Raw genomic sequence first — 126,981 nt, 5'->3', positions numbered from 1 at the left:
CAATACAGGAGCAAAACAAACTGACCCTACTTTTCTGATTTACGCACCTCTATCAAAAGGTACACATGAAGTGACGTTCGTTCTGAGCTATGGTACTTCTTCATTTACACAAAGGAAAAACCTCATCCAATTTCTACAAACTGGTGACATCCAGTGTAAGCGGTAGGAACTGCAGGAAAGTCGATTAGAATTCTGGATTCCCCATGAAAACATATTGAAAAGACTGACTTAAAAAAAAAAAAAAAAACATTTTAAAATCTGAATGGTTTGTTCTCGGGGTTTCGCCTGCTAAATAAGTTCTGTTGTACTCACAGACATGATTCAAACAGTTTTAGAAACACTTCAGAGTGTTGTCTATCCAATACTAATACTAATATGCATATATTAGGATCTGGGACAGAGTAGGAGGCAGTTCAGTTTGGGCACGCTATTTATCCAAAAGTGAAAATGCTGCCCCCTACCCCAAACAGGTTTTAAGTGGTGAATGAGGCACAATGTATGGCTCTCTGAAACCATTCACAAGCTCCCTAAAGAGGCTGTCTGTTCAGTGAGAAGCACAACCAGTTCCGTAGGAAAATTAAACCTAATTTACCACAACTTCTGTTAACTTTTGATGTTACAACTGGTCTGTCTGATAGCTCATTTTTAATTAAACCCTTATGTTGCATCATTTAATAATGGATAATAACCCTCACCGCAAAGCAGGAAATGTCATGCGACTCAGTCTTCCTTGGGAATCCATAGTGGACATGTTACTGGCCAATCTTGACCCTTGACTGAGACAGTAGGCTTTAACAAGCTATGGGTTCTGTTGATGTCAGCAACACTTGAAGTTTTATGTTCAGTTCATAGACATCTTTTAAATATGGGAAGACATGCAATAGGCCCACATTGGACATATAGACCTACAAAATATCTTTGGATGGTATTTGAATGGTATTGCAAAAAAAATGAATGTTTGTTAAATACAGTTCAGTACAATAAGCTCTTAATTTGTTTTTTCTTCTAAGTTTTCCTTATTTAACATTGAGAAAGGATATAAAAGTAAAGTCATTCCTTGATTAGCTCCTTGGATCCCTGTTATGATTTTTGAAATTAGATTGAATAGGGATGGTCTTAAAACTGTCCCTTAAGGCGCTCCTGTCTTTGTGTTGCTTAACTGCAATGTAATGAGGGATGTTGTGTGACAGCATTGCTATGTATTACTGGAATGAAACATTCCTTTTTTTATATCGCAACTCTGGACACTCCTAATGCTTTACTGACTGTTTCATCTAATAGTATATTGCAGTACACATACCCAAAAAAACTTGCACATTCATATTTGATTGTTCAATTGCACTCAATGAAATTTGTGGGAACAACATGTATACCTGTATTGAATCATTTTATACTGTAGGCCTAAAAGCAGCCAACAAGTATTCAGCATATATGGGAACTCCTTTGAGACTCTTGGAAAAGTATTCCAGGTGAAGCTGGTTGAGAGAATTCCTAGAGTGTGCAAAGCTGTCATCAAGGCAAAGGGTGGCTACTTTGAAGAATCTCAATTATAAAATGTATTTTGATTTGTTCAACACTTTTGGTTACTACATGATTCCATATGTGTTATTTCATAGTTTTGATGTCTTCACTGTAATTCTACAATGTAGAAAATAGTTTTAAAAAATAGAGAAAAACCCTTGAATGAGTAGGTGTGTCTAATCTTTTGACTGGGACTAATATATTTTAGTCCCAGTCAAAAGATTAGACACACCTACTCATTCAAGGGTTTTTCTCTATTTATACAGTTGAAGTCAGAAGTTTACATACACTTTTGTTGGTCATTAAAACTCGTTTTTACAACCACTCCACAAATTTCTTGTTAACAAACTATAATTTTGGCAAGTCGGTTAGGACATTTACTTTGTGCATGACACAAGTAATTTTTCCAACAATTGTTTACAGACAGATTATTTCACGTATAATTCACTGCATCACAATTCCAGTGGGTCAGAAGTTTACATACACTAAGTTGACTGTGCCTTTAAACAGCTTGGAAAATTCCAGAAAATGATGTCATGGCTTTAGAAGCTTCTGATAGGCTAATTGACATGATTTGAGTCAATTGGAGGTGTAAGTGTGGATGTATTTCAAGGCCTACCTTCAAACTCTGTGCCTCTTTGCTTGACATCCTGGGAATATCAAAATAAATCAGCCAAGACCTCAGATTTTTTTTTTGTAGACCTCCACAAGTCTGGTTCATCCTTGGGAGCAATTTCCAAACGCCTGAAGGTATCACGTTCATCTGTACAAACAACAGAACGCAAGTAAAAACACCATGGGACCATGCAGCCATCATACCGCTCAGGAAGGAGACGTGGTCGTTCTGTAGCTGTGGTCCTTCTGTAGCTCAGTTGGTAGAGCATGGCGCTTGTAACGCCAGGGTAGTGGGTTCGATTCCCGGGACCACCCATACGTCGAATGTATGCACACATGACTGACTGTAAGTCGCTTTGGATAAAAGCGTCTGCTAAATGGCATATATTATTATATTATTATTATTAACATACTTTGGTGCAAAAAGTGCAAATCAATCCCAGAACAACAGCAAAGGACCTTGTGAAACGAGTCCTGTACCGATATAACCTGAAAGGCCGCTCAACAAGGAAGAAGCCACTGCTCCAAAACTGCCATAAAAAATAGCCAGACTATAGTTTGCAACTGCACATGAGGACAAAGATTGTACTTTTTGGAGAAATGTCCTCTGGTCTGATGAAACAAAAATAGAACTGTTTGGCCATAATGACCATCGTTATGTTTAGAGGAAAAGGGTGGAGGCTTGCAAGCCGAAGAACACCATCCCAACCATGAAGCACGGTGGTGGCAACAAAATGTTGTGGGGGTGCTTTGCTGCAGGTGGGACTGGTGTACTTCACAAAATAGATGGCATCATGAGGGCTGAAAATTATGTGGATATATTGAAGCAACATCTCAAGACATCAGTCAGGAAGTTAAAGCTTTGTTGCAAATGGTTCTTCCAAATGGACAATGACCCCAAGCATACTTCCAAAGTTGTGGCAAAATGACTTAAGGACAACAAAGTCAAGGTACTGGAGTGGCCATCACAAAGCCCTGACCTCAATCCTATAGAAAGTTTGTGGGTAGAACTGAAAAAGCGTGTGCGAGCAAGGAGGCCTACAAACCTGACTCAGTTACACCAGCTCTGTCAGGAGGAATGGGCCAAAATTCACCCAACTTATTGTGGGAAGTTTGTGGAAGGCTACCTGAAACACTTTAACCAAGTTAAACAATTTATAAAATAGGTGCCTCTATTTGAGTAAATACGGTTGTCATGTGAATTGTATATGCTTTCCAAATGGTCTGTTTGAATGAATTGTTTGAGTGTTCTGATTAGTGGCAGAAGTGGCTCAGCAGAAAGCACCTCCACCTGCTCCTAACAAAATGGTGGTTGATTTCCTGGAGTGGCAGAAGGGAAAGAGTTGTTGTCTCACACTAGACCTATGGTAGCTTGCTTAACTTCCATCATGGAGGACATCTTCTATATAGTCTCTGTGTTAGCTGTAAACATCTGGAGTACACTTGTTTGGTTGTGTAGATTTGCAGACAGCCAGCGAGGTATTTCTTGTGCTTTATTGCTACATTTAAAGGGCTTACCTATTTATTGCATGTGCACTTTAATCTGAAGACCTTTTGATATTTAAACCTTATTGAATACAGGATGTGCTTTGCTGTGTTTTACACTATGATCTGGTTTGCCGTGTTTTCCACCAGTTTGCTGTGCATACCAGCCATAGTTGTCCTTAACCAGCTCCTCTTCCTTCTCTCGCAGCTCCTGAACCTGTGTCTTCACCGTATTGTCATCCCGACTCACAAATGTTCCTTCCGGTAGCTGGTCGACCCCAGTGAAGAGCACCATGGTGGACCTCCAGGCCCCTCCTCCTAGATGACCCATCTGCTTCTCTGCAGCCTTCCTGTGGCCCTCTGAAGGGCTGCGACACGGAGACCCCCAGAAGAAGCGCGCGGAGCCCTGGGGGGCAGAGTGTGGTACCGACACACAGTCCCTTATTGCTCGCCTGCTCTGGTGGGGCCCCGGTGGCATTATTCGCTGAGTCACGGGGTGTAATCCAGGGTGGGGTGTCAACTACGGTAATCTGCCTTCCACAGACTTCCCCATGGCCAACGGTATTGTGGACAGTCTCTGTCCCGGTTTGGAAGAACTCCTCACCTAGGATGGTATTCCCTGTAATTCTTTTCTCAGAAAAAAATATGTGCACAATTGGTGGATGACTAAATACTTTTTTGCCCCACTGTACATATAGAGAAAAGAGTCGGCCCAAGAATTTAACCCTGTGGCACCCCCATAGGGACTGCCAGAGGTCCGGACAACAGGCCCTCCGATTTGACACACTGAACTCTGTCTGACAAGTAGTTGGTGAACCAGGCGAGGCAGTCGTTTGAGAAACCAAGGCTATTGAGTCTGCCGATAAGAATGCGGTTATTGACAGAGTCGAAAGCCTTGGCCAGGTCGATGAATACGGCTGCACAGTATTTATCTTTTATCGATGGCTATGGTTATGATATCGTTTAGAACCTTGAATGTTGCACCCATGACCAGCTCGGAAACCAGATTGCATAGCGGAGAAGGTACTGTGGGATTCGAAATGGTCGGTGATCTGTTTGTTAACTCTGCTTTCAAAGACCTTTGAAAGGCATGGTAGAATAGATATGGATCTGTAATAGTTTGGGTCTAGAGTGTCAGCTTTCCAATCTTTGGGGATCTCAGACGATACGAACGAGAGGTTGAACAGGCTAGTAAAATAGGGGTTGCAAATATGGTGGTTGTCTAGCCCAGCTGATTTGTAGCGGTCCAGATTTTGCCGCTCTTTCAGAACATCATCTATCTGTATTTGGGTGAAGGAGAAATGGAGAGGCTTGGGCAAGTTTCTGTGTGGGGTGTAGAGCTGTTGACCGGGGTAGGGGTAGCCAGGTGGAAAGCATGGCCAGCTGTAGACATGCTTGTTGAAATTCTCAATTATCTTGATTTATGGTGGTGACAGTGTTTCCTAGCCTCAGTGCAGGGGGCAACTGGGAGGAGGTGCTCTTATTCTCCATGGACTTTACAGTGTCCCAGAACGTTTTGGAATTAGTGCTGCAGGATGCAAATTTCTGTTTGAAAAATCTAGCTTTTGCTTTCCTAACTGCCTGTGTAAATTGGTTCCTAACTTCTCTGAAAAGTTGCATATCGCAGAGGCTATTCAATGCTATTGCAGTACACCACAGGATGTTTTTATGCTGGTCAAGGGCAGTCAGGTCTGAAGTGAACCAAGGGCTATATGTGTTCCTGCTTCTACATTTTTTGAACGGGGTGTGCTTATTTAAGATGGTGAGGAAAGCACTTTTTAAAGAATAACCAGTTATGATGGAAGGATGTCAATATCCTTCCAGGATACCCGGGCCAGGTCAATTAGAAAGGCTTACTCGCTGAAGTGTTTCAGGGAGTGTTTGACAGTGATGACCGCGGACCCACTATGGACGCAGGCTATGAGGCAGTGATCGCTGAGATCCTGGTTGAAAACAGCAGAGGTGTATTTAGAGGTTGATATCTATGAGGGTGCCCGTGTTTACGGATTTGAGGTTGTACCTGGTATGTTCCACTGCGTTGATGAAAATAGATCAAATGATCAGGTGGGCACATGGGCTACTAACAGCTTACTACACAGCATACACTTGGTATACTATTTCATAGCTACAGTATACATATATCCCTTGCATACTACATAATTTATGCTGCAGCATTTTTGGACTCACCTTCTGATGGTGCCTAGGTGGTCCTTTGTGGGGAAATTTTGTCATCAAACTTTGTCATCAAAGACTGGCATTCTCTGGATTTATGAATAGCAGGCTAATGTTAGTGGTTACTTTGCAATGCTTGCAGTTAGCCACTGATTCCTTCCAAATGACTCATTGTTGAATTTGCAATTTCCAACTTGTTGTTTTATCTTTATGTCCAATGGCCGATGAGGTTTAGCTATAATTTCTCATCATTATTTAACTTCAAATGACAAGGACTAAAAAGGATTTGCCAGTAGATTGTCGACTTGATTCATGATGATGACTGCTAGCTAAGATGTTCACATGATCAGTCCAATCAAAGCTACATATAACGTGATTTGACGTCATTTTATCTGTGGCCTATGACCTTGAGCCTTCGTGGAAGGGCACTTGTAATATAACTCTATGGCAGGACCCAAAGGGCTAAAATTTTGGATGTCTACCCTTACTAAGGACTTCAACTTGGCGATGACTTACTGACCCCATGAGTGACAGAACACAGAGCTAATCACGGTGCAATGCTCCTGTTTTCTGCTGAACTAGGCGGAAACACCTGCATTTTGGAGCTGCCTTCCTCAAGAAAACAAAAAAGAGACCATGTGTGGTGCAGCTTTATTAACGAATTATATAGATGTATTTTTTTACATTGTTTGCAAACTGATATGTAACACGTATTAATGCCAAAATAACATGCAAAACAGGGAAGCCCCAAAAATGGTATGTATGTATGTATGTATGTATGTATGTATGTATGTATGTATGTATGTATGTATGTATGTATGTATGTATGTATGTATGTGTGTGTGTGTGTGTGTGTGTGTGTGTGTGTGTGTGTGTGTGTGTGTGTGTGTTGCCACAATATATATATGTATTGCCACATGTTGTTTCCATGAATTTCAGTGCAATTAAACATTCAAATAACATCATGTGCATATATTTTTAAGTATGTCTTCTACAATGCACTACTGGATAAAACTTTCTGATGGTCTGACAAACACCGCTGTAGCTCGGCCACCTTCCACCGCAGATGCGGTAGGCTGCCATAGGCAGATGCAGTGGCTTGAGACACATCCATTGCAAACATATATTTCTAGCTTAAACTGACAGATTTTGATGGGATTTCTTTATATGGGTATGTCAATAGGCTCTTAAGGATTTTAAAGGGAAATTATGCCACTTTTCAACCTCCTATTCATTACCTCCAGCAGTGTCAACACATATAGTGCTTTCGAAAAGTTTTTCAGACCCCTTGACTTTTTCCACATTTTTGTTACATTACAGCCTTATTCTAAAATCGATTAAATAAATAAACATTCTTGGCCATCTAAACACAGTAAGATGGCACCGACATATATGGCAGCTCTGCTTCTAGCTCCTAAGCAACTTTGCAGTATTTTTATCTGTGTTATAGTATACATTATTAGCCCAGAAAAGGTTTTGTGTTATTACATACAGCCGGAAATAACTTTTGGATATCAGAGCGGCGGTAACTCACCGGCATTACAACCTAGGAATACGACTTCCCAAATTGGATCCTTTGTTCATACCCCCCATGACAATGGAGAAGACGTATTCGGAGTGGAATTCTAGTCCGACTCAGGAGGCGTGCACACCATCTACCGAGTATATTACTTGCTAATGTTCAGTCTCTGGATAATTAAGTAGACGAGCTAAGGGCGAGGGTCTCCTTCGGGATATACTGTCCCCGTCCATTCAGCCATCTGGGTTCTCAGTGCATCGCGCAGGCAGGAATAAAGAAGAAAGGAGGGGGTGTATGTTTCATGATTAACCACTCATGGTGTGATCACTCAAGTTCTTTGGTTCACCCGACCTAGAATACCTCAATCAAATGCCGGCCGTCTTACCTCCCAAGGGAATTCTCTTGGGAGTCACAGCCATGTATGTTCCTCCTCAAGCCGATACCATGACAGCCCTCAAAGAACTACACTGGACTTTATGCAAACTGGAAACCACATATCCTTAGGCCGCATTTATTGTAGCTGGAGATTTTTGTAAAGCAAATTTGAGGAAAATGCTAATGAAGTTCTAGCAATACATTAACTGTAGTACATTGGACCAAAACATTGGACCACTACTACTCAACTTTTCAGCTTCCCCGGCCTCCCTTATGCAAATCTGATCACGACTCCATTTTTCTCCTACCTTCCTATAGGCAGAAACTTAAACAGGAAGTACCCGTGCTAAGGTCAATTCAATGCTGGTCTGACCAATCGGAATTCCTACTTCAAGATTGTTTTGATCAGTCGGACTGGGACATGTTCTGGATAGCCTCTGAGAATAACATCGACGAATACACAGATAAGGTGACTGAGTTCATCAGGAAGTGTATAGGAGATGTTGTACCCACTGTGACTAATAAAAGCTACCCAAAACAGATGGCGGCATTCGCGCAAAACTGAATGTGCGAACACCAGCATTTAACCATGGCAAGTTGACTGGGAATATGGCCGAATACAAATAGTGTAGTTATTCCCTCCGTAAGGCAATCAAACAGGCAAAACATTAATACAGAGACAAAGTGGATTCCCAATTCAATGGCTCAGACACAAGACGTATGTGCATGGTCTACAGACAATCACGGACAACAAAGGGAAAACAAGCCACGTCGCAGACAGTCTAAACACTTTCTTCACCCGCTTTGAGGACAACACAGTGCCACCGACGTGGCCCGCTACCAAGGACTGTGGGCTCTCCTTCTCCGTGGCTGACGTGACTAAGACATTTAGGAGTGTTAACCCTTGCAAGGCTGTCGGCCCAGACGGCATCCCTAGCCGCGTCCTCATAGCATGCACAGACCAGCTGGCTGGAGTATTTACGGACATATTCCTGTTCCTGTCTGCTGTCCCCACTTGCTTCAAGATGTCCACCATTGTTCCTGTACCCAAGAAAGCAAAGGGAACAAAATGACTATCGTCCCGTAGCACTCAATTCTGTCATCATAAAGTGCTTTGATAGGCTAGTCAAGGATCAAATCACCTCTACCTTACCTGACACCCTAGACCCACTTCAAATTGCTTACCGCCCCAATAGATCCACAGACGATGCAATCGCCATCGCACTTCATACTGCCCCATCTGGACAAGAGGAATACCTAAGAATGCTGTTCATTGACTATAGCTCAGCATATAGTCAATGAACAACATAGTACCCTCCAAGCTCATCATTAAGCTTGGTTCCCTGGGTCTGAAACTCCGCCCTGTGCAACTGAGTCCTGGACTTCCTGTCAGATGACCCTCAGGTCATCTTCGCTGATCCTCAGCACAGGGACCCCACATGGGTGCGTGCTCATCCCTCTCCTGTACTCTCTGTTTACCCATGACTGCGTGGCTACACCTCCAACTCAATCATCAAGTTTGCAGATGACACAACAGTAGTAGGCCTGAATAACAATGACGACACAGCCTAAAGTGAGGAGGTGAGTGCCCTGGGAGAGTGGTGGCAGAAAAATAACCTCTCACTCAACGGCAACAAAACAAAGGAGATGATCTTGGACTTCAGGAAACAGCAGAGGGAGCACCCCCCTATCCACATCGACAGGACTGCAGTGGAGAAGGGGGAAAGCTTCAAGTACCTTGGCGTACACCTCACTGACGATCTAAAAATGGTCCACCCACACAGACAGTGTGGTGAAGAAGACGCAACCTCAGGAGGCTGAAGAAATTTGTCTTGGCCCCTGAAACCCTCACAAACTTTTACAGATGCACAACTGAGAGCATCATTTTAGGATATTTCACCGCCTGTTATGGCAACTGCACCGTCCGTAACTGCAGGGCTCTCCAGAGGGGGCAAACTACTTGCCCTCCAGGACACCTACAGCACCCGATGTCACAGGAAGGCCAAAAAGATCATCAAGGACATCAACCACCCAAGCCACGGCCTGTTCAGCCTGCTATCATCCAGAATGCGAGGTCAGTACAGGTGCATCAAAGTTGGGACCGAGAGACTGAAAAACAGCTTCTATTTTAAGGCCATCAGACTGTTAAATAGCCATCGCTAGCCGGCTCCCATCCGGTTATGCAACCCTGCACCTTAGAGGCTGCTGCCCTCTGTACAGACTTGGAATCACTGGCAAAACTGAACAATCGGGTGGGGGGGGGTTTGGTCAGGGAAGGGACCAAGAATACGATAGTCACTCTGACAGAGCTCCAGAGTTCCTCTGTGAAGATGGGAGAACCTTCCAGAAGGAAAACCATCTCTGCAGCACTCCACCAATCAGGCCTTTATGGTAGAGCGGCCAGACGGAAGCCACTCCTCAGTAAAAGGCCGCTTCATGTTTGTCAAAAGGCACCTGAAGGACTCTCAGTCTCTGGTCTGAGGAAACCAAGATTGAACTCTTTGGCCTGAATACCAAGCATCACATCTGGAGGAAACCTGCCACCATCCCTACGGTGAAGCATGTGGGGATGTTTTTCAGCAGCAGGGACTGGGAGACAAGTCAGGATTGAGGCAAAGATGAACGGAGCATAGTACATACAGATTATTGATGAAAACCTGCTCCAGAGCACTCAGGACCTCAGACTGGGGTGAAGGTTCACCTAACAACATGACAATGACCCTAAGCACACAACCAATACAACACAGGAATGGCTTCATGACAAGTCTCTGATTTTCCTTGAGTGGCTCAGCCAGAGCCCGGACTTGAACCCGATCAAACATCTCTGGAGAGACTTGAAAATAGCTGTGCAGCGGCGCTCTCCATCCAACCTGACATAGCTTGAGAGGATCTGCAGAGAAGAATGGGAGAAACTACCCAAATACAGGTGTGCCAAGCTTGTAGTGTCATACCCAAGAATACTTGAGGCTGTTATCACTGCCAACGGTGTTTAAACAAAGCACTGAGTAAAGGGTCTGAATACTTATGTAAATGTGATATTTCAGTTTTTTGGTTTTATACATTTTCAAACATTTCTAAAACCTGTATTTGCTTTGTCATTATTGGGTATTGTGTGTTGATTGATGAAGGAAAAAACTATTTAATCCATTTTAGAATAAGGCCGTAACGTAACAAAATGTGGAAAATTAAAGCGGCCTGAGTACTTTCCGAACTCACTGTATAACAAAAAAATGCTTGACAAAAACAATCATAACAACATACACTACCATTCAAAAGTTTGGGGTCACTTAAAAATGTCCTTGTTTTTGAAAGATTGCCAAGAAACTGAAGATCTCGTACAATGCTGTGTACTACTCCCTTCACAGAACAGAGCAAACTGGCCCTAACCAGGATAGAAAGAGGAGTGACAGGCCCCGGTGCAAAACTGAGCAAGAGGACAAGTACATTAGAGTGTCTCCCGCAAAACACTGGTCTCAACGTCAACAGTGAAGAGGTGACTCTGGGATGCTGGCCTTCTATCTAGGCAGAGTTCCTCTGCCCAATGTCTGTCCTGTCCAATATCTGTTCTTTTGCCCATCTTAATATTTTATTTTTATTGGCCAGTCTGAGATATAGCTTTGTCTTTGCAATTCTGCCTAGAAGGCCATCATCTCAGAGTCGCCTCTTCACTGTTGATGTTGAGACTGCTGTTTTGCAGGTACTATTTAATGAAGCTGCCAGTTTAGGATTTGTGAGGTGTCTGTTTCTCAAACTAGGCACTATAATGTACTTGTCCTCTTGCTCAGTTGTGCACCAGGGCCTCCCACTCCTCTTTCTATTCTGGTTAGGGCCAGTTTGCTCTGTTCTGTGAAGGGAGTAGTACAGTCATGGCCAAAAGTTTTGAGAATGACACAAATATTAATTTTCACAAAGTCTGCTGCCTCAGTTTGTATGATGGCAATTTGCATATACTCCAGAATGTTATGAAGAGTGATCATTTGCCATGCAAATGAACTCAATCCCCCCAAAACATTTCCACTGCATTTCAGCCCTGCCACAAAAGGACCAGCTGACATCATGTCAGCGATTCTCTCGTTCACACAGGTGTGAGTGTTGACGAGGACAAGGCTGGAGATCACTCTGTCATGCTGATTGAGTTCGAATAACAAACTGGAAGCTTCAAAAGGAGGGTGGTGCTTGGAATCATTGTTCTTCCTCTGTCAACCATGTTTCCTTGCATTACCTGCAAGGAAACATGTGCCGCCATCATTGCTTTGCCCAAAAGGAGCTTCACAGGCAAGGATATTGCTGCCAGTAAGATTGCACCTAAATAAACCATTTATCGGATCATCAATAACTTCAAGGAGAGCGGTTCAATTGTTGTGAAGAAGGCTTCAGGGCACCCAAGAAAGTCCAGCAAGCGCCAGGACCGTCTCCTAAAGTTTATTCAGCTGCGGGATCGGGGCACAACCAGTACAGAGCTTGCTCAGGATGGGCAGCAGGCAGGTGTGAGTGCATCTGCATGCATAGTGAGGCGAAGACTTTTGGTGGATGGCCTGGTGTCAAGAAGGGCAGCAAAGAAGCCACTTCTCTCCAGGAAAAACATCAGGGATAGACTGATATTCAGCAAAAAGTACAGGGATTGGACTGCTGAGGACTGGGGTAAAGTCATTTTCTCTGATGAATCTCCTTTCCGATTGTTTGGGGCATCCGGAAAAAAGCTTGTCCGGAGAAGATAAGGTGAGCGCTACCATCAGTCCTGTGTCATGCCAACAGTAATGCATCCTGAGACCATTCATGTGTGGGGTTGCTTCTCAGCCAAGGGAGTGGGCTCACTCACAATTTTGCCTAAGAACACAGCCATGAATAAAGATGTACCAACACATCCTCCGAGAGCAACTTCTCCCAACCATCCAGGAACAGTTTGGTGACGAACATGCCTTTACCAGCATGATGGAGCACCTTGCCATGAGGCAAAAGTGATAACTAAGTAGCTTGGGGAACAAAACATTGATATTTTGGGTCCATGGGCAGGAAACTCCCCAGACCTTAATCCTATTGAGAACTTGTGGTCAATCCTCAAGAGGCGGGTGGACGAACAAATACCCACAAATGCTGACAAACTCCAAACATTGATTATGCAAGAATGTGCTGCCTTGTGGCCCAGAAGTTAATTGACAGCATGCCAGGGCGGATTGCAGAGGTCTTGAAAAAGAAGGGTCAACGCTGCAAATATTGATTATTTGCATCAACTTCATGTAATTGTCAATAAAAACCTTTGAAACTTATGAAATGCTTGTAATTATACTTCAGTATTCCATAGTAACATCTGACAAAAATATCTAAAGACACTGAAGCAGCAAACTTTGTGGAATTGAATATTTGTGTCATTCTCAAAACTTTTGGCCACGACTATACACTGCGTTGTATGAGATCTTCAGTTTCTTGGCAATTTATCGCATGGAATAGCCTTCATTTCTCAGAAAAATAATAAACTGATGAGTTTCAGAAGAAAGTTATTTGTTTCTGGCCATTTTAAGCATATAATCGAACCCACAATTGCTGACGCTTGTGGCGGATGAATCAGAATTAGTTGTGTAACATAGATTATTAAAATGTCTTATCTGCGTAATATTCTTATGTGATATACTTGTTATTAGAATGTATCCCTTCGGACTCTGGTGTTGGCAGTTGCACTTCTTCCCTCAGCTGGGGCTCAGTCACCTGGGGCTCAGAGAGGGGAGAGGTCAGGCTTGTCTTTCACATGTCCCTGGTGCTATGCAGAATATCAGAAAGGGAAGAGGACAGGACGGAACATTGTCTTGATATGTGAATGTGTCTTTACCTATTCTAAACCATGTGAAGGGATGGCGTGATTAATGGGGAACCAATTACTGGTTTCCACAATGTGTGTGCGCCAGTCCCTGCCTCCTTTGGCCTTGGGGGATGTTTGTGGTAGTGTCTGGAGTTGACAATTGATTTATGTCATTGGTCGAGTTGGTGTTTTTGTGCTATTTGTGCTAGTACCAGGAACGAGATCGGAACCTCGTCTTAGGGACCAAACTGAACGATAATTTATAGCGAATGCTATCTGGCTACGGGATACTCCTTTCTAATTTAAAAAGTCTCCCCTTGTGACCCATTCTATGTATCTGTTGTTCGTCATGTAGGTTGAAAGGGGTGTATCTTGGCTATAAAAGACCTTTGTACTTTTGTCTCACCACTCTCAATGGACCATTAGAAATGGTGAATCGTTGACAAGTCATTGCTATTGCAAAGATTTAGTTTAAGTATAACTCTGACTTGTGTGATAAGTTTGTCTCTCCTCATTTGATAGTAAAGAGATGAACCACCACACGCTCCAGATAGTCTACAAGTCTAAAGAAGGCCAGTTTTATTGCTTCTTTAATCAGGACAACAGTTTTCCGCTGTGCTAACATAATTTGGGTTTTCTCATGATCAATTAGCCTTTTAAAATGATAAACTTGGATTAGCTATCACAATGTGCCGTTGGAACACACGAGTGAAGGTTTCTGGTAATGGGCATCTGTACGCCTATGTAGACGTTTCCAGGTACAATAGTCATTTACAACATTAACAATGTCTACATTGTATTTCTGATCAATTTGATGTCATTTGAATGGACAAAAAATGTGCTTTTCTTTCAAGAATAAGGACATTTCTAAGCGACCCCAAACTTTTGAACGGTAAGTGTTTGAATTTCATCCAGAAGTGAATTAATGACAGCAGGGAAAGAAGAGTGCAGTTCAGTATCATCTACCGTCTACTCACTCTGTATTGGCAAGAAGGCCTCATCACCGTTCTCTCTGATAATTTCCTCTATTTTGTCCAGCAGATCTGAGATGTTCCTTGTGTCTTTCCCCGGCATTTTGCTGTCCACCACGTGATAATAGTTCCCACAGTATTCCAACAACCTGTGGAGCTCCCGCCCTCCCCTCTGAATGTGCTCCTCGAACTACACGTGGATGTAGTTTTGGAACACTTTACATGTGATGATATTTCACATGAAGTTTCACGTGGATAACAGTTTTCAAATGTGAATATTTTTCACGTGAGATTTAACAGGTGATGAGCCTGAAAACAAAAATGGGTGGTTAGGATGTCACCAGAACATAGTGTTTTCAACTTACATATATGACATAAATGTATTTATACAGTATTATTATTTAATATGTCTTCACGTGGGATTTGAACTCACAGCCTCTTGGCCACAGCATTGCAATCTTCTTGCTATGCCGCCACGTCTGTGTCGATTACTAATTTCACCTGTATTATAGGTAATGAATGTGTAGGGGATTTCTGTGTATGCTACAAGACTTTGTCAAATAAATAAATGCAGATACAAATAATTGTGTGGGTGGCGTGATTGTCAACGACCCAATTTTTTTCAATAATAAAAAACTCATGAGTAATGTTTTATCCACTGTGTGATTGGAGTATTCATACTGTGGAATGACATAATTCTCTGATTCTGAATCAAGTGGTTGTACATCATTGCAATTTGTTTGCCTCTGAGATTCTTGAACTACTTCAAATAAATATACAACCCCTTTTTCCCTTGTGACAACCCCTTCCTTATTCGTGCCAACAGATATGTCTAAGTCATCTGTCCGTACAGTATCTTAAAAGTGTCCAAATCTAGCTCTGACCAGAATTGCCCCCTTGTACATTTTGTGCCTGAGTGACATATTACAGAGCTCAATCTGTACATCTGTTTCTTGTTGCCAACCACTGGGATTTCAATCGTACTCTATTGAAAAAAGGGGTCTCTCATAACAGAACCATTTCCTGCTATTCGGGGCACAAAAATAACAACAATATCCGGTGTGGTGATTCAAACAGTCTGTCTAATCAATACGCCATCACATTGACTGCATTTTGTGGGTGCAGCTCCTTTAGTGATTCATTGCCTGAATAGAATATCAAGCGATGATGTGTGTATTTGGTCAAACCTGAAAAAATGTAACTTGAAGTAATGCTCATTGTGTGAGATGCTGTATTTGCAAGTTTCACAGCTATCAGTATGCATAGCACTGACCACTCTTTTGATGCCCAAATCTTGTAACCAGGGGAGTAATGGATATATAAAAATCCAGTGGGTCATTATGCTGACCTATTACCAATGATGGAATGGTCTAGTTTATCTCTATCTAAACCTGCTCTAATTCACAGTGCTTAAAGATGTGTCCAGGCCTCTGAACTGCAGACAACACTGCGTTTTTCCTCCCGACTCCTGTGTGTTTTGTATCAGTTTGTTTACTGTCTTTGACGGTGTTGCAATGGCTTAAGTTTGTGCTGTCACCCTTATCTCCTATCTCATTAAAAATTGGGGGCAGGCTCACAGAGTTTGTGAACTCGACCTGTTCCTCAATCAGATTAACAAGACTTTGAATATTCTATTCTAGTTCCACATATTCCTAAGAGTTTTGACACTACAATTAGTGACAATGGTTGTTTCAGTTGGCATTTGTAAAGTTTTCTCAACTTCCTCCCAAAATTGGAAATCAAATGTTCCATTATGCTGCATGACGGCATGTATTGCCGTTGAAATAGCATGATAATCCAGACATTTATTGTATTTTTCCCCCCAAGTCTTAACTTTTTGGTGTTCTCCAACATCACGACCACCCCCATACAATGTATGTGTTAAATTTGGTGGTTCAACAGTATTTTATCATCTGTTGTGTCAGATTATTCAGATCTATGCCTTTATCAGTACGGTCACCTCCACAGATAACAAAATCACTAAAGACAAACAGCGTCACTATCAACTCCTAACACTAGTTACAGCCTTTACTACTCCTTCCTGTGACTCAATTCATTCAAGCACCTGATTAACAACAGTGCCCGGCACAGACTCCACCACTGTACATAGTTCTTGCCTCACGATCCTAACTATCCCTGCCTTCTCCTTCCTTTAGCTGCATAAAATGGACGCATAGGCCTACAGTACATCACCATTCTCACCTTTCCACAGCCACGTAAGCCGCCTGACACTAATCCTTTCTGTGTTTTTTGTGTAGCAGTTGGCCATTGCAGAATCTGTGCAACATCCTTCCGAAAGATGCATATCTGTATTCCCAGTCATGTGAAATCCAAATATTAGGGCCTAATGAATTGATTTCAATTGACTGATTTCCTCATCTGAACTGTAACTCAGTAAAATCTTTGAAATTGTTACGTGTTGAGTTTATATTTTTGTTCAGTATAGGTAGATATTATCGGGAACATAGGGTTCTCTTAAATCCATCCCAAAGTGGATTCAGATAAGCAAGAACTACCCTTGATGCGTTTGTTACAGTTAGTACTGAGATGACCAAAGCTTTGGCAATGAAGAGAGTGATATGAATAGTATATTTTGACGTTGAAAAAGCATTTCACACAATGTGGCGGGAAGGTCTACTGATCAAATTGAATGGAATGGGTTTTAGTGGGGGAATGTGCAAATGGTTTATGGGTTTCTTGTTTGACCGAACCTTTCAAGTCAATCTGTATATATTCAACAGAAACGGTTATGATAATTGTTGGATTGCTATGGATAGAAGAGGTGCAACCAAGAAGAGTCGTAAATTATGTTGGGACTCTGCATCGGTTTTGTGTAGTTTAAGAGCTGGAAAGTCAGAACCTGAGGATTTATGGTTAGAAATAATGATGCAGTTGTTGGGCTTACAAATAAATGGTATTGAAATTCAGTTCTGTTGGATGATATAGTAGATATAATAGCAAAAAAAAACAGTACAAAAATGACATTGTGGATATACAGGTGCAGTTGGGCAGAGGGGGAATTAAAACATTGATTCGGAAGAATTGGAAAATGGGATGAAAGTAGCGAGGGCAGCGAGGGCAGCCTCTCCTTCCAGTTCTCTGCTGCCAATGACTGGAATGAACTACAAAAATCTCTGAAACTGGAAACACTTATCTCCCTCACTAGCTTTAAGCACCAACTGTCAGAGCATCTTACAGATTACTGCACCTGTACATAGCCCACCTATAATTTAGCCCAAACAACTACCTCTTTCCCAACCGTATTTAATTTATTTATTTATTTTGCTCCTTTGCACCCCATTATTTTTATTTCTACTTTGCACATTTTTCCATTGCAAAACTACCATTCCAGTGTTTTACTTGCTATATTGTATTTACTTTGCCACCATGGCCTTTTTTGCCTTTACCTCCCTTCTCACCTAATTTGCTCACATTGTATATAGACTTGTTTATACTGTATTATTGACTGTATGTTTGTTTTACTCCATGTGTAACTCTGTGTCGTTGTATCTGTCGAACTGCTTTGCTTTATCTTGGCCAGGTCGCAATTGTAAATGAGAACTTGTTCTCAACTTGCCTACCTGGTTAAATAAAGGTGAAATAAAAAAAAATAAAAAAAACAAGGGGATACAGGATTTAACTCTTCTTTGAAGTTGATAGGGAAACATGGCAGTGAAATCTGTAATGGCTGTATGGTAGAGGAAACGGTTGAGCGTGTATTATTATTTTGTGAAATGTATCATGTATCAAGGGAGAGGTTGTTTGACACGGTCAGATAGGTTGGATGGGAATGGGGATTGGGTGGTATTTTGGATGGGGGTGATGGGAGTAGTGAGGTTTGTAGGAAATTATTTTATTTTATTATAAATGAAGGATTACCTAAGAGAATATACCGCTATAGATAAGTTGTGACCGGCTTCACACTCCAGTACAGTATGTGGCAGTGTATGCACCTGTCAGTTGATTGCAATCCGACAATAAAAACTTAAAGAAGAAGACCCCGAAGTGTGTGGTTTCAGGGTGGGTGAAAACAGAGTTTGGTGTTGTGGAATCACTTAGGGTCTTGTGATACTTGTTTGTGTTTCTGCAGGTCTCAGAGGGAAAAGGCGCTCCACGGTAAACAAATGATTGCAAGAAACTGGAATTGTTTTGCACTCAAGAAAAGGGTGCCGTTGAAAGGAGTAATTACTGGGATAGTAGTAAATATAAAAGTTGACCAACTGAAGGGGAAGATTCCCAGTGTTTGTGATGCTTGTAATTTTGTGTGACACAGACAGGGTGGCGTGAGTGGTGAAGCAGAAGAGCCATTGCTTGTTCTTTTGAGTTTTGATGTTGAGTCTTTGCCGTACAAAGTGATATTAGGTTATCGTGTATGAGATTTTCTACTGAATACATTACGCTGTTACAGGTGTCAAGCTTATGGGCATGTGGCAACAGTGTGTTGGAGGGAGGTTTGTAGGTGTGAGAAGGGTGAAGAAGGGCATGAGACAAAGGAATGTGTAGCATTGGGGAATGTAGTGGTATGTGTTAATTGTGGGGGTGGTTGCTGGGGATCAGACATGTCCCGTGTGTGAGAGGAAGGTTGAGGTTTCCAGGGTTAGAGTAGTGCATAATTTGTAATATGCTGAGGCAGTGAAGAATGTAGAGGAAGATGGGTCATGGGGGAGGGTTCCTGAGAAGAGTGGTGTGAGTAGTACCAGGGTGTGAGTCGTACAGTACAGAGGGATAGGCCAACAAGTGATATATGTTTCAGTAAGATTGGATTTTTTTGCATTTATAGCAATGGTTATCAAGTCACAGAGAATGGAGGTTGTGGTGGTAGCTGCAGAGAGGTAATTTGGGTGTGCGAGACTTGACATCAGAAGAGTGACAGGGTGTGTTAAGTGGTGGTGTCCCATCCTTTCAGGATGTCAGCCTTAGTTAGGACTAAATAGATGTAAATAGTCGAGTAGGGTTGTGTTATTTATTCTTATTATATATATTTTAAAAAATTGTGAGTGTTGTTAGATGGTAGGGTATTTGTTTATTTAAAAAAAAATTCAAGCAAAGTATAAGGGAGTTGTACTCCAGTCGAGTAGATGGCGGTAATGCAACATTTATTGAATTGCCAACCGCCGTTAAACCTCATCAAAGAAGATGAGGTTAAACCTGCGTGCTGCCGGAGGCTTGTAACACACGTTTCAGTCATGGACACATTTGGAGACGAATTTAATAAGTATCGTTCGCCGCTGGTGTCACGATATGCCAGCAAGGAAATGGCATATAACTTCAGTGACAAGAAGAAATTCACAACGTGGAGAAAACTGTGGATCTATTTGGCCAAAGCGGAAAAGGTTTTGCCTCTAATTAGCCACATAGCCAGCTAGCTGTAATATTGGCTAGTTATCGTGAATGAGCATGCATGTCATTGTCTGTGTTTCAGTAGCTATCGTTTTCCATATTTTTTTGGCATTTTCTGCTACAAAATGAAGTCTATTTTAAGTTTGCGACCTTGAGATATCCTTCTCAAGTTCCCTGCTCTAAATATAGGACCTTATAATAAATGAACAGCTTCAGAATATAACGTTACTGTATTTGCCTTACAAGACAGAAGATGCAAACCAAACAAACTAGCTAGTAGGATGCAGGGTCTTGTGATAAACTCTGTGGAGTATTGATGCATGGTTGTGGAATGTGGATGTAACAATGCATGTAGTTATCCATCAACAGTACCCAGTTTTTTGGCAAAGTCAGGAAAGTGACTGGGATGGTTGGTATAGTAAGTTACGCTAGTCAATCAACCCTGTAGAAGTCCTTCAGATGTATACCCAAATCTTCAATAATCTAGCCTCTCTTTAACTTGACATCAGGGTTCCAAATCACTTTCAGCTAGTTCATTGACCCCACTGTTGGCCTACACTATTTGGAAACTGGATATAGATTTCCAGCTATTCCACATGATAAACAAACCTGCAAACAGTGAAACCTAGAAAATAATTGTCCAGCAAATACCTTTTTAAGAGAGAAACACTAGGCTATTTTTAAAGACAAAAATGACTTCCACAACTCTTCTCATTTACAGGGAGGCTGTGTGTTTGTAATTAACCTTACTATCAGACCCTCTGTCACATGCAACAGCTCATCTGATCTGTTAGTGGAGGGGAAATGGACTACACAAAGATAAGGATATAGGCAGGGCCTAGACTATGGGCAAAAAGTACAAAATACAGATACAGTGATCTTTATGATATTTTGTATCAAAATAAATGACAAAATTATTGGACAAATATATTTGCAAGTAGCTGGCCAAAACAGCAAAAATATTCTCAGTAATGGTTTTACATTGACTGTATTATGTTTTTGTTTACTTACCTTAGTTGAGCAAGTCTACTCTGGTAAGGGTGTGTGCTAAATCACCTACATTTTTATGTGAAAATTAACTACAAAGCACACAGTGTATTGTTTCGGGCCAGAGCTATTAAAATAATACTCAGCATGCTTTGCAATTGTTACAAATTGTATATTTAGTTAATTTAGCAGCTGCTTTTAGCACACCCATAGTGCTATCAGACTTCTGATACCAAGGTGAAAGGTGGGCCACAATGTGAACCGCTATACAAAAATGGTATAGGAAAGAATGTATTTTGAAAATACAATTTTCAATATTTTTTTGAAAATACAATTTTCAGTATTTTGAAAATACAATTTTCAGTATTTTGAAAATACAAAATACATTGGAGTGTAATTCAAATGATGAAATACTCAGAAGTAATTAAAATACGTATTTCAAATAGATGTAACAGAAATACTGCCTATGGGGCCTTTTAGAAGCTACACACACACACACACAGCAGGGCTATGGTGGTGGAATCCGTCTCTTCTCACACGCGCTAGTCCCTACTATAGTTTTGTGCCCTCATGAAATTGAATGTACAGGCAGTGTTCCCATACAAAATGTTGTTTCGTCAGATTTCAAATAGCAAGTTTGTCTCCAATGTCTCTCTGAAATCTGCTGGGGTGGGTTTGTGTCAAAAATAGCCAGGCCAAAATGTCATGGTAATAGGACACTACCCCCCTGAGAGTTAGCCTAGCCTCTTTTATACTCTTCACTGTCCTTCCTTGGCCCTAAATAACCCTTCTATGTTTTCAGATATGTAAGTTGCATCTGATTATTAGTGGAAACTCCACCACTGCACTGCTTCTAGCCTACCTATCCAGATCCAAGTAAAAAACATTTAAGTGTTACTAACGGCTAAGGGTGTCGCTAGCTATTATCATTAACACAGGGCCAAACTCCTCTGCTCTGCTTACTCGAACAACATATTCTATTTTTCAATGGTTTTAAATAGACCTGCTACCATAACGAAGATTGTGCTGGAATAGTTTTCATAGTTTCTGTGCGAGATATGGAGCGGAGCAAAGCAACCACCTGTAGCTATCTGTTTGAAAGTGATCTGAAAATGTTGACCCACTTTCTGGACAGTTCCACCACACATCCCATTGACACAATTTTTATTATATAGTACCATACAATGTGCAATTACTGCAATGTAGCAACAATGTTTCAGCTTAGTAAAAGCCAGAGAACACTTGATAAAGTAGCTAGCGCTTACACTGAATGCATATCCCAGAGTATCAGTTAAAAACCTACAATGACAGGCTGCAGTGCTTTCACTACGCCTCTAGGATACCAGCTCTAATTTTCTCTGCTCCTCTTGTCCTTCCTGTTGACCTCCAGGCTATTGGTCTGCTCCTTATAACTCCATCTCGTCCTCTTATTCTCCCTTCTCCAGGCTCTTGGCCTGCCCGTCACCGAAGCCCAGGTAGCAGAGATGGAGAGCCACGCTGAGGACATCGACTTTGCCATGGCGGCAGAGGAGGAGAGCAAGCTGAGGCACGATGTCATGGCCCACGTCCACACTTTTGCCCACTGCTGCCCCACCGCTGCTCCCATCATCCACCTGGGTGCCACTTCCTGTTACGTGGGAGACAACACGGTAAGAGAAGCCCAATCCCAAATAGACCTCTAGATCTGAGATGGTTTGACAGGTGTAGGCATTGTTACTTAGCCTCTGGTAGACTAGGTGACAGTTTCACCATATTGCTTATACCAATCAAATCCTCTTCGATCTCCACAAGGGTACAGGGCTTGTGTGTTAATGTTGGGTTGGGCCATGTATTCTACATGCAACAGACTGCAGACAGTTACTTTTAGACCAAAAGGACCACGTTATTTTGGGATGAGTGTGCTTAATGGTTACGTTTGTTTCTCATGGGTATATTGTTAGGGCAGTGGTCCCGTGGTGGGAACATGTATCCGCGGAAATTTCAAGTGCGCCACGTATCGTTTTTGATAAAACTCAAACTTTCATTAAAATGCACATACAATATACTGAATTAAAGCTACACTCGTTGTGAATCTATCCACCAATTCAGATTTGTAAAATGCTTTTCGGCGAAAGCATGAGAAGCTAATTATCTGATACCATGCACCCTCAAAATACTGCAACGTCACCTAACACGACAGATTTTGCGTTACCCGGCGCAAACCAAAACGCAGATTTAAAATATAAAACATTCATTACCTTTGACGAGCTTCTTTCTTGGCACTCCTAGATGTCCCATAAACATAATTTAGGGTCTTTTTTCGATTAAATCGGTCCATATATAGCCTAGATATCGATCTAAGAATACTGTGTGAACAACGGGAAAAAAATTGCTTTTTCTAACGTAACGTCATTTTTTAAAATTAAAAAAGTCGACGATAAACTTTCACAAAACACTTCGAAATACTTTTGTAATGCAACTTTAGGTATTAGTACACGTTAATAAGCGATAAAATTCATCAGAAGGCGATGTAAATTCTATAGATGTCGTCTCGAAAAAATGTATTGGAGAGAGCTCGACCAAAACATCCGGTCGGAGACCGGAGGGAATCGGTTCCCTTGATTCGGTTAGACCAAGAATCAAATGCGAATCAAATGACAAGACTCTAGACAACGTGTGGAAGCTGTAGGCACTGCAACCTCGGCCTAATTTAATTCGGTTCACTTTGAACAATTCCTTGAAGTAGCGCATGGATATTTATTTCCATTTTCAGTGATCAGATTTTCATGCACTTTTCGATGAAACGCACATTCTGTTATAGTCACAGCCGTGATTTAACCAGTTTTAGAAACGTCTGAGTGTTTTCTATCCACACATACTAATCATATGCATATACTATATTCCTGGCATGAATAGCAGGGCGCTGAAATGTTGCGCGATTTTTAACAAAAAGCTGCGAAAAGCTGCTTACATTCTCGACTTCCTTAACAGGTTGAGGTCAACCGATTAATCGGAATGGCCGATTTCAAGTTTTCATAACAATCTGTAATCTGCATTTTTGGACACCGATTATGGCCGGTAACATTGCACTCCACGAGGAGACTGCGTTGCAAACTGACTACCTGTTATGCGAGTGCAGAAAAGAGCCATGGTAAGGTGCTAGCTAGCATTAAACTTATCTTATAAAAAACAATCAATCTTAACATAATCACTAGTTAACTACACATGGTTGATGATATTACTAGTTTATCTAGCTTGTCCTGCGTTGCATATAATCGATGCGGTGCCCGTTAATTTATCATTGAATCACAGCCTACTTCACCAAACGGGTGATTTTTAACAAGTGCATTCGTGAAAAAAGCACTGTCGTTGCACCAATGTGTACCTAACCATAAACATCAACGCCTTTCTTAAAATCAATACACAAGTATATCTTTTTTAACCTGCATATTTAGTTAATATTGCCTGTTAACATTCATTTATTTTAACTAGGGAAATTCTGTCATTTCTCTTGCGTTCTGTGCAACAGAGTCAGGGTATATGCAGCAGTTTGGGCCGCCTGGCTCGTTGCGAACTGTGTGAAGAACATTTCTTCCTAACAAAGACAGCCAACTTTGACAAAAGGCCATTTGCGAAAAAAGCACAATCATTGCACCAATGTACCTAACCATAAACATCAATGTCTTTCTTAAAATGAATACACAGAAGTATATATTTTTTAAACCTGTATATTTAGTTAAAAGAAATTCATGTAAGCAGGCAATATTAACTAGGCAAATTGTGTCACTTCTCTTGCGTTCATTGCACGCAGAGTCTGGGTATATGCAACAGTTTGGGCCACCTGGCTCGTTGCAAACTAATTTTCTAGAATTTTCCAAAATTATGACAACATTGAAGGTTGTGCAATGTAACAGCAATATTTAGACTTATGGATGCCACCCGTTAGATAAAATATGGAACGATTCCGTATTTCACTGAAAGAATAAACCGTTTGTTTTCTAAATGATAGTTTCCGGATTTGACCATATTAATGACCTAAGGCTCGTATTTCTGTGTGTTATAATTAAGTTTATGATTTGATAGCACAGTCTGACTGAGCAGCAGCAGGCTCGTAAGCATTCATTCAAACTGCACTTTCCTGCGTTTGCCAGCAGCTCTTCGCTGTTTATCACTTCAAGCATATCAACTCCAGAGATTAGGCTGGCAATACTAAAATACCTATTAGAACATCCAATAGTCAGCTTTCATATGTTCTCAAGTTCTGAGCAAGGAACTTAAACGTTAGCTTTTTTACATGGCACATATTGCACTTTTACTTTCTTCTCCAACATGGTTTTTGCATTATTTAAACCAAATTGAACAAGTTTCATTATTTGACACTAAATTGATTTTATTGATATATTATATTAAGTGTTCAATCAGTATTGTTGTAATTGTCATTATTACAAAACAATAAAAAATTATATATATATATATTGGCCGATTAATCGTTATCAGCTTTTTTTGGTCCTCCAATAATCTGTATCGGTATCGAAAAATCATAAACCGTTGACCTCTAGTGTGTGTATATAGATTTTTATGCATAAAGACTGATATGCCTGCTGTTTTTTTCCCATTTTTTTCCCTTCAGGATTTGATCATGCTTCGTGACGGTTTTGACATTCTCCTGCCGAAGGTAAGTTAGTGGTTATTGACCAGGGAGGATTAGTTGTACCACCCCCAGGCCTGCACTAGATACAGATAGTATGCTGTAGTTATGTGCAACTTTGTGTTGAAAATGTCTGAGAAAGTCAGCCAAGTATGATCCTGTATATCCCTCATCTCTTTCGTAAACTAAAAACAAGTTTCTGTCTTTATAGTTGGCCAGAGTGATCGACAGACTTTCAAACTTTGCTGAAAAATACGCTGGTCTTCCCACCCTGGGTTTCACACATTACCAGTGAGTATGAACACCTCAGGAGTTTCTAACTGTTAACTCGAAATGACACAACGACAAGGTTCCAGTTCAACAAAGTTTACTATACCGTATGAACACACTACAAGGTAGCCATTCCACTCAAGGCTAGGTCCATCAACAACCAAACTTCCCGCGCAGGCGCACTCTTGACAGAGTGATAGCCCCGTAATATCAATCTTCCTCTGTTCTTTAAAGACAAATAAAACATCAACAGCATAACTAAATGTCCAAGTATTATTCAAGTTCCCCATTACAAATGGGTTGTGTGACAGTTTTTATTTTTATTACTCAAGCTGCCACTTTCCATTACTGAGAGCCTGCTCCTTTTTTAGTCAGTCAGCAAGCTGTTCCTTCCTGCTTCTGTGGTCGACCACAGAATCCAGCAGATGAAGGAACAGCTTGCTGACAGAGAAAGTGGTATTCCACATACAGCAACCGCCATTGGACGAGTAGAAAAAGGAAAACACCAGAACTGGTCCAACTTGCAGTACTCTGAACCAGCTACACTTGCTGGTACAACAGGGTCAGCTGACCTGTCACTTGTAGATCATCTCAGAATTGAACCAGTGGAAAATCGAGAAAAACAGAAATATAGCGATACTTAAAACATGAACTTAACAATAACTTCTATATTGGTCCATGAGCGTAACCCTCAAATTTGGGCTGTCGGGCTCGCTTGGGCTGACGATCTCAGTGATTTTCTTCAAGGTCTATGTCTCTAGAGTTGGAAAATGTGTGGTAGCAGTACAGCAATGGTAGCTTTCTGTGTTATCACTCCTTAAATTCATCCCTCCATCCCATACATTTTCCCCATAGGGATTTTACCCTATGACAAACATTGTCAGTATAGAACAAGTTATTGCTCACGTATGGCCTTTAATCAAATATAATTGAAAAGCTTAGTTTCACAGCTATCCATCAGGTCAGTATTCAACAGTGTTCAACAGAACCTTGACCGTTGACCCCTAGGGTACATATAAGAATTACCTGTGTAAATTGCTTAAAAAAAGGAAACCCTGATACATTTCCATCTTTGTTTGACAAGTGGTTCTGAAATGCCATGAATTTACATTTCAAATTATATATAATATAACCAACTTTTGAAACACCAGCTAAAACTATTGTTTTAAAAATAGCCCATGTGATGGAGGCACCACATTTCACACACACTGCTAAAACTGGCTTTTAAAAATATTTGTAGGCAGGGACATCACAGGATTCAAGTATTAACTCCACAGAAGCCTTTTTCTAATATGGTTGCCGAATAACTCAATAGGGTCTTATTGGATCAATTTCGCATGATCATATCTGTATGAAATATAATTCTAATATCATAAAATGTTAATTGATGTAGAATACACAACCAAATGAGCCAAGTGTGCAGATATAAAGATTATTCACAGCTTTTCGGGCACATTCTTACCACAATTCTGTCTGAATTGCTGATTTCTGAAGATGTCATGATCAATAATTGCAATATTTTATCTTCAAGCATTAAAATGGATATGTACAAGTGAATAGTCATGGATGTGAGCTTATTTTAAAATGATATACAATGTTATCCTATTAACTATTGGTAATGTCCTTTCAGAACCACTTGTCAAACAAAGATGAAAATGTATCAGGGTTTCCTTTATTATTTGCAATTTTATACAGGTATTTGTGATATGTACCCCAGAGGTCAAAGGTCAAGGTTATGTTCACCTGGGGGAGATTGGTATCTGTGAATCTGAGCGTTTCAATTATATAATTTGATTTGATTTAATTGAAGGTGAGCATATAACATGTTGTGTACTGACATTGTTGTATACTGACACCTTTCCAACTCTAGGGACATAGAATTCTCTCATATATATATATATATATATATATATATTTTTACCTTTATTTAACTAGGCAAGTCAGTTAAGAACATATTCTTATTTACAATGATGGCTTACATGGACTTTCAAGAAAATCAAATCACTTTATTTGTCACATGCGCCGAATAAAACCAGTGTAGACCTTACTGTGAAATGCTTACTTACAAGCCCTTAACCAACAGTGCAGTTCAAGAAGAGTTAAGAAAATATTTACCAAATAAACTAAAGTAAAAAGTAACACAATAAAATAACAATAATGAGGCTATGTACTGGCACCCGTGTACGGGGGTACAGGTTAGTTGAGGTCATGTGTACATGTAGGTAGGGGTGAAGTGAAAATGCATAGATAATAAACAGCGAGTAGCAGCAGGGTTTGTCATGAAGAGGGCTTCACGACTGTCTTGGTGTGTTTGGACCATGATAGTTCGTTGGTGATGTGGACACCAAGGAACTTAACTCTCCACCTGCTCCACTACAGCCCTGCCGATGTTAATGGGGGCCTGTTTGGCCTGCCTTTTCCTGTAGTCCACGATCGGCTCCTTTGTCTTGCTCACATTGAGGGAGAGGTTGTTGTCCTGGCATTACACTGCCAGTTCTCTGACCTCCTTCCTATGGGCTGTCTCATCGCTGTCTGTGATCAGGGCAATCACTGTTGTGTCATCAGCATACTTAATGATGGTGTTGGAGTCATGTTTTGGCCACGCAGTTGTGGGAGTACAGGAGGGGACTAAGTACACACCCCTGAGGGGCGACAGTGTTGAGGATCAGCATGGTAGACTTTTTGTGGCCTACCCTTACCACCTGGGGGTGGCCTGTCAGGAAGAACAGGATCCAGTTGCAGAGGGAGGTGTTTAGTCCCAGGGACCTTAGCTTAGTGATGAGCTTCGTGGGCACTATGGTCAATGAACAGCATTCTCACATAGGTGTTCCTTTTGTCCAGGTGGGAAAGGGCAGTGTGGAGTGCGATTGAGACTGCGTCATCTGTGGATTTGTTGGGGCGGTATGCGAATTACAGTGGGTCTAGGGTATCCAGGAGGATGCTGTTGATGTGAGCCATGCTCAGCCTTTCAAAGTACTTCATGGCTACTGACGTGAGTACTACTGGGCGGTAATCATTTAGGCAGGTTACCTTCGCTTCCTTGGGCACGGAGACTATGGTGGTCTGCTTGAAACATGTAGGTATTGCAGACTCGGTCAGGGAGAGATTGAAAATGTCAGTGAAGACACTTGCCAGTTGGTCCGCGCATGCTTTGAGTAAATGTCCTGGTAATCTGTCTGGCCCTGCATCTTTGTGAATGGTGACGTGTTTAAAGGTCTTGCTCACATCAGTAACCGAGAGCGTTATCACACAGTCATCCAGAACAGCTGGTGCTCTCATGCATGCTTCAGTCTCACTTGCCTCGAGGCAAGCATAAAAGTGATTTAGCTCGTCTGGTAGGCTTGCGTGACATCTGGATTTCCCTTTTGTAGTCCTTAATAGTTTATGCCCTGCTACATCCGACAAGTAGGATTCTTAGCAGGATTTTTTGTAAGTGTCCGGATTAGTGTCCTGCTCCTTGAAAGTGGCAGCTCAAGCCCTTAGCTCGATGCGGATGTTGCCTGTAATCTATGGCTTCTGTTTGGGATATGTACGTACGGTCACTGTGGGGGCAATGTCACCGACGCACTTATTGATGAAGGCGATGACTTAGGTGGTATACTCCTCAGTGCCATTGGATGAATCCCGGAACATATTCTAGTCTGTGCTAGCAAAACAGTCCTGTAGTGTAGCATCCGTGTCATCTGACCACTTCCGTATTGAGCGAGTCACTGGTACTTCCTGCTTTAGTTTTTGCTTGTAAGCAGGAATCAGGAGGATAGAATTATGGTCAGATTTTTCCAAATGGAGGGCGGGAGAGAGCTTTGTATACATCTGTGTGTGGAATAAAATCACTATGAGAGCCTAAGTGAGCCTGACCAACCCCCCCCGGCTCATGGACTATGTGCCATTGTGGATATATCCCATTTGTCTATGAACACTTATGTTCCTCTCAGATTAAAGAGTGATGTATTCAGTGCTTCTGAGTCCACTTTTATCTCTCTGCCTTATATTTCTTTCTGTTTTATATTTATATGAATCTTTATTTTTCCCCTCCACATTTTATTTGAACTTTTCTTCTCCTCTCGCCATTTATATTTTTTTCCACCCCTCTCTTGTTTTCTTTTCATCTTTATCGCTCTCATAAATTCATATATATAACCTACCTACCTCTACCAGGCCGGCCCAGTTGACCACAGTGGGTAAGAGAGCATGTCTGTGGCTCCAGGACCTGGCCATGGACATGCGGAACCTTCAGCGCGCCCGCGAAGACCTGCGTTTCCGGGGTGTGAAGGGTACTACGGGCACCCAGGCCAGCTTTCTGCAGCTCTTCCAGGGGGACCATGATAAAGTGGAGGATCTGGACAGAATGGTCACGGAGATGGCAGGCTTCAAAAAGTGAGTTAAATGTATACTTTTATGTAAACAGTCTCTTGAGTTTCCTATTTGCCACACGTTTTGTCATTTGAGTACAAGCAAATCCCTGAAATCCCTTTTTTTTCTCCCAGGGCTTACATGGTGACTGGACAGACGTACAGTCGTAAGGTAGACATCGACTCCCTCTCTCCCCTGGCCAGCATGGGAGCCACCATCCACAAGGTTGGGATGAGATTTGACTGGACATCAATTTGTTATTCTTACTACCGTAAATCACAAGTCTGTCTATGGAGAAACAATGCCTCCTGGTGGTCTTTGACAGTAGTGGAATGACCCACAGGTAATATATTATACTCTCTTCCTCAGATCTGCACCGACATCCGCCTGCTGGCTAACCTTAAAGAGATTGAGGAGCCTTTTGAAAAGGAGCAGATTGGTGAGTTATAAGAAGGAAATTGGTCCACTTCCTACCCAGGTATAAAGGTATCTAATCCCAAAACGAGGGTTGATTTCCTTTGCATGTCCTTGATATCTCACATCCTCTCTCCTTACCTCTCGAAGCAGATTGGAGCAAAATATCAGAAGAACCTTCACCTCTGATCTTCCGCTCCAATGTACTTTGAGAAAGAGGCAAGGAGAGAGGATGTGAGGAATCAATAAAATACAATTGAGTTTTAGCCCTAGATTTCACTTTGATTTAAGGCACCAACTGGTAAACCATTCTGATGTTTCAGAGTTAACAGCTAGTTTAAGTTATTTCCTAAATGCCAACCCATTGTTACTTGTCTGGGTCCCTCTGACTGCCTCTCCCCCAGGCTCCAGTGCCATGCCCTACAAGAGGAACCCAATGCGTTGTGAGCGTTGTTGTAGTCTGGCCCGCCACCTGATAGCGCTGCTCGCTGACCCCCTCCAGACCGCCTCTGTCCAGTGGCTGGAAAGAACACTGGATGACAGTGCTAATAGGAGAATCTCTCTCCCTGAGTCTTTCCTTACCGCTGACATCATCCTCAGCACCCTGCAGAACATCACCGAAGGCCTGGTGGTCTACCCCAAGGTAAATTTGTTGAATTTATTAGATAATTAGAAGTAGTAGGCTTGTCCAGACAGAAGTAATTGAGGATAAAAAACACAATAAACCAGGAGGCTTATTTCCATTGTTGTCCTCATAAGGTGTTATCACCACCATTTTAAACCTTGTCATTTCATGAGTAATGCACACACAACTGCACTTATCCCACAGTACGTATGTTGGCACATCACAGAGGAACAACATTCAACTCAAATGGTCTTGTATGTTATGTAGTAGTGTAACGGTTGTGTGTGGGAGAGAGAGCGCTCCTCCTCCATTTAAATCTCCAGTTTGGCAACATTTTGGCTTCCCAGTAGACACACAAATGTATTTAACTTATGAGGAAATCAACTAAATGTATTGAATTTATTAGAACATGAATTCATTTGCCCAAGATGATGATAAGACATGAACAGAATGCACAAGTCATTTGTATTTTTCCTTTAACTTTCTGAAGAGGTAATGGTGCGAGAATGCCCCTGTCTGTGTATAGCTGTACACAATAATGCTAATGACAACGGTCTTCTTGGTAGATGGAAAGTCTTTCCCATAAACGTTCTCAATGAAATGTTAACCATAAAGTAATCTATGGACAGTGCCTTTGGAAAGTGTTCAGACCACTTGATTTTCCCATATTTTGGTACGTTGCAGCCTTATTCTAAAATGGATTAAATAAAATCCTCAGCAATCCACAACAATACCCCATAATGACAAAGAGAACAGGTTTTTAGAAATGTTTGCAAATGTATTAAAATTAAAAAACCGCTGCCTTATTTACATAAGTATTCAGACCCTTTGCTATGAGACTTGAAATTGAGCTCAGGTGCATCCTGTTTCCATTGATCATCCTTGAGATGTTTTTACAACTTGATTGGAGGCCACCTGTGGTAAATTCAATTGACTGGACATGATTTGGAAAGGCACACACCTATCAATATAAGGTCCCACAGTTGACAGTGCATGTCAGAGCAAAAATCCAGCCATGAAGTCGAGGGAATTGTTAATAGAGCTCTGAAACAGGATTGTGTCGAGTCACAAATCTGGGGAAGAGTACCAAAATATTTCTGCAGCATTGAAGGTTCCCAAGAACACAGTTGCCTCCATCATTCTTAAATGGAATAAGTTTGGAACCACCAAGACTCTTTCTAGAGCTGGCCGCCCGGCCAAACTGAGCAATCGGGGAGAAGGGCCTTGGTCAGGGAGGTGACCAAGAACCAGATTGTCACTGACAGAGCTCTAGAGTTCCTCTGTGAAGATGGGAGAACCTTCCAGAAGGACCACCATCTCTGCAGAACTCCACCAATCAGGCCTTTATGATAGACTGAAGCCATTCCTCAGTAAAAGGCACATGGGGTTTGACAAAAGGCACCTACAGACTTGTTTATCTGAACTCTTTGGCCTGAATGCCAAGCGTCACGTCTAGAGAACCTAGCACCATCCCTACGGTGGCATCATGGTGGTGGCAGGGACTGGGAGACTAGTCAGGATCGAGGCAAAGATGAACAGAGCGTAGTACAGAGAGATCCTTGACGAGAACCTGCTCCAGAGCTTTCAGGACCTTTAGACTGGGGCGAAGGTTCCCTTCTCAACAGGCCAACGACCCTCCGCACACAGCCAAGACAACGCAGGAGTGGCTTCGGGACAAGTCTCTGAATGTCCTTGAGTGGCCCAGCCAGTGCCCAGACTTAAACCTGATCGAATATCTTTGGAGAGACCTGAAAATAGCTGTGCAGCAACGCTCCCCATCCAGCCTGACAGAGCTTGAGAGGATCTGCAGAGAAGAATGGAATAAACTCCACACATACAGGTGTGCCAAGCTTGTCGTATCATACACAAGAAGACACAAGGCTGTAATCGCTGCCGAAGGTGCTTCAATAAAGTACTGCGTAAAAGGTCTGAATACTTCTGTAAAGGTAATATTTCAGTTTATTTTTAATAAGTTAGCAAACATTTCTAAAAACCTGTTTTTGTTTTGTCATTATGGGGGGCTGTAACCTAACAATGTGGGAAAAGTCAAGGCGTGAATACCTTCCGAAGATACTGTATACCTGGCAGAATGATATCCTGATTATTTGCATCAATTCAGTGGTGATTAGTTCAGCAAACTCTGCAATCACGTGTGCTACATAAACACTGTTAACCAAACAAGGCACTTGCTGGTGTGCACCTAAATGAAAGGGTACCTACACCCAAAAATGAAAATGTCTCCAATGTTGTTTTTTTCTATTAAAGTGATTTTGACAGTGTAAAGTCAGAAACCTGGAAAAACGGAATTAGGCAAAAATAAAGCCATTTTATTGGGCTCTACATTAGGGGCAAGAAAAAGTATGTGAACCCTTTGGAAATACCTGGATTTCTGCATAACTTTGTCATAAAATTGGATCTATTCTTCTTCTAGGTCACAATAGACAGTCTGCTTAAACTAATAACACCCTTATGTTTTTATGTCTTTATTGAACACACTGTGTAAACATTCACAATGCAGGGTGGGAAAAGTATATGAACCCTTGAATATAAAAACTGGTTGACCCTCCTTTGGCAGCAATAACCTCAACCAAATGTTTTCTGTAGTTGCGGATCAGACCTGCACAATGGTCTGGAGGAATTCTGGACCACTCCTCTTTACAAAACTGTTTCAGTTCAGCAATATTCTTGGCATGTCTGGTGTGAACTGCTCTCTTGAGGTCATGCCACAGCATCTCAATCGGGTTGAGGTCAGGACTCTGACTAGGCCACTCCATAAGGCATATTTTCTTCTGTTGAAGCCATTCTGTTGTTGATTTACTTCTGTGTTTTGGGTCGTTGTCCTGTTTCATCACCCAACTTCTGTTGAGCTTCAATTAGCGGACAGATAGCCTAACATTCTCCTGCAAAAGGTCTTGATAAACTTGGGAATTCATTTTTCCGTCATTGATAGCAAGCTGTCCAGGCCCTGAGTTAGCAAAGCCTGCCCCAAACGATGATGCTCCCTCCACCATACTTTACAGTTGGGATTAGGTTTTGATGTTGGTGTGCTGTGCCTTTTTTTTCCACATAGTGTTGTGTTCTTTCCAAACAAGTCAACTTTAGTTTCATCTGTCCACAGAATATTTTGTCAGTAGCACTGTGGGACATCCAGGTGCACTTTTGTAAATTTCAGACATGCAGCAATGTTTTCTTTTCTTTTTTTTGGACAGCAGTGGCTTCTTCTGTGGTGTCCTCCCATGAACAACATTCCTGTTTAGTGTTTTACGTATTGTAGACTCGTCAACAGAGATGTTAGCATGTTCCAGAGATTTCTGGATGTCTTTAGTTGACACTCTAGGATTCTTCTTAACCTCATTGAGCATTCTTCACCGTGCTCTTGAAGTCATCAATGCATGACGGCCACTCCTAGGGAGAGTAGCAACAGTGCTGAACTTTCTCCATTTATAGACATTTTGTCTTACCGACTGATAAACATCAAGGCTTTTAGAGATACTTTTTTGACCCTTTCCAGCTTTATGCAAGTCAACAATTGTTAATCTTAGGTCTTCTTGAGATCTATTTAATTCGAGGCATTTTTCACATCAGGCAATGGCTTCTTGTGAATAGAAAACTCAAATTTTGTGTTTTTTATTTATTTTTATAGGGCAGGGCAGCTCTAACCAACATCTCCAATCTTGTCTCATTGATTGGACTCCAGGTTAGCTGACTCCAATTAGCTTTTGGAGAAGTCATTAGCCTAGGGATTCACATACTTTTTTCCAACCAACACTGAATGTATAAATTATGTATTCAATATAGACAATAAAAATACAAATTGTGTGTTAGTTTAAGCACACTTTGTCTATTGTTGTGATTTAGATGAAGATCAGATCAAATTTGATGACCAATTTATGTAGAAATCCAGGTAATTCCAAAGGGTTCACATACTTTTTCTTGCCACTGTATATGATCTATTCCTGGGTTAGTTTTGCATATTTTTCCCAAACTAAAATTAACTTGGCCATTAATTTGCCTGCTGTACCGAAACTAAACCGTGACCGCAATACGTACCGAAACCTGGATTTGGTGAACCGTTACACCCCTAATGTTATGTATCCCTTTCTCGTCACTATAATTTTCATCTATCTCTTTGCCTCTCGCTTTCTCTCATCCTCTCGCTCTCTCTGTCAGGTGATCGAGAGACACATCCATCATGAGCTTCCCTTCATGGCTACAGAGAACATAATCATGGCTATGGTGAAGGCTGGAGGCAACAGACAGGTACGCACCCTTCTAGTACAGCATGACACCACAACTTATTAGAACAGAACTTATTTCTCAGACTCCACGTTGCATAATTAGTGTAGCACATCTATTCCTCCATCAGTTTTCAAAATATAATTTAGCTGTGGTGGCAAGTGGGGATGCAAACCCCAATGAGTTTTCTGTTACATGTACATTTTATACATTGGAGCAGGGTGAGCAGAGTTGATACATTGTGTCATTTCATCACCTGGTATAACCAAGAGCACAGGACAGTCTGAGTAGGCTTTTCAGTTGCAAGTTCGCTGTCATGTAGCCTCTGAGTGACATAGCGGAACAATGAAGCACCATTTCTCGACAGGCATGCTTGCAGCTTTACAGCAAAGAAAATGGCTTGTCTCTAGATTAAAAGGTTAATAAAATGACCTTTTTTCTTTGGTGCGATTTCATGCACATTTGAGATAAATTCACAAACCATGAGTCCCTTTTTAAACTAATCCTAGGTTGCTAATTATTAGTTTGATAACAAACGATGTTGTTCAGTCATGTTCTTAGGGCTGCAATCCCGTTAACGGGATCCATATGACAACAGCCAGTGAAAGTGCAGGGCGCCAAATTCAAAACATCAGAAATCTCATAATTAAAATTCCTCAAACATACATGTATCTTATACTGTTTTTAAAGGTAATCTTGTTGTTAATCCCACTACAGTGTCCGATTTCAAATAGGCTTTACAGCGAAAGCACCACAAACGATGTTAGGTGACCACCAACTCCCAGAAAAACCCAGCCATTTTTCCAGCTAAAAAGAGGAGTCACAAAAAGCACAAATAGAGATAAAATGAATCACTAAACTTTGATAAAATGAATCACTAACCTTTGATCTTCATCAGATGACACTCATAGGACTTCATGTTACACAATACATGTATGTTTTGTTCGATAAAGTGCATATTTATATAAAACAATCTCCGTATACATTGTCTCGCTACGTTCACTAGTTCCAAAAACATCCAGTGATATTGCAGAGAGCCACATAATTTTACAGAAATATTCATTATAAATGTCGATGAAAAATAAAATTCTTAGACATGGAAATATTGATATACCTCTCCTTAATGCAACCGCTGTGTCAGATTTCAAAACAACTTTACGGAAAAAGCAAACCATGCAATAATCTGAGACGGCGCTCAAAAAATTATCCGCCATGTTGGAGTCAACAGAAATCAGAAATAACATGATAAATATTCCCTTACCTTTGATGATCACTCCCAGGAATAGCAGTTACACAATAAATGCTTGATTTGTTCAATAATGTCCATTCATTTATGTCCAAGTAGCTACTTTTGTTAGCGCGTTTAGTACACAAATCCAAAAGGTTGTGCAGGTCCAGCCGAACGTTGGACGAAAACTTCAAAAAGTTATATTAAAGGTCGAAGAAACTTGTCAAACTAAGTATAGAATCAATCTTCAGGATGTTATCATAAATCTTCAATAACGTTCCAACCGGAGAATTCCTATGTCTGTAGAGAAGCAATGGAACGCAGGTTGCTAATCATGTGAAATACACATGACCAGGACCTGGCTCTCTGCCAGACCACTGACTCAAAGAGCTCCCATCCAGCTCCACCACACAGTAGAAGCCTCATTCAAGTTTCTAAAGGCGGTTGACATCTAGTGGAAGCCCTAGGAAGTGCAACTTGATCCATATCCCACTGTGTATTCAATAGGGGCTGGGTTGAAAATCGACCAACCTCAGATTTCCCACTTCCTGTTAGGATTTCTTCTCAGGTTTTTGCCTGCCATATGAGTTCTGTTATACTCAGACATCATTCAAACAGTTTTAGAAACTTCAGCGTGTTTTCTATCCAATACCAATAATAATATGCATATATTAGCAACTGGGACTGAGGAGCAGGCCGTTTACTCGGGGCACCTCTGGGCACCTTTCATCCGAGCTACTCAATACTGCCCCTGCAGCCATAAGAAGTTTTAATTAACTAGCTGGCTAACAACCTGGCGACTTGACAGTAGGTCTAGTCAAATTTGATTGGCACTAGCAGAAAGGAATAGACTCTGCTATTTATGATATGTGCTTCAAAGGTATGATTCGTACAGGCCTAATGTAAGCATAAACTATACCATAAATCAATCTCTTTCTGGTGCTCCTTAAATTCTGTTTGTTGCCTAATGCTTTTAGTTTGGTGCCTAAGTTGTGAACTGTGTGTGTGATAGAGGCTAATGGATACTTGTTACCGTGACAATACTGCTACCTCCTGTATGTGTGCTTATTTTCTTAAACAGTACAGTAACTGAATCAAATGACATTTTAATCCCCAGATTGCATGTATACTGAACTAAAATATAAACCCAACAAGTGTTGATCCGTCATTCATGATCTGAAATAAAATATCCCAGAAATATTCTATAAGCACAAAAAGCTAATTTCTCTATACTGTTGTGCACAAATTTGTTTACATCCCTGTTATTGAGCATTTCTCCTTTGCCAAGATAATCCATCCAGCTGACAGGTGTGGCATATCAAGAAGCTGATTAAACAAAATTATCATTACACAGGTGTACCTTGTGCTGGGGACAATAAACGGCCACTCTAAAATGTGTAGTTTTGTCACACAACACAATAACAGGTCTCAAGTTTTGAGGGAGCATGCAATTGGCATGCTGACTGCAGGAATGTCCACCAGAGCTGTTGCCAAAAAATGTAATGTTAATTGTTCTACCTAAAGCCTCCTCCAACGTCATTTTAGAGAATTTGGCAGTACGTCCAACCGGTTTCAACCGCTGAACATATGTAACCACGCCAGCCAGGACCTCCACATTCATCTTCTTCACCTGCGGGATCGTCCGAGACCAGCCACCCGGACTGCTGATGAAACTGTGGGTTTGCACAACCGAAGAATTTCTGCACAAACAGTCTTAGGGAATCTCTATGCGAAGATGTGTTGCGCTGCATGAGGCATATGGTGGTCACACCAGAAACTGACTGGTTTTCTGATCCACTCTACATCTGTGGCCAACAGATGCGTATCTGTATTCCCAGTCAAAGTCTTTGAAATTGTTGCATTTGTAATTTATGTTCAGTTTATTATTGTGTAATCACACAGTAACAGTTTCTCGTATCTGTGTTCTTTCACCAGGACTGCCACGAGAAGATCCGTGTGTTGTCCCAGCAGGCTGCAACTGTGGTCAAACAGGAGGGGGGGGACAATGACCTTTTGGCCAGGGTCCAGGCTGACCCCTACTTCGCCCCTATCCTCGGCCATCTAGACAACATCCTGGACCCCAAGACCTTCATCGGCCGCGCCCCCCAACAGGTACTATACAGAACACCTGTTATCTTTGTTTTTCTCAACTTTGTCTCAGAGTTTTGTAATATCATTTTAAAATACCTGTAGTTAAACAGAAAATAATATCCAGCACAGGATCTTGGCACAGATTTAATGGTGGCAAAAAGATCCATTTAATCTGTTGAGCATCAGAATCACGTGCTGTTTTGTATTTATTACATTATACAGCTTTTCTCCATGTACCTATAGTTGACGCAACCTAACTCATTCTCTCACTCAGGTGGCGAGGTTTCTCTCTGAGGAGGTACGCCCTCTGCTGGAACCTTACAAGGCCGACATTGACGTCAAGATCGAGCTGGAGCTCTAAAATTGGGGACAACCCTGACCTGTAAAACGACTAGCCAAAATACTAAAACTGACCCTTAATTTAACCCTGACTTAGTTTAAACCAATTCTGAAATATTGTTTAGCAAGTTAAAAGTGGCCTTCTCACTAAAACAAACACATACGGTTACACACAAATAAACCTCATGACTGACATTGCATGCTTTACTGTACGAAAATAAAAGACTGAAATCAGAAGTCAGTGAGTTTGTAATGATGTAATGTGAAACTAGCAGAGTTAGAACATATACATATGAAATCTCTGAAATATTTCAGGCCCTACGTCTATATATTTCATACTGTTCCAAAACTGTATTTTCCTAACTTAATGGCTGATTCACTAAGCAAAAAATAAACATTGTTGTTAATGAAATTCCTTGTTACCTATTTGAGGCACAGAAAACCTTTTTAGACTAAAGGACCCAGCTTCCTCTTCAAATGGTTGGGATCAAAGGTCCTTTATCTTACCAGTCTTTATTACCAAGAGTGTCATCATATGAAGTTGATAATATTGGTTCAGTGGAACCATTATTACACTCATTTATTGCTTTGTATTTGAATGATCTAATACTCAACAGCAGACGCCCTGTTACAGCTTTCAGTCTGGAGAGAAAGAAGACTATATGAAGTCCTGTGTTTGATATACTTTGGTTTCACTATGTTTGTGGATGTACAATATGAATTATTTATGACAGAGTTTATATTTAGAAAATAGGTACCTGAAATGGAAAGAAAGGGTAATGTGGAGTGTGAGAACGAGGTGTGCAGAGGAAGCCCACAGCTTGTACAGTATGTTACTGGCAAGCAAGTAGTTGTAAATAAAAAAACATATAGTTGGCCACGCTGTTACCGTAATATCTTGCATAGCAAACCCCTTCAAAAATGTACTTTAAAAAAGGATTATTCTAAGTAGAATAGTTACACGTTCTAAAAAGAATAGGTTTATTATATATTGCGCTTTTCATTACAAAGAGAATTTCAAATACGTTTTAAAAATAATACATGTAAGGTTCTGGCAGTGGCAAAGTGATGGTGTTCCACTGCTGATGGGGTGTTTAGGCAGTTCAGAAAGCAGTGGTAGTGGAGGGAGAAGTGTCAGCTCTTCCTCGGGCACCGTTGTCGTATCCTGTACGATGTTTTTAAAAAAATAACATTTTTATCTACAGATATACACAACACACATAAATAGAAAAAATCATATCAAATACAGTATTACCAAGGAAACTCGCGTATCTGTCTAAACCCAAATTCCCCAGTTCCACTGACTTGGGCATGATCTGATGCTCAAACATGGGCTATGTCCTTACCCTTTTTATTCATGGTGATTCGTGGCAACTTTATTTGAATTAATCAAAACACTGCCATGGTCAAAATCACTATCGGGTCACACCTTCACACCTCAATCAATACCGTCATCCTCATACCAATCTTCATTATCACCGTTATAATAATATCAACTATCTAAACCCCGGGGTATATTTCTTAATCCAGCCCTGACCCAACGTAATACTTCTACCATACAACCTCTGGTAAAGCGAGTGAGAAATAACTTTCTACTGGTGTTATTACGGTATATTTGACAATCAAGGCCAAGGGGGAGAGGCATTTCGAATTGAGTTAGAGGCGAAAAAATCTAGAGTTTGTCAGCTTTCCCTCCTTCCTTGTACATACAAGAAAACCTCTGTGAGTTTAAACCACTTTTTTACTAAACTTATCTTTCTCTGGTTTAAATATTCTTCTCTTGTATCTATGACATCTTGTCATAGAGCTTGCGGGAAAGGTAATTCACTGTACTTGTGCATGTGACATTAACTTGTAACGTGAAACTTGTCAATGTATCTTTATTTGTGTAAAGTGTGTCTTTTGTCGTTATTGCTAGTACTACTACTAGCCTAGTAGTTAGATCGTTGGACTAGTAACCGAAAGGTTGCTAGATCGAATCCTCCGAGCTGACAAGGTAAAAATCTGTCGTTCTGAATCACTCAGTGATTTCTCAAGTGGGTAGGCTATAGCTTCAAAATGTCCTTTTCACCTCATCAGCTTTGATCATGTAAGATGTGTATGAACAGATAATCAACCGATACTAATGTTACCGGACCTGGATTCAAATACTATTTAAATTACGTTCACATCCACTTCAAATTAAGAATTAAGATATTTGAAAATACAAGAAGTTGCATATTGGAATGTATTTGGATGTATACTTGGAAAGTACTGGCATGTATTTGAAAATGCTCAAATACAACTAAATACTCCAATGCATTTGATCCCAGGTCCTAGGAGTATTTAAAATAATGAATTTGCATTTTATATGACGTTATTTGACAATAGATTCAAATAGTTGATTTGACCACATTATTTGAAAATACTAAAATACACAGAAAACAAGTATTTAAATAAAAAATGATTAAATACACATGTATTTAAACTCAGGTCATTCAAAGAAACTACAAAGGAGTAATTGTGTCTTTCTCAGGTGACCTTAGTGTACCATTATGTGGCTCTGGGCACTGCTTCCGATCTGCTTGGCGGTGTTTGGCACTGTGGGCATATGGGTGGTGTAAGTATTTATTTGACATCCACGTGTGCTCTCCTCTTCAGCCACTTCTTTATTAGTGATAGGCATAAGAATACTGTGGTCTCATGCTTCAATGATATGGCGATGATGATGAGGAACATTTTCATGTTTACTTGCTTCCAGTAGAAGTAACAAACATAAAACACTTGTGCTCTGAGTGCAAGAAACAAAACAAACATCAAATGATTGCTTCTGTCACCCTCCACAGGGTTTGGGCTGAAAGATGCACGGTGCCTTCGGAAAGTATTCAGACCCCTTGACTTTTTCCACATTTTGTTATGTTACAGCCTTGTTCTAAAATATATCATTTTTAAATACTAAAATCCTACATTATGGGGCATAATGTGTAGCAATCTACACATTATACCCCATAATGACAAAATACTAAAATCCTACATTATGGGGCATAATGTGTAGCAATCTACACATTATACCCCATAATGACAAAATACCCCCCCCAGAAATACCTTATTTACATTCATATTCAGACCCCATGCTATGAGACTCGAAGTTGAGCTCAGGTGCATCCTGTTTCCATTGATCATCCTTGATGTTTCTACAACTTGATTGGAGGTCACCTGTGGTAAATGATTGGACATGATTTGGAAAGGCACACACCTGTCTATATGAGGTCCCACAGTTGACAGTGCAAGTCAGAGCAAAGACCAAGCCATGAGGTCAAAGGAGTTGTCCAGAGAGTTCCGGAACAGGATTGTGTTGAGGAACAGATCTGGGGAAGGGTACCAAAAAATGTCTGCAGCATTGAAGGTCCCCAAGAACACAGTTGCCTCCATCATTCTTAAATGGAAGAAGTTTGGAACCACCAAGACTCTGCATAGAGCTGGCCGCCTGGGCAACCTGAGCAATCGGGGGAGAAGGGCCTTGGTCAGCGAGGTGACCAAGAACCCAATGGTCACTGACAGGGACTGTGAGACTAGTCAGGATCGAGGGAAAGATGAACGGAGCAAAGTACAGAGAGATTCTTGATGAAAACCTGCTCCAGAGCGCTCAGGACCTCAGACTGGGGCAAAGGTTCACCTTCCAATAGGACAACAACCCAAAGCACACAGCCAAGACAACACAGGTGTGGTTTCGGAACAAGTCTCTGAATGTCCTTGAGTGGCCCAGCCAGAGCCCGGACTTGAACCCAATCAAACATCTTTGGAGTGACCTGAAAATAGCTGTGCAGTGACGCTCCTTATCCAACCTGACAGAGCTTGAGATGATCTGCATAGAAGAATGGGAGAAACTCCCTAAATACAGGTGTGCCACGTTTATAGCGTCATACCAAAGAAGACTTGAGGCTGTAATCACTGCCAAAGGTGCTTCACCTAAGTACTGATTAAAGGGTCTGAATACTTAATGTAAATGTGATTTTTCCGTATTTTTGTTGTGTAATTTAGGGTACTGTGTGTAGATTGATGATGGGGAAAAAAACTATTTGATACATTTTAGAATAAGGCTGTAACCTACCAAAATGTGGAAAAAGTCCAAGGGTCTGAATACTTTCCGAAGGCATTAAAATACTAACTACAGTTCTTGTTCTTGCCAGGTTTGGTATCGCTGTATCGAATGAGACTGTTAACATCACAGGTAGATTCCCTTACATCAGGTAGGAGTCACACAGGTCTTTCAATCAAGTCAATGTTTCACAGTACTTCTTAAAGGCATGGATCAAAATGAAAAGTGAATCATTGAGGAATCAACACTATATAACTTTAATATTAAGATTATAACATTATTCAAATTGTATTAGTCATATGTACCGGATACGCATGGTATACATCGTCCAATTAAAAACATACTTACAGGTTCCTTCTCGACAATGCAACAACAATAACAAATAATAAAATATAAGAATACCAACATAAAGTAAATTAATAAAATAAACATTTTAGCATACACAGAACAGCGTCAATTTGTCAGGACATGGACTCTACAATGTCAAGTTGGCTGGATATCTTTTGGGTGGTGGACCATTCTTGATATACAGGAAACTGTTGAGGGTGAAAAACCCAGCAGCCTTGCAGTTTTTGAAAACAATCAAATTGGTGAGCATGGCACGTAATACCATACCCCGTACAAAGGCACTTAAATCTTTTGTCTTGCCCATTGGCACACATACACAATCCATGGCTTAAAAAAATCTGTCTTTAACCTGTCTCCTCACCTTCATCTATACTGATTGAAATGGATTTAAAAGGTGACATCAGTAAGGGATCATAGGTTCACCTGGTCTGTCTATATCATGGAACGAGCAGGTGTTCCTAATGTTTTGTACACTCAGTGTAAGTATAATACAGGAAAGCACAATTTATAGTCCAATATTTACACGTGTATTGGGGAAGGGTGAAGGGTGCACATGTATAAATCGAGCAGTATAATACGAGTCTGGTAACAGCAGCTGTTGTGTGTGTGTGTGTGTGCTAAGGCGTGGAGAATCAGAGCAGGCGTTCTGTCCAGTACAAGTGTTAAGCAGTCTGATAGCTTGTGGATAGAAACTGTCTCTGAGCCTGTTGGTATCAGACCTCATGCTCCGATACCGTAGCTAGCATGGAGCATTAAAGTTCACCCAAATTACAAAATGACATTGGTTTTCTATGGACAAGGTATGACAGCAATCCATACTTTGGTTGTGTTTACCTGTCTCCATGACAATGGTACTTATATTAACTTTTTGCGCTTCATGTCCAAATCATGTAGAAGCAACTTCATTGAGTTACACTATCATTTTTACATAAAGTATGAGAGGGGAAACAATAAGGTTTGTATTGTTAAATTAACCAATACACATTATGAGGTTGTTACATCTGATGTTGTGTTTCTAATCTTAGAGAATTGAAATGTGAATTTTGTGTTCCACAGTGAGTGTGGCACCTATAATCCACAGAGCTGCATCTTTGCTCAGATCTGCAACGTCTGTGCTTTCTTGGGTAAGTGAATAGATGCACGCACGCGCAGGCACGCACACACACACACACACTTTTAACACCCCCTTCTCTCTCTGTGTCAGCCCTGTGGGTTGTGGTGATCCGGTTTCAGCAGGTCAGGGACTATGGTCAGAACAGCAAGGTGAACATCGCCAGTATCGTACTGGGCTTCATCTCCTGTGTGGGCATCTCCCTCATCGGAAACTTCCAGGTATCGTTTAGAATCTCACTTCAGTGTAAACTGAAGTTATCGCAATACTATTATAATATCTCTGTATTATTCTGATACAAGTCCTATTATAAACTGGGTGGTTCAAGCCCTGAATGTTGATTGGTTGACAGCCACTGGTAACCAGTTTATACAGTGCCTAGGCATGATGTGTAAATAAAATGATACAAACCCCCCAAACATCCATTTTAATTCCAGGTTGTAAGGCAACACAATAGGAAAAATGCCAAGGGGGTGAATCCACTGCAAGCCACTGTAATAGCAATAAGGCAACTTTTAAATTTTTTTTTTTTAATTTGACCTTTATTTTACTAGGCAAGTCAGTTAAGAACAAATTCTTATTTTCAATGACGGCCTAGGAACAGTGGGTTAACTGCCTGTTCGGGGCAGAATGACAGATTTGTACCTCGTCAGCTCGGGGATTCAAACTTGCAACCTTTCGGTTACTAGTCCAACGCTCTGACCACTAGGCTACCCTGCCGCCCCAACTTGGGGGTTTGTGTTATAATGCCAATACATCATGGCGAAGGGCTGTGTCCAGGCACTCTGCGTTGCGTCGTGTATAAGAACAGCCATATACCACACCTCCTTGGGCCTTATTGCTTAAATATCCCCCACATCTTGCATGTACACATAGAAAGTTGACATATTGTTATACCCTGATAATTGCTGACAATATCTCCTTCATTCCATCTTCTCTCCCATCCCTCCCTCCCTCTCTTCATCCCTCTCTTTCAGCAATCTGTAGTGATGGGGATCCACTTGTTGGGAGCGTTCTTGGCGTTCTTCGTGGGCCTGGCCTACTTCTGGCTGCAGGTGTGGCTCTGCTACAAAGCCCATCCCTTGAAAGACCGTCACTGGGTTGGACCTCTTCGAGCTACATTCTGTAGTATCTGCACCGTCCTGGTCATCACCAGTATCCTTACAGATATAACACTGGGGCCCTCTCCATTCTCAGAGAATGTCTCTTCATGTAGGAATATATAAAGCATCTATTACTCACTTTTGATACATGCTAAACAGTGTTTATGCAAAATATATCGACTTGAATACCAGTGAAAATATGACACAAATACAGTGGAGGCTGTAGTGTATATTCCCTGGCCAGACTGGCAGAACACTTAGCTGGGAATGGGACTGTATACAAACTGTATCGTTTGCACATTGACAGGTCATCTGCTTGTGTTGTTGCTCCTTGACTGGCCTTTCCCTCCCCAGTGGCTATACTTCATAATACCGGCTACAAATCTGGAGCGGCCATTTGTGAGTGGGCCTTGGTCATGTCCTTCTTTGTCCTTTTTGGCCTCTTTGGGTCCGAGTTCCGTCACATCGACTTCCACCAGCTCACCGTGCAGAAACAACGTCTGAAGACTCAGAGCACCAACGGAGTGGTCAGAATGAATGATGTTTCATAGTACAGCCAATGAGGCAGGTAGCCTAGTGGTTAGAGATTTGGACTAGTAACCGAAAGGTTGCAAAATTGAATCCCCGAGCTGACAAGGTAAAAAAAAATCTGTCGTTCTGCCCCTGAACAACCCACTGTTTCAAGGCAGTCATTGAAAATAAGAATTTGTTCTTAACTGACTTGCCTATAAAGGTTAAAAAATAAATAACAATGAGCCCGTGACCATGCATTGATACACTGTTCATAGCTTAACATCTAAAGACACACACACACTGGGTTATTTTGACCCAGCTAGTTGGGTTGCGTGAATAACCCAACTGACTGTTAAATAAACTACTAATGATTAAATTAACCCATGTTTGGGTATTCCAAACAAACAACAAGTTGGGTTGTTTGGAATACCCAAACATGGGTTAATTTAACCATTCGTAGTTTTTTAACCGTCAGTATGGTTGACCCAGCAGCTGGGTCTTTTTTTAATGTAACCCAGGTTATTTTCATGAGGCGTGGCCTATTAGGGGCGTGGCTTTCAGGTAATGATTTTTGTATCACAAATCTAATTGTCGTCTTGTACTGGTTTTCAGTCAAGCAGATCTAAGATTTTCTCCCTTTTGGCTTTATTTTTGTACCAACAGAAATGATTTAAATGAGCACATCAAGACATGAACACTGTAAACATATCTACACTATTTATGTAGAAGAAGATGTGACACAGGAATGGATACTTTTTCAAGTCATGAGGGTTTACCTAACTGTAAGTGTTTTTAATTTATTTTGCTGATGTTAAATCAAATGTAACTTTAAACATACTGTACAGAGAATATCGAGCCTTCCCTCAGTGTCTGTCACGTCAAAAAAATAAAACATGACATTTGTTTTCTCAGTGCAAACACATTTAAAACAGAATTTAAAAACATCAGATTTATTTTTACAAACATTTAAACAATCAATGTGCAGTTGCAAAGGTCCATATTGCTGATATATAGTACCAATATATAGTACCAAATCATATTAGCATTATGTGTCCAAGCCTTTAGGACAAGCAGCCTTGGGTGTGGGTTACCAAAAAACATAAAGAATACCTTTGGGAAACTTCCCACTTCCTGATTTACTCTAGGTGAGGGCTGTCTGCAGGGGATGGCTGTGATCAGCTGTGCTGCCCTTCATTTTCTTCAGAACTACCCATTAAAAATGTTGCAAATAGAAATACAATTTATAGATGTGGCATGACACTCAATTCTATGTGAAGATTTGCTTGGGAGTAAGTAGTCTGCAGCATCTATTCACCTAGAGCCTACATCTTTGTTTCTGTTGAAAGGGGAGAATTTGTATACCGGTCACCGGTATCTCAAGCTAATGTACAATGAAATGGTGTCTATTGGTGTCTGTTGTAATAGACACAGGAAATGTACGTTCTGAGAGCGAGAAACAAAACACGAACTGAATAGCTACATTCTGTTGGTGTCAAACTCCACAGTGTGTTCTGATTATAATTTTCTTTTCACTGAAGTGTTGAAATACTAAACACAGTTCTTGTTCTTGCCGGGTATTGCTGAGACTTTTAATATCACAGAGAGATTCCCCTACATCAGGTAGGAGTCACACTGGTCTTTACCACACTGTAAAGTGTTTAACGACTCCAGAGTAACTAACGCAGACCTACAGTACACAAATCATGTTGCCACAAATAATCCAATTTAAGTGGAGATAAAAGTTTATGAATTCTATGACTGGGCATAGAGAGGAAAAGTACAATGGCAATACTTCTATTTTAAATCGTCAGTGCGGCCGGTAGCCTAGCGGTTAGAGAGGCGTGCCAGCAAACGGATGGTTGCCAGTTTGAATCTAGGTCTGGTGGGAAGTGAGCTGGAAACTGGAGGGTTGCTACTATCCAATGCTAGATGCCATTGCCTGCTGTTGTGCACTTGAGCAAGGAACCTAACCACCCACAACAACTGTTCCATAGGCGCCCAGTGTGACAGCCCCCTTCTCCAACCTGTACACGTGTACTACTGTTCATAAGTTTGGGGTCACTTAGAAATGTCCTTGTTTTTGAAAGAAAAGCACATTTTTTTGTCCATTAAAATAACATCAAATTGATCAGAAACACAGTGTAGACATTGTTAATGTTGTAACTGACTATTGTAGCTGGAAAAGGCAGATTTTTTTATGGAATATCTACATAGCAGTTTCTCACAGAGGCCCATTATCAGCAACCATCACTCCTGTGTTCCAATGGCACGATGTGTTAGCTAATCCAAGTTTATCATTTTAAAAGGCTAATTGATAATTAGAAAACCCTTTTGCAATTATGTTAGCACAGCTGAAAACTGTTCTGAATAAATAGGCAATACAACTGGCCTTCTTTAGACTAGTTGAGTATCTGGAGCATCAGAATTTGCGGGTTTGATTACAGGCTCAAAATTGCCAGAAACAAATAACTTTCTTCCGAAACTCATCAGTATATTCTTGTTCTGAGAAATGAAGGCTATTCCATACAAGAAATGGCCAAGAAACTGAAGATCTCGAACACAGCTGTGTATTACTCCCTTCACAGAACAGTGCAAACTGGCACTAACCAGAATAGAAAGAGGAGTGGGAGGCCCCGGGGCACAACTGAGAAAGAGGACAAGTACATTAGAGTGTCTAGTTTGAGAAACAGACGCCTCACAAGTCCTCAACTGGCAACTTCATTAAATAGTACCTGGAAAACACCACTCTCACTGTCAACAGTGAAGAGGAGACCCCGGGATGCTGGCCTTCTAGACAGAGGTCCTCTGTCCAATGTCTGAGTTATTTTGCCCATCATAATCTTTTCTTTTTATTGGCCAGTCTGAGATATGGCCTTTTCTTTGCAACTCTGCCTAGAAGGCCAGCATCCCGGAGTCGCCACGTCACTGTTAAAGTTGAGACTGGTGTTTTGCGGGTACTATTTAATGAAACTGCCAGTTGAGGACTTGTGAGGCGCACGTCCCCATTCTCATCGGGCTATAGTAGAGCAAGATAAGAGATTCATGTTCCTTGGTGCCCACATCACCAACAAACTATTATGGTCAAAACACACCAAGACAGTCGTGAAGAGGGCACGACAACGCCTATTCCCCCTCACAAGTCCTCAGCCCAGTACATCACTGGGGCCAATCCTCCTGCCATCCAGGACCTCTATACCAGGCGGTGTCAGAGGAAGGCCCTGAAAATTGTCAAAGACTCAAGCCACCCTAGTCATAGACTGTTCTCTCTGCTACCGCATAGCAAGCGGTACCAGAGCACCATGGCTACCAGGACTATTTGCATTGACCCCCCCCCCTTTTTATACTGCTGCTACTCGCTGTTTATTATCTATGCAAAGTCACTTTACCCTTACCTACATGTACATATTATCTCAATTAACTTGTACCCCACTCCCTCGCCCACATTGACTCAGTACCGGTACCCCCTATATTTAGACTCATTATTGTTATTTTATTGTTGCACTTTGATTAAATGTTTTCTTTAGTTTATTTAGTAAATATTGTTTTTCTTAACTGCTTTGTTGGTTAAGGGCTTGTAAGTAAACATATTCGGGGGCATGTGACAAATATCATTTGATTTGATTCAATCTTCTCAACTGTTTACTGTCTTGAGTTAGACATGCTGTCGCCTAGCTGTTCTGTATGGTGAAGTGTATATGATTCCATGGCAGCACAATCAAATCAGAATCTGTCTATACAGAATGAGGAAGGTCACGTACTGTCAACACAGAAACCAATATCTTGACTGCCCTTTCCCTACTTTAGTGTCTGTAGGCATACTCTCTCATGTGCCCTTCTGCTCTGGAGCGGCCATTTCTGAGTGGGCTCTGGTCATGTCCTTCTTTGGCCTGTTTGACCTGTTTTGCTCCGAGCTCCGTCACAATCGACTGTCACCAGCTCACTATGCAGAAGCAAGGTCTCAGCGAGACCCAGAGCACCAACGGTCTCACCAGAGTCGCAGGCGGCCGGAGGCACCTTAATTGAGGAGGACGGGCTCATTGCTGGAATGGAATTAAATGGAATATTATCAAACACATGGTTTCCCATTCTATACACCCTGATGGGAGGATGCCATTATTATGAGCCGTCGTCCCCTCAGCAGCCTCCTGTGGTAAGAATGTATGTTAGAATGTATGGTAGCACAGCTAGCAGGGCGGTAATGGGGAAAATGACCCCTGATTCATATTCAATATACAATACATCATGGAGAGTGTCATGTGTAATTGTTATTTATCTACATATTTAATTATGTGAGGATGACGTAGAGGTGCTGGACTGTATTTAGTTCATTCTACCACATGGTGGCGCCACCAAGCCATTTTTACGTCGACTGACCTATACTCACTTCAGCGTACTGAACACTTTGGAAGCTTCACAGTATACGACATATCTTTCGGTGTCACAAAAATCAAGTACACTCATTAAATATAACATGCCTTACAGATTGGATGGTTTGGATGTTCTGCAACCTTATTTATGGAGCAATAGTGTGTTTGTCTAATGTTGTGTTACGTGTGTATTGAACACGTGGCAGTAGCATTTTGTCACCACATCAGGAAAAGTCTGGCCTTTGTCTGTCTCTCCACCTGTCAGCTGGCTAACAATGAATAAGGGAGTGAGAGAGAGAAAGAGAGGATGGAGGAGACTGGAGGGAGGCTTGAGCCTGCAGGAAAGGAAAAGTTCACAATGATGTAATGTGAAATGTCACTGTTAAATAAATGTAATGTCACATTTTCTTTAGCAGCAAGGGACAATTTTGTCATAACGTGGAAATACAGAATGTTGCGTTTATATCAAGTATTACAAAAATTCCAAGGTTAATACAGCACGGAGTTGTGGTCCTATCTCCCATGTCCTTTACAGCCCGACTGTGCCACACAACTTACTTCTGTGGGTACAATATATTCTGTGAGCTATTTCAAGCAGCTAATGAAACACAACGTTTTTAAAATGTGAGAAAGAGTTGCGCATATTCCCTTCAAATGCGCTCATGATTTTAGGTTGCACATCCTCGTCTAATGTTAGTTTAGCGCCTTCTACTCCACTCCATAGATGTTCTCCGTCAGCCCTGTAGGGACAGACATGGCCACCGGAGGCACTGCACTATGGAGCACCATGGATCTGCATTGCATGATCATACTGATGGGAAAATGTCATTCTGGTGACATGCCAAAACATTTTGGAAGATACCCCTGGTCGAGCCAGACATTTTGCATTTGCAAACAATGTGTTAGGGGTATTTTAAGATGAACTGAGTATCTTGATTACAGGGCAAGCCATGGTGATCGCAGGGTTCCAGTCCTTGACTCATCTCCACGTTTATGCAGTTCAGTTTGTGTGGACAATAGGATGATATTAAATGACCTTCGATTCTACTTCTTTGTACTTCACAACTTTTACTGCCGCTATAAAATACCTTTGGCGTCCATTCGAATGCGGCGTAATCGGTTTTAGACGGGGAATCTCAAGGCCCCTAGCTCTTTTTGCCCCCCCGTCCCCCTTTGGCATTCTTTCACATACTACACGCTGTGTGATCTCGAGACGGGGCCTTTGACGAGAGGCGAGGGGATCAGACATGCTGGAATTCGATGGGAATTTTCCCCCAAGTACCTGTTTTTTTTCTTTTTGGTTTCGTTTCAAACTTGGTTTATTGTTTATAGTGTGCTAAGTAAGACATTGGGGCCACTGCAGGCCTAGTACTGTGAACCATTGCAAGTAGAGTGGGAACATAACTTGGATTAAGTAGCAGAGACTAATAGATATTTTCACGAGACGGGATTGAAATTGTGTATGGTACATCTAATGAGGAGGAATTCCTAAACTAGTCCTGGTGCCACAGAACCTTGGGTCCTGCTGTTTTCATTAAATGGCAAAGGAGGCCCCCTGATAAAGCAATAACACCTAATAAAAAAAACTGAGTTAAAATAGAGAGGTCATTGATGAAAATCTTGCAACGGTTGAGAGTGAGACATTCTCTTCCAGTAAAAGAGAATGGTTGATGAAATGCCTGATTTGTTAGTCTCAACTTTCTTTCAATAGGCCGCCGTGCTGCAGCCTACTGTAATCTCAATAAACACCTGCCTCGGCTCAAATGGCTCTTATCCCACTAACAGCTCTTGACCAGCAACAATAGTGCTGCTCCACTATCGCAGAACGGAGCACTCGCCCCAGGCCCTCGGACCGTGGTCTCACAGTGTGCCCTAACCCTTATCTTCTGACTCCCAAAATACTGCTCCAGACCCAGCGAAAGGCCAGATCTGTCCAAGAGCAGCGGCACGAACCTGGAACTCTACGGGACAGATAGAGGGATGTACTGTATAAAGAGAGAGAGAGAGAAAAAGAGAACGAGAGAGAGAGAAAACGGAATGGGGGGGGGTCGGGAGAGTAAGAGAGAGAGAGATACAGAGTGGGCACTACCAGCTGTGATCTCACCCTCCTCTCCTTGGCACAAGGTTCCAGAAAAATGCCCTTTTGCAGAAAAATGCCATGCGCACCACATTCCATCCACCGGCACACAAAAGCCCTCGTCTCTTTCTTTTCCCCCCCGCGCGACAATCACATAATTATATAATTGCACTAGTGTGCAGACCCAGCCACTCAGAAACGGTATATTTGCGTATGTGACAATGGAGGAAGTCTGGCTCAAAAGACTGTGGTCTGTGTAGTTAGGGAGGGAGATTGTCGTGTCGGAGCATGAGGGCGAGGGAGTGACCTTCTGTCTGGTCTGTCCCCCACTGTAATGGGGTGCATTGTGATTCTATGTAACGCGGGTGGGGACTTTTTTTGGGTCAGCGGCCCAATCGGCACTAGCTGCTGGACACGGGGGCCCATGTAATGTACAAAAAGAGAGAAAGGAAGGGATTGAGAGAGAGAGAGAGAGACCACATTAGAGACATCAAATACCCACAGATCACACAGACCCACAAAGAATTTGAAAACAAATCAAACATTGATGAACTCCCATATCTGTTAGGGGAAATCCCACAGTGTGCAATCAAAGCAGAAAGATTTGTGGCACATTTTAAATGTCTATATTCTTTAACTTTTGTGTGTGCAATGTTCACTAATGTTTCCCTTGTTTATTTCTATTGTGTTTATTGCCTATTCGATTTGCTTTGGCAATGTAAACATGTGTTTCCCATGCCAAAAAAATACCTTTGAATTGAATTGAACTGAGAGAGAGTGAGTGAGAGAGAGAAAGGGAGGGATTGAGAGAGAAGGATACAGGGAGGGATTGAGAAAGAGAGAGAGAGAAACCAAGTCAGTTCACAGTGAATCAAAAATGCCCCATGCTATAGCTGTACTGGGCTGATATGAACAGACTGAGACATAATAATGACACACACACACACGCATGCACATAGGCACGCATAAACACACACACTATCTCTCACTCTATCTCGCTCACTCTCTCACTCAAACACACCATGAGAATCAGCATGTGACAGTTAAGACAGACCACCGCCCCCTGTCCCCGCTCCCAGACGAGAATCGAGCCACTGTCCCTGATGACTGGCCACCTCCCAACTCTCTCTCCCTGCAGCACGGCCTTGGGTTGGGTGTGTCCCTTCTTGCACGGGGCGCCACAGAATAGACTATTGTTAATATGCACAAGACAGGGAGTGGGGGGGGGGAGGGGGTAGGCTGATGATGGTGGGGAGAGATGACTGAGTGGAGATCTTAGACAATGCAGAGCTTCCCCCTTCTTGTAGTGTGTGCAAAACAAACACACACAGACACACAGGTTGCACACTGATGCATTAGGAGGAGAGTGGAAGGCAAGAGTAATGGAGAGACAATGAACATGCTTGTTCCTTTATATTGGCTTGACTCTCTTCTCTGACACTGTTATTCACATGTCCATCCCTGAATATTGAAGTCCACTTTCTGTGTCCTTCACTCCTTCACTGCCTCGTCTTCTTGCCAACCTTGCTATTTGGACAATGTACCTCTCCCATCCATCTCTCTGCCTTCTGTCCCCTCCCCTTGTCATCCCACAACCCACTGTCAATGTGCGGGTTTGAGAGGCACAGATTCTTTGCAGGCGTAAGTAGATCGACAAATCTTTCCAATACCTGGGGAAGCATTTAACCCAGTGCTCCTTAGTCCTGGTCCTGGGGACGCAAATGGGTGCACATTTTAGTTTTTTCACTAGCACTACACACCTGATTCCACTAATCAACTCATCATCCTACCTTTGATTAGTGGAATCAGGTGTGTAGTGCCAGGGCAAAATTAACAATCAGGATTAAGAAACACTGACATTTTAATAATCCTATATTCTGCTCTGGTCAGATATCATACTGTATCAATTTCTCTACTTCTCTTCTCATTCACACAAATCTCCCTCTCCGTCTGTCTTGACTTAGCTCTGTTATGACAAGCTGACAGTCAAACAGAAGCTGAATTCCACACCTCACCGTAGTTCACACAAAGGCAGTTGTTTGATCTAATGAGAAGCTTGATGAGTGCGTGTGCGTGTGCGTGTGTGTGTGTGTGCGTGTGAGTGTACGTGCGTGAGTGAGAGAGAGAAAGAGAGAGAGAGAGAGAGAGAGAGAGAGAGAGAGAGAGAGAGAGAGAGAGAGAGAGAGAGAGAGAGAGATCATGAGGGAGAGAGAGACAGAGAGAGAGAGAGATCATGAGTGAGAGACAGAGAGAAAGAGAAAGAGAGAGATCATGAGAGAGAGACAGACAGAGAGAGAGAGAGAGACAGAGAGAGACAGAGCCAGAGAAAGAGAGAGACAGAGAGAGAGAGAGAGAGAGTGGAGATGAGAAAGAGTGGAGATGAGAAAGGGTGGAGATGAGAAAGGGTGGAGATGAGAAAGGGTGGAGATGAGAAAGAGTGGAGATGAGAAAGGGTGGAGATGAGAAAGAGTGGAGATGAGAAAGGGTGGAGATGAGAAAGGGTGGAGATGAGAAAGAGTGGAGATGAGAAAGGGTGGAGATGAGAAAGAGTGGAGATGAGAAAGGGTGGAGATGAGAAAGGGTGGAGATGAGAAAGAGTGGAGATGAGAAAGAGTGGAGCCAACACTTTATCTCCTCCACTGTTCTTATTTTATTCCTCTGGTAAATGTGTCATTGTTGTTGTCTTTATCACCATGTAATTAGAACTAAAGAGGCTCCAAGAAAGAGCGTCTCTGTCTTTAGGTCGGATTTCTCTGAGTGCCAGCCTCCCCAGTAGCAGCAGGAGTAAGAGTATAGGATCAGTCGTTTTCTGAGGTTCATCAAAAGCGGGCTTTAACAACAAACAAAAAACAACAAAAAACAATGATGAATTCATAACCACCAGTTATAGTTGGGGTTATATTTGTTCTTCTGACATTTTTATTGTGATGCACTGCCTGTCTTTGTGTGCAATGTGAAATTGCAGTCATTACCCGCGTTCTAAAGAATGCCATCTTCATGGACCTGGAACGTTTCAAACTAACACAGAGGGTAGTTTTACAAATTCTATTGCAGTTATCCTTTAATTACAGATAACCGATGATTGAGATATAATGGTCAACAATGGCCTTATGTCCATACGGCTCACATTAACGGTTAACCCGTATTATGGTATTGATAAATGAGTGCAATCCATTCGTTACAGATAAAACATAATTAATGAATCACAGACATAACACCAGGGGGGTAAACAGCCTCCAAAAACGCACCCCCAGTCGTCATCTCTCCACGATAACCTTTGCCTGACGCCAGTGGTCAGCGACAATACCTTCTTCTTTTTTTATTCCGTGACCTTTCTCGCTGCATTGGGAGTGTTCAGAATGGAGAATGTTAGTTGCATATGTGCCATAATGGAGAACAGAATACAGTGCTGGCTTGTGTAACAGCCGGGGATGACATTTGGGTGGGCTGACGTGCTCCTGCTCCCCTCTCCTTTGAGGATAGAGCAGACAGATGCTGCTACATGGCCACTGTTGTCGAGAAGAATTGCTGTCTTTCTCGATCCGGTCTTACCGAAGTTAAGACGGGTCCTCTCTCTGTATTCTGTCTACAGGGTGATTCATGACTAATCTAAAGGGAAAGTTTCACTCCTCTATTTAGGCACCCCTTTTTGGCTCATGAGCACCCCCGGAGGCAAACGCTCCATATATAGTATCTTTATATAGTACCTTGAAAAAGTTGGATTTTGTAATACACTGTAGCTACTCTAAAACATCGGAGGTTAAAATATGGACACAATCCATTACCTTCTCCTGACATTCAGCATCACCACACGAGACATTCTACTGTGCCGTATTCAGTCTGAATAGTGGAAAACTCCTAAAACACAACCCAAACCTCCAAAACTGCCCCATGCATTGTCCAGTGATGGGTATTGTTCCGTTAGCTGCCCAGACAAAGACAAAAGGACTAAGGGCTGTTGACCTGGCAGCTCACCAGCGATCCCAGCAGCAGCAGCCACAGCGCTGAACAACTCACAGGCAACGGGAAGCTCGACGTCAAACACATTCGCCGTCTCTCTTTTTTTTTCTGGCCTGCATTTTCATATTTCATTGGTATTTCCGGATGGTTCCACATTTGCAAAATAAAGACCATCAGAGTAATCATTAGAACGTGAACAATAATAACGTCGGGAACCGAATGAAAGCCTGGAGAGGCTTGTTGACCTTTCAGAGCTAAACTGGTCCTGGCTCTGTGTGAGCTCTGCTGGACCCATTGTGTTCTGAGACCTTATCATTGTGTTGCAGTTTCCTCTCCCTGCCGCGCCGCGAGTGTGTGTGTGTCTTGGTGGGTGTGTGTGTGTGTGTGTGTGTGTATGTGCACATGCGTGTGTATGTGTGTGTGTGTTTAAGGGAAGATAGGACAGGACTAGTGTGACGGCAGAGAGGGAGGGTACTCACACTCACTTAGCACATGTTTCAGACGAGACCCGAGGTACACCTGTTGACAAGACAATCCATCGTTCTCACAACTCAATAAACACTATGTTTCCTGTATGAGGGCACAGATGGTCATACCGAGGGATGACGTCAATGCCTAACAGAACTGTTACAAAAATAACAAAAATAACAAAACAACAAGTAGTGCATAGTAACACGTAGCAACACATCGTAACACATGACGATGATAATAGTCCATTATTATTATGACGTCGTCAAAACATCAAGACATGCGGCCACATCACAGAACAGCTAGTTGTATAATGAGTCTGCCAAGGATTCTGATTTCCAAGGCGAATGTTAAAGCAGCGGCCTCACACTCCTCAATGTGTACCGTCTGTCAGAATATCTGTTTGTGCAATTATACAGTATATATCCATCAATGCTGTGCAATGTTAATCCTGCTAAATGCTCATGAAATTAAACAATGGAGGGCATTGATCGAGTAAGAGTAGCCTATCGCCGTGGGTACAGTAGAAAGAAAGAACAACACACTAGTTCCCACCTGTGCCCCCCCCCCCCACTCCCACCCCAGCCACATAAACCAAAGAGGTGAGTGGGAGATATCCTGTTATGTGATGACATGTCTGCACTCTCTAGAGACAATACACCCACGCCACGGGGTTTCCCCTAACCATCAACAGGGGGTGCTGTTGTGCCCTGCAGGTTGGTATGTGGCATGAGTCATCGCCTCCCTCCCCTCTCTAACCTTCCCAAACACCCCTCGAAACCACCACTCCCTCCGTCCGTCCACTGTGTGTGTGGACAAAAGAGACAGGGCCTTGGTTGCGGAGGCGGGATGATCAAATTGTTGCCATGGGCAACTCGGAATCCTAACACAAGGATGACCCTGGGAGGACTCAGTCCTAATCGAATAAATGGAGGCATTGATAGATGGAGAGAATGAGTCGGAGGGAGGAAGAGAGAGAGAGAGAGACGGAGGGAGGGAGGGAGAAAGAGACAGAGGGAGAGAGAGAGAGAATGAGATGGAGGGAGAAAGAGAGAGAGAGAGAGAGAAAGAAAGAAAGATGTTTATGACTAACACATCAGAGAGGCTCAATGAGTGAACTGAGTCCACTGGCTGTCCAGGACCTGTGTCCGAAATGGCACCCTATTCCCTATGTAGTGCACTACTTTTTACCACAGCCCTGAGGGCTTTGGACAGAAGTGGTTCACTGTATAGGGAATAGGGTGCCATTTCAGACACGCATAGCTGTTTTATTAGGTAAAGTCCAGGAGAGGTAATGTCCAGGCTTTAGTGGCTCTAGTGGGACTGAAGGCTGAAGGCTCAGCACTGGAGGCCGGAGGCTGAAGGCACCATATGGCAGAGGGAGAGAGCTGATGCAGTATTCAGTGTTTACACAGTAGTCTCCTGATGCATTTCTTAATGACTAACTCTGTCATCTGCAGCACCTGCCTAGCTGCTGTTTGCATCATAACACATACACCTCTTTGTGCTTCGCTGGGGTTTGTTTCATAACACATACACAACTCCAACTAATCTGTACAGCTGTTGTTAGGGCACAGTTCTGGGTTTCATCCCTTATACACTGGATATATGTGTTGACTGAATAATAGTGTCTGCTACAGTAAAATGACCACATCATATGAACAAAAACTATTTATTTCAAAGATACTAGGAACATAAGAGCAACCAAGATTGAGTTTGACTCCAAATCTATGACTCAGGTTGTGATTTCAGGGTTGATAAGCCAGCACCTACAACAACCTACCACACGCCATCAAAGCTATCCTACTATTGTTCCCGTTCTGACAGGAAGTGGAGTTTGTTGTGTTATTGTTGGATGCGGGGAAAGAGTGGGGAAGCCGGGAGCAGGGTTCCGGGGCGGATACGGGAGGTGTAGGACCACGGCGGTGAAGGAGGAGAAGAGAAGCGAAGGAGAGGGAGGGGAACCACTTGTACCTGAGTCAGAGGATGACGGGCTTAACCAACTCTTTCCGCTACAGAACGCAGATCCTGAGCCAGCGGAGGAAAACACCTGGGACCTGAACAGAGGACAAACAAACACAGGAGAGGAAGCTGAAGGAGGAGAGGCGAGAGGAGAGGAAGAGGCGAGAGGAGAGCTGATGTGAAAGCCATATGGAGCTGTGAGTAGCGCGGAAGGGTGGGGCAGGATTTGGCTGCTCTGTATTGTATGAAAGCAGACCAACGATGGAAAGAGTTCTTATCGTAGCTCAAATGTGTTGATTTGACTATCATCCAGGGATCAAAGGTCAATTTGGAATCAAGCCCATCATGCCTGCATTGATTCATGAACCCAGAACACCAACCTGAAAATGTTGACTTCACAAATGTTTCCGTTTGTACGGGCTAGCAAAATGCACAAGGTGAGTTTGCCAGGGTGTTGCATTGACAGCTAACTTTATGGTGAGGTGCTACCACTGTGAATGAAGAAACTTTAAGATCTGAGGTTAAATAGCAAGGCCCTACATTATAAAACGTAGTCAGTCCCCTGCTCTGTTGTGCATGCAGTCAAGCATCACATCCTTGACACAGTTCTCTGTTACCCCTGTCAAAGTAGGCCACTCCAAACCTTTTCTTTCCACAATGCCGAGAGCTCACATTGTTTTCCGACACAATTTTCATTGTATTTGGAGTGCCAAGAGGGAGCAACACAATGGAAAGCCCTGCAGGAGAGGAGAGCAGCTGGCTAGGAATGTAGTCAAGCCTTTTGGCTTCACACCTAACAGGTGGCGCACCCTCTCCCTCTCCTCCTTAGAGGTGAGATGTGGATTTCCCCTCTTTCTCTCTCTCTCTCTTTCCCTCTCTCCCTCTTTAACCACTAACGCTCACTCCTACTCTCTCATTTCCTTCCCTCGCTGGTAAAACATCATGAGGTTCTTCCTCCTCTTGCTTCTTTACCATTCCTCTGCTCTAGGCAGGGAGGTCACAGGCAGGGAGGTCACCGTTTTACAGTGTAGACACCTGTGTTGTGTGTAAGTGTTTTCGTTCAACTACTTAAGATGCCCTTGATTGATCTGAGTGCAATGGGACCAATGGAATGGTCCCACAAGCCCAAACACTGGGACTCTGTGGTATCTGCACTCCAGGCAGGCTCAACCAAAACAGAAAGTATTTGAAAAATATTGAATATTATTTGAACCCAGGTCTGGCTTGCCCATGGAACTCACTCAATGATCATCATCATCTCTTTACCGGCAGCTGTCTCCCCAAAACGATTTAATAAACGATCATTTCACTTATATATAATGAGGTGTATATAGACACAGGCGTATAAACATGGCAGATATTCGGATGCGGTTACTGCTTTTTGTCTCTTGTGATTATTCCGCAGTGGCTCAGTGCTGTCTGGGCCTGTCTGATTATTTGCTTTGATTGTTGGGTCCTGAGGTGAACCAGTCAACACCTCCTTCTCCACTGTGTGTTTGCATGGTGTGTGTATACACAGTATGTGTGTGTGTGTTGATGTAAGTGCAGATGTGACTTGCTGTGTATAAATGTCTTCCAAGAATCCCAGTTGATCTGACGTCTTTAATTTATGAGATCCTATAAGGATTTTCACTTTAGTTGTGCAGCTGCATGGCAACACTATAAAGGTTTTGGGTTAGGCATTGGGACAAATGAATTATCTCTGTTTTTCAACCTTCTCCGTCTTGTGTTCCTTACTCTCTTACCTGTGTTCATGTTTACTTGTTTCTCACTTGACCATGTCTCATCGAAAAAAAATATAAAAAAGTATTATTCACCTCAAATCCACAATAGAAGCTAGCCAGAAGCTAGCCAGAAGCTAACCAGTTTACTGGCTAATGTTAGTATTCAGCTAACCACGGTTGGTGGTCATCGGCTATCCTTTAGCTTGAAAAGCTATCGCCCGTTTTGTACAACACGACTCAGACCAGGGCATATCGGAACTATTTTCTCTCCATATCCCCGGATTTCAACCGCAAGCTCTGGACATTTACACCTGGATCTTGCCGCGAGCTAGCTGCTATCCGAGTGACTATTGCTTATGTCGATCCCGGGGAAAACATCAATTATTCCGGAGCTAGCCAGCTGAAGAGTTCCATCAGCCACTCCTGGGCTACCGGCGTTATCTGCCCGAGGGAGTTATCCAACTGGCCCCTCCGTCACGACGTTACCTGAACACCCATAGGCGGCCCGCTAATCGTTAGCTGTCTTATCGGCTGCTATCTGAATAGGTCTATCGGACAATTTTCTTGGGTCACTATAACTATATCTATTTTGCCAATTGGATTGGTCCCCTCTACCACATGGAACCCCACTAATCGACCGACGGAAACGCACAAGGTGGCTAAAAACAGACCTCCATCCTATGCTAGCTTGCTACCAATGGCCCGGCTAGCTGTCTGAATCTCCGTGACCCCAACTAACCTTGGACCCTTTTGATCACTCGGCTAAGCATGCCTCTACTTCATGTCAATATGCCCTGTCCATTGCTGTTCTGGTTAGTGTTTATTGGCTTATTTCACTGTAGAGCCTCTAGCCCTGCTCATTATACCTTATCTAACCTTTCAGTTCCACCACGCACACATGCGATGACATTTAAAAAATATATATATATATATTTCACCTTTATTTAACCAGGTAGAGTAGTTGAGAACAAGTTCTCATTTGCAACTGCGACATGGCCAAGATAAAGCATAGCAGTGTGAACAGACAACACAGAGTTACACATGGAGTAAACAATTAACAAGTCAATAACACAGTAGAAAAAAAGGGGGGTCTATATACATTGTGTGCAAAAGGCATGAGGAGGTAGGCGAATAATTACAATTTTGCAGATTAACACTGGAGTGATAAATGATCAGATGGTCATGTACAGGTAGAGATATTGGTGTGCAAAAGAGCAGAAAAGTAAATAAATAAAAACAGTATGGGGATTAGGTAGGTAAAAATGGGTGGGCTATTTACCGATAGACTATGTACAGCTGCAGCGATCGGTTAGCTGCTCAGAAAGCAGATGTTTGAAGTTGGTGAGGGAGATAAAAGTCTCCAACTTCAGCGATTTTTGCAATTCGTTCCAGTCACAGGCAGCAGAGAACTGGAACGAAAGGCGGCCAAATGAGGTGTTGGCTTTAGGGATTATCAGTGAGATACACCTGCTGGAGTGCGTGCTACGGATGGGTGTTGCCATCGTGACCAGTGAACTGAGATAAGGCGGAGCTTTACCTAGCATGGACTTGTAGATGACCTGGAGCCAGTGGGTCTGGCGACGAATATGTAGCGAGGGCCAGCCGACTAGAGCATATAGGTCGTAGTGGTGGGTGGTATAAGGTGCTTTAGTGGCAAAACGGATGGCACTGTGATAAACTTCATCCAGTTTGCTGAGTAGAGTAGAAGCAATTTTGTAGATGACATCGCCGAAGTCGAGGATCGGTAGGATAATCAGTTTTACTAGGGTAAGTTTGGCGGCGTGAGTGAAGGAGGCTTTGTTGCGGAATAGAAAGCAGACTCTAGATATGATTTTAGATTGGAGATGTTTGATATGAGTCTGGAAGGAGAGTTTACAGTCTAGCCAGACACCTAGGTACTTATAGATGTCCACATATTCAAGGTCGGAACCATCCAGGGTGGTGATGCTGGTCAGACGTGCGGGTGCAGGCAGCGAACGGTTGAAAAGCATGCATTTGGTTTTACTAGCGTTTAAGAGCAGTTGGAGGCCACGGAAGGAGTGTTGTATGGCATTGAAGCTAGTTTGGAGGTTAGATAGCACAGTGTCCAAGGACGGGCCGGATGTACAGTGCCTTGCGAAAGTATTCGGCCCCCTTGAACTTTGCGACCTTTTGCCACAGTTCAGGCTTCAAACATAAAGATATAAAACTGTATTTTTTTGTGAAGAATCAACAACAAGTGGGACACAATCATGAAGTGGAACGACATTTATTGGATATTTCAAACTTTTTTAACAAATCAAAAACTGAAAAATTGGGTGTGCAAAATTATTCAGCCTCTTTACTTTCAGTGCAGCAAACTCTCTACAGAAGCTCAGTGAGGATCTCTGAATGATCCAATGTTGACCTAAATGACTAATGATGATAAATACAATCCACCTGTGTGTAATCAAGTCTCCGTATAAATGCACCTGCACTGTGATAGTCTCAGAGGTCCGTTAAAAGCGCAGAGAGCATCATGAAGAACAAGGAACACACCAGGCAGGTCCGAGATACTGTCGCAAAGTTCAAGGGGGCCGAATACTTTCGCAAGGCACTGTATATAGGATGGTGTCGTCTGCGTAGAGGTGGATCAGGGAATCGCCCGCAGCAAGAGCAACATCATTGATATATACAGAGAAAAGAGTCAGCCCGAGGATTGAACCCTGTGGCACCCCCATAGAGACTGTCAGAGGACCGGACAGCATGCCCTCCGATTTGACACACTGTCTGCAAAGTAGTTGGTGAACCAGGCAAGGCAGTCATCCGAAAAACCGAGGCTACTGAGTCTGCCGATAAGAATATGGTGATTGACAGAGTCGAAAGCCTTTGCAAGGTCGATGAAGACGGCTGCACAGTACTGTCTTTTATCGATGGCGGTTATGATATCGTTTAGTACCTTGAGCGTGGCTGAGGTGCACCCGTGACCGGCTCGGAAACCAGATTGCACAGCGGAGAAGGTACGGTGGGATTCGAGATGGTCAGTTACCTGTTTGTTGACTTGGCTTTCGAAGACCTTAGATAGGCAGGGCAGGATGGATATAGGTCTGTAACAGTTTTGGGTCCAGGGTGTCTCCCCCTTTGAAGAGGGGGATGACTGCGGCAACTTTCCAATCCTTGGGGATCTCAGACGATATGAAAGAGAGGTTGAACAGGCTGGTAATAGGGGTTGCGACAATGGCGGCGGATAGTTTCAGAAATAGAAGGTCCAGATTGTCAAGCCCAGCTGATTTGTAGGGGTCCAGGTTTTGAGGCTCTTTCAGAACATCCGATATCCGAATTTGGGTAAAGGAGAACCTGGAGAGGCTTGGGCGAGTAGCTGCGGGGGGGAGGAGCTATTGGCCAAGGTTGGAGTAGCCAGGCGGAAGGCATGGCCAGCCGTTGAGAAATGCTTGTTGAAGTTTTCGATAATCATGGATTTATCGGTGGTGACCGTGTTACCTAGCCTCAGTGCAGTGGGCAGCTGGGAGGAGGTGCTCTTGTTCTCCATGGACTTCACAGTGTCCCAGAACGTTTTGGAGTTGGAGCTACAGGATGCAGATTTCTGACTGAAGAAGCTGGCCTTAGCTTTCCTGACTGACTGCGTGTATTGGTTCCTGACTTCCCTGAACAGTTGCATATCGTGGGGACTATTCGATGCTATTGCAGTCCGCCACAGGTTGTTTTTGTGCTGGTCGAGGGCAGTCAGGTCTGGAGTGAACCAAGGGCTATATCTGTTCTTAGTTCTGCATTTTTTGAACGGAGCATGGTGAGGAAGTTACTTTTAAAGAATGACCAGGCATCCTCAACTGACGGGATGAGGTCAATGTCCTTCCAGGATACCCGGGCCAGGTCGATTAGAAAGGCTTCCATTGACGAACGCTCCCGGTTTGTTTTCAACAGAGTTTGTTGAATTTTTTTCAACACGAACATTCCATTCCCTTCCATTAGTTTTAGCTACCCTTTCTGGTAAATCAATCGATAGACCACCTAAAATGTAATAATCTATGACTTTTTAGAACCTGGTACTGATTTTAGTGTGTGTATTGACAAGAAAACGTGAACAGCCGATTGGAAGACTCAAGGGTTCTGTGGAGGAAGTCATGCCTCGGTACAACGACTTTGACTTTTAGAATGAGCCGAGAAACTTTTCAGTACAACGGTTGATTTGTCTAATCTTAGCAATTTCTTCTTAGCTAGCTACATAGCCATCCTTGTATCAGAGATAATTGCATAATTATCGTATTTCGTCGCCCTAACGTAGCCTTCACTGCTATTCGCCCAGCAGCTAGCAAACGCCCACAGATTAGCATCACTGTAGTGCTATTACACTATTACACTCAACTGAACGACTTGATTAGTTTAGTGTTAGCTAGCTACATAGCTGTCTTTGTATCCAAGATAATTGTGTAGTTTAGAGTGTGTAGTCTTGGAGTGATTATCTTAATTTACCGAGGTTCGCTAGCCAGCTATTTGTCATCCTTAACGTAGGAGACTCTGCTAGCTAGCCAACAGCTAACAGCTAACAGCTAGCCAACGTCTACTGAATAGCACTCAACAACCCGGTCGCAGTCACAGGTAGTATCACATTTTCATTTCATTTCATTACAGTACAACGGTTTGATTTGTTTGATCGTAGCTAGCTACATAGCTAGCTACATAGCCGTCTTTGTATCAAAGATAATTGTGTAGTCTAGAGCGATTTTCTAGGTTAGCTAGCCAGCTATTGTCGTTCTTTTAACGCAACGTAACGTAAACAACACTGCTAGCTAGCCAGCTAGCCCCGAATAGCAGCACTGCAGAAACTATTACACTCAACGGAACGACTTGATTAGTGTAGTGTCAACAACGCAGCTACTGCCAGCTAGCCTACTTCAGCAGTACTGTATCATTTTAATCATTTTAGTCAATAAGATTCTTGCTACGTAAGCTTAACTTTCTGAACATTCGAGACGTGTAGTCCACTTGTCATTCAATCTCCTTTGCATCAGCGTAGCCTCTTCTGTAGCCTGTCAACTATGTGTCTGTCTATCCCTGTTCTCTCCTCTCTGCACAGACCATACAAACGCTCCACACCGCGTGGCCGCGGCCACCCTAATCTGGTGGTCCCAGCGCGCACGACCCACGTGGAGTTCCAGGTCTCCGGTAGCCTCTGGAACTGCCGATCTGCGGCCAACAAGGCAGAGTTCATCTCAGCCTATGCCTCCCTCCAGTCCCTCGACTTCTTGGCACTGACGGAAACATGGATCACCACAGACAACACTGCTACTCCTACTGCTCTCTCTTCGTCCGCCCACGTGCTCTCGCACACCCCGAGAGCTTCTGGTCAGCGGGGTGGTGGCACCGGGATCCTCATCTCTCCCAAGTGGTCATTCTCTCTTTCTCCCCTCACCCATCTGTCTATCGCCTCCTTTGAATTCCATGCTGTCACAGTTACCAGCCCTTTCAAGCTTAACATCCTTATCATTTATCGCCCTCCAGGTTCCCTCGGAGAGTTCATCAATGAGCTTGATACCTTGATAAGCTCCTTTCCTGAGGACAGCTCACCTCTCACAGTGCTGGGCGACTTTAACCTCCCCACGTCTACCTTTGACTCATTCCTCTCTGCCTCCTTCTTTCCACTCCTCTCCTCTTTTGACCTCACCCTCTCACCTTCCCCCCCTACTCACAAGGCAGGCAATACGCTCGACCTCATCTTTACTAGATGCTGTTCTTCCACTAACCTCATTGCAACTCCCCTCCAAGTCTCCGACCACTACCTTGTATCCTTTTCCCTCTCGCTCTCATCTAACACCTCCCACACGGCCCCTACTCGGATGGTATCGCGCCGTTCCAACCTTCGCTCTCTCTCCCCCGCTACTCTCTCCTCTTCCATCCTATCATCTCTTCCCTCTGCTCATACCTTCTCCAACCTATCTCCTGATTCTGCCTCCTCAACCCTCCTCTCCTCCCTTTCTGCATCCTTTGACTCTCTATGTCCCCTATCCTCCAGGCCGGCGCGGTCCTCCCCTCCCGCCCCGTGGCTCGACGACTCATTGCGAGCTCACAGAACAGGGCTCCGGGCAGCTGAGCGGAAATGGAGGAAAACTCGCCTCCCTGCGGACCTGGCATCCTTTCACTCCCTCCTCTCTACATTTTCCTCCTCTGTCTCTGCTGCTAAAGCCATTTTCTACCACTCTAAATTCCAAGCATCTGCCTCTAACCCTAGGAAGCTCTTTGCCACCTTCTCCTCACTCCTGAATCCTCCTCCCCCTCCCCCTCCTCCTCCCTCTCTGCAGATGACTTCGTCAACCATTTTGAAAAGAAGGTTGACGACAACCGATCCTCGTTTGCTAAGTCAAACGGCACCGCTGGTTCTGCTCACACTGCCCTACCCTGTGCTCTGACCTCTTTCTCCCCTCTCTCTCCAGATGAAATCTCGCGTCTTGTGACGGCCGGCCGCCCAACAACCTGCCCGCTTGACCCTATCCCCTCCTCTCTTCTCCAGACCATTTCCGGAGACCTTCTCCCCTACCTCACCTCGCTCATCAACTCATCCCTGACCGCTGGCTACGTCCCTTCCGTCCTCAAGAGAGCGAGAGTTGCACCCCTTCTGAAAAAACCTACACTCAATCCCTCCGATGTCAACAACTACAGACCAGTATCCCTTCTTTCTTTTCTCTCCAAAACTCTTGAACGTGCCGTCCTTGGCCAGCTCTCCCGCTATCTCTCTCTGAATGACCTTCTTGATCCAAATCAGTCAGGTTTCAAGACTAGTCATTCAACTGAGACTGCTCTTCTCTGTATCACGGAGGCGCTCCGCACTGCTAAAGCTAACTCTCTCTCCTCTGCTCTCATCCTTCTAGACCTATCGGCTGCCTTCGATACTGTGAACCATCAGATCCTCCTCTCCACCCTCTCCGAGTTGGGCATCTCCGGCGCGGCCCACGCTTAGATTGCGTCCTACCTGACAGGTCGCTCCTACCAGGTGGCGTGGCGAGAATCTGTCTCCTCACCACGCGCTCTCACCACTGGTGTCCCCCAGGGCTCTGTTCTAGGCCCTCTCTTATTCTCGCTATACACCAAGTCACTTGGCTCTGTCATAACCTCACATGGTCTCTCCTATCATTGCTATGCAGACGACACACAATTAATCTTCTCCTTTCCCCCTTCTGATGACCAGGTGGCGAATCGCATCTCTGCATGTCTGGCAGACATATCAGTGTGGATGACGGATCACCACCTCAAGCTGAACCTCGGCAAGACGGAGCTGCTCTTCCTCCCGGGAAGGACTGCCCGTTCCATGATCTCGCCATCACGGTTGACAACTCCATTGTGTCCTCCTCCCAGAGCGCTAAGAACCTTGGCGTGATCCTGGACAACACCCTGTCGTTCTCAACTAACATCAAGGCGGTGGCCCGTTCCTGTAGGTTCATGCTCTACAACATCCGCAGAGTACGACCCTGCCTCACACAGGAAGCGGCGCAGGTCCTAATCCAGGCACTTGTCATCTCCCGTCTGGACTACTGCAACTCGCTGTTGGCTGGGCTCCCTGCCTGTGCCATTAAACCCCTACAACTCATCCAGAACGCCGCAGCCCGTCTGGTGTTCAACCTTCCCAAGTTCTCTCACGTCACCCTGCTCCTCCGCTCTCTCCACTGGCTTCCAGTTGAAGCTCGCATCTGCTACAAGACCATGGTGCTTGCCTACGGAGCTGTGAGGGGAACAGCACCTCAGTACCTCCAGGCTCTGATCAGGCCCTACACCCAAACAAGGGGACTGCGTTCATCCACCTCTGGCCTGCTCGCCTCCCTACCACTGAGGAAGTACAGTTCCCGCTCAGCCCAGTCAAAACTGTTCGCTGCTCTGGCCCCCCAATGGTGGAACAAACTCCCTCACGACGCCAGGACAGCGGAGTCAATCACCACCTTCCGGAGACACCTGAAACCCCACCTCTTTAAGGAATACCTAGGATAGGATAAGTATTTCTTCTCACCCCCCTTTAAGATTTAGATGCACTATTGTAAAGTGACTATTCTACAGGATGTCATAAGGTGAATGCACCAATTTGTAAGTCGCTCTGGATAAGAGCGTCTGCTAAAGGCCTGCTCACAGAAGTGTTTTAGGGAGCGTTTGACAGTGATGAGGGGTGGTCATTTGACTGCGGCTCCGTAGCGGATACAGGCAATGAGGCAGTGATCACTGAGATCCTGGTTGAAGACAGCGGAGGTGTATTTAGAGGGCCAGTTGGTCAGGATGACGTCTATTAGGGTGTCCTTGTTTACAGATTTAGGGTTGTACCTGGTGGGTTCCTTGATGATTTGTGTGAGATTGAGGGCATCTAGCTTAGATTGTAAGACTGCCGGGGTGTTAAGCATATCCCAGTTTAGGTCACCTAACCTAACAAACTCTGAAGCTAGATGGGGGGCGATCAATTCACAAATGGTGTCCAGGGCACAGCTGGGAGCTGAGGGGGGTCGGTAGCAGGCGGCAACAGTGAGAGACTTATTTCTGGAGAGAGTAATTTTCAAAATTAGTAGTTCGAACTGTTTGGGTATGGACCTGGAAAGTATGACATTACTTTGCAGGCTATCTCTGCAGTAGACTGCAACTCCTCCCCTTTGGCAGTTCTATCTTGACGGAAAATGTTATAGTTGGGTATGGAAATCTCAGAATTTTTGGTGGCCTTCCTGAGCCAGGATTCAGACACGGCAAGGACATCAGGGTTAGCAGAATGTGCTAAAGCAGTGAGTAAAACAAACTTAGGGAGGAGGCTTCTGATGTTGACATGCATGAAACCAAGGCTTTTTCGATCACAGAAGTCAACAAATGAGGGTGCCTGGGGACATGCAGGGCCTGGGTTTACCTCCAAATCACCTGCGGAACAGAGGAGGAGTAGAATGAGGGTGCGGCTAAAGGCTATCAAAACTGGTCGCCTAGAGCGTTGGGGACAGAGAATAAAAGGAGCAGATTTCTGGGCATGGTAGAATATATTCAGGGCATAATGCGCAGACAGGGGTATGGTGGGGTGCGGGTACAGCGGAGGTAAGCCCAGGCACTGGGTGATGATGAGAGAGGTTGCATCACTGGACATGCTGGTTGTAATGGGTGAGGTCACTGCATCTGTGGGAGGTGGGACAAAGGAGGTATCAGGGGTATGAAGAGTGGAACTAGGGGCTCCATTGTAAACTAAAACAATGATAACTAACCTGAACAACAGTATACAAGGCATATTGACATTTGAGAGAGACATGCAGCGAGGCATACAGTAATCACAGGTGTTGAATTGGGAGAGCTAGCTAAAACAGTAGCTAAAACAGTAGGTGAGACAACAACAGCTAATCAGCTAGCACAACAACAGCAGGTAAAATGGCGTTGACTAGGCAGGGAGGGTCGGATTAACTACACACAGAGCCTGAGTGCGGCTGGGGCCGACAGATAAAACATAAACAAGCAGAATGGAGTACCGTGATTAATGGACAGTCCAGCATGCATCAGCTATGTAGCCAAGTGATCAGTGTCCAGGAGGCAGCGGTGGATGGGGCAGGGAAGCTGTTATGCAGGTGAATGAGGACCCAAAAGCGACTTGGCGAAAACAGAGTCTTTATTCCAGTAAAGGATAAAAGCAATACTCCTGGACAATCAGAGCAGAAAACAAAACATAAAAAACTTAAATCCACTCGTAGTGACGAGGACAGACTGGAGACTCGACCATTAACTGTAGGTTGCCTCGGGAAGGCACCGACCGTAGCGGACTCAGACACCTGCTCACACGCAGCATCTGAAGGAGACAAGACACGACAGGGCGAGACAAAGACACAGCACAGCGAACATCATACAAGGATCCGACAGGACAGAAACGGAAAACAAGGGGAGAAATAGGGACTCTAATCAGAGGACAAGATAGGGAACAGGTGTGAAAAGACTAAATGAGTGAGTAGGAGAATGGGGAACAGCTGGGAGCAGGAACGGAACGATAGAGAGAGGAGAGAGAGGAAAGGAGAGAGAAAAAGGGAACGAACCTAATAAGACCAGCAGGGGGAAACGAACAGAAGGAAAAGCATAATGACAAGACAATATAAGACAAAACATGACAGAAGCTAGACTGGCGAGTATTATTCAGGTTTAAAAAACTGGCTGGCTGTGCAGAAGGTAAAAGGTAAAAGCCGCTAGCAGTGGCTAACAATGACTAAATAGCTTGTAGCTAGTTAGCTGGTTAGCTTCTGGAGGTTCTTGAGTGTGTTCTAAAAATTAAAAATAATAGCGATTCCGTATCACATTGGGTGAGGCAGGTTACCGGAAGGTATAAACGAATTAAAAATTGAAAAGAGATTGAAAGTAAATATGGGTCCAGTGATTGGTTGGGACGCGGCGATTCAGACGGTTAGCAGGCCTGTGCTAACAAGCTAACAGTTAGTAGGCCGGGGCTAAACAAGGTAGCAGTTAGCGGACCGGGGGTAAACAAGCTAGCAGTTAGCAGGCCGAATTAGCAAGCAAAGAGATAGCAAGGGCTAGAAAGTTAGCCTTTGGGGGACGTTTATGCCTCTTCATGCGGTGACATCGATAGACCGGTCGTGGGTCCGGATATTGTAGCCCAGGAGAATGCTTCGGTGGTAGCACAGGAGCTCTGGCCGGGCTAGCTTCAAGCTAAGTGGGTGGAAACGCTAGCCAGGAGTAATCATCCGGGGTTGCGGTTAGTTAGTTAGCTAGTTGTGAAGATCCAGCTGAAAATGTTCCGTTTGCGGTGGATAAAAAAAAAAATAGGTCCGTTATGCTCTGGTTAGAGTCGCGTTGTTCGAACTGGCGAAGGCTTTCCGAGCTAAAGGTTAGCTGATGACCGGTTAGCTGAAGACCGCTAGCAATGGTTTGCTGACTGATAGCTGGTAGTTAGCTGGCTAGCTTCAGTTGAGGCGTTCCGGATCCGAAGTAAATATAAATACTTTAGGGAAAAAAAGCAGATCCGCGCTACATTGGGTGAGACGGGTTGCAGGAGAGTATTTAGAAGTTGAGGTTTAGCTAAATGTTTTAAAAGATATGCGAAGAAAAATATGTTTAAAAAACGATATATACAAGGGACACGACCCGACACGACAAGACGTCTGACTGCTACGCCATCTTGGATCCACATCACCTGGTTTCAATGATGTTTCTAGAGACAATATCTCTCTCATCATCACTCAATGCCTAGGTTTACCTCCACTGTATTCACATCCTACCATACCTTTGTCTGTACATTATACCTTGAAGCTATTTATATCGCCCCCAGAAACCTCCTTTTACTCTCTGTTCCGGACGTCCTAGACGACCAATTCTCAAGGCTTTTAGTCGTACCCTTATCCTACTCCTCCTCTGTTCCTCTGGTGATGTAGAGGTGAACCCAGGCCCTGCAGTGCCTAGCTCCACTCCTATTCCCCAGGAGCTCTCTTTTGATGACTTCTGTAACCGTAATAGCCTTGGTTTCATGCATGTTAACATTAGAAGCCTCCTCCCTAAGTTTTTTTTATTCACTGCTTTAGCACACTCTGCCAACCCGGATGTTCTAGCCATGTCTGAATCCTGGCTTATGAAGACCACCAAAAACTCTGAAATCTCCATCCCTAACTACAAAATGTTCAGACAAGATAGAATGGCCAAAGGGGGCGGTGTTGCAATCTACTGCAGAGTTCTGTCCTACTATCCAGGTCTGTACCCAAACAATTTGAACTTCTACTTTTAAAATCCAACTCTCTAAAAACAAGTCTCTCTGGTGAGTCTCTGATCCACTTCTACGCAGACGACACCATTCTGTATACTTCTGGCCCTTCTTTGGATACTGTGTTAACAACCCTCCAGACGAACTTCAATGCCATACAACTCTCCTTCCATGGCCTCCAACTGCTCTTAAATACAAGTAAAACTAAATGCATGCTCTTCAACCGATCGCTGCCTGCACCTGCCCGCCCGTCCAGCATTACTACTCTGGACGGTTCTGACTTAGAATATGTGGACAACTACAAATACCTAGGTGTCTGGTTAGGCTGTAAACTCTCCTTCCAGACTCACATCAAACATCTCCAATCCAAAGTTAAATCTAGAATTGGCTTCCTACTTCGCAACAAAGCATCCTTCACTCATGTTGCCAAACATACCCTCGTAAAACTGACCATCCTACCGATCCTCGACTTTGGCGATGTCATTTACAAAATAGCCTCCAATACCCTACTCAATAAATTGGATGCAGTCTATCACAGTGCCATCCGTTTTGTCACCAAAGCCCCATATACTACCCACCACTGCGACCTGTATGCTCTCGTTGGCTGGCCCTCGCTTTATACTTGTCGCCAAACCCACTGGCTCCAGGTCATCTACAAGACCCTGCTAGGTAAAGTCCCCCCTTATCTCAGATCGCTGGTCACGATAGTAGCACCCACCTGTAGCACGCGCTCCAGCAGGTATATCTCTCTGGTCACCCCCCAAACCAATTCTTCCTTTGGCCGCCTCTCCTTCCAGTTCTCTGCTGCCAATGACTGGAACGAACTACAAAAATATCTTAAACTGGAAACACTTATCTCCCTCACTAGCTTTAAGCACCAGCTGTCAGAGCAGCTCACAGATTACTGCACCTGTACATAGCCCATCTATAATTTAGCCCAACCATCTACCTCTTCCCCTACTGTATTTATTTATTTTGCTCCTTTGCACCCCATTATTTTTATTTCTATACTGCGCATTTTTCCACTGCAAATCTACCATTCCAGTGTTTTACTTGCCATATTGTATTTACTTCGCCACCATGGCCTTTTTTTGCCTTTACCTCCCTTATCTCACCTCATTTGCTCACATCATATATAGACGTATTTTTCTACATTTACATACATTTACATTTAAGTCATTTAGCAGACGCTCTTATCCAGAGCGACTTACAAATTGGTAATTCTACTGTATTATTGACTGTATGTTTGTTTTACTCCATTTGTAACTCTGTGTTGTTGTATGTGTCGAACTGCTTTGCTTTATCTTGGCCAAGTCACAATTGTAAATGAGAACTTGTTCTCAACTTGCCTACCTGGTTAAATAAAGGTGAAATAAAATACAAAAAAAATACAACATATTTTTTTAAACCCACTTTTCAGCGAAAAATAAAAAACACAACATTCATCTTGGGCTGTGAGAATGCATATGATTATAATGCTAAATAAAAATGAACAATATATTGAAACTTGGTAGGCTTTCAGTTTGAAATTGGTTTCAACGTAATCACAGACCCAGCCTCCAGGAATCTAGACCAATAGAAATAGTATTACCGGTACTCCACAGAACATTGACTTAAGTGAGAATGTCCGTTCTAATAATGATATTTCTATGCCTAGACGTCCGGCCTTAGAGTGATCTCTCATCTGAAAGGAATACCAGATGAGGGACTATGACACTGACAGTGTCATCAGGAAGCTGCACTCTAAACAGGAAGGACAGCGGTGGGGAGAGTGGAGGTGGAGGGGGGTGTAAGGGAAGAGCCTTCAGACTGACCAGTAGAATACACACCTGTGACCGTCCCTGTTTCTATTTCTGTGGTGGATGTGGCGGTCCCTCCCAGTCAGGCTGTCTCCTGGTCTCCTCTCCACACTCTCTCTCTTTAACTGTTTGGGTAGTTTTGATGTACATTTACATTTATTGAGGTTTGTGTTTATCTCCGACAATGCCTGTATGTTGCTCAGACCTGGGAGGTTGGGTGAAGGTTGATCGTAAGTAGGGGGAAGGTTGGGAGGAGGTCAATGGGAGGTTGAGTGGAGTTTTAGGGAATGTTGAAAAGGAGGTTGATGATAGGTTGAAATAATGTTGGAGCGATTTTGTTTGGGAGATGGGGGTGGTGCAGTGAGGTAATGTATTTCCTGTCAAAGGAAAAGTCTGTATAGGATATTAATATACTGTGGTACATTGTGGAAGCCCCCCCCCCCTCCCCCCCTCAACCAGGATAGGGAGGAAAGGCAGTCAGAGGATATACTGTACAGTCGTGTCCAAAAGTTTTGAGAATGACACAAATATTAATTTTCACAAAGTCTGCTGCCTCAGTTTGTATGATGGCAATTTGCATATACTCCCGAATGTTATGAAGAGTGATCAGATGAATTGAAATTAATTGTAAAGTCCCTCTTTGCCATGCAAATGAACTGAATCCCCCAAAAACATTTCCACTGCATTACAGCCCTGCCACAAAAGGACCAGCTGACATCATGTCAGTGATTCTCTCGTTAACACAGGTGTGAGTGTTGATGAGGACAAGGCTGGAGATCACTCTGTCATACTGATTGAGTTCGAATAACAGACTGGAAGCTTCAGAAGGAGGGTGGTGCTTGGAATCATTGTTCTTCCTCTGTCAATCATGGTTACCGACAAGGAAATAAGTGCAGTCATCATTGCTTTGCACAAAAGGGCTTCATAGGCAAGGATATTGCTGCCAGTAAGGTTGCACCTAAATCACCCATTTATCGGATCATCAAGAACTTCAAGGAGAGCGGTTCAATTGTTGTGAAGAAGGCTTCAGGGTGCCCAAGAAAGTCGATTCAGCTGCGGGATCGGGGCACCACCAGTACAGAGCTTGCTCAGGAATGGCAGCAGGCAGGTGTGAGTGCATCTGCACGCACAGTGAGGCAAAGACTTTTGGAGGATGGCCTGGTGTCAAGAAGGGCAGCAAAGAAGCCACCTCTCCAGGAAAAACATCAGGGACCGACTGATATTCTGCAAAAAAAGTACAGGGATTGGACTGCTAAAGACTGGGGTAAAGTCATTTTCTCTGATGAATCCCCTTTCCGATTGTTTGGGGCATCCGGAAAAAAGCTTGTCCGGAGAAGACAAGGTGAGCGCTACCATCAGTCCTGTGTCATGCCAATAGTAAAGCATCCTGAGACCATTCATGTGTGGGGTTGCTTCTCAGCCAAGGGAGTGGGCTCACTCACAATTTTACCTAAGTACACAGCAAAGAAATAAAGAATGGTACCAACACATCCTCCGAGAGCAACTTCTCCCAACCATCCAAGAACAGTTTGGTGACGAACATGCCTTTTCCAGCTTGATGGAGCACCTTGCCATAAGGCAAAAGTGATAACTAAGTGGCTCGGGGAACAAAACATCAATATTTTGGTTCCATGGCCAGGAAATTCCCCAGACCTTAATACCGTTGAGAACTTGTGATCAATCCTCAAGAGGCGGATGGACAAACAAATTCCCACAAATTCTGACAAACTCCAAGCGTTGATTATGCAAGAATGCCAGGGCGGATTGCAGAGGTCTTGAAAAAGAAGGGTCACTACAAAATATTGACTCTTTACTTCAACTTCAAGTAAATTGTCAATAAAAGCCTTGACACTTATGAAATGCTTGTAATTATACTTCAGTAGTAGCATCTGACAAAAATATCTAAAGACACTGAAGCAGCAAATTTTGTGGAAATTCATATTTGTGTCATTCTCAAAACTTTTGGCCATGACTGTATACTGTACAAGTACTGAGGACAGGTAGTCAAAGGAGGGCTGATATATGTACAATATAAAATTATTACATTGTTGTGGTCCATTCTGTATTTCTGTATAATTCTGTGTTTAGAAACCCAATACAGTAACAGTCCCTATTGCACAGATTAAATGTCAGTCCTTAGTAAGGCATGATCTAATCCAAAACCAGTGTTGACATCAGTATAGGGAGGAAAGTGGACACCATCAGCAAACAGAACACGTTGACATCCTGAGACAGCCATGACTGTCATTTACCCTGCAGATCATTGAGGCGTAATATGTTGAGCAGGAAAATGGGGATAACAAGTATTGGCATCATTTCCTCGTCATTTCCTTCCTTTCCTAAGGACCCAATGATCAGTTCAATGGATGGTGGGTGGAGTGCGGGCATGTGCAAGACCACAGGACCATAGTGCAGGCATACGTGTAGCTTGGGAAAATGCCATTTACAGTGGGGCAAAAAATTATTTAGTCAGCCACCAACTGTGCAAGTTCTCCCACTTAAAAAGATGAGAGAGGCCTGTCATTTTCATCATATGTACACTTCAACTATGACAGACAAAATGAGGGGAAAAATCCAGAAAATCACATTGTAGGATTTTTAATGCATTTATTTGCAATTTATGGTGGAAAATAAGTATTTGGTCAATAACAAAAGTTTATCTCAATACTTTGTTATATACCCTTTGTTGGCAATGACAGAGGTGAAACGTTTTCTGTAAGTCTTCACCAGGTTTTCACACACACGTATTTTGTCCCATTCCTCCATGCAGATCTCCTCTAGAGCAGTGATGTTTTGGGGCTGTTGCTGGGCAACACGGACTTTCAACTCCCTCCAAAGATTTTCTATGGGGTTGAGATCTGGAGACTGGCTAGGCCACTCCAGGACCTTGAAATGCGTCTTACGAAGCCACTCCTTCGTTGCCCGGGCGGTGTGTTTGGGATCATTGTCATGCTGAAAGACCCAGCCACGTTTCATCTTCAATGCCCTTGCTGATGGAAGGAGGTTTTCACTCAAAATCTCACGATACATGGCCCCATTCATTCTTTCCTTTACACGGATCAGTCGTCCTGGTCCCTTTGCAGAAAAACAGCCCCGAAGCATGATGTTTCCACCCCCATGCTTCACAGTAGGTATGGCGTTCTTTGGATGCAACTCAGCATTCTGTGTCCTCCAAACACAACGAGTTGAGTTTTCACCAAAAAGTTATATTTTGGTTTCATCTGACCATATGACATTCTCCCAATCTTCTTCTGGATCATCCAAATGCTCTCTAGCAAACTTCAGACGGGCCTGGACATGTACTGGCTTAAGCAGGGGGACACGTCTGGCACTGCAGGATTTGAATCCCTGGCGGCATGTTACTGATGGTAGGCTTTGTTACTTTGGTCCCAGCTCTCTGCAGGTCATTCACTAGGTCCCCCTGTGTTGTTCTGGGATTTTTGCTCACCGTTCTTGTGATCATTTTGACCCCACGGGGTGAGATCTTGCATGGAGCCCCAGATCGAGGGAGATTATCAGTGGTCTTGTATGTCTTCCATTTCCTAATAATTGCTCCCACAGTTGATTTCTTCAAACCAAGCTGCTTACCTATTGCAGATTCAGTCTTCCCAGCCTGGTGCAGGTCTACAATTTTGTTTCTGGTGTCCTTTGACAGTTCTTTGGTCTTGGCCATAGTGGAGTTTGGAGTGTGACTGTTTGAGGTTGTGGACAGGTGTATTTTATACTGATAACAAGTTCAAACAGGTACCATTAATACAGGTAACGAGTGGAGGACAGAGGAGCCTCTTAAAGAAGAAGTTACAGGCCTGTGAGAGCCAGAAATCTTGCTTGTTTGTAGGTGACCAAATACTTATTTTCTGCATAATTTGCAAATAAATTCATTAAAAATCCTACAATATGATTTTCTGGATTTTATTTCTAATTTTGTCTATCGTAGTTGATGTGTACCTATGATGAAAATTACAGGCCTCTCTCATCTTTTTAAGTGGGAGAACATGCACAATTGGTGGCTGACTAAATACTTTTTTGCCCCACTGTATATCTTTCATCTCTCAAGGGGGGAACATTGTAGTTTGCACCATCACTCATTCATATATCTTTATGTACATATTCTTTATCCCCTTACACTTGTGTCTATAAGGTAGTAGTTTTGGAATTGTTAGCTAGATTACTTGTTGGTTATTACTGCATTGTCAGAACTAGAAGCACAAGCATTTCGCTACACTCGCATTAACATCTGCTAACCATGTGTATGTGACAAATACATTTGATTTGATTAGATTTGATTTGTAGATGAGGGGGAGTACATAAACTGTAGGCCAGGGTTTAGTAGAATACTTAGTAGATGGCTGCAATGCTGGCAATACAGAAAATAATCACACTGTACAATCCTGATGAGACAAATCTTAAGCTATAGCCTCTCATCTTGCAGCTTGAGTGGAGTGTGTGCCTGTATTTGGTTTCCAGGGAGGGATAGACATGGAAATGGAGGAGCAGGTACAGTATAGTATGCATCTGATGAGAGAGGGATTTCCCCACAGACAAGACCAGCACTCAGAGGAGTGGAGGACAGAAGAGCCTCTTAAAGAAGAAGTTACAGGTCTGTGAGAGCCAGAAATCTTGCTTGTTTGTTTTTCATTTTCTCTGTCATAGTTGAAGTGTACCTATGATGAAAATTACAGGCCTCTCTCATCTTTTTAAGTGGCATAACTTGCACAATTGGTGGCTGACTAAATACGTTTTTGCCCCACTGTACATTAGCCAGCATACAGGGAGGCATGAAGATAGAAAAACGTTCAGGAGATTAAAAAGTTGCAAATTACTTTGGGCAATTAAGCCTGCAAATATTAGAGGAGCTTGACTCTTGGTTCATATCCAGAATAATGAATTTGGAAAGGGGAGACTTGTGTCGAAATAACATGCATACCTTCCGGTCTGCGAGCATCTGTTTGAGTTCCTGTCTCATTTCTGCAAATATATCCTTTACTGTCTCTCTCTCTTTGTCTTTTTTAGTTCTTATTATCCCTCTCTATTTGCCTGTCTGGGTAGCCTAATCCTTCACTCCTTCTCCTCTATGCATTACTACAGACACTGTACATTCCAGTAATGCCTGCCTCTCTTCTCTCCCTCTCTCCCTCCACCACTCTCTATTTCTCACTCCCCCCCTCTTTTGCGCTCTTTCTTTCTCACTCTCTTTCTCCCTGTCTCACTCCCTCTCCTAGACGCAGTCGTTCTCTTGGCTCTATTTTACAGTATTCGTCAGAAACATGACTACCTGGACCGTCAAAAATGTCATGTGTGCCACATTAACCCGCTCCGTCACACTCTTCACATCAGCACACACAGCAACTTCACCTCTCCATCGCTGACCAGGAGAACATACTCAGTCAAATGAATGACTGGTAGACACCCTGAAATCCTTTACTGGTGCTTTTTAAAGAAAAAAATAGTATCTGAGTGTTTTGCTATTTAGTAGTGCTAAACATTTCTGTAAACTACAGTACACGTAGGTGCATCCATGTGTAACGTAAATGGACAAGTCATGGACAAGTGAATTCACCATAATATATATATGCCATTTAGCAGACGCTTTTATCCAAAGCGACTTACAGTCATGTGTGCATACATTCTACGTATGGGTGGTCCCGGGAATCGAACCCACTACCCTGGCGTTACAAGCGCCATGCTCTACCAAGTTCAGTTTGCCAAGGCCTCTGAAGAGTGATGGAATACATATACAGTGTCTTCAGAAAGTATTCACACCCCTTGACTTTTCCACATGTTGTTGAATTACAGCATTCATTTAAAATGGATTACACATGTAGATGTTGTGTCACTGGAATACACGCAATGCCCCACAATGTCAAAGTGGAATTATGTTTTGAGAAAAGTTTTTGAAATTAATCAAACGGTTAAAGCTGAAGTGTCTTGAGTCCATATGTATTCAACCTCTTTAATATGGCAATCCTAAATAAGTTCAGGAGTAAAAAATGTGCTTAACAAGTCACATAATAAGTTGCGTGGACTCACTCTGTGTGTAATAAGAGTGTTTAACGTGATTTTTGAGTGACTATCTCATCTCTGTACCTCAATTATCTGTAAGGTTCCTCACTCGAGCAGTGAATTTCAAACACAGATTCCCCCACAAAGACCAGAAAGATTTTCCAATGCCTCGCAAAGAAAGGCACCTATAAGTAAATGGGTAAACATTTAAAAAGCAGACATTTAACATCCCTTTGAGCAGTAATTAACTAGACTTTAGATGGTGTATCAATGCACCTAGTCACTACAAAGATACAGGTATCCTTCCTTACTCAGTTGCCAGGTAAGGAAGGAAACAAAGTGAAAGAAAAGGAGGAATATTCCAAAACATGCATCCTGTTTGCAATAAGGCACTAAAGTAAAGCTGCAAAAAATGTTGGAAACAAATTACCTTTATGTCCTGAATACAAAGCGTTATGTTTGAGGCAAATCCATTGCAACACATCACTGAGTACCACTCTTCAGATATTCAAGCATATTGGTGGCTAAATCATGTTGTGGGAATGCTTGTCATCGGCAAGGACTAGGGAGTTGTTTAAGATAAAACGGAATGGAATAGAGCTAGTGCATTGGCAAAATCCTAGAGGAAAACCTGATTCAGTCTGCTTTCCAACAGACACTGGGAGACAAATTCCCCTTTCAGCAGGACAATAACCTAAAATACAAGACCTGAAAATGGCTGTCTAGCAATGATCAACAACCAACTTGACAGAGCTTGAAGACTTTTTTAAAGAATAATGTGCAAATATTGCACAATCCAGGTGTGCAATGCTCTTAGAGACTTACCTAGAATGACACACAGCAGTAATCACTGCCAAAAGTGATGCTAACATGTATTGACTCAGTGGTGTGAATACTTATGTAAATTAGATACAGTGCATTCGGAAAGCATTCAGACCCCTTTAACGTTTCCACATTTTGTTACGTTACAGCCTTATTCTAAAATTGATTAAATAGTTTTTTTCCCTCATCAATCTACACATTACCCCATAATAACAAAGCAAAAACAGGTTTTTAGAATTTTTTGCAAATTTATAAAAACTGAAATATCACTAGTACATAAGTATTCAGACCCTTTACTCAGTACTTTGTTGAAGCACCTTTGACAGCGATTACAGCCTTGAGTCTTCTTGGGTATGAAGGTACAAGTGGGCACACCTGTATTTGGGGAGTTTCTCCTGCGTTGTCTTGGCTGTGTGCTTAGGATCATTGTAGGGGCAGCAGGTAGCCTAGTGGTTAGAGTGTTGGACTAGTAACCAGAAGGTAGCAAGATCGAATCCCTGAGCTGACAAGGTAAAAATCTGTCGTTCTGCCCCTGAACAAAGCAGTTAACACACTGTTCCTAGGCTGTCATTGAAAATAAGATTTTGTTCTTAACTGACTTGCCTAGTTAAATAACGGTGAAGTACAAAATTGTCCCAGTCTGAGGTTCTGAGCGCTCTGGAGCAGGTTTTCATTAAGGATCTCTTTGTATTTTGCTCCGTTCATCTTTGCCTCAATCCTGACTAGTCTTTCAGTCCCTGCCGCTGAAAAACATCCCCACAGCATGATGCTGCCAGCACCATGCTTCACCGAAGGGTTTCCTCCAGACGTGACGCTTCGCATTCAGGCCAAAGAGTTGATTTCATCAGACCAGAGAATCTTGTTTCTGAGAGTCTTTAGGTGCCTTTTGGCAAACTCCAAGCAGGCTGTGCCTTTTACTGACTGGCCACTCTACCATAAAGGCCTGATTGGTGGAGTGCTGCAGAGATGGTTGTCCTTCTGGAAGGATCTCCCATCTCCACAGAGGAACTCTAGAGCTTTGTCAGTGTGTGTAGATTGCTGAGGAAACATTTTTATTTAATCAATTGATTAAATAATGTGGAAAAAGTCCAGGGGTCTGATACTTTCCGGATGCACTGTATTTCTGTATTTCATTTTCATTACATTTGCAAAAAATGTCTAAAAACATGTTTTCACATTGTCATTATGGGGTATCGTGTGTAGATGGGTAAGACAAAGAAATCCAGTTCATCCATTTTGAATTTAGGCTGTAACAGGAGTAAATCAAGGGCTATGAATACTTTATGAAGGAACTGTATTTCTGCTGTTGGCTGCCTACTGCTGCTGTGCAGTAATACTTGATCATATGAGCATTTTGTCTGTTTCATAAGAATCATGCATGTAGACCACATTTGTCTATAGCAGTAGTTAACTCACCTGGGGCGAGATGCAAACTATTGCCTGCCAAAGTAATCTGTGCACTATCCTAAAAGAGCTCTAGACTTGGAATATTTCTACTTGGATGCAAATAAGGCTTTGGCTTGGGTTCAATTGACAACCTGCCAATCTTCTCTCAACGTATACAGAAAACACATCCACATAAGAATTGGTTTTGTCTCAGCAGGGAATTCTAGCCGAATAATTCTTTATTCTCGTTTTTATCAAGATAGCCACATTCCTCCATCCAGCGAGGGAACCTGAGCCATGTGAACAGTAATGGTGGTGCTAACATAAAAGGTTGAGCTAATGAATCCCCGCTTTCCATTTGATGTATTTGATACTCTGTTATCAGCAGGCTAGGCACGTGCTGTGGTAAACCTAGCCCCAAAACTAATGGAGGATCCGTCTGTGGAGGTCCACAAGGCTCCCTACTGAGACATTCTGTCAGTTGGAGCTGGACTGGTCGTGGATCAGCATTTACATTTAAGTCATTTAGCAGACGCTCTTATCCAGAGCGACTTACAAATTGGTGCATTCACCTTATGACATCCAGTGGAACAGCCACTTTACAATAGTGCATCTAAATCTTTTAGGGGGGGTGAGAAGGATTACTTATCCTATCCTAGGTATTCCTTAAAGAGGTGGGGTTTCAGGTGTCTCCGGAAGGTGGTGATTGACTCCGCTGTCCTGGCGTCGTGAGGGAGTGTGTTCCACCATTGGGGGGCCAGAGCAGCGAACAGTTTTGACTGGACTGAGCGGGAACTGTACTTCCTCAGTGGTAGGGAGGCGAGCAGGCCAGAGGTGGATGAACGCAGTGCCCTTGTTTGGGTGTAGGGCCTGATCAGAGCCTGGAGGTACTGAGGTGCCGTTCCCCTCGGAGCTCCGTAGGCAAGCACCATGGTCTTGTAGCGGATGCGAGCTTCAACTGGAAGCCAGTGGAGAGAGCGGAGGAGCGGGGTGACATGAGAGAACTTGGGAAGGTTGAACACCAGACGGGCTGCGGCGTTCTGGATGAGCTATAGGGGTTTAATGGCACAGGCAGGGAGCCCAGCCAACAGCGAGTTGCAGTAATCCAGACGGGAGATGACAAGTGCCTGGATTAGGACCTGCGCCGCTTCCTGTGTGAGGCAGGGTCGTACTCTGCGGATGTTGTAGAGCATGAACCTACAGGAACGGGCCACCGCCTTGATGTTAGTTGAGAACGACAGGGTGTTGTCCAGGATCACGCCAAGGTTCTTAGCGCTCTGGGAGGAGGACACAATGGAGTTGTCAACCGTGATGGCGAGATCATGGAACGGGCAGTCCTTCCCCGGGAGGAAGAGCAGCTCCGTCTTGCCGAGGTTCAGCTTGAGGTGGTGATCCGTCATCCACACTGATATGTCTGCCAGACATGCAGAGATGCGATTCGCCACCTGGTCATCAGAAGGGGGAAAGGAGAAGATTAATTGTGTGTCGTCTGCATAGCAATGATAGGAGAGATCATGTGAGGTTATGACAGAGCCAAGTGACTTGGTGTATAGCGAGAATAGGAGAGGGCCTAGAACAGAGCCCTGGGGGACACCAGTGGTGAGAGCGCGTGGTGAGGAGACAGATTCTCGCCACGCCACCTGGTAGGAGCGACCTGTCAGGTAGGACGCAATCCAAGCGTGGGCCGCGCCGGAGATGCCCAACTCGGAGAGGGTGGAGAGGAGGATCTGATGGTTCACAGTATCGAAGGCAGCCGATAGGTCTAGAAGGATGAGAGCAGAGGGCAAGATGGAACAGCATAAGCATGGAATAGGCCAGATATCACCTAGAATCGATTTTTAAATGCTTTATTTAACCTTTATTTAACTAGGCAAGTCAGTTAAGAACAAATTCTTATTTACAATGACGGCTTACCCCGGCCAAACCCTAACCCGGGCGATGCTGGACCAATTGTGTGCTGCCCTATGGGACTCCCAATCAAGGCCGGTGGTCATAGCCTGGAATCGAACCAGGGTCTGTAGTGACACCTCTAGCACTGAGATGAAGTGCCTGAGACTGCTGCGCCACTCGGGAGCCCCAAAATGAATGATATGGCCTGGAATAGGGATGGAATAAACAGGATATGAACAAGTTTTCCATGTGGATATAGATAACACATGGAACAAGGCGATATCCCAAAGTGACATTGTAGTCCACATATCTGAATATATTGAAGGGGTCAGGTGCTGCTGATACTTGTGTCAGTCAGTGAACTGCTTCATTTTTTACACCAACATCGAAAATAGGCTCCAATTTGTGAACAGTGCCACAGCCTTCACACCCTGTCCTTTATATTCATCTGAGCTCAGTGCAGCATTTCTAGTGTTGATTCGGGTGTTAAATGAATTCTGAATGTGTTAAATTAACACTAATTTGTTTTTTGTTTTTAACTGTTAATAACAAGTGCTATTATTTCCCAGCATGCTCTATTGCAGTTTGATTTTTAGAATTGTTTGTTTCCGTATCTATGTTTTTGCATGCACATTGATTGATTACTTAATCATACTCAAATATAAATAACATACATTTTTCTAAACTAATCCAATCTGTTACTTGGACTTATTTTAAATGCTTTAGGTAGTCTCATATATTCAGTCATTCTGAATGCAGGTTGTGGGTGAATACAAATTCCAAATGTTGAATATCCCCACTCTGGAATCCAATAGGAATTATACATCACTTTGCAAGCCAGCATAATGTGACTTGCAGGCCTGATATTGCCTATAAACCATGAGTTTCGGGCAACTGTTATTTGGGTAAAACTAGGCCCTCAAAATAAGGCCTAATTAAATATGTGTTTTATTGTACTAAATAATATACTTTTAATGATAACATATTCACTTAGGATCTCAATTGGTGGACACAAGCCTGCAAATTAAAACATTGTCTTTGTTCACTAACAAATACAGTCATGGTGTTAAATCTACAGTTCACTCGAAAGGCCAGGCACTCTGGGAAATATGAAAATTAGGCTATACACTAAGCAGTGTGTTAATTTAACAATCAAAAGTGTGGACCTGTATAGACACTGGATCAGTGTTAAATTTAACACCCCGTTTTGATTTAACACTGGATAATTCGCAATGTGGAAAGGTACAGTGGGGCAAAAAAGTATTTAGTCAGCCACCAATTGTGCAAGTTCTCCCACTTAAAAAGATGAGAGAGGTCTGTAATTTTCATCATAGGTACACTTCAACTATGACAGACAAAATGAGAGAAAAAAATCCAGAAAATTACATTGTAGGATTTTTTATTTATTTATTTGCAAATTATGGTGGAAATTAAGTATTTGGTCACCTACAAACAAGCAAGATTTCTGGCTCTCACAGACCTGTAAAAAAAAAGTTTATCTCAATACTTTGTTATATACCCTTTGTTGGCAATGACCGAGGTCAAATGTTTTCTGTAAGTCTTCAGAAGGTTTTCACGCACTGTTGCTGGTATTTTGGCCCATTCCTCCATGCAGATCTCCTCTAGAGCAGTGATGTTTTGGGGCTGTTGCTGGGCAACACGGACTTTCAACTCCCTCCGTGTGGTTCTGGGATTTTTGCTCACCGTTCTTGTGATCATTTTGATCCCACGGGGTGAGATCTTGCATGGAGCCCCAGATCGAGGGAGATTATCCGTGGTCTTTGTATGTCTTCCATTTCCTAATAATTACTCCCACAGTTGATTTCTTCAAACCAAGCTGCTTACCTATTGCAGATGCAGTCTTCCCAGCCTGGTGCAGGTCTACAATTTTGTTTCTGGTGTCCTTTGACAGCTCTTTAGTCTTGGCCATAGTGGAGTTTGGAGTGTGACTGTTTGAGGTTATGGACAGGTGTCTTTTATACTGATAACAAGTTCAAACAGGTGCCATTAATACAGGTAACGAGTGGAGGACAGAGGAGCCTCTTAAAGAAGAAGTTACAGGTCTGTGAGAGCCAGAAATCTTGCTTGTTTGTAGGTGACCAAATACTTATTTTCTGCCATAATTTGCAAATAAATTCATTAAAAATCCTACAATATGATTTTCTGGATTTATTTTCTAATTTTGTCTATCATAGTTGAAGTGTACCTATGATGAAAATTACAGGCCTCTCTCATCTTTTTAAGTGGGAGATCATGCACAATTGGTGGCTGACTAAATACTTTTTTGCCCCACTGTATATCTTTCATCTCTCAAGGGGGGAACATTGTAGTTTGTACCATCACTCATTCATATGTCTTTATGTACATATTCTTTATCCCCTTTACACGTGTGTCTATAAGATAGTAGTTTTGGAATTGTTAGCTTGATTACTTGTTGGTTATTACTGCATTGTCAGAACTAGAAGCACAAGCATTTCGCTACACTCACATTAACATCTGCTAACCATGTGTATGTGACAAATACATTTGATTTGATTTGTAGATGAGGGGGAGTACATAAACTGTAGGCCAGGGTTTAGTAGAATACTTAGTAGATGGCTGCAACGCTGGCTATACAGAAAATAATCACACTGTACAATCCTGATGAGACAAATCTTAAGCTATAGCCTCTCATCTTGCAGCTTGAGTGGAGTGTGTGCCTGTATTTGGTTTCCAGGGAGGGATATACATGGAAATGGAGGAGCAGGTACAGTATAGTATGCATCTGATGAGAGAGGGATTTCCCCACAGACAAGACCAGCACTCAGATCAAACAGAGGATCCTACATCTACCCACGTCACAGAGACACCTGGGACCATAACAACTCACATCAAAACCATGAAGAGAGGCATAAATCATTCTCTACAGAAGTGACAACTTAATAACCACATCACATTCATACTGTATGGAGCATGGACACACATATTCCTACAAAACACACACACACACGTTCATACCAACATACACGTACAGTACATTCTTATACCTCTTGCCACATACAGATACGTAACATACATAACATAAAACAGAAAGGTAAACGTGTGTATGCGTGCATGAAACAACGATGGATAGTTTTATAAGAGGGATAGTTTTATACACAGCAGATAAATGAACAGCATTCAGCTACATTAAATCTGCAATGTTGTTTACTTCTTTCCGTCAGAGTGGGGAGGTTGGTGTAGATTGTTGTTGGCAGTGGATCCTCAGGCCAGTTCAGAGTTGAGTTAAGGTCAGTCCTCCTGCCTAATTATGGTCCATTAACCTTTGGTGTTGTTCTTACCTCCAGCCCTAACATAGGCCTCGACTCGTATTCCACTTCAGTCCCCCCATTCCCCTCTTAAACCTCTACTCTGACCCCCCACTAGAACCCAAATACTACTTCTTCCCCGACGGAGACTTTTGAGGGTCGAAGGATGATGTCCTCCCTCTCAGACGAGATGGTCTACACAAACAGATGTTAACAGATGTTACAGCTGTTACTGTATGATACGGTTCAGTAATTAAATGACTATCGTGGTTATCTTATCTCTCTTATTTCTCTCTCTATTTTACACTCTTCTTTCTCTCTCTCCCTCGCTCGCTCTCTCTAACTCACTCGTCCTCTCTCTTTCTCTCTCTCTTTCTCTCTCTTGCGTTCGTTCCGTCATTATCATGACTAATACAGTGACTTGACTCATAATGGATATGCCATACAGCTCGTGGCCTTGGATAAATATGTGAACGTTATGTACATAGGACTACATACACACATATATATAAATATATATATAAATATATATAGCTCAACAGCTCAGTTTCCTCCATCGATTGCAGGGAGAACAGAAACAATGGCTTCATATTATTCATCAGGCTTTAATTAGGCACCTTCCGGCAGCAGCCCTACTGGTGGTCATGTGTGGTCAGCAGAGACTATGGAACTAGTGTATATTCTTTCAACGCAACCTCCGAAGGAAATGGAGAACTTGGCCATAACTGCAGGCACCACATATTATGGAGTGTGTTTCCATTGTAATTATGGAGTGTGGTGCTGTCTAGAGTTTGGCATGCTTTCTTTCTGAGGAAGTATAAGGTGACTCCCTACATACTGTATGAAACTGAATGTAAATATAACATAATTATAAAGCTCATATAAGTTTGTCCTGAGCTCATGTTTAAGGACAATGACCACAATGTGATACGAGAGCAAATGTCCATAAAGGCAGAGAGCCTGAAAGAGGCTGGACGGGGAATAGAGTTCAGCCTTGACACAGTTTAGCTCATCCAAACGAGCTCATCCAAACTTCACCTCTGGCCCTCTCTTTAAAACCACAATGTTTCACTGAACAGTTTTTCAATCGGGACCGATTCCTCTAACACCCACACAGCTTCTATGAGCCTCAGCGCAAAATGCCAAACACAGTCACATCTCTGTCTTTGAGCAATGAACATTTCCTCCCTGACCGCAATGTGGTTTTGTCCCTGGCAATTTACAGCAAAGCACTGTATTATTTTCCCATTATATTAATGACATACTTATCTGCTAACAAGTGATGTTGTGTTTCTCAACCCCGTTGCTGAAGCTCACTCTGTGAGCTAGTTCTTTTGGCTGTGACTTCTTCCTCTCTTTTCTGCCTTTTCTTTTTCTCTCCTCTTTTTTCCGCTTTCCCTTTCTACAGTATAACAAAAACTATAAAACAAGTGACACATGTTTTAATTTGCAATAATAGAGATGTATCAACAAATCGAATCAACTTGTAAGCATTGCATCCAGTCCATAATGTTGGCTCGCTATTTTGGGGTTTAAGTCTAAGTGAGTCTACGTTTGCTGAGTCACAGGCAGTATTGCCCAGAAATGTTCCATAAACATGAGCAGATACTGTAGGAAAGGTTATAATATCTGAGACACCCCATAATATAGCCCATAATATCAAAATGGAGTTGTGTTTTTAGACATTTTTTACAAATTATTTAAAATTGAAAAGATGAAATGTCTTGAGTCAATAAGTATTCAACCCCTTTGTTATAGCAAGCCTAAATAAGTTCAGGAGTAAAAATGTACTTAACAAGTCACATAATAAGTTGCATGGACGCACTCTGTATGCCATAATAGTGTTTAACATGATTTTATTAAAGTTATTAATTACACTTTGGATTGTGAATCAATACACGCAGTCACTACAAAGATACAGGCGTCCTTCCTAACTCAGTTGCCTGAGAGGAAGGACACTGCTCAGGGATTTCATCATGAGGGCAATGGTGACTTTACTACTCTGTGACAGGATAAAACTGAGGATGTATCAACAACATTGTAGTTACTCCACAATATGAACCGAAATGACAGATTGAAAAGAAGGAATCCTGTACAGAATACAAATATTCCAAAACATGCATCCTGTTGCAATAAAGCACTAAAGTGGAACTGCAAAAAAATGTGGCAAAGAACTTAACTTTATGTCCTGAATACAAAGTGTTATGTTTGGGGAAAATCCAAAGGCAACACATCCCTGAGTACCACTCTTCATATTTTCAAGCATATTGGATGTTGCATCATGTTATGGATATGCTTGTCATCGACAAGGTCTAGGGAGGATTTTAGGATAAAAATGAACGGAAAAGAGTTAGGCACATGAAAATCCTTGAGGAAAACTTTTACCCGTAGAGAACAGCCTACTCAGATGAATGGTGCTCATTTAATGAAGTTAGACCAAAGTTGAATCAATGTATGCAAGGTCACATAATGATAGTATTCTACATAACATAAGGAAATATAATAGCATAGTATAACGTTACTGTAAGACAAAAACACCGCCGCAATTTTCTTTCATGTTGCCAAAAGTAGGCTATGCTACAGTTTGTCAGTGGTGTAAAGTGCTTAAGTAAAAATACTTTAGAGTACTACTTAAGTAGTTTTTGGGGGTATCTGTACTTTACTTTACTATTTATATTTTAGATTATTTTTACTTGAATACATTCATAAAGAAAATAATGTACTTTTTACTATTTACACTTTCCCTGACACCCAAAAGTACTCGTTACATTTTGAATGCTTAGCTGGACAGGAAAAGTGTCAAATGCATGCACTTATCAAGAGAACATCCCTGCTCATCCCTACTGCCTCTGATTTGGCGGACTCACTAAACACAAATGCTTAATTTGTAAATTATGTCAGTGTTGGAGTGTGCCTCTGACTATCCATTAATTTAAAAAACAAGAAAATAATGCATCTGGTTTGTCTAATATATATTTTTTTATACCTAAGTATATTTCAAATCAAATATTCAAGTAGCATTTTACTGGGTGACTTTCACTTTTATTTGAGTCATTTTCTGTTAAAGGTATCTTTACTTTTACTCAAGTATGACAATTGGGTAATTTTTCCACCACTGCAGTTTGTTAACACCACCGGCTCTAAAATTCACCCACTGTACAGTACATGATTCCAAACAACATTGTAGGCTACTTTGAAACAACAGTGTATAACTCAAGAAGTTCTAAGTTCATATCCCCATGAAACTGATAGAGATGATGATTGGTATGCAGATTCTGCAGATTCTGCATGGATGTTTAATGGCAAAACTTGAAGAGATATCTTTCACATATTTTGAATGAGGTGGTGTTTTTGTCTTACAGCAAAGTTATACTGTGCTATTACATTCGGTTCTGTTATGTAGAATACTATCATTATGTGATCATGCAGACATGGATTCAGCTTTGATCTAACTTTATTAAACAAGCACCTTGCCTGAGTAGCCTGTTCTCACCGCATAAAGTAGAGAACATACACATGTGCAGAAGATTCAGGATATTTAGTCTGCCAGAGTTGTACCGATTAACTAAGAATAAATATTGCATTTATAATAATAATTAGAAAAAACGTTATTTCTTGCTTCAGAGGATTTGCTTTGATTTTGTTGCCTGTATGCTTTAAGTCTGGCCTATTCATTTGAATATTCACAAATACAGTAAGTGAACTGCTACTGTATGTTATGCAGCATTTTTTACAGTAATATTCCAAAATACACAAAATATTTCCCCGAAGTATACATTTTTCCCACAATGCAATGTAATTTATGGTAATATACTATATTCAGTTTATAAATATGTTACTGCTGATTATACAGTAATTAACCATGACATTAACAGGATTTGTTTTACAGTACTTACAAACATCTGTGCTAATAGGCTATTAAAAGCATGCTGAAATCGCAATTTCCTGGTTGCTAAAATTCTAATAGTTCACCTAAGTTCAGTTTATTTGACAGACAAGCAAGTGTAGAGTAGTGTAGAGAATCTTTGTACCATCTAAACCGCTGTGAAACATATTTTCCATAACCAAAAATATTATATTTTCAGCTGTTTGAAGCTGGTGTACAAAACCGAAAGTAAAAGATGCAAAAACGAAACTTAAGAACGGAAAGCTTAGAAATATGGCACGTAGAACATATCTACCGCTTCTTAAACTTGCTTTCAATGAGAATGACATATCTATAACACACATTTCTGTGTGAATTTGTTTGGGTCGTCCAAAAAAATACATATTGCAGCTTTTAACACATGATTGCAGACATAACCTCTTGCAATAACTCATACGAGACTTCTCCTTTAAGACCTTTCCCTCAAGACGCAGTAGCCCAGTCAGTCATTTTTGTATAGGTCCTGCCTTCAGGGGGCGGGAGAGATACTGTACAAACTCTAGGAAATCAGCTCTCCTGTCCCATGCGGTAGCGGCGTAATCAGGAGGGAACAGGGCTAACGCGCACCGCGCCACAGAGAGCTTTGGCTATTGATAAGCCTGTGACGAAGGAGCGGACAGCAAACTCCCATTGTATGCTACCACACTTGTGCTGCGCTTAGAGGCGCGTTATAAGGAGAGAATAACCTCATGTAAGGCTACAACGCGTGGAAAAGGAACATAAAAAAAGGGATTTTAATCAACTTGAAAAGTGTTGATGTCTCGAGGGATAACCTAGCATTAGCCTATACTAATGTGTAAATAACATTTGACTGATCTAGTCTATAATATTGTTTGGAAGCTTTGTTTTATATATGCAAGTCATTTAAATTGGTCAGAAGATGTTTTTCTCATTACATTGATTATTTTTTTTGGATAATGTTTGAAGTTTATTTTAAAGCCATCGGCTATAACATTTGATGTTTTAATTTCACACTAGGACTTTTAGTGACTCGAATTGTGTGATACCAAACTATCTGAGACTATCATCCTGACCGCAGGAGATTTGGAACACACCACAAAAAAGTTCCTTGGGGATTTAATACATCAATTCAAGATGGACCAAATCATCTTTAAAAAAGTCGCCTTACTCCCCTAGTCCCCTGACAGTGGAATTTCGAGCTCGGTGGACGTTCTAAGTGGGAAGCGTATAATTGAGTAGGCAACAATTGCTAATTGACTGGATATACTTTGCTGAGACAAGTGGGTGTCCGTCTGCTCGCAACGCCAGGAGTTCCAATTCCACAGAGCGAGCCGCTGTCCCTGCGCTTAGTGCTGAGGGAGAGACTCGTGCTGTTTCCATAAATGCTTGGTCTATCGCGGAGAATCCAGCCTGGGCAGCAAGATGAGCTCGTGGGTTTGGGTTCAGCTGCTCGCGTTGTTTGCGACATGTCTGCGGTCGGGCAGCGCAGAGGTATGTGACGGAGTCAATTAATTAAAAATATAGGTCTAATTGCCCATTCAACGGTTCGTTGTCAAATATATGTTTTTCTGTTTAGTTCATTTTCTTTGTTTCATTTCACTGTGAATGTTAACATTATGTACCATTATTGAGCATATTTGATACCAGGGCCCAATTATTGACCATTGTTGAATTTCAGGATCATTGTATTTTAACAACGTTTGCACTGGGGCTTGTGTGCTCTCTAAACAAAAGGCACCAAGGTGTTACATTCAATATTGTTTTGTACAAAATAAATGAATGTGAACCAGGCTTAGTGTATGGCTGTTGCCTACAACCACATGTTCACTTATAATTATTGAGTAATTATGAAGTATATAGCAATTAAGCTGCGTCTTGTAAGATAAACTGCTCATCATCTAAACCACACCTTATGCCAGCTCATCTCATGGCTTTAATGCTTCTATATAAAATATATTTTGAAACGGTCCTGAGTTTCACTTCAGGCTGTGAGGGCCTCGTGGCGAGGACATCTGATTGGGCCCTGCTTGGCAAGGTAACCATAGAACAGTTACAGCACATGGCAGACCCATCTACAGAACATAAACTTCTTATCGTCCAGAATCCCAAAGTGAAAATAACAATCTTTCTCCATTAACCTGCATTTTCTGTGGTACGCTTGGGGCACATGCTCTGATGATGCGCTCATTCGTTGGGCCCCATAACTCCCCAACGCTTGTCCACATGCTCATGATCAACATGGGCCCCTCTCCAGATGTCTAAACTCATAAACCTGTCGGTAAACATCATATGAGTGGAAGGTGGAGGCCATGTAAAATCTCACCAGACCCATCCTGAAGCATGCCTGGGAGCTAAGCAAGACCAAATGTGTGTGTTTGTGTGTGTGTGTCCACGGGATATTCGACAGGCTAGCAATAGGATGAGCGCTTGTCACAGCAACACAACTATAAATCATTCTAATCATGCTATGGCTGACTATTGTCTTGAGTCATTGAAAAGAATAGGAAAACATTTTTTTACTCAAGGAGAGAGGGGCTTCGTCTCGACTGCTAGAGTCGATTCTATGTACTTTGTATCGTAGCATACACAGCAAGTATCCTAAAAGTTCCTTTCCCAGGATACGTCCTGCATATGACACATGTCAAGTGCATGGTGAATTATACCATGGTGAGTCCTGTCCCCGTATGGTTATCTTTGAGAGGCGATATAATTAAAGTATGAGGGTCTCATTTTGATAGGCTTGAGAAGAGGCCAAAAAGGCCATAACTTTAATATAATAATATACACTGAGTGTACAAAACACTAAGGACACCTGCTCTTTCCATGACATAGACTGACCAGGCGAATCCAGGTGAAAGCTATAATCCCTTATTGATGTCACTTTGTTAAATCGATTTCAATCCGTGTCGATGAAGGGGAGGAAACAGGTTAAAGGAGGATTTTTAAGCCTTGAGACAATTGAGACCTGGATTGTATATATGTGCCATTCAGAGGGTGAATGGACAATACAAAATATTTAAGTGCCTTTGAACGGGGTATGTTAGTAGGTGCCAGGAGCACTGGTTTGTGTCAAGAACTGCAACTCTGCTGAGTGTGTATCAATAATGGTCCCCCACCCAAGGACATCCAGCCAACTTCACCACTGTGGGAAGCATTGGAGTCAACATGGGCCATTATCCCCGTGGAACGCTTTCAACACATTGTAGAGTCCATGTCCCACCGAATTGAGGCTGTTCTGAGAGCAAAAGACGGGAGGGGGGGGGGGGGGGGGGTGCAACTCAATGTTAGGAAGGTGTTCTTAATGTTTTGTACACTCAGTATATATGCCATTTTGTGGACACCTTTATCCAAAACAACTTACAGTCATGTGTGCATACATTTGACATGGTCCCAAGAGTTTAACCAACTATCCTGGCATTGCAAGCACTATACTCTACCAGCTGAGCTACATTGGACCATCTTTGGGACATTCACAGGAATTGGCAGTAGTGGCTGTGGGAAGAGACTTTAGTGAAACGAAGCTCTGACTATGTGGGTCATGACAATATACACACTCAGTCTTCAGTTATGGGAAATGAATGTTTAAACAGGGTGAAATTCGGCGCACCCCTTCTTTCCTGGGTTTCCTTGAATGCAATTTAGTTGCTTTCATGCTATCAGATCTATGACTTCCTCTAGTGTGTCTTTTTCCCAGAGCTGCCAGTGGTGTGTGGTGTCCACCACATTTGTCATGTCAAAGACTAGGCTTTTGGAGGCAGCCTCGGAGGGACGCAAAAAAACATCCCAAATCATATGAATTGCCCAGAGGACAGGTTGTTGGAGGTGTCAGTAAGGATTGATTAGAAGGTATTGTTACGTATAGTTGAAGTAGTTCTCTGTCATCCAGGTCCTTCTGTAGCTCAGTTGGTAGAGCATGGCGCTTGTAACGCCAGGGTAGTGGGTTCGATTCCCGGGACCACCCATACGTAGAATCTATGCACACATGACTGTAAGTCGCTTTGGATAAAAGCGTCTGCTAAATGGCATATATTATCTATACATCCTCCCATCCAGTGGTCCATTGCAGTGTAAATGCCTATAGCTAGTTATCATATGAGGTGTCTTTGAGGTATACCATCAGGGAATTCCCTCAATCATCTATATCAAATGTATTTCTGAAGCCCTTTTTACATCAGCCAATGTCACAAAGTGACATACAGAAACCCAGGCTAAAACCCCAAACAGCAAGCAATGCAGATGTAGAAGCACGGTTGCTAGGAAAAACTCCCTAGAAAGGTAGGAACCTAGGAAGAAACCTAGAGAGGAACCAGGCTCTGAGGGGTGGCCAGTCAAGATGTTCAAATGTTCATAGATGACCAGCAGGGTCAAATAATAATACAGTGGTTGTAGAGGGTGCAACAGGTCAGCACCTCAGGAGTAAATGTCTGTTGCCTTTTCATAACCGATCATTCAGAGTTAGAGACAGCAGGTGCGGTTGAGAGAGAGAGAGTCGAAAACAGCAGGCCCGGGTCATAGTAGCAAGTCCGGTGAACAGGTCAGGGTTCCATAGTCGCAGGCAGAACAGTTGAAACAGGAGCAGCAGCAGGTGGACAGCAAGGAGTCATCAGGCCAGGTAGTCCTGAGGCACTGTCCTCTGAGAGAAGAGAGAAGAGAGAGAAAGAGGGAACATACTTAAATTCACACAGGACACCGGATAAGACAGGAGAAATACTCCAGATATAACAGACTGATCTTAGTCACCCAACACAAACTATTGCAGCATAAATACTGGAGGCTGAGACAGGAGGGCTCGGGAGACACTGTGGCCCCGTCCAAAAATACACCCGGACAGGGCCAACCAGACAGGATATAACCCCACCCACTTTGCCAAAATACAGCCGCCACACCCCACACCACTAGAGGGATATCTTCAAACCACCAACTTACTACCCTGAGACAAGGGATAGTATAACCCACAAAGATCTCCCCCACTGCACAAATTCGTGGGGTGCGCAAACCCGGACACTCAAGTGGGTTGAGTGGGTTACCATCCACCACTCAAATGGGTTACTATCCACCACTGCGACCAGTATGCTCTCGTTGGCTGGTTCTCATTTACATATTTGTCGCCAAACCCACTGGTTCCAGGTCATCTATAAGTCTTTGCTAGGTAAAGTCCCACCTATCTCAGCTCAATGGTCACCATAGCACGCGTAGCACCCGTAGCACCCGTAGAACGTAGCACGCGTTCCAGCAGGTATATTTCACTGGTCATCCCCAAAGCCAACACTTCCTTTGTCCGCCTTTCCTTACAGTTGTCTGCTGCCAATGACTGGAACGAATTGAAAAAAATCACTGAAACTGGAGTCTTATATCTCCCTCTAACTTTAAGCATCAGCTGTCAGAGCAGCTTGTACCTGTACACAGCCAATCTGTAAATAGCACACCCAACTACCTCATCCCCATATTGTTATTTATGCTCTTGCTCAGAAATTCTAGGGACAGTAAGGAGGCCTGCATCTTGTGACTGCAGTGTACATGTAGGTATGTATGGCAGGACCAAATCGGAAAGATAGGTATGAGCAAGCCCATGTAATGCTTTGTAGTTTAGCAGTAAAATCTTGAAATCAGCCCTAGCCTTAACAGGAAGCCAGTGTGGAGCGACTAGCACTGGAGTAATATAATCACATTTTTGGATTCTAATTAAGATTCTAGCAGCCGTGTTAAGCACGAACTGAAGGTTATTTAGTGCTTCATCCATGTAGCCGGAAAGTAGAGCATTGCAGTAGTCTAATCTAGAAGTGACATGGATGAATTTTTCTGCATAATTTTTGGACAGAAAGTTTCAGAATTTTGCAATGTTACGTAGATGGATATGTTCAGATATGTCTTGATATGTTCATCAAAAGAGAGATCAGCGTCCAGAGTAACGCCGAGGTCCTTCTCCGTTTCATTTGAGACTCAGCCCCGGTAATATTACTAATTGTCAGATCCAACAGAAGATCCCTTTGTTTCTTGGGACTTAGAACTAGCATCTCTGTTTTGTCCGAGTTTAAAAGTAAAACATTTGCCGCCATCCACTTCCTTATGTCTGAAACACAGGCTTCCAGGGAGGGCAATTTTGGGGCTTCACCATGTTTCATCAAAATGTATCGGCTGTGTATTGTCTGCATAGCAGTGAAAGTTAACATTATGTTTCCAAATGACTTCACCAAGAGGTAAAATATATAGTGAAAACAATAGTGGTCCTAAAACAGAACCTTGAGGAACACCAAAATTTACAGGTGATTTGTCAGAGGACAAACGATCCACAGAGACAAACTGATATCTTTCCGATACATAAGATCTAAACTAAGCCAGAACTTGTCCGTGTTGACCAATTTGGGTTTCCAATCTCTCCAAAACAATGTGGTGATCAATGCAGCACTAAGGTCTAAGGTCTACTAGGAGCATGATCTGACACCATTAAAAGGTCATTTACCACCTTCACGAATGCAGTCTCAGTGCTATGATGGGGTCTAAAACCGGACTGAAGCATTCCGTAAACATTGTTTGTCTTCAGGAAGGCAGTGACTTGCTGCACAACAGCTTTTCCCCAAAGAATTGAGAGGATTGGGAGATTTGATATAGGCCAATAGTTTTTTATATTTTCTTGGTCAAGATTTGTTTTTTTCAAGAGAGGCTTTATTACTGCCACTTTTAGTGAGTTTGGTACACATCTGGTGGATAGGGAGGCGTTTATTATGTTCAACATAGGAGGGCCAAGCACAGGAAGCATCTCTTTCAGTAGTTTAGTTGGAATAGGGTCCAGTATGCAGGATTTGAGGCCATGACTATTTTCATCAATGTGTCAAGAGATATAATATTAAAAAACTTGAGTGTCTTGTTCCTAGGTCCTTGCAGTGTTGTGCAGACTCAGGACAACTGAGCGTTGGAGAAATACGCAAATTTAAAGAGGAGTCCGTAATTTGCTTTCTAATGATCATGATATTTTTGTCAAAGAAGTTCATGAATTTAATCACTGCTGAAGTGAAAGCGATCCTCTCTTGGGGAATGCTTCTTTTTAGTTAGCTTTGCAACAGTATCAAAAATACATTTTAGATTGTCATTATTCTCCTCAATTAAGTTGGAAAAATAGGATGATTGAGCAGCAGCGAAGGCTCTTTTTTGATACTGCACGGTACTCTCTTTCCAAGCTATCGGAAGATTTCCAGTTTGTTGTAGCGCCATTTCCCTTCCAATTTTCTGGAAGCTTGCTTCAGGGCTCGGGTATTTTCTGTATACCAGGGAGCTAGTTTCTTATGACAAATGTTTTTTGTTTTTAGGAGTGCGACTGCATCTAGGGTATTACGCAAGGTTACATTGAGTTCCTCAGTCAGGTGGTTAACCGATTTTTGTACTCTGACGTCCTTGGGTAGGTGGAGGGAGTCTGGAAGGGCATCTAGGAATCTTTGGGTTGTCTGAGAATTTATAGCACGGCTTTTGATGATCCTTGGTTGGGGTCTGAGCAGATTATTTCTTGCGATTGCAAACGTAATAAAATGGTGGTCTGATAGCCCAGGATTACGAGGAACAACATTAAGATCCACAATATTTATTCCACGGGACAAAACTAGGTCCAGAGTATGACTGTGGCAGTGAGTAGGTCTCGAGACATGTTGGACAAAACCAAAGCCTTTTGGAGTGGGTCTGTGGACTTTTCCATCGTGAATATTAAAGTCGCCAAAAATGTAAATGTTATCTGCCATGACTACAAGGTCCGATAGGAATTCAGGGAACTCAATGAGGAACGCTGTATATGGCCCAGGAGCCCTGGAAACAGTAGCTATAAAAAGTGATTGAGTAGGCTGCATAGATTTCATGACTAGAAGCTCAAAAGACAAAATGCTGTAATTTTGTTTTTGTAAATTGAAATTTACTATCGTAAATGTTAGCAACACCTCAGCATTTGCGGGATGCGCAGGGGATATGGTCACTAGTGTAACCAGGATGAGAGGCCTCATTTAACACAGTACATTCATCAGTCTTAAGCCATGTTTCAGTCAGGCCAATCACATCAAGATTATGATCAGTGATTAGTTCATTGACTATAACTGCCTTGGAAGTGAGGGATCTAACATTAAGTAGCCCTATCTCTTTCAATAATGAGAGGAATGGAGGAGGTCTTTGTTCCAGTGAGATTGCTAGAGCGAACACCGCCATGTTTAGTTTTGCCCATCCTAGATTGAGGCACAGACACAGTCTCAATGGGGATAGCTGAGCTGACTACACTGACTGTGCTAGTGGCAGACTCCACTAAGCTGGCAGGCTGGCTAACAGCCTGACCTGCACTCTCTCATTGTGGAGCTTGAGGAGTTAGAGCCCTTCCTATGTTCATAGATAAGATGAGAGCACCCCTCCAGCTAGGATGGAGTCAGTCACTCCTCAGCAGACCAGGCTTGGTCCTGTTTGTGGGTGAGTCCCAGAAAGAGTGCCAATTATCTACAAATTCTATATTTTGGGAGGGGCAGAAAACAGTTTTCAACCAGCGATTGAGCGCATCACTCCCCCTAACTGGGAGAGGACCTGAGACAATTACTCGATGCCAACACATCTTTCTATCTGATTTACACGCTGAAGCTATATTGCGCTTGGTGACCTCTGACTGTTTCATCCTAACATCGTTGGTGCCGACCTGAATAACAATATCCCTATACTCTCTACACTCACCAGTTTTAGCCTTTAGCCAGCACCATCTTCAGATTAGCCTTAACGTTGGTAGCCCTGCCCCCTGGTAAACAGTGTATGATAGTTGGATGATTCAGCACGGCTATCCTCACCATAAGGCGATAGTTCTCTTGTATATTATGAGCACAGCGACTACAATTAGAAGGCATAAAGTAAAAAAATTAGAAGGCATGTTAATGTTATTACTTAGCTTTGGCTGGTGGAGGTCATATAGAACCAAGTCCAGATAAAGCATCCAGGATGAAAAAGTTGATTGAAAAAAGTCCAGCTACTGAAAAAAATATATATATTAAACAAGAATGAAAAAGTAAAAACAACTAACCGCATAGCAGCATGTAAACAAGTCCACAAGTGTGTCCCGGAAATGAAATAGATTCATGTGTCCTAACTCACTTGCCAGAGAGAAAGGAAACCGCTCAGTCATGTATATGTATCCCACAGAATGGAGTCAAGCTGTATAATGTAATGTCTGAATATGTTTGTGTGTGTTCCTATAAACATATGCATAAATCATGTGCTCATAGGCATGGTTTTAGGGATTGCATGTGAGAATGTGCAGTGTGCACATGTTCACCCGTATGTGTGTGTGTGTGTGTGCATGTGTTTGTGCATTTGTATGTGTGTGTGTACACTTGCATATATACACTTGCATGCTGGCAGGCAGAAAAACTAGACCCATAATTATGTATCATTACTCCTTACCTCTCTACTCCTATAGCCTGTCCCTGACATTCCTCAGCTCAACCCACTTCCCATGAAACATCACTAAGGCTTTTCCCAGATGGCACTATATTCCCTGTTTAGTGCACTACTTAAGTCCGATAGGGGTCTGGTCAAAATTAGTGCACTACAGTATGTATGAAATACGATGCCAGTTGAGATGCAACCTAGGCCTGTCTCTGTTCAGAGAGATGGAGATCTACTGTATGAACACTCTAAAATAAGTGCCTGTCTCAGCCTGTGTGATCTGCAAAATGACCGTAGATTTTAGAAGACACTGACTGTTCCAGAACTTCCACGTGACTCAGTCAGATGCTTATTTGTGTGTGTGTGTGTGTGTGTGCGCGTGTGCGAGCGTGCATGTGATTTAGAGTTTTGATTTAGAGTTCACCAAATTAGGACCAGAGTAACTCCTGGACTCCTATGGTATTATAGGGTAAATGTTATGATTTTCTGTTTACGTCAGGTTTGTTTAGCAGTTGCACGGGGTAAAGTGTTTATTTCATTTTTCCTGCTCAGACACAAATCGCCATGACAGTGGCCACCCTATGAACAAAGGCCCAGACCATAGTGTGCAGCCAGCACAATTTGAATGCACCCCAAATGCCACCCTATTCACTTTAGAGGGCACTACTTTTGACCAGGGCTCATATGGCTCTGGTCAAAAGTAGTGCATTAAGGAAGTAGGTGCTTTTCGGGCCTCAGCCTTAGACTGGGGCCAAGGAGAGGAAATCACTGGGATGGCTCCTCAGGGGCATCACTACATAAATAGAGATGTTAATTTAACTCATGGCATTTTCCTTTTGTATGACTTGACTTTGTGCAGTGCCCAACAACAATGGGGAAAAGTCAATGGTATGTACATGAATAGTGTGTGAATGCCGTTCACGGATGGCTTCTTCCTCCTCAAAGCGCTCCCCAAAGGGCTTATTCTCACAAGAAACTGAATGAATTAATGCAACAGACAGAGGTCGTTCAGCTTGTGTTAGCTCCCTGAATTAATGCCTAGACATTAGCTCAACAGGCTAACCCAGTTTTGTGGTGTGCAGGAGACCCAGGATTCGAACCCAATAGGTCAAACAGTGGTAGACCCAGCTAGCAAGAGTTGGATGCAACTTCTTCTCCTTTCTTCCATCCACCCCTCCATTATTCCCCCTGATGTCCATCTCTCTGTTCTGATCCACCTCTCCTCCTCCTCCTCTCAATCACTCCATCCCCCACTACTTCCTGAACCCTTCCTGACTCCTGTGACCCCTAAGTATTAGCAGATGAGGTGACACAAGGCCAATAGTCATTCACCCCCTCTTAGTGGCCATTGTGAATCCAAGCAGCCATTTCCTTCATCCTCTTGTTTCATTTATGATTAGGGGGGGTAAGTCGGGTTACCCCCTAACCAGAGAAAATGTATGGAGTAAAAAGCACATTATTTTCTTTAGGAATGTAGTGAATTAAAAGTAAGTCATTTCTGAAATAGTCAAGTAAAATACAGATACCCCCACAAATTACTTAAGTAGTACTTTAAAGTATTTTTACTTTTAAAAAATGTAGAAATAAAAAAAATACTTATTTAACTAGGCAAGTCAATTAAGAACACATTTTTATTTACAATGACAGCCAAACCCGGACGACTATGGGACTCCCAAACACGGCCGGTTGTGTAGTGTAGGGTGTCTGTAGTGACGCCTTTAGCACTTAGATGCAGTGCTTTAGACCGCTGCGCCACTTGGGAGCTTACATGTACCACTGCTGTTGTCCCTTTGCTTCCGTTTCTACACAGAATAAATTGGGAAGCTGAGAAAATATCGGATTTGGGAGAATCTAGTTTTATTCCTGTCTCATCTCTTTCTCTCAGGGGGATCCTCTCCCTCCAGGTTTGGTGGAGCTGGTTAGGAGCAACCCTATCTCTTCCATAGAGGACCTGCAGCTGCTGCTGCTCAGTGACTCCGTAGGTAAATATCTCTAACGTTGTACTATACTGATACTCATCAACATGCCTATGCCATTTAGCAGAGTTTGTTTACAAAGAGACCTACTGTCATAGGTGCATGTATTTTAACGTATGGGTTGCCCCAGGATTCAAACCCACATCCTGGTTTCCGAAGCCTAATACTCTATCAACTGAGCTGTACAGGATCACAAGAAAACCAGACACACTGGTCACGCCAAGAGATGGAGGCTCTCTCAGACTAACCCGACCAACAGAGACTGAGGGAAAATAATGAAAACGTTGTCACATGATGCCTAGATTTCATTCCCAACAGGGACAGGTTAAAATCACACACAGTAAATACTACAGAATCTCAGACTGACTAACAGACAAACCGTCAGACCCACAGGGGCACAGAGGGCAGAAAGACTTCTTCTGTAGCTCAGTTGGTAGAGCATGGCGCTTGTAACGCCAGGGTAGTGGGTTCGATTCCCGGGACCACCCATACGTAGAATGTATGCACACATGACTGTAAGTCGCTTTGAATAAAAGCATCTGCTAAATGGCATATATTATTATTATTATATTACTTCTTAAATAGATACACATATTGCCCAGATTTTATTCCCATCATTGAATAGCGAACATCACACACAGTAAACAGTATATACAAACTCAACGAGATAAGAGAAACAAAGAGTGAAGTAATCAACGTCTCAAGGTACAAAAACATCCAAACATGAGGTTATGACAGAAACAAATTCCCACACAGACATATATTACAGGGAAGTGAAACATAAACAATGCTTCAAACTCTCTCATAAACACACACATGCACCATACACAGACGCGTGCGAGCACACACACGCACACAGACAGAGTAAAAGTCATAACAATAAACAATTGAAGTAATGAGTTGATTCGATCTGTAAACTAATATTGGAGTGTATTGTTTTTTTTCTCAGATGAGGATATTTCGGAAGATTTTTTGCCCAGTGGACAACACTCCAACAACACTAGCAACCGACTACCAAGGAGTCTGGGTGAGTTTGCACCTTCCTCATATTTCTCTGACACCAGGCTATAATTCCACATATTTCCGTCACTCATGTTGACTTGGGTGGTTTTGGACAGCTGTATCTAATCCAAACTGAGTTGCGCAATGCATATTTTAGCAAAGAAACATCTAAAGTATGTCACTGATTCATTAGTTATTTGCTGAACAAACACAAATACGACGTGCAACTCCAAGTTACACTCCAAATAGTTCAGCTGCAGCAAGTACAGTATGGAGACTCATGCATACACTGTTTCAATAGCATGTGATTTATTTAAACAGCATAAGTAATATAAACAGTGTAAGTATAATTAGTGTAAACTAAATGTTTTCTACATTTTGAGGCCTATGTGCTGGCTGTTTTGTAGGCACTGAGCAGTGTAGAGGGTATGCTTTTAACATTAAGCCTGAGGCTAACTCCAGCACATTTACAATTATGTGCCTGATATGTTGATTAATGTACACTGTCCCATCTTATGAAACCTTTAAGTTATATGTGACTTTAAAAAAAAGACGTTTTAAATGGTCTGTTTGTCTTTGTTGTCTCAGACGCCCAGCCGGCTCAGCAGGCGCTATGTAAGGTGAGGACAGAGGTGATGGAGGTGACCCGTGCCATGTTGGACCGCAGCAACGCCAACTTCATGTTGTGGCCTCCCTGTGTAGAGGTACAGCGATGCTCCGGCTGCTGCAACACCAAGAGCCTGCAGTGTGTCCCCGTGCTGACGCACACCAGGCACCTACAGGTACATATACACCACCCCCCATCTCAACCCATGTCCCCTACCCTGAAACTATTGCCCAGGTTGTTTCTGTAGAGAATGTTCACAGCTAACTTAGGCCTACCTGGTCAAATAAAAGGTTAGTCATTACATGAAAAAAAAAATATTAAAGGCGGTTTAGTCATTTTGAATTCTGCACTTCCGCAGAGCTAATCTCCTCCACCTCCTCCTCACTAGGTGATGAAGATCCAGTACGTGGAGAAGCGGCCCAACTACTCCAAGGCCGTCGTCTCGGTCCACGACCATGTGGAGTGTCGCTGCCAGCCCGCCCCTCGCCCCCCGGCCATCCCCAGGAAGAAGTCCACGCCCCGCAGACAGCAGAAAGACAACAAAGGAGAGGGGCATCCAGCCAAGGCCAGATCCAAGGAGGAGCTGCACCGCAGAGATGAGCTGAAGCACAACCAGAGGATCCAGCTGGAAGACCTGCTGGACCAGCACTGGAACCCCAAGGACACCTCCTCAGACGCAGGGGCGGGGAAAGGAGGCTATGGGCTAGACCATGACAAGATGGATCCTCAGTGGGTGCTTAACGCCACCAGCCAGCTGGGAGCTAAGGAGTGGACCGAACGTCGACATCACGATGACATGGAGGAGGGGAGAGACAGTAGTAGTGTCAACGGCACTACAACCGCAATGGACATCGACATGGCACAACTTGACCACGAGAAGAGAGACGGGGTCGAGACACGAGGGGACACACTATTTAAAATCACTGAGGGTAATGTCAGTAGGGGAGATAGGCAGCAGGGAAGTCTGAGTCTCAGTGAGGGGGGAGACCAGGTAACACATAGACAACCCACACAAACACAGAGTCCCTCGCTACGCACCAACACATCAAAGCAACAGCGACATGGGACCAACTCCTCCTCAGAAGAAACCAAAAGCAGAGAGGGAGCCAATCAAAGAATGGAACAGCGATTCTATCCTACAGAGGAAACCAATCAGAGGCCCGAGAGCAGATTCCCTCCCCTTGAGGAAGCCGATCAAATACGTAAAGACAATGAGACCCCCGATTCAGAGAGGAGGCTCCAGCACGCTCTCCAACTGGAACAGGAGAAGCTGGAGCAGGAGAGGAAGGAGCTGTTGTTACTCCACAGGAGACTGGACGATGAGAAGGTTAGACTGCACCTGAGACGGGAGCAACAGAAACAACAGCAAGAAGAAGAGGAGCAGAAGTACCCTCGGCCTAATCATAAACATCATCAATCTCAAACCACCACACAAAGAACAGGTAGACAGAGAACATTGTGAGCTAGCATGTGTTTTGGACTTATGTTTCTCAGTTTAAATTGTATTCCAAACTGCATTCTTGTTCTCCCAGACACAGTGTCGCCCACTTCAACGCGAGCGCCCTCAGACCTGGCTGGTCCCCGGCCACCTGCTCGGCCCGGCCCACCTAGGAAGAGAATGAGGAAGAACAACCGCAAGCGCATCAGCAAGGCTGCAATGAGAGCAATGCTAATGTAGAACCTACAATCTCTCTGCAGGTAAGAGAGTTTCTATCCGTTCTAACATAAATACTTCCAAACCCATTCAAATACTTTCCAAGTACTTTCAAATACCAACACTTTAAAATACTTTTTTGGGGAAAGTATTTACACAGTTTTCAAATCCTTTCCTAATCTTTTCAAATACTTTCCAAAGAAAAGTGTATATTCATATACAAAAACTACGAGCCGGGTCTAGAATGTAACCATTTAAAAATATATATCTGTTTCTCCTTCTCATCCAGGGAGTGAGGTGCTCGGTCTTTGTTCTGGACAATCCAGTGGCGACACCAAGCAGTTAATTCCTTTCTTATGAGTTTATATTCATGTGTCAGTAACCTGCCCATCCTATGACCGTGAGTTATTCCCTAATAGTACTAATGATTGTCTGGTGAACCCAAAACAACCCTTGGACAGAAAGAAATATGGGACAAGAAGAATGGGATGTAAATACATACGAGGCTGAGGTGATCCATCAACATTTGTCTGATCCGTCAAAAGATGATCTCCTTTTAACAACAAGATGTTCCCCCAGTTGGATCAAGAACAGTGGAACGTTGGAAGAGAACATTCAAACAACATTAGGACTTTGGGAGATATCATTGGAACACTGGAAGACCGTTGGAACGTTCACAAGGATGTTGGACTATTGCTGGACAGCGCTATTGGACCTCCCTCATGACTTTTCAACAGCGAAGTAAAACCACTCCGGTCCGTAGAGATCAAGTCGGTTAAAAACTCTTTGTATGCTCTTCCGAGGCATGGTTCATTATAACTCCCAAGAAGTGGACTGATCACGCTTGTCAACGAGAGGAGAGAGAGCATTTAAAAAAAAAATATCTGTCCAAATCTCCCATTTTTCTATGAGCAGGAGATGCTGAAAATACGTGTTTTTGTTTGAAAGTATATTTCAAAAGTACATATTTAAAAAATGTTGCTCACTGGGTTCCGACATGGAAGAATACATTTTCTTTTTCCGACTAGAAAGGATACACTGGTAGAGGACCAGGAAAATACCATGGCGGGCAGATATTACAGGAACAATGGGAAAGAAATGATGACATTTATATGAGCTAGGACTGTTGGAATGACTGGTAGTCTCGACTGATGTGAGCAGTATCCCTACATTGTACTTACGCCGCTCTATATGTCTCGTCTCGTCAATGTCTCATCTCGTTTTCTATAAAGATATTTAATTGTATTTAATTTGATCTGAAACACTGGAATTCCATGCACAGGTTTGCATTCTCATGTTCAGCTGAGGCTTCCACACTTCTTTCGGAGAGTGTGGTTAAAGACGCAAGGTGCTATACAGGGGTTGCATTACACCTTTATGTCCGCCTTTAACATTATTTATTCCTTATATCACATAGGTCTCCTGTGTTCATTATCAATAGGATTACTACATATGAAGCATTTTGGGGGTTGAATATCGACCCCTCTTCAGGTCTCAATATAATTTGAGCTGTCAGCCTTTGTGCACACAGGCCATAGTCTAGATTCAATCAGATCAAGCATTATCTGACGATAGCAGACAGCCGCATAGCGGATGTTTTGGCGGTTTTAGAGGAGGATTGGCGCCGTCAAATTGGCTCAAAGTCAGAAAATAAAGTGTAGTCTATATAGAAATAATTACACTCAAATTAAAAACGAATTAAACATTAGGATTTCTATCATCCTATTCAAGGTGTAGATTACAACTCAGTGTTCCAACTTGTAAACAAGGCTGCAAAAAGCATTTCTGTTAATGAGACGTTAGGTATATTGCTGGGAGCCACTTACGGATTTGACAGCCCTAAATCGCCAAAACAACCGGCTAAAGCGAACACGGATCTGATTGAATTGAGCCCAATGTAACTACAATGAAAAGCTTTGAAAAGGGAAAAGGTGTTGTCTGTTGCCTGCCATTCACTGTCTGTATGATAGACAAGTTATGGTAATGACTTTGTGTCGTTGTATAACTTTGTGTGTCAATGTGGGTGTGCATGTGTATGTGCATGTCTGTGCTCAAGCGTGTGTAGAATTTGAGTGTGTATGCCCATTTGAGTAATTGTAAGTATGTGAACAGAATCATATTTATGTGTTTGATCACTAACACTCATGAATCCATAAGTCAGGTAGTCCCTTATTCACAATGCTCATTGCTAACCAGTCCATGTCTGCATAGGGAACAGTAGAGAATCAGACCTTGTGTATCCTGAGTCTGTGTGTTACTTTATTTAATAAAGGCAGACAGACACAGCAAGGGTACTGGAATAGGAGACATTGTCATTTTTAACACAGAGAATTATGCACTATGCACTCTCTCTGTCAGTTTGTGACAGCACACACAAACACGCCCCAGACTGAGACCGCAGTATTGTGACCCAGCTAAAGCAGGGATTATGGAGAAATCATACAGTGTGACAGTAATCCTCGTTTTAACACCCCTTTGCTACAAAAGGTTGACATTTAATATTGATTAACAGTAAGTTGTCCTAAAAAAAAGGGTTTGAGCTTTGTTTATTAGTATCCTATGGATTTTACAAGGAAGTTTTGTAAAACTATTTGGTGAACAATCTAACACTACAATTTGAAGAAAAGAAGTGCCCTGATAAAAGTTTCAGATAATAAAATCAGCATGGGTTAGATGTGTCAAGCAAAGAAGCTCAGTGCTTGTGTGTGGAACCTAACTACCAGCCAAATATAGAAAATGTGGCATATTCCATAATGCCTTCTTTCAACTGTAATTAGTTATTGTCTGTTTTGTTTTGAGTTATCAAAAAATGAATGTTGTGATAATTTCCACTTAATTCTATTTTGATATGATTATAAAAAAACATATGTGAGAAAGTGTACTTGGCTGTGAGCTTATATCCTGCTTTTTGTGTTGTGAAGTAAGAGAAGCTACTCACTGGGCACAGACGTCAGTTCAACGTCTAGTTTTGATTTACATTTTGGTTGAGTTGTCCACTAAGGTAATTCAAGTTCAAATGTTTAATGTCACGTGCACAAGTACAGTGAAATGCATCTCTTGCAAGCTCCAAGCCCAACAATGCAGTAATCAATATCCATAGCTGTCAAGTGTGCTCCCTCTCCGGCCTCTAGGTAACCAGGCTGCTATGCTGTTATGGCGCGCACCTGTCATCATCGTTATGTGCATTATGACACTCACCTGGACTCCATCACGTCCTTGATAACCTGCCCTATATAAAAGTCAGAAGTTTACATACACCTTAGCCAAATACATTTAAACTCTGTTTCAAAATTCCTGACATTTAATCCTAGTAAATATTCCCTGTTTTAGGTCAGTTAGGATCACCACTTTATTTTAAGAATGTGAAATGTCAGAACAATAGTAGAGAGAATGATTTATTTAATCTTTTATTTCTTTCATCACATTCCCAGTGGGTCAGAAGTTTACATACACTCAATTAGTATTTGGTAGCATTGCCTTTAAATGGTTTAACTTGGGTCAAACTTTTTGGGTAGCATTCCACAAGCTTCCCACATTAAGTTGGGTGAATTTTAGCCCATTCCTCCTGACAGAGCGGGTGTAACTGAGTCAGGTTTGTAGGCCTCCTTGCTCGCACACGCTTTTTCAATTCTACCCACACATTTTCTATCGGGTTGAGGGTCAGGGCTTTGTGATGGCCATTCCAATACCTTGACTTTGTGCACCAACTTTGGAAGTATGCTTGGGGTCATTGTCCATTTGGAAGACCCATTTGTGACCAAGCTTTAACTTCATGACTGATGTCTTGAGATGTTGCTTCAATATATCCACATCATTTTCCTTTCTTATAATGCCATCTATTTTGTAAAGTGCACCAGTTCCTCCTGCAGCAAAGCACCCCCACAACATGATGCTGCCATCTCCATGTTTCACAGTTGGGATGGTGTTCTTCGGCTTGCAAGCCTCCTCCTTTTTCCTCCCAACATGATGGTCATTATGGCCAAACAGTTCTATTTTTGTTTCATCAGACCAGAGGACGTTTCTCCAAAAGGATATGGCGGTTTTGGAGCAGTGGCTTCTTCCTTGCTGAGTGGCCTTTCAGGTTATGTCGCTATAACACTCATTTTACTGTGGATATAGACACTTTTGTACCCGGTTCCTCCAGCATCTTCACAAAATCCTTTGCTCTTTTTCTGGGACTGATTTGCACTTTTCGCATCAAAGTATGTTCATCTCTAGGAGACAGAACACGTCTCCTTCCTGAGAGGTATGACGGCTGTGTGGTCCCATGGTGATTATACTTGCGTAGTATTGTTTGTACAGATGAACAAGTTTGTACAGATGAACAAGCCTTCAGGCATTTGGAAATTGCTCCCAAGGATGAATTAGACTTCTTCAAAAAAAATCTGAGGTCTTGGCTGATTTCTTTTGATTTTCTCATGATATCAAGCAAAGAGGCACTAAGGTTGATGGTAGGCCTTGAAATACATCCATTGGTACACCTCCAAGTGACTCGAATGATGTCAATTAGCCGATCAGAAGCTTCTAAAGCTTTTCCAAGCAGTTTAAAACTGTTTAAAGGCACAGTCAACTAATTGTATATAAACTTCTGAACCACTGGAATTGTGATACAGTGATACAATTGTGATACAGAAATACAATAAGTGAAATAATCTGTCTGTAAACAATTGTTGGAAAAATGACTAGCGTCAGGCACAAAGTTGATGTCCTAACCGACTTGCCAAAACTATAGTTTGTTAACAAGACATTTGTGGAGTGGTTGATTAACGAGTTTTAATGACTCCAACATAAGTGTATGTAAACCTCCGACTTCAACTGTATGCCACTCCCTTTGGTGTCTTCCCCAGTAGTCATTGTTCCTATTTCATGTCGGTGCGCTGTTCGTGTTTCTTGTTTTGTTCATTTATTTATTATATGTATTCACTCCCTGAACTTGCTTCCCGACGCTCAGCGCACATCGTTACAATAGCTAGGTTTCCATCCAATTTGGCGACAGATTTTCATGTACTGAATAACAATTTAAAGTTCAATGTGTTTCCATCACATTTCAACTCACCCGATAGTTTTGTCACAAAAACTATTGCGTTAAAATAGCAAATGTGTGCAATCAGGTCTTGGCACGTGCGCTCTAGCTAACAACTTGCAGATACAATGTGGGTAGGCTGTGCGGGTAAGCTAGTCAACATGATAAGGTTATTATGGATATGAGCGAGACTATTTAAACATTTTTAAACGGTAGTCAAGCATCAATCCCCATGTCACCAGAATAAGACCATCGATATTTATTGGAAAGGAGCATCAAAGTCAGTGTACACTTGCACCACCCTGTGAAGTTCATCAATTTTACAGACACAAAAAAATATCCCACCCTATCGGACGGACAAATGATATGTCGATATTTATAAAACTGTACCAAAACGACCTGTTTCCATCACAGCTGTCATGATTATTTTTTTTATATGGTATGACTTTACTCCAGAGGAGGCTGGTGGGAGGAGCTATAGGAGGGTGGGCTCATTGTATGGCTGGAATGGAATAAATGGAAGGCATATCAAACACATCAAACATATCATTATAAATAAGAATGTGTTCTTAACTGACTTGCCTAGTTAAATAAAGTTTAAATAAGGAAAAAAATATAGAAACCATATTCCATTCCAGACATTATAACGAGCTCGTCCTCCTATAGCTCCTAATATAGAAACCACCACTTTACTCACCACTTTACTCAAACTATGGATGGAAACGTGGTTAGAAACGTGGTTAGTGTAGCACTAAAAATAACATAAAGTAGAACAAAAACACAGAAGAAATAAGAATAAGAAATAAGATAAGAAGCTATTTACAGGGTCAGTTCCAATACCATATTTACAATGTGCAGGGATACTGGAGTGAGAGGTACATATGTACAGGGGTAAGGGGACTAGGGATCAGGATTTATAATAAAGTAGCATTAGTGTAAATTATGATTGTATGTGAGTGTGTGTGCCTGTGTGTGGAGTCAGTACAACAGTGTGTGCATGTTATGTGTGTGTTGGAGTGTACGTGAGTGTGTAGAGACCTGTGAGTATGCATAGAGACAAATATTTTTATTTTTTTAATACAAGGGTCAACACAGATAATCTGTGTAGCCATTCGGTTAGCTATTTAGCAGCCTTATGGCTTGGGGATCAGCGCCGTGTATTCAGGGAAGCCAGGCTTCCCCCCAAAAAATTGAGGGAAAAAAAGATTGTTCTCCGGTTTTGTGAAACAAAGGTGTGGTTGAATTTATACTGCCACTGTGTCTTCCTCTTGTCTCAGCCTTAGGCATATATCACGGTCGCAAGGCATATGAATTAACAGGTTATAGAGAAAACACAATTATCAAATCAAATGTATTTGTCAAATGCGCCGAATACAACAGACCTTACAGTGAAATGCTTACTTTACAAGCCCTTAACCAACAATGCAGTTTTAAGAAAAAAATACCCCCCAAAAAGCAAGTAAAGTAACAATTAATTAAAGAGCAGTGGTAAAATAACAATAGCGAGGCTATATACAGGGGGTGCCGGTACAGGGTCAATGTGCGGCGGCACCGGTTAGTCGAGGTTAGAGGTAATATGTAAATGTTGTGACTATGCATAGATATTAACAGAGAGTAGCAGCAGCATAAATGGGGGTGGGGGCAGTGCAAATAGACTGGGTAGCCATTTGATTAGATGTTCAGGAGTCTTATGGCTTGAGGGTAGATGCTGTTTTAGAAGCCTCTTAGACCTAGACTTGGCTCTCCGGTACCGCTTGCCGTGCGGTAGCAAAGAGAACACTCAATGACTAGAGTGTCTGGAGTCTGACAATTTTTAGGGCCTTCCTCATGGCAGGAAGCTTGTCCCCGGTGATGTACTTGGTCGTACGCAGTACCCTCTGTAGTGCCTTGCTGTCGGAAGCTGAGCAATCACCATACCAGCAGTGATGCAATCCGTCAGGATGCTCTCAATGGTGCAGCTGTAGAACCTTTTGAGGATCTGACGATCCATGACAAATCTTTTCAGTCTCCTGAGGGGGAATAGGTTTTGTTGTGCCCTGTTCACGACTGTCTTGGTGTGCTTGGACCATGTTAGTTTGTTGATGATATGGACACCAAGGAACTTGAAGCTCTCAACCTGCTCCACTACAGCCCCGTCGATGAGATTGAGGGTGTGCTCGGTCCTCCTTTTCCTGTAGTCCCCAATCATCTCCTTTGTCACCACACGGTCATGTCTCTGACCTCCTCCCTATAGGCTGTCTCATCGTTGTCGGGGATCAGGCCTACCACTGTTGTGTCATCGTCAAACTTAATGATGGGGTTGGAGTCGTGCCTGGCCGTGCAGTCATGAGTTAACAGGGTGTACAGGAGGGGACTGAGCACGCACCCCTGAGGGGCCCCTGTGTTGAGGATCAGCGTTGCAGATTTGTTGTTACCTACCCTTACCACCTGAGGGCGGCCCGTCAGAAAGTCCAGTATCTAGTTGCAGAGGGAGGTGTTTAGTCCCAGGGTCCTTAGCTTAGTGATGAGCTTTGAGGGCACTATGGTGTTGAAAGCTGAGCTGTAGTCAATGAATTGCATTGTCACATAGGTGTTCCTTTTGTCCAGGTGTGAAAGGGCAGTGTGGAGTGCAATAGAGATTGCATCATCTGTGGATCTGTTGGGTTGGTATGCAAATTGGAGTGGGTCTAGGGTTTCTAGGATAATGGTGTTGATTTGAGCCATGACCAGCCTTTCAAAGCACTTCATGGCCACAGACATGAGTGCTACGGGTCGTTAGTCATTTAGGCAAGTTACCATATTACAGCATATGTAATATGGCTTTTCTTTCTGGCTTGGCTTCCCAGTGATTTTACCCACGCACTGCTAATGTTGGGAATAGAAGCTGTCCAGAAGCTTGTCGGTGTCAGACTTGATGCACCGGTACCGCTTGCCATGCAGAAGCAAAGACAACAGTTTGTGGCTTGGGTGGCTTTCTGGGCCTCCCTTTCACATTGCCTGATATAGATGTCCTGGATGGCAAGAACCTCAGCCCCAGTGATGTGCTGGGCTATCTGCATAACCCTCTGTAGTGCCATGCGATCAAGAGTGGTGCTGTTGTCATACCAAGCAGTGATGCATCCAGTCAAGATGCTTTCAATGGTGCAGCTGCTTAACCTTTTGAGGATTTGAGGGCCAATGAAAAAAACGTTTCAACTTCCTGAGGGGGAAGAGGCTCTGTTGCGCCTTCTTCGCGACTGTGTGCATGGACCATTTTAAGTCCTTAGTGATCTCGACCCGTTCTACTGTAGCCCTGTTGATGTGGATGGGGTAGTCCACGATTGTCTCTTTGTTTGATGATTTTTCGCAAATCCCATTTGTTTTCCATGTTGATTCAATGTCATCACATAGATCTTTTGGGTTGAAATGACATTTAAATTTACATTTAAGTCATTTAGCAGACGCTCTTATCCAGAGCGACTTACAAATTGGTGCATTCACCTTATGACATCCAGTGGAACAGCCACTTTACAATAGTGCATCTAAATCTTTTAAGGGGGGTGAGAAGGATTACTTTATCCTATCCTAGGTATTCCTTAAAGAGGTGGGGTTTCAGGTGTCTCCGGAAGGTGGTGATTGACTCCGCTGTCCTGGCGTCGTGGGGAGTTTGTTCCACCATTGGGGGCCAGAGCAGCGAACAGTTTTGACTGGGCTGAGCGGGAACTGTACTTCCTCAGTGGTAGGGAGGCGAGCAGGCCAGAGGTGGATGAACGCAGTGCCCTTGTTTGGGTGTAGGGCCTGATCAGAGCCTGGAGGTACTGAGGTGCCGTTCCCCTCACAGCTCCGTAGGCAAGCACCATGGTCTTGTAGCGGATGCGAGCTTCAACTGGAAGCCAGTGGAGAGAGCGGAGGAGCGGGGTGACGTGAGAGAACTTGGGAAGGTTGAACACCAGACGGGCTGCGGCGTGGAAACAAAATTGATTTAACCAGTTTTTGCGCAGTAGGATACTTTAAATAATTTTGTGAAGTCATATCTATCCGTTTCCAAAATAGAATAGAACAAGCTGATAGGCCAGAACCAGTGGAAGTCACTCCAATTTTCCACTGTCACATTCTAAACCAAACAGTTCCATACATTTTTTTAGAACTTTGTTTTTGAGAGTTGACGAGAGTTCCCTTAAACGAAACAAGACATTTTTGTCAGCGAGCCAACAATAGGGCAAACAACGTGAGGCAGAGCGATCAGAATGTCTTACAGAGAAGTGAGAGAAAAACAGACTTACGGATTCGAAAAGCAACTTGTGTTTTTTCTCACAGCGAGTCATCAACAACAGGTGAGTATGAACCAGCTGCTACAAGGATTTACACACGACGAGCAGCACGCTATGTAAACTGCACTTTGATTCTCTTGACAGTGTTTTGGCGCAGGAGTCTCTCGCTGATGCAGTGCTGAGGCGAAAACGCAGCAGATGCTCATTCCAAGCAACTGCGGTGGGGACACACATGAACTCTGGGACACCTCTTCATTCTGTGGTTTACTCTGCACACTTACCCTATGCTCGACTTCTGGAACTCACAAACTCAGCTGTAAAACTGCATCTCAGCCTCTGCCACATGCAGCAGTGCAGGCCTGCATTGGCACACAGCAAATAAACTATTGCTGCCCCTGCAAACACATGCATGTGGACAACAATTCAATAGCTGTCAAGTAGTCTAAGCTATCAATTCAATTAGAGAATGATAATACAAAGCTCATTTTTAATATTATCTCAAAATGTTCCACTTCATCATGACTGATTATGGCATTTGAACACAACAGCTGTCCCTCTTGTATATTGGGCACACAAAACATAGCTTTATGTTCTTCTCAAGACATCACACAGCAGGCCCCAGAATCCTATGCACAAGGCCCATGGCCCTACCATCAACCTCACATCCCCATACTACTTTTAAACAGCACACCATCTCAACATTCAGCACAGAGGTGGGAGGATATATTCAGGGAAAGGATGGTGAAGTTGTCCAACCCCCACAAACATCAAACAACAATGGGGATAGCACAGAGGGGGGCCTGTTGACTGCCCCCATAGTCCCCATAGTCCCCCAGTAGATTGGGTTCATCCACCATGGCAATGGGTGTCTGTGTGGGACCAGGGACCATGACTAAGGAGACATGGTTCGCAGATGACTACACTGATCTGGGTCATCGGATCAGAGCAACAACCATCCCAACCCTGAACATTCACTTCCTGTGCCATGTGAGATATCTTATCCTCTTTCTCAGTTTGTGGGGACGGTTCAACCTTCTAACTCTGTTTCTCTTCTGCCCTTTCTCCATTGCTATTCAATGGTGACTTGAGTGGAGCGGGTGATTGTGGCATAGACAGGATAGGTGATAGATCCCATGGTTCTGCTGGTGATAGCACTCTTAGACATCTCCTGGTGTCTTCACAGTTTTCTATGTTTGGGCATGATATATACAGTACTCTGCAAGCAGACACACACACACACACACACACACACACACACACACACACACACACACACACACACACACACACACACACACACACACACACACACACACACACAGGGGCGCAACATTGGTTTTAGAGGTGTGAGGGACATAACCTTGCGGCCTGGGGGTCCTCCCTAAAGCTAAACCATTTTGGGGTCACTTTTTGTGTAAATAAGAATATAATATGTTTCTAAACACTTCTACGTGAATGTGGATGCTACCATGATTCTGGATAATCCTGAATGAATCGTGAATAATGATGAGTGAGAAAGTTTTAGACACACAAATATCATACCCCCCCCCCAAAAAAATGCTAGCTTCCCCTGTTATTGTAATTGTAATGGTGAGAGGTTAGCATGTCTTGGGGGTATGGTATTTGTGCGTCTAACTTTCTCACCTATCATTAGTCACGATTAATTCAGGATTATCCGTAAACATGGTAGCATCCACATTAATGTAGAAGTGTTTAGAAACATTCTATTCTTATTTACGATAAAAGTGACTCCAAAATGACAATATGTCATTTCTATTTGGCACAAAATAATCTAAAACACAATCTAAAACGCATCCAACAAATTTGTAGAGTCACAAGCTTGATGTAGTAATTGTGTGCTATGAATGTGGGACCAAATACTTGTTACTACACATACAAGTGAATTTGTCCAAATACTTCTGCTCCCCTACTAGTGACAACTAGTACGGCAGAACCCCAGGGCCGGGACTGGGCAGCCCAGAAGCTAGGGATTGCCTAAATCGGTATCTCCCCTGACGTGGGCATGTTTGCAATACAGAATCCTTTTGTCGTACAGTATACCATGTAATGCATCCAGACCTTATGAAAGTTACACTGTATACCTTTAATCTGTAATTAAATCAAATCTAGTGATACATAACTTGAAATTTCTGACATCCATTGTGACATAGTGGAAGGCTAACCAACATTACAATTAATGGCAATGCATTTCTTAGCCACTATAAATGCTAGGTTACACAGTTTCTTCAGATAAGTCTCCAGGATCAACATTTCCAAGCAAACAAAAACAGTCAGAAGGAAGAATCTGTAAAAATGCTGAGATAAAAGAACATACTCTTTGCCAGAATACAGCCAACCTTCACAAGAGCATAATATATGCAAATATGTCCTCTTGTGTTTTACACCTCCAGCAGAGACATTACATTTCAGAGTCCATGATATTCCGTTTCACTGGCATCTAGTACGTTCTATGGATGGTCTTAAACTGCAGTAATTTATGACTGAGATTATATGAACATGACTGGGCATTCAAACACATCTGTTTCCATTCATCATCACCATTCATCAAGAGTGTCTCCCAGGTCTTCCACACATTTTTGTTTTACATGTCCTGTGTCATCGGGAAAAGCCTCCATCAACCCTTCATACAGTTCAACTTTAGAGGTTTGTCAGACTGCCTTAATATAGTTTCAATCTCTGAAGCTTCTGGCTTTGCCAGTGTTTGCTGCACAAAGTGAATAAAGTGTTGCATCTGCAAAAGTTAATCTCATCACAGACTGGACTTCCCTGGTTGCCTGACCCTGCAGAGACCCTAGTCACCATCTGATCCTTCTCAGATGAGGCACGACAAAGAATTACCTTGGTGTACATTTATACATAAAACTATCCAAGAATAGAATAAATGCTTCAATAATCGAAATTGCCATTATTCCCAGATCCCAGACCCGAGACAGTAGCCCACCCATCAACTCAAGATCAAACTTTGTATCTCATTCACTGGTTGTTATAATATACTGCAACATTCACCTGAGCTTCGAAGACTGGTCTTACCTGGCTGTCTGACCCTGCTGGGACACCTATCATCATCTGATCCTGCTAAGACATGATGAGCATAGTGTTGTGTACCGACTGTACACCATGACAATGAAGCCTGTAGAGCTGTTTATACCATGTTACTATGAAAAGTAGGGAATTAGCTAGGGGAACGGACATATCAACAACATTACATTGTTATACTGACAACAACAACTAAAATCACATTGCGCTGTCAAAAAACATCAGAATATCTTCAATCATTTGGCCGCTGGTTTCATCATTTGATTCCGGTCTAGACTAGTGTGATTGAGGCAAAAATAATAGATACAGTTAGTGAGCTAGCTACCTAGCTAACGTTAGCCAACTTTTTGCTAGCTCTAATGGTATATCAACTGGCAAAAACTAGCCAAGTAAATTTACTTCTGTTGAAACAGAACAAAACAAGGGCTACAAAACATTTCCATACCCATAACAGCTGTTAGATATTGGTTCCTGACAGATAGCTAGAGGCTAGAGCTGAACTGGCTGTGGTAGCTGCAGTACTAGCTAGCTAGCTAGTTCATTCACTTCAGAGAGAACTTCAGTCGAAGGGGGATGAAACATGTAGCTAATGCATTAGTTAACGTTTCATGTCAGTCACACTACAAACTCAGCACTGTGAATATATATATATATATATATATATATATATATATATATATATATATATATATATTCTGTTAAGTCAAGTAGCAGTTACCTTGCCAGCTACAGCAATCAAATAAAGAGTAGCCAGTTTCTGCTCTGCTTGCTTTTACAACTCAGAGAAAAAACACACACAAACAGCTGCCTCTATTCACACGCTCTGTGGTGTCTGCATGGTCCTAAATCCAGCCGGCTGGTACTACCAAACAGCCCACCCGATCGCTCTGAGACGTCCGCATGTCCTAAATCACACCAATGCCTCTTTTTGTATCACAGTGCAATTATAAAACTGGGGGGGGACAAAAATGCCATTTCAGAATGTGTGTGTGTGGGGGAGGGGTCATGTTTCCCCCGTCCCCAGTGAAAGTTGTTTCCCTGCACACACACACAAGGAAGAAATCATGCCTGAATAAGATAACAGGAAGAGCCCTTGTGCTGCAGGGAAAGATAAAGATCATATCCATTGTGTGGGTGTGTCTGCCCCTGTGCGACTGTGTGAGTCGTGTGTCACAGTACTAAATGAAGACTACAGATGACCTGTAGCCTACTGTTGCTTACTTAATTGGGAGAGTCCCCAATGTCTCATTGACAAAGCTTGTGTCAAAACCTAGGAGGCTCATGGTTCTCACCACCTTCCATAGACTTACACAGTAATTATGACAACTTCCGAAGGACGCCCTCCAACCTATCAGAGCTCTTGCAGCATTATCTAACATGTTGTACACCCAATCAAAGGATCAGAGAATGAATATCATACTGAAAGCATAAACTACAGCTAGCTAGCACTGCACTGCATAAAATGTGGTGAGGAGAGGAAGACAATAGTTAAACAATTTTGAACAAATACATTTCTTTAAAAAATTAAGGAGTAGCAAGAGTGAGAGAGGCTGCAGTCCCAATTCAAAGTCGACAGCCCTCGGGCCCAAACCCTCAGCCCTTGAATTACATTTTACATCGTCACATCCGAGTGTACCTTAAATGTCCCTTGCCCAAGCAAGGGAGAGTGATGATCATAGGCGCAACATCCTTGGTGGAAATCTTGAAATTGAGCTTAAAAACAATCAACATAAAGTTATTAATGTACCCTGCAAGCTAACGTAGCTAGCTAGCACTCATGTCAGGTACCTAGCCAGCTACAGCTGACTAGATAGTTTTATAGTTTGGTAATTTTTTCCAATATGTTTCAGAATTCCCCAATATATGTTTTTTACATGTATTTTTTATTTAACTTGTTTTGAAGCTAGCTATGTTTTATAGGGTCCCCACTACTAGATTAAGCCAATTTCCCAACATTAAAATCAATGTCATCTATATATATTTTTGCAAGCTAGCTTCATCATCTGACATGCCGATAAGGCAGTCGTGTTGATTAAATGTGACACTTTGCAGCCACTGGAGTATGACACGTGAGTACAGTTTGCATTGAATTGTGGGTCATATCAACCCCACAAGTGATCAAAGTTCTTAACCCTTAGATTAACCCGCTACTCTCTCCTCTTCCATCCTATCATCTCTTCCCTCTGCTCAAACCTTCTCCAACCTATCTCCTGATTCTGCCTCCTCAACCCTCCTCTCCTCCCTTTCTGCATCCTTTGACTCTCTATGTCCCCTATCTTCCAGGCCGGCTCGGTCCTCCCCTCCCGCTCCGTGGCTCGACGACTCATTGCGAGCTCACAGAACAGGGCTCCGGGCAGCCGAGCGGAAATGGAGGAAAACTCGCCTCCCTGCGGACCTGGCATCCTTTCGCTCCCTCCTCTCTACATTTTCCTCCTCTGTCTCTGCTGCTAAAGCCACTTTCTACCACTCTAAATTCCAAGCATCTGCCTCTAACCCTAGGAAGCTCTTTGCCACCTTCTCCTCCCTCCTGAATCCTCCCCCTCCTCCCTCTCTGCAGATGACTTCGTCAACCATTTTGAAAAGAAGGTCGACGACATCCGATCCTCGTTTGCTAAGTCAAACGACACCGCTGGTTCTGCTCACACTGCCCTACCCTGTGCTCTGACCTCTTTCTCCCCTCTCTCTCCAGATGAAATCTCGCGTCTTGTGACGGCCGGCCGCCCAACAACCTGCCCGCTCGACCCTATCCCCTCCTCTCTTCTCCAGACCATTTCCGGAGACCTTCTCCCTTACCTCACCTCGCTCATCAACTCATCCCTGACCGCTGGCTACGTCCCTTCCGTCTTCAAGAGAGCGAGAGTTGCACCCCTTCTGAAAAAACCTACACTCGATCCCTCCGATGTCAACAACTACAGACCAGTATCCCTTCTTTCTTTTCTCTCCAAAACTCTTGAACGTGCCGTCCTTGGCCAGCTCTCCCGCTATCTCTCTCAGAATGACCTTCTTGATCCAAATCAGTCAGGTTTCAAGACTAGTCATTCAACTGAGACTGCTCTTCTCTGTATCACGGAGGCGCTCCGTACTGCTAAAGCTAACTCTCTCTCCTCTGCTCTCATCCTTCTAGACCTATCGGCTGCCTTCGATACTGTGAACCATCAGATCCTCCTCTCCACCCTCTCCGAGTTGGGCATCTCCGGCGCGGCCCACGCTTGGATTGCGTCCTACCTGACAGGTCGCTCCTACCAGGTGGCGTGGCGAGAATCTGTCTCCTCACCACGCGCTCTCACCACTGGTGTCCCCAGGGCTCTGTTCTAGGCCCTCTCTTATTCTCGCTATACACCAAGTCACTTGGCTCTGTCATAACCTCACATGGTCTCTCCTATCATTGCTATGCTGACGACACACAATTCATCTTCTCCTTTCCCCCTTCTGATGACCAGGTGGCGAATCGCATCTCTGCATGTCTGGCAGACATATCAGTGTGGATGACGGATCACCACCTCAAGCTGAACCTCAGCAAGACGGAGCTCCTCTTCCTCCCGGGGAAGGACTGCCCGTTCCATGATCTCGCCATCACGGTTGACAACTCCATTGTGTCCTCCTCCCAGAGCGCTAAGAACCTTGGCGTGATCCTGGACAACACCCTGACGTTCTCAACTAACATCAAGGCGGTGTCCCGTTCCTGTAGGTTCATGCTCTACAACATCCGCAGAGTACGACCCTGCCTCACACAGGAAGCGGCGCAGGTCCTAATCCAGGCACTTGTCATCTCCCGTCTTGATTACTGCAACTCGCTGTTGGCTGGGCTCCCTGCCTGTGCCATTAAACCCCTACAACTCATCCAGAACGCCGCAGCCCGTCTGGTGTTCAACCTTCCCAAGTTCTCTCACGTCACCCCGCTCCTCCGCTCTCTCCACTGGCTTCCAGTTGAAGCTCGCATCCGCTACAAGACCATGGTGCTTGCCTACGGAGCTGTGAGGGGAACGGCACCTCAGTACCTCCAGGCTCTGATCAGGCCCTACACCCAAACAAGGGCACTGCGTTCATCCACCTCTGGCCTGCTCGCCTCCGTACCACTGAGGAAGTACAGTTCCCGCTCAGCCCAGTCAAAACTGTTCGCTGCTCTGGCCCCCAATGGTGGAACAAACTCCCTCACGACGCCAGGACAGCGGAGTCAATCACCACCTTCCGGAGACACCTGAAACCCCACCTCTTCAAGGAATACCTAGGATAGGGTAAGTAAGGGTAAGTAATCCTTCTCCCCCCTTCTCCCCCTAAAAAGATTTAGATGCAAGTGGCTGTTCCACTGGATGTCATAAGGTGTATGCACCAATTTGTAAGTCGCTCTGGATAAGAGCGTCTGCTAAATGACTTAAATGTAAATGTAATGTAATGTGTTTGGACTGCAACTAGAGAGCTAGCTATATTTCATATTTTTTACACTTTCACTTAAAGATACACTATGCTGAAATTGCTCCGCCATTTCCTGGTTGCTAAAATTCTAATAGTTTGTTTAATTTATGTTTACGTGACAAAACAAGCAGGTATAGTAAAGAGAATCATTGTACCTTCTAAACCTCTGTGAAATATTTTTTCCATTACCAAAAATATTGTATTTTCAATTGTTTGAAGCTGGTGTACAAATCAAAAGTAAAAGACGCAAAAACGAAACATAAGAACGGGAAGCATAGAAATAGCGAACCTAGAACAGATCTACCGCTCCTTAGACTTGTTTTTAATAATATTGACAGATCTAGAACATGCATTTCTATGTGAAAATTACATATTGCTAGCGATAGCGATTGCAGCTAGCTAGTTTACCCTACTCAACACCCAGCTCAAACAGAGGGGGATGCTACGATAGCTAGCTAGATATGGCTCTTCCAAGTCAAGGTAAGGTATTATTAATTTATTGCCACCGGGGCCCGCCAATGTAACTGCTAAACTGCTTGCTTTACACTGTTTGCTGTACACACATTAGTTCTAGTAGCTACAATATATATACAAAAGTATGTGTACACTTTTTCAAATTACTGGATTCGGCTATTACAGGTAACAGGAGTATAAAATCGAGCACACAGCCATGAAATCTCCATAGACAAACATTGGCAGTAGAATGGCCTTACTGAAGAGCTCAGTGACTTTCAACGTGAAATTTCTGCCCTGCTAGAGCTGCCCCGGTCAACTGTAAGTGCTGTTATTGTGAAGTGGAAACATCTATGAGGAACAACGGCTCAGCCGTGAAGTGAACAGAACAGGACCGCCGAGGGCAGAAGCGCGTAGCGAGTAAAAATGGTCTGGTTTCGGTTGCAACACTCACTACCGAATACCAAACTGCCTCTGGAAGCAAAGTCAGCACAAGAACTGTTCATTGGGAACTTCATAAAATGGGTTTCCATGGCCGAGCAGTGGCACACAACCCTAAGATCACAATGCGCAATGCCAAGCTAGCTGGAGTGGTATAAAGCTCAGCACCATTGGACTCTGGAGCAGAGGAAAAGCATTCTCTGGAGGGATGAATCACGCTTCAACATCTGGCAGTCCGACGGACGAATCTGGTTTAACAGATGCCAGGAGAATGTTACATGCCCGAATACTTAGTGCCAACTGTAAAGTTTGGTGGAGGAGGAATAAAGGCCCAGGGTTGTTTTTCATGGTTCGGGCTAGGCCCCTTAGTTCCATTGAAGGGAAATCTTAACACTACATCATACAATTACATTCTAGATGTAGATCTAGATTCTGTGCCTTCAACTTTGTGCCAACAGTTTGGGGAAGGCCCTTATCTGTTTCAGCATGACAATGCCCCCGTGCACAAAGCGAGGTCCATACAGAAATGGTTTGTCGAGATCGGTGTGGAAGAACTTGGCTGGCCTGCACAGAACCCTGACCTCAACCCCATCGAACACCTTTGCGATTAATTGGAATGCCAACTGCGAGCCAGGCCTAATCGCCCAACTTAAACAGAAGCAAATGGAATGAAACAGGGATGAACATACCTGAATTTGTGCAATAGAAACTCTCATTTGCAACTGTTTGGACTAATGATTATACCCTAGATCAGCTAGATGCAGGCAAGAGCGTGCAAGGCAGTATTGAATGTGTCACTGTCTGTCACCTCGATTACTCAAATGTTTCTCTCGACCTATGTTGTAAATGTTCATTTGTAGGCTCGGTGGTAGCAACCTCATGATGGGTATAGGGAACATTTGAGTATCATGTAGTAGCCTAAACCTATTGATGTTCCATTGAGCTGGGTGAATGGAAAATAAATTAAAATCATCCAATATGCTGTAATAGAAATAAGGTCATGCTCATTAAAAAAAATATCACCCTCCATAATCTTGAACAGCACTGACCGCCACTGCAGTGTAGGTATGTGTAGGCCTACGCTTCAGAACTGATCTAAAGACAGAGGTAGCATACTGTGCTTGGGTTTTCCTGTAGTTGCTATGGTGGGTAAATTATGTGTTGAAAACATGTCCGGTCTTGGCTCTTCTCGTTTTATGTTTTCGGTTGGCTTTGGAACTTGAAAGTGTTGTTTGGAATATTCAAGCCTAACGCTCCTCAATTGTGATCCTTTTTTAATTTGTATAAAGTCTTCGAGGGGGTGGGGCTGTCCTCTGTGGCACTACCTGGTGGCTCCCGCCTGTCAGCGGTGAGGGTGACCTAGACGAATTGATCCTGTCGAAAATAGAACAAAAGATTTTGATCAAGCCCTTGCATAAGTATCTGTGTGGCGCCACGCACCCCCTACACCTTCTTCACTTTTTATTTTCCTGTTCTTATTTACGACAAAGGATGGGGACAGACTGTACACAGAAAAGCCCCCAAATCCCCACCCCAGACATCACCGACTCTACGTCAACCCAAGCCGCCTTCTCTCTCTCTCTCTCTCTGTCTTTCTCTCTCTCTCTCTCTCTCTCTCTCTCTCTCTCTCTCTCTCTCTCTGTCTTTCTCTCTCTCTCTATTTCCCTTTATCCACCCCCCCTCTCTCTCTGCGAACAATAGAACTGTGGTGGTGACAGAGGAATGTGGGACGGAGGAATGTGAGTGTTTTGGGGCAGTTTCGTTTCAGCATCTGAACCAGTCTGGAATGTTTGGAAAAAATGAATCACCTCTTTACCTCCAAGCCACGGTCAAGGCCGTTATCTCAATACAATATAAAAAATACACTACATGAGCACATTTGGGGGCAGTTTGACCGACACGCATGCACACACACATACACAAACGTCTCTAAACTAAACCCCAGAAGACAGGATGCTGTACATTGCAAACAGGAAGTAGTACCTTGTGATGGGTTGAAAACACAGGAAGTTCGTATCATCATTGCCTGAAATTCTTGCATTGTGTTCTCTGCGCAGACCAAGACACGCACAAGTACACACACACACACACACACACACACACACACACACACACACACACACACACACACACACACACACACACACACACACACACACACACACACACACACACACACAATGACGAACGACACCCACACTAAGGGCCACTGAGATATTAACCATGAATACATGGTACAGTAATTCTCATATACTGACAACAGTTCCCAAAGTGGTTAGTTGGATGAGCAGATACACACGGTCATACATTTGATGATAAGTAATTCAGAACTGCAGACAGGAATATTTCCCACGAGCCAGGCTTTAGCTGCCAACAGACAGTCAGCCAAATTACAATATTCAAATAACTGGACACATAGCACTTATAAGCAGAAACAGGCACGGGCTGGAGAGCAACCAAGATTTACATTTAAAAAAAAATCTAAATATGAACATACCAATATGTTTTTCATAACTTCTCGCAAAACCGAGTAAGTGACACTGCCCAATTTCAATTCAACTACTTCTGTAAAATGAATTCTCTATAACCAGGTTTACATCCAAACCATTTAATGCGGATGAATTTCCTGACTGATAGCAACCAATGTCCAGTGAAGTCCACAAAGCATATTGCATGTACAGTAACATCATAACAGTTACATGACCTCCAACATGGTCAGCCAAGTTAATGATTTCGACATTTTCGGAGCACTTATTAACAACTATTGTTTTAGGACCACAGAGTCGCAAAACAGGAGCTGCCTCCACCATTCCATCACCATTTCAACATCATCAAATATCTTCTGCTTAGTCTAATACAGTGACAATTAAAACATACAAACAAACTATTTAGTCCAATCAAAGTAAACTGAATGTGATGTGGCTGTCCATGTGATGTGGCTGTCCATGTGGCTGTCCATGGACTTTTTTATTCCTTTTTGTTGTTGTCAAGGGCTCGCATGCGTTCTGCTGTAAAATACACATATCCTTTTGCGAGTTGAAGGAAAATTATGAAACAGATTTCCCTTGACAGACATGAATACACGCTACCTGACGCATGAAAAAAGTGACAACGGGCTGTTATAAATGCCGACAGACAATTTTTTCGTTGGACATTGAGATCTATTTGTGTCGGTATTGTATTATGTATTATGCGGGAAGTTGCGGTGGAAAAGCATTTATGCCCAAAATATTGATATAATACCTATATCGAAGTAGGCTAAACTTGGGAGTCATGGGATGATATGTGTGGCCCTCCCTCCACGATTCGGGAAACCATG

The 126,981-nt window shown here is 42.9% G+C and overlaps 3 protein-coding genes across 6 annotated transcripts; all 3 read left to right on the top strand.

Annotated features, from left to right (window-relative positions):
- The first annotated feature begins 18,513 nt into the window (after positions 1–18,513).
- Positions 18,514–39,199, top strand: LOC118365153 (adenylosuccinate lyase-like). 2 transcript variants are annotated; one of them, XM_035747118.2, is made up of 11 exons: positions 18,514–18,568; positions 22,225–22,428; positions 25,389–25,433; positions 25,618–25,697; positions 29,835–30,053; positions 30,164–30,254; positions 30,399–30,468; positions 30,848–31,086; positions 35,239–35,328; positions 38,468–38,644; positions 38,898–39,199. In XM_035747118.2, the coding sequence occupies exons 2-11, from the start codon at positions 22,264–22,266 to the stop codon at positions 38,982–38,984; spliced, it is 1,263 nt and encodes a 420-aa protein (XP_035603011.1). In that variant the 5' UTR covers positions 18,514–18,568; positions 22,225–22,263; the 3' UTR covers positions 38,985–39,199. The 2 variants fall into 2 exon arrangements, with proteins under 2 accessions (XP_035603011.1, XP_035603010.1); XM_035747117.2 differs by lacking the exon at positions 18,514–18,568 and adding an exon at positions 19,573–19,785.
- A 315-nt stretch (positions 39,200–39,514) lies between these two features.
- Positions 39,515–47,359, top strand: LOC118365154 (modulator of macroautophagy TMEM150B). 2 transcript variants are annotated; one of them, XM_035747119.1, is made up of 7 exons: positions 39,515–40,684; positions 41,478–41,561; positions 43,132–43,191; positions 44,445–44,512; positions 44,593–44,720; positions 45,477–45,654; positions 45,957–47,359. In XM_035747119.1, the coding sequence occupies exons 2-7, from the start codon at positions 41,497–41,499 to the stop codon at positions 46,151–46,153; spliced, it is 696 nt and encodes a 231-aa protein (XP_035603012.1). In that variant the 5' UTR covers positions 39,515–40,684; positions 41,478–41,496; the 3' UTR covers positions 46,154–47,359. The 2 variants fall into 2 exon arrangements, with proteins under 2 accessions (XP_035603012.1, XP_052346658.1); XM_052490698.1 differs by lacking the exon at positions 39,515–40,684 and adding an exon at positions 40,698–40,958.
- Positions 47,360–58,926: 11,567 nt separating this feature from the next.
- Positions 58,927–108,927, top strand: LOC118365152 (protein sprouty-like). Of its 2 annotated transcripts, none has more exons than XM_035747116.2 (7): positions 58,927–59,146; positions 102,693–102,789; positions 103,733–103,810; positions 104,374–104,567; positions 104,781–105,834; positions 105,925–106,090; positions 106,336–108,927. In XM_035747116.2, the coding sequence occupies exons 4-6, from the start codon at positions 104,421–104,423 to the stop codon at positions 106,068–106,070; spliced, it is 1,347 nt and encodes a 448-aa protein (XP_035603009.1). In that variant the 5' UTR covers positions 58,927–59,146; positions 102,693–102,789; positions 103,733–103,810; positions 104,374–104,420; the 3' UTR covers positions 106,071–106,090; positions 106,336–108,927. The 2 variants fall into 2 exon arrangements, with proteins under 2 accessions (XP_035603009.1, XP_035603008.1); XM_035747115.2 differs by lacking the exon at positions 58,927–59,146 and adding an exon at positions 91,864–92,905.
- The last annotated feature ends 18,054 nt before the right edge of the window (positions 108,928–126,981 follow it).

This window comes from Oncorhynchus keta, chromosome 32 (genome assembly GCF_023373465.1).
Source record: "Oncorhynchus keta strain PuntledgeMale-10-30-2019 chromosome 32, Oket_V2, whole genome shotgun sequence".
Lineage (NCBI taxonomy): Eukaryota > Metazoa > Chordata > Actinopteri > Salmoniformes > Salmonidae > Oncorhynchus > Oncorhynchus keta.
This window is presented reverse-complemented; position numbering and strand designations above follow the sequence as displayed.

Coding starts and splice junctions, on each gene's coding strand:
- LOC118365153 (XM_035747117.2), top strand. CDS start 19,639: ATGGACACATTTGGAGACGAATTTAATAAGTATCGTTCGCCGCTGGTG. Junction 22,429..25,388: donor GTTACGTGGGAGACAACACG/GTAAGAGAAGCC, acceptor TTTTCCCTTCAG/GATTTGATCATGCTTCGTGA. Junction 25,698..29,834: donor CTGGGTTTCACACATTACCA/GTGAGTATGAAC, acceptor TACCTCTACCAG/GCCGGCCCAGTTGACCACAG.
- LOC118365154 (XM_035747119.1), top strand. CDS start 41,497: ATGTGGCTCTGGGCACTGCTTCCGATCTGCTTGGCGGTGTTTGGCACT. Junction 43,192..44,444: donor GGTAGATTCCCTTACATCAG/GTAGGAGTCACA, acceptor TGTGTTCCACAG/TGAGTGTGGCACCTATAATC. Junction 44,721..45,476: donor CCCTCATCGGAAACTTCCAG/GTATCGTTTAGA, acceptor CCTCTCTTTCAG/CAATCTGTAGTGATGGGGAT.
- LOC118365152 (XM_035747115.2), top strand. CDS start 92,837: ATGAGCTCGTGGGTTTGGGTTCAGCTGCTCGCGTTGTTTGCGACATGT. Junction 102,790..103,732: donor GCTGCTCAGTGACTCCGTAG/GTAAATATCTCT, acceptor TTTTTTTCTCAG/ATGAGGATATTTCGGAAGAT. Junction 104,568..104,780: donor CGCACACCAGGCACCTACAG/GTACATATACAC, acceptor CCTCCTCACTAG/GTGATGAAGATCCAGTACGT.